Here is a 144,179-nt window from a genome sequence, read left to right as displayed (position 1 = left end):
GAGCATAAGCCGTGTGGACATCTTTTTGCAATGATGAAACATCCCCCCAGCATTTGAAGTTAATTATACTAGTATAACTTTAGCTTGGTTTCAGTTTTGTTTCTTACTACTTCATTTTTTTTGGAGGGGAAGGTGGGGAAGTTGGCAAATTCTTTTGGTTATTTTCTAGGCCTGTTTTCTAAACTATCATAAGTGTTACAACCCTTGAAAAATCAGTGATTCTTTCATTGCTTGCCCCCATGGCTAAATTCTGCCAGGATCCTCTCAGTAGACACAGTCCTTTGAATTTAAATTTGGACTTGGTGTCACCTGTTATGCTTAGAGCTCTTCTTAGTCCCCTCTCTCTCCACATAACTATAGACAACAGTTATGAATCAATCATAATCAATTAAGTTTTTTGTTTTTCTCCTAGTTCATCACAAAGAAAGGCATATGCCCTACGAAGCTTTAATCTCTGTGAATTATGGGAAGGAGAGCAACTGGGTACAGGGGAGGGCTTCTGGCATGTTGGTATATCAGACAGAAGCCTGATGTTGAAGCAAGAAAAATCCTGCATCGGCTAAATTGATGCAATGAAAAAACAAAAACAAATGTTTATTATTTTTCTGAGCAGAAAAGTAACATATCATCATCATTGAACATTCAAAAAATATGAGTATAGTAAGAATATAAAATCATCATTCCACCAAGAATGTTAATATTTTTAAAGATCTTTATACATTACAAAATTGAAACCATGTTATATTTAGTTTGCTTCTTTTTTTCCTATTATAGCGTCCTAATAATTATTAATGTGATTTTGAATAGCTGTATATTCCTTGTGTCTGTGGTCTGTAATAACCTGGAATTATCTTGATGGAAAATTTGGAGGCCATGTCCACTCTTAGAATTTAATTTTCTATCTTGCTGAATATATATCTGTTTATTTTTTTTCTGTGAATTTTAATTCCTTCAATTGCAAAGTAGTGGCCAGTGAGCTGTTCAGTACAGCGTAGTTCACAGAATACCTAAGGAAGCATTGATTCAGAAGGAGTGTGACAACTTCCTAGGAAAGAGCTCCAGCAACTTGCCAAAAGTCACTCAGTAGGTGGTGGAGTCAGACTTTTGAAATAGCAGTTCTTGTTCCTAAAACTTTTATTCTCTACACTATGCCACATTGTAAATCAAAGAATAAACCTGGGAGCTCGGAGCATATACAAGGGGCGAGGGAAAAAAAAGAAATTAGAAATGTGTAATGGAGAAACTAATGATTTGGTGTTTTGTAAGACATTCCATGGTTTTTATTTTTCCCTTCAAATGGAGGATTTGATCAGAGAATCCATCAAGAAAAAGATTAGCCTTTATTAAAGCCCTTTGTGTATGCCTACTCTCAAGTTTCCCTCACTAATACCAGGTTGGCTAGATATGCTAGTTACTTGAAAAACAAATTAGTGGCTACATCAATAGAGCACTTGTCTTAGACAATGAGTATTTTTTTTAAGGAAGATTGATCTTACATCAATTTTCTCTGTTGTTTTTCCTACAAGTCCTTTTGTGCCATAATTGTCTTTCAAAATTTATTTGATGGATCATTAGGAAAACCGGGAAACTTGTCAAAATTCAGATTCCTGGGCCTTATCTCAGACTGAACTTAAAACTGTAGGAGTAAGAGAACATGATTCTTCACTTTTAAAAAGTTCTGCAGGAGTCTATAATGATCAGTCTAAAACATAAGACAAAAAAGCTGTTTGATCATGCTGAGGGAAAGTGCTTTATTATAATTACAATTAATATTAGTCATTTCTTTATGAGTACTTACATAAGCCTAATGTGTTTTATCTATGTAATCTTATGCCTCAGAAATATAGATTAAAACAATACTATATCTCTACAGATGAGAAAATTAATAATCAGATAATTTAAGTAAGATTAAAATTTAAAAATTAAAATAATGACACATAAACACACAATACAAAGAAGGTAGAAGGCAGATGTAGGGTTCTAATTAGAGTGTGAGTAATTTCAAAGCTCATTACACATAATCGTGGCCAGAAAAGTCAGACAGGGTTCTGAGACTGTTTTTTGTTGTTGTTTTATCTTGACAATAAACTCCCAAGAAATGTTTTGAATTGCCAAGGATAATTTTTACTGAAAATCTTATCATAACTAGTCTAGAATGTTTGGCTTTCATGCACAAAACCATACCTGAAGTGACTTGGATAAGATGAAAAGGCTATAAAACGGACAATATGGTAAAGGAACTCTCACGTATTGTTATTCCAAGAATCACACCAATCTTTTCTGTACATTGCAGATAGACCATAAGCACAATTAAAACTTGACAATCTGTGATTGCTAAATTTGCCTTTATTATCCACACCCGGAATTGTGTCCTTTGTGGATAAGTGTAATGACACTGGCGTATATAATCTCTGATGTTTCTACTCATGGCACTTAGTCACTGTAAAAGGTATTTCAAGGGTATGCTGAAAATAGGACTCCACATCAAATGTGTTAACTAATGTGAGCTTCTGAGTCTCAGTTTGGTTTGGACCGCTCTTCCAAAGCAATTTCTGAACAGGGTAGTATTTTAAAGTCATGAAATCCTCCAGAGGCAAGAAACAATGCATTACAAATCTGCATGAAAAGGTAACTAGATGAGAGCTGAATGTAATTCTTTTGTAGCAGACAGGGCAAATTATAGCAAGGTGCCACTGCAGCAAGTTTTTGAACAAATCCATAAAAAAAAAAAAAAAAAACCTTAACTGAAGATAACATTGCAGCTGAGACTTGGCCAAAGGCCGTATTTCGAAGCCCAAGAAAAGCCATATATTTCTCACCTTCAAACACGGCAGTTTAATTGATGATCTCCCTTTGTTTCTTTCTGTTTTCATTCTCCTTACCCCTACCATTACTCTCTTTATATGCCTTAGATGATAAATTGTCAGTGTTTACGAATTTTCTTATATGATCTTATATGATCCAAATTTCATTACTTGACCCACAGCCTAAATCACCTTTATTGAGTATAGTCCTTGATCATTCTCCTTAAATTCATAGTTTGTTGGCACAGCCCCGGAAATGGTATGCAGAAATTACACATCTCCCTTCCTACTCTCATACACGAATTTACTCCACCCATACCCACACATCCAGGAATATGCATTTGTAAATGTGTCAAAAGTTGCACTTCTCTCTCAGCTTCTTTTTATTTTTTTGTCACCCACTCCTCTTACCACTCTCAACTGTTTCTCATCTCAGAGAGCTAAGAGGCCACAAACCCAGAGACAGCAAATCGTGTCAGACACTGCCTAGGTCTGATATTCAGGAAAACTACATTATTTGGCTGGATCCACTCTTGACTAGGAGTGTAAAATTGGGCAACTTGTGTTATTTTTGCAACATCATCTTTTTTCCAAAAGAAACAACAAACAAGCTTATATCTGAAATCCTAGATACAAATGACTTCATAAGTAATAACATATTTTTAATGACTAAAATAACAAAAACAACCTGGTGTAAGAAATTAGCAAGTCCTGGGAACTGCAGAAGAGTTGAAAATTGTATGCCCAGTATAAAAACATAAAAAATGTATGGCCCAAATTAAACAAGGAAGCAAACAAGTAAAACAATACCACAGTATCTGCTTTCTGAAACAGCAGTGCTCAGCCACTGTTAGATCATCTCTCTCTCTATTTCCCACTGCTAGAATTATATGACCTTCTAGTGTGAAAATCCTCCTCAGAAATAATTTCCAACAATAGCCGAAGGTAAAGAAGAAAGACAAACAATGGCATTAAATTATTTTTAGGCTTCCTAATTCAGACCTCATACTCTGGACTTAATGACAGCCCAATAATAAGGAATGGTGGTATTAATGAAGGGCACAGGCTTGAGAGCCAGACATAGTTCACACTCAGGAAGAATAAGCTTTGTTAACATCATGTTAGAGATAATGAATTCATCGACTTTTGAAGAAAAAAACAAGATACGTTCAGGGCAAACTATATGTACACTCTATAATGAGAATCATATACCACTGGTTACTTAGTTAAACATAAATCATTTACAAAAACTAGCAAATAACATGCAAAAGGTTATCACTTATAAAACTGGTGAAAACCTTTAGCTAAGAAGGATAAGGTAAATGTTTCTGGCCCACCCTAATCCTCTCAGCTGTTCTTCAGGAGCCAGCTCAGTTTTTTCAGTGAACCACAATATTTTATGTCACTCCAGCCAATGTGGAGGTTTTGCTTCCTTGTGTTAATTTTGTCTTGTTTTTTTTGCTGTGTTTTTCAAAGTTCAGAGTAAGAAATACGTCTTCATAATTGTGTTTGAAGGAAGTTGAAGTGTTGAAAATACCAGCTTCCCACTTGTTTCCCCTTAAATAAATATTTAGATCTGAATGCAAGTTGTGCTGAGTCACAGAACAGCATTCTTCTTGTGTTACTTTTGACTACTTTAGAAAATAAATTTAACTTTCAGATTGGAGTCTAACCTTCAATTCAGTTCGCCACATATTTTGTGCCAAGAATGAATATAGAAGTAAAAATTAAATATAGAAGGAAAAATGAGCACATTCTTACTCTTGAGGGAGTATATTCATTTGCAGAATGTAGACACATATAATAGATAATTTCAGTACAAGGTGATAAGTACAATAATACAAGTCTCCAAGGTGACTTAACGGTTCAGAGTAGAAACAACTCACCCAAACTGGAGTTGGGGGTTAGAGGACATACAAATTTTCTGAATGTTAAGTATTTTGATTGTCTTACAGAGTGATAAGCAATGAGCTAGAAGTGGAGATATTCAAAAGCTAAGTGTGTTCAGAAAATTTCAAGTATTCTATATTTCTTTAGTGTAATATATGATTCAGAGAATACTGAAATAAGGGCTTGGGAAGAAAACATTGGTAACAAAGGGACTCGTACACTATACTAAAAAATTTAGACTTTGACCACTAGACCAAGGGGAACCATTAAATGCTGTAATCTATCATTATGATAGATTTGAATGGCATAACATGGAACTGGGAAAAGAGTTAAGAGGCTACTGTAGTACAAAATAGAGAAGAGATATTTAAAAACCAAAAAAAAAAAAAAAAAAAGAAGAAGAATAGTTAAGACCTAGTTGGGGTTAAATTAAATAAGACAGCCTAAGTGATTGATTGGATCTTGGGAGTAAAATAAAGGAAACAGTTGAGGCTAAATTTTAGATATACGTTTTGTAAGATTGAGTTGATGGTAATAATATCAAGTAGGATTAGAAAATCATATAAGGAATATGCTTTGGCAAGGAAGAAAATAAAGAAAGAATAGATTCTGTACACGTTGAGGCTGTGATACACATAGGACAACTAGGAGGAGAGTATAGCAGGGAGTAGGATTTAGATTCACAACTTGTGGAAGAAAAAAGTCTAGAACTATAAAGTGAAGAATCAAATGAAAACCATGAATACAGATGAGACAATCCAAGAAGATCATACTGTAAGGAGCATGAGTACCATGGGGGGAAAAATGGAAAAGAGGACTAGGAAAGACATGGAGGTAACAGGAAACCAAAGGAAAGTATTAACTGTTCAATTCTGGTAGAACATAAAAAGGATAATTTGTCATGAACGGGTAGTGTTTTTCCCAGAAATGCAAAGTGGGTTTTACTTTTGAAAATCAATGTGATTCACCATATTTACATCATACAACAATCTTATGATCTTTGCAATGAATACAGAATATTTAGCAAGATCTGACATCAATTGAGGATAAAAACTCTCAGCAAATTAGGGGGAGAGGGGAACTTCCTCAAGCTAATAAAAGACATTATGAAAAATCTATAATTATTATCAAACTTAGTTTCAAAAGACTAATTCTCCCCTAAAATCAGGTACAAAGTAAGGATATCTACTCTTACCATTTCTAGTTAACATTGTATTGGAAGTCCTAACCAGTGCAGTAAGACAAGAAAAATAATAACATTATGCAAATTGAAAGGAAGGAATGAAACTGTCTTAATTTGCAGATGACATGAGCACATATATAGGAACTCATAAGAAATATACACAACATACTAGAACTAATAAGTCAATATAGCAGTATTACAAGTCATAAAGTCAATATACAAAAAAATCCTTACATTTTTATACAGAAAATTATTGAAAATTGAAATTTTAAAAGTTCCATTTACAAGAGTACAAAAATGCATTAAATATATAGAGATTTGTTTATAAAACATGTACATTACCTGTATAAAACATTTAAGGTAATTTAAAGATTTAAAGAAATAGAGAGATATATTATTGAATTGAAAGATTTGATATTTGATACAAGTAAGATATTAGCTCTCCCCAAATTGGTCTACAGATTTCATGCAGTCTCATTAAAATTTTCACTTAAATGACTCAGCAATTTGGTCACTTTTATGTTAATAAACATTTAATGCATATTCTAAAAAATTTTATAGAAATTCACAAAAACCTAAAATAATCAAAACAGTTTTGAAAGAGGAAAAAAAAGTCGGAAGACACACACTACCTGGTTTCAAGACTTACTGTATAACTACAATTATCAAGTTGATGTTCCATTATCCATCTATTAAAATTAAATGGAATATAGGGTCTAGAAATAGGCTCATTATAAACGGTTGATTTTTGTTCTACTGTTCGAACGACACTATTAAAATAAATATTTACACTTAGTACTGGGAAAAAATATTCACAATATGTATATACAAAAAATGACTTTGTAAGGAATACATTAGGACAAAATATACCTCGATAATAAGACAAGATGTACCTCAAGAAAAAATATACATAAATAATAGGACAAAAATTAATTTTAAAGTGAAAAAATATTTATATTAATGCTTCACAAAAGAAAATACAAAAATAGCCAATAAGTAGGCAAAAGGAGATGGAAAAATGGCCAATAAAAAGATGTTCAACATCTTTAATCATCAGGGAAATGAAAATTAAAATCATAGTGAGATAGTAGTACACATCTATTTAAAAGACTGGCAATACCAAGAGTTGGAGAGGATTTGGAGCAACTGGACCTCTCATATATTGTTAGTTTAAATGTAACATGGTACAACTGCTTGGGACCATTTTAGCAGTTTCTTAAAACGTGTTCACTGAGATAACTCAGCAATCCAGTTCCTAGGTATTTAATCAAGAAAAATAAAAGCATAGATCCATACAAAGACTTATATTTAAATATTCATAGCAAATATATTCATAATGGCTAAAATTGGAAATAACCAAAATATCAATTGATAAGTGAAAGACACATTATAGTATATCCATGTAATGAAATGCTACTCATCAATTAAAAAGGAATGAACTGTAGACATACACAACATGAAGACATCTCAAAAATATTACGTGGAGCAAAAGAAGCCATGCACAGCACATTATTTCATATATGTAATGTGAAATTTTTAGAATAGTCAAAATTAATTTATAGTGACAGAAAGCAAATTGGTGGCTGCTGAGAGGTTATGTGGATTAGTGACTGCAAAAGGACATAAGAAAACTTTTTGTATTGATGGAAATTTTTTATATCTTTACTGTCAAATGCATCAATCTTCACACTTAAAATGTATACATTTTATTGTACCTCATACAATTTATTAGAAAAAATAAAATATATGTATTATTAATGTAGAGATAGAAGAGTTTGAAATGTTTAAAAGCTGTTGTCAAAACACCAATGGAAAGAAAAAATTGAAGATCCTGGAGGAGATGGATTAAGTAGATTAATGGAGTAGTGCCTTCTGTTGAAAACTGATTTTTACACTGGTCAAATTCCACTGCTTGTGGAATTTTAATATTAGAAACTAATACCTTGAATTGGACACCATTAAGTGTCAAATTTCAGTTCCACCATTGGCTTCAGTTTCTCTTCCTTTTAGGGTATTTATTTAGCTCTCTGTTAAGTCTTGGCTTAATAAATCTCTTTACTTAGAAAAGAATGTATGAAATAACTCAGATTATTGAAGAAATATCATGGACATTATTAAATATTTAAATTTTAAAAATTATAATAGAAATATCAAAGTATACTTTGTAAAACATTTAAAATTGTGAAGTGTATAAAAGTCTAAAAGGGACAATTTTATTTCAAGGTTTTTAATAATAAAATATATGATGCTAGAATCTAGCTTATTATTTAACTAACAACAAAATATCTTCACACTTTTCTATTTTCCTGGCTTCATGAAATAATGCGTAACCTAGAAAAATATATCTTTCTGAGTATAAAAAATTTTTGTCAAAATGATTTTCTTTAAAAAAAATAGCTGTGTTTCTACCTTCAGGCTGTTTAAGTAGAAATTCATTTTGAAACAGAACACTAGAACATCTAATTAAGACATTACAAGAGAAAATAAAGTTATATAATAAAAATACTGCAATTAAATCTGCCTAATTTCAAATTCCAAGGTCATAAAGATGTTCTTTTAATTAAAAGCCTTAGCCAAAAATGCCACAAAAGAACACCCATTAAATGGTGCTGTAAATAGAAATTGAGATATGAGGAGTCTGAGAAGCCTAGTATTAAAGGCAGGGACCCAGATTTTAAGCCACAGCTGGTGTAATCAATAAATACTTGAAGCAACAGTCATTAAAGAGAGTGCTAAATTATAACACTGTAAAACAGCCTCAATGTCACATTTATGTAATAGGGATTCATCTTCTAGAGGCTTTCTAATGACTATTTGTATGCTGTCCAAGGAGATAACCTTATATAAATGAAATGCAGTGGCTACTATAAAAATATTGCAACACATTCTGGGAAAATAGGTTCAAATGTCATATTCTCTAACATACACAATGGAAAACATGCAAAAAAACACAAGATATAAATTTATCAGAACTGATTCACATATTAAGTAGGACAATAATTTTTTTTTTTTTTTTTTTTTAGGGTGGAGAGTTGAGGATTTATTTCAAAGGGGCACATGATAACTTCTGGGGTGATGGAATTTTTCAGAGTCTTTTTTTTTCTTTTCTTTTTTTTTTGTTATTATTATACTTTCAGTTTTAGGGTACATGTGCACAACATGCAGGTTTGTTACATATGTATACATGTGCCATGTTGGTGTGCTGCACCCATTAACCGGTCATTTAGCATTAGGTATATCTCCTAATGCTATCCCTCCCCCCTCCCCCACCCCACAACAGTCCCTGGTGTGCGATGTTCCCCTTCCTGTGTCCATGTGTTCTCATTGTTCAATTTCCACCTATGAGTGAGAACATGTGGTGTTCGGTTTTTTGTCTTTGCGATAGTTTGCTGAGAATGATGGTTTCCAGCTTCATCCGTGTCCCTAAAAGGACATGAACTCATCCTTTTTTATGGCTGCATAGTATTCCATGGTGTATATGTGCCACATTTTCTTAATCCAGTCTATCATTGTTGGACATTTGGGTTGGTTCCAAGTCTTTGCTATTGTGAATAGTGCCGCAATAAACATACGTGGGCATGTGTCTTTATAGCAGCATGATTTATAATCCTTTGGGTATATATACCCAGTAATGGGATGGCTGGGTCAAATGGTATTTCTAGTTCTAGATCCCTGCAGAATCGCCACACCGACTTCCACAATGGTTGAACTAGTTTACAGTCCCACCAACAGTGTAAAAGTGTTCCTGTTTCTCCACATCCTCTCCAGCACCTGTTGTTTCCTGACTTTTTAATGATTGCCATTCTAACTGGTGTGAGATGGTATCTCATTGTGGTTTTGATTTGCATTTCTGTGATGGCCAGTGATGATGAGCATTTTTTCACGTGTTTTTTGGCTGCATAAATATCTTCTTTTGAGAAGTGTCTGTTCATATCCTTCGCCCGCTTTTTGATGGGGTTGTTTGTTTTTTCTTGTAAATTTGTTTGAGTTCTTTGTAGATTCTGGATATTAGCCCTTTGTCAGATGAGTAGTTTGCAAAAATTTTCTCCCATTCTGTAGGTTGCCTGTTCACTCTGATGGTAGTTTCTTTTGCTGTGCAGAAGCTCTTGAGTTTAATTAGATCCCATTTGTCAATTTTGGCTTTTGTTGCCATTGCTTTTGGTGTTTTAGACATGAAGTCCTTGCCCATGCCTATGTCCTGAATGGTATTGCCTAGGTTTTCTTCTAGGGTTTTTATGGTTTTAGGTCTAACATGTAAGTCTTTAATCCATCTTGAATTAATTTTTGTATAAGGTGTAAGGAAGGGATCCAGTTTCAGCTTTCTACATATGGCTAGCCAGTTTTCCCAGCACCATTTATTAAATAGGGAATCCTTTCCCCATTGCTTGTTTTTCTCAGGTTTGTCAAAGATCAGATAGTTGTAGATATGCGGCATTATTTCTGAGGGCTCTGTTCTGTTCCATTGGTCTATATCTCTGTTTTGGTACCAGTACCATGCTGTTTTGGTTACTGAAGCCTTGTAGGACAGTTTGAAGTCGGGTAGCATGATGCCTCCAGTTTTTTCTTTTGGCTTAGGATTGACTTGGCAATGCAGGCTCTTTTTTGGTTCCATATGAACTTTAAAGTAGTTTTTTCCAATTCTGTGAAGAAAGTCATTGGTAGCTTGATGGGGATGGCATTGAATCTGTAAATTACCTTGGGCAGTATGGCCATTTTCACGATATTGATTCTTCCTACCCATGAGCATGGAATGTTCTTCCATTTTTTTGTATCCTTTTTTATTTCCTTGAGCAGTGGTTTGTAGTTCTCCTTGAAGAGGTCCTTCACATCCCTTGTAAGTTGTATTCCTAGGTGTTTTATTCTCTTTGAAGCAATTGTGAATGGGAGTTCATTCATGATTTGGCTATCTGTTTGTCTGTTATTGGTGTATAAGAATGCTTGTGATTTTTGGACATTGGTTTTGTATCCTGAGACTTTGCTGAAGTTGCTTATCAGCTTAAGGAGATTTTGGGCTGAGATGATGGAGTTTTCTAAATATACAATCATGTCGTCTGCAAACAGGGACAATTTGACTTCCTCTCTTCCTATTAAAATACGCTTTATTTCTTTCTCTTGCCTAATTGCCCTTGTCAGAACTTCCAATACTATGTTAAATAGGAGTAGTGAGAGAGGACCTACTTGTCTTGTGCCAGTTTTTTCTTCACTCCCTCCCCACAATGTAAACACACGCACACAGACACACACACACACACACACACACGTATGTTCATGCATATATTCTCATATTTACACCCACTTTTCCTTAGCGAATTCCAGCACTTTCAAGCAGGCTCTTGTTATCAGTTTTTTGAGGAAATATTTTCTGGCATCTTTCTCACGACGTCTCTTCTCACTTGCAAAGATAATCAGGTGACCTGTCTTTATTTCACAGCAGACTGTCCAATTTCTAATAGTATTTACTGCATGATGTCGTAATTGATTTTCTTTGTTGTTGTTTATCTTCTCTAACAAATACAATGTTTTAAAACTAGAGCCATGTCTTCATTTTCTGAATCCTATTGTCTGGCACACTGTTTAACATACACTAGGTGATAAATGCAGATGAATGGATGTATGAATAAGTGAAGTACCAAGGAAACGTAACAGGATGAGTGACAAATACTATAAGAATGTTAATAAAAACTATGATATAAAAGGATGAGTGATATTAAAGAATTTATTAAGCAAAAGAATTTCACACTATTAATCCAGAATGAGACACAAACCATCTGTTGAGTAATTTAATTATACATTCTAGCCGGCATCACATATCTGTAACACTGTAAATGATAAGATCCTATAAGCATTCTCCTAGGTTTTAGACTCCTTCAATGTTGGTGTCTCTTAGTTACACTGCTGTTTCTGCAGAAGATAATAATGGAAATAATGGAAGACAAGAAGTTAAGAAATTACATATAATGAAAGTACTAACCAAGTCAATTAATTAAAGATTTCTCAAAAATTTAAACAGATATGCAAAAGGTATGTAGATTAACTGGAGTCTGAGAATTTTTCTTATATACAATAAATTTTAAAAATATTAAGAAATAAAATGATGAAAGGTAATAATTATAACATAAGGATATTAGTAATACTCCATTTTTTTAATTGAGAGCTTATGACATGCCAAAAACTGTGCTTAGAAAAGTTTTTAGACTTTATTAGAAATCAAGTGAAAATGAATTGCGGTTTTTGTTGACAATTGAATTATGTATTATTTATTAAAGCATAAGATTAATAGAGTGGATTCTGGAATTGGTTCATTTGGCCTCAATTCTGGGCTCACCATTCATTCAATGGGTGAATTTGAGCAGATTATTTAACGTCTCAGAACCTCAGTTTGTTTCCTCATTAGGAAATTAGTATCATAGGGATATGAGGATTCCATGCATTAATACAAATAAAACCATGAGGAGAGTGCCTTTACACATAAAAGATTAGTAAATATTGTTATTATTATTGCTGTGTCTTCCACTAGCAGAGTAACATACTTTCCAATGGTATTTGTGTGCTATAAAATATAATGTCTGACTTAGCAGGCAGCTTTCATTGCAGCCAAGTGGAAGAGGGAGGTAAGATATCAATAAAGAACATCACAAAGGTTAGTTGACAACATCAAAAATTGAGAGCAGATATCAGATTCTACTGGCTTATTTTGAAACACAAGTTCTCTGCTTAAAGTACATAATAAAAAATAATGCATAAATGCCTATTTTTTTCTGACTGTAAAAGTACACGCTTATTACAGAAAACATGAACAATATGATGTATAAAGGAAAGTTACTTGTATCTGACTATACAGTGTTAACCACTCAGAATCTTTGTGCAGGTATTCTCTGTTATATTATCTGCCTCTAATAATTTATATGTTTAAAAGCTCTCGCATCCATAATTTTAGTTATTCAGAAAGTCTCAGGACATATGCCTTAAATTTGTGTGTTTGTGTATGTGCATGTGTGAAGGGAGATGGTTGGGAGAAATGAAGTTCTTAATAGAGATTCATGTTACTTTTTCATTTGTAGGTAGTGGCGGCTTGGATAGCTTGAAAAAGACCACCAAATATTTTAATCCTTAGAAAAAATTGCTTATCTAAATAAGTTATGTAGGAGAAATATATATTAGTATCCATCTTTCCATCTAGTCATATTATCTTATATAAGTGGGATCAAACTGTCTTTCAATTTTGTTTCCCTGTTTTCTCGTCTAACATTTCCTTAAGTATTTCCTTCTTTTCAATTAAAAAAAAGCTCTTTATAAGCGTGACTTTAAATAGCTTCACTAAAGACCATACTGTGCTGTGAAACTGAACATATAGGCTCTATGAGTCTAGAGCCCGTAATCTGTGATATCTGATATGCCCAGCCTTCAAAAATCTCATATGCCTGTGTGACTTAGTTCTACAAAAATCTACCACTTCCTCAATGGTGGGATATCAGCAGAAAGGTAATATTAATGAATTTAATAATAACCATTTTAGGGCCACCAGGTATAAAAAATAGAGAAAAAGATAAATTTTATCACACCTTTATCTATACCAGATAAATTCTCAACAAATGCATCTGGCTTGTAATATTTAATCAGGTAGAATGACTGTGCTGATCATCTCAGTGATACTATTTGTGATGGTTAATATTGAGTGTCAACTTGATTGGATTGAAGAATGCAAGCTATTGTTCCTGGGTGTTTTTGTGAGGGTGTTGCCAAAGGAGATTAACATTTGAGACAGTGGACTGGGAGAGGAAGACCCACCCTCAAGCTAGGTGGGCACCATCTAATCAGCTGCCAGTGTGGCTAGGATAAAAGCAGACAAAGGAACGTGGAAGGACTTGACTGGCCTGAGTCTTCTGGCCTCCATCTTTCTCCCATGCTGGATGATTCCTGCCTTCAAAACGTTGGACTCCACATGTAACCACAAAAGGGTTCACCTCTCCTGCTACCTAGACAGAGTCAATTTATCAAGACAGAGGAATTGCAATAAAGAAAGGGTAATTCATGCAGAGCCAGCTGTTAAGGAGACTGGAGTTTTATTATTACTCAAATCATTCTCCCTGAGCGTTCCGGGAGCAGAGTTTTTAAGAACAACTTGGTGGATGGGGGGAAGCCAGTGAGCCAGGAGTGCTGATTGCTTAGGGATGAAATCATAGGGAGTCGAAGCTGTTTTCTTGCCGTAGAGTCAGTTTCTGGGTGGGAGCCACAAGATTGGATGAGCCAGTTTATCGATCTGGGTGGTGCCAGCTGATCCATCAAGTGCAGGGTCTGAAAAATATCTCAAACACTGATCTTAGGAGTAGCTTAGGGAGGGTCAGAATCTTGTAGCCTCCAGCTGCATGACTCCTAAATCATAATTTTTAATCTTGTGGCTAATGTTAGTCCTACAAAAGCAATCTAGTCCCCAGGCAAGAAGGAGGTCTACTTTGGGAAAGGGCTGTTACCATCTTTGTTTTAAACTATAAACTATAAACTAAGTTTCCCCCAAAGTTAATTCAGCCTACTACCAGAAGCAAGATGGAGTTGGTTAAGTTAGATCTCTTTCACTGTTTCAGTCATAATTTTGCAAAGGCCGTTTCACAAGTTCTTTAGCTTTTGAACTCCTGGACCTACGATAGTGGTTTGCCAGGGGCTCTCAGGCCTTTGGTCACACACTGAAGGCTCCACTGTCGGCTTTCCTACTTTTGAGGTTTTGGGATTCACACTGGCTTTCTTGCTCCTCAGCTTGCAGACGGCCTGTTGTGGGACTTCACCTTGTGATCGTGAGTCAGTACTCCTTAATAAACTCCCTTTCATATATACATCTTTCCTATTAGTCCTGTCCCTCTAGAGGACTCTGACTAACACAGTATTTTACTTAATTCTCTGACTTTGTAAAGCAGGGGTGTGAAGAGAGAGGGGTGAGTTGTCTAATTAAATGTAGTGCTGGGAAACCTGAAGGCTACTTTACTCATTTCTTTCAACTCTTCTGTACTTTAAAGATCATTAAAGCTGAGAAGACCGCATGGAGATCTTGATGTATTGGTGGTGACAATGAAACAACAAGAATAGCAAGAAGAAATAACAAAAGTAGCAGTAAAAAAATGAAGCCAGTCTGCTTTGGAGAGATTCTTTATGTACACTGTGTGGCTATGGAATAACTTACTTTTTCAATTTTTTAAATAGTATAGGATATATGGGTCATTTAAAATTTTTCTTCATTAAAAATAATGATGTGATGACTCTTTTAATGCTTAAATTTTTGTTTGCATTATGAGTTACCTCTTAGAATTGAATACACTAAGAAGATCTTAGCATATGTTAAAACATGATGATCCAGAGTATTTGTGCCATTTTTTGCTCCTCCACAAAATTAGGAGAGTGTATTAGTCCATTTTCATGCTGCTGATAAAGATATACCCAAGACTGGGGGAAAAAAAAGAGGTTTAATTGGACTTACAGTTCCACATGGCAGGAGGCAAAAGGCACTTCTAACATGGCAGTGGCAAGAGAAAAAGAGAAAGAAGCAAAAGCAGAAACCCCTGATAAACCCTTCAGATCTTATGAGCCTTATTCACTACCATGAGGACAGTATGGGGGGAAACCGTCCCCATGATTCAAATTATCTCCCACCATGTTCCTCCCACAGCACATGAGAATTATGGGAATACAATTAAAAATGAAATTTGGGTAGGGACACAGAGCCAAACCATAAGATTCTGCCCCTGGCACCTCCCAACCTCATATCCTCACATTTCAAAACCCATCATGCCTTCCCAACAGTCCCCAAAGTCTTAACTCATTTCAGCATTAACCCAAAAGTTCACGGTCCAAAGTCTCATCTGAGATAATGCAAGTCTCTTCCACCTATGAGCCTGTAAAATCAAAAGCAAGCTAGTTACTTCCTAGATACAATGGGGGTACAGGCATTGGGTAAATACAGCCATTCCAAATGGGAGAAATTGGCCAAAACAAAATGGTTACAGGGCCCATGCAAGTCCGAAATCCAGGGAGGTAGTCAAATTTTAAAGCTCCAAAATGATTTCCTTTGACTCCAGTTCTGCATCCGAGTCATACTGATGTAAGAGGTGGGTTCCCATGGCCTTGGGCAGCTGCGCATCTGGAGCTTTACAGGGGACAGCCTCCCTCCCAGCTGCTTTCACAGGCTGGCATGGAGTGTCTGCAACTTTTCCAGGCACATGGTGCAAGCTGTTGGTGGATCTACCATTCTGGGGTCTGGAAGACGATAGACCTCTTCTCACAGCTACACTAGGCAGTGCCCCAGTAGGGACTCTGTGTGAGGGCTCCCACCTCACATTTCCCTTCTGCACTGTGCTAGCAGACGTTCTCCAGGAGGGCCCTGCCCCTGTAGCAACTTTTTCCTGGGCATCCAGGCATTTCCATATCTTCTGAAATCTAGGCAGAGGTCCCCAAACCTCAATTGTTGACTTCTGTGCACTTTCAGGCTCAACACTACTTGGAAACTGCAAAGACTTGGGGCTTGCACCCTCTGAAGCCACAGCCTGAGCTCCACATTGGCCCCTTTCAGCGATGGCTGGAGCAGCTGGGACATAGGACACCAAATCCCTAGGCAGCACACAGCACGGGGACCCTGGGCTAAGGCCCACGAAACCACTTTTTCTTCCTGTGCCTCCAGGCCTGTGATAGGAGGGGCTGCCATGAAGGTCTCTGACATGGCCTGGTGACATTTTCCCCATAGTCTTAAGGATTAACATTAGGCTCATTGCCACTTATGCAAATTTCTGCAGGCGGCTTGAATTTTTCTTTAAAAAATGGGTTTTTCTTTTCTACTGCATTGTCAGGCTGCAAATTTTCTGAACTTTTATGCTCTGTTTCCCTTTTAAAAGGGAATGCTTTAAACAGCACCCAAGTCAGCTTTTGAATGCTTTGCTGCTTAGAAATTTTTCCACCAGATACCCTAAATGATCTCTCTCAAGCTCAAAGTTTCACAGATCTCTAGGGTAGGGGCAAAATACTGCCAATCCCTTTGCTAAAACATAGCAAGAATCACCTTTGCTCCAGTTCCCAACAAGCCTCATCTCCGTCTGAGACCACGTCATCGTGGACTTTATTGTTCATATCACTATCAGCATTATTGTCAAAGCCATTCAGCGAGACTCTAGAAGGTTCCAAACTTTCCCACATTTTCCTGTCTTCTTCTGAGCCCTCCAAACTGTTTCAACCTCTGCCTGTTACCCAGTTCCAAAATGGCTTCCACATTTTCGGGTATCTTTTCAGCAGTGTCCCACTGTACTGGTACCAATTTACTGTATTAGTCCATTTTCACACTGGTTATACAGACATACCCTAGACTGGGGGGAAAAAGAGTTTTAAATGTATTTATAGTTCCACTTGGCTGGGGAGGCCTCAGAATCATGGTGGGAGGCAAAAGACACTTCTATCATGGCAGAGGCAAGAGAAAGTGAGAAAGAAGCAAAAGTGGAAACACCTGATAAGCCCATCAGATCTTGTGAGACTTACTCACTACCATGAGGACAGTATGGAGGAAACCGCCTGCATATTAAAATTATCTCCCACCAGGTTCCTCCCACAGCACATGGGAATTATGGGAATACAATTCAAAATGAGGTTTGGTTGGGGACACAGAGCCAAACCATATCAGAGAGTGTCTATTTCTTCATGCCTCAAAGAGAGATGGGGCATGGAGAAGGGGGCCACCATCCTCCAGACCCCATAATGGTAGATCCACGGACAGCTTGCAGTGTGTGCCTAGAAAAGCTGCACTCAACGCCAGCCTGTGAAAGCAGCCAGGAGGCAGGCTGTACCCTTCAAAGCCACAGGGGCAGAGCAGCCCAAGGCCATGGGAACCCACCTCTTACCTCAGCGTGACCTGGATGTAGACCTGGAGTCAAAGGAGATAATTTTGGATCTTTAAAATTTGACTGCCTCACTGTTTTTCAAAAACAGAAAAGTACAACAAACTTAAATCATATATAAAGGATAATCAAATAGGCATTAAACATTAAGATGGAAAACTAGTAAACATTTCACACATGAATATGAGTAAGTTTTTACAAATTAATAGACTGGAATAGGATATTAATGATTTTAACAATAGAGGGAACAAGAGGAAGGTACAGAAGTTATTTGGGATATTAATGAAGTGCTCTTTAAAATTAATGCAAAATTCCAATTTATGAGTAACTGAAAGACTTCAAAAGAAAAAAAAAATGAATAGCTTCCTGAGGGTAAAAGGTTCCTGGATTGGCAGAAATGCAGATATTGATAAATGCTAAGGGAGTTAGGAAAACAAGCCAGAAAGATAACTAATTCTTTAAAAAAAGTAAAGGAAGATAATGGGCAAAGGAAAAAGATATTTTAGAGTACTAAATTCATCAGTAATTGATAAGGAATGTGTGGAGATTTTGCTGGTGTTGGTAATGTGAAAAACCTTTAATACCACATGAACAAAATACTTAAGATCCAATATGATAGTGGGTATGAAAACACTCTGAAAACTACAAAGTATAATAGCAATGTAATATATGATTATTATGTTATGAATTCCCATCATTAGATCACAAATTATTTGAGGAATAATCTGTTAGTATACATCTGTGACAGAAAAATAATCATAATGGAAGATGTCATTTTACTGGTGGCCCAGTTTGTGTTATGAAGGCATTTGTTACTAACTGAGTAGTTTTCCAAGTAGTTCTGAATGCCAGTGAGGAATAATTTCTACTATCATTTTTTACACTAAGTAAAAACTAGTAAATTTTATCATATGTTAATGAGATTGGACAAAAGCAGTACTAAGGAGCTGAGCAGTTAAATCAGCTTTAATTTTATAATATTGTCCCATCTACTTACTATAAACATGTGTGGCGCAGTCTCTAAGTTTATGAATAATGGCTTCATTTTGAAGTAATTAGGATTCAATGCCATTAACAGCAGGATGTCTGGATAATTATATTTTAGAATGAAACGTCTAAGAAAAGCCATTTCTGTTCTTATGACAATTATGTGTGTGATTAATGGTATAAATGACAATATCCAATATACATACAGAACAGCAAAAATTAACTGTATCTATCATAAGTGACACTATGAAAATTAGATGAAATCAATAATCACAAGTAAGGGATGGCTTTGTTAATGTTGTTGTGTTCTCCAAGGCAGGGCCAATTGAGGTAGCGGTGAGGGGGAGGAGTACAGATGGGACTTTTGCCATTCTATCTGGAGTCTCAGTGAAGACAAATCAGTATATATCAATTATGTGCATTGTCTAAATGTTCCACAATCTAAAGGATGCTTGAGTGCCAAAGGAACATCCGAGGATCCAATTGTGAAAATTGCCATAAGCAACCCTTTCAGCAGGAAAATTCAGTTCTAGGATTTTTCGTATTTTTAGAGTAATGTACCCACGGACATCTCCCTGTGAAATGAGACAGTGGAACTGTTCTAAGGCAAAGTGCACAGCCTCAGGCTTCTGCCTCAGGGATCAGGACATTTAACTCTGTAGTGAGAAACCTGCAGGACTCCAAAGCTAATGAAATGCACTCAGTTTTTCTTTTTTTCCTTTTTGACATATTTGGCTTTTCTTCAATCCTGTCCTTCACAAATACACATGTGCACACACAGGCACATAGAAATATTTGAGGGTTTTTTGTTGTTGTTTAGTCTTACTTATTACAAGACTTTCTAAAGACTTTCATAAACTCTATTTTCATTTTTAAAAAAACTTTCCTTAGAGGTGTCTTGTAGCTATTTATTCTGCCTTGCAAACCTCACGTATATATCTCACTATATCTACACAATAGACACCTATCCATGTCTTTAGACTAAGTACTTTTTCCATTCTTATTTCTTTACCATGTTATTATTACTATTTCCCAGGGTCTTTAAAAACAGCTTAATGTTTAAAAAATGTAAAATATAGATAGAGAATAGTATACTACCATATTCTTATTCTTCAGTTTAAATTATTCTGAATTCATTACCTTCCCTACTAACCTTCCTCTGGATTATTTTGATGCAAAATCTAGGCTTTATATCATTTCACCCCTAAATATAGTAGCATGTATCTTTAAAATATAAGAATTGTCATTTAAAACATAGTCATGGTATAATTAGCTAACATATTCTGTCCAATCAACCCCCGATTTTTCCATGCTGTTCTTAAACCAAATTTGCTGCTTCATAGTTCTAACTGCATCATTAAACAAATAAACATGTTTTTGCCCTCATCCTCTTGTCCTTAAAATAAAATCCTTTTTTTTTCTTAAGGATCACCTATTTCAACTATTTGTTACTTAAACTTACGTTTTTGATGATCTCAAATTCTTCACTTTTCTTTGAGAAGGATCATTTTATTTTGCTGTAGAAAATAATGTAGAAAATGGCCAGAGAGAAGGAAAGATGCACTCCACAAAGCGGAAGTAGCATGAGCAAAGAAACAGAAGCATATAAAGTGCATTTTGAGTTCAATTAAGTCCAGCAATTTCCATATGGCCAGAGCCCAGGGAGGCTGGTAGATATTAACAGAGGATAAGGATGTAAAAGAAAGCAGAATTCCGACCTGTGTGTCATGCATGCATGCTTCAGCTCTTTCTAAAAGGGTGTAAAAACTGAGGGATTTATGCAGGAAGGTAACCTGATAAGAATAGAATTTTACCGAGACTCGTAAAAGACAATGTGGAAAATATATTTGCAACTACACAAGTCAGCAGCCTATCCCAACATTTAAAGTGAGAGACACTAGGGACTTGGCAATACCCTAGGCCATCCTAAGGTCATGACAACAAACAGGGACAGATTTCAGATAGATGACACTGAAAGAAATTGATGGAATAAAGGCGGAGAAACCTTTGATGACTTTAGATTTTGGTTTTACCTCAAGTTTGAACTAACAATAAATTTTGATGCAATTCAATGTATGCAACATAGAAAAACAGATTAAAGTAGGGGTATTGGAAAAGGAGGCAATGAAAGTTTGGGACTTTAGCTTGGGACATATTGAGCTGGGAGATCCTGTGGCATGTATTTAAGGTGAAATATGTAGTAGGCAGTTAAACCAATCCAGCATAGGATTTAAATCTGTACTGAGGAATTAGACCCAAGTTAATCCTGTTCAGTTGATGTGGAAGCCTTGAGAATGCATCTGGAAGAACAGTAGGAGGTCAGAACAGTAGAGATTTGAAGTCCATTGACCAGGCTGAGGCCATGTCCACCAGGGAGGCTCCCTGCCAATGACTGAGTGAGAGGGTGCAGCAAGAACCAGATGGCAGACCTGCTCCTGCCAGTGCCGGAACTCCTTAAGGACTCCCTTAAGGGCTTTGTCAAAACCTTCATCCCTAAGGATGTGTCAGTTTGGGAAGCTTCCATCCAAGCCTCTCTCTCAGCCTTCTCTGCTTTCTTATCACATGTTCCAACTCTTCCTGCACCCTCACATTTCCCCTAAAAAATCTTTACTTATTTAAACCCATCTTGCTGGCATCTGTTTCTCAGAGGACTCTGACTAATGCAGTGGGTGACTGAACTTATAATGGTGTTGTAGAGCTTGTTAAAAAAACGTTGACCATCCCTTGTTCAGAGTTGGTCAATCTTTTTGAGGGATCAGCAGAAGAGGAACATTGTATAGAGGTTCTGAAAGATGTAAGACCTAAAAGGAAAGCCTTTAGTCTAGGCGTTGCTTACCATAGAGATAGAAGACCAAATCTTTGTCCTCGGATGATCCCACATCCTTGTATGGTCCTTTGGATGCGTGGTTAGTCCCATCATGTCTCTCACTTTAATTACCATTTTCCAGTAGTCAAAATACAAGCCATAAGCAGTATCTTTTCCTAAAATGCTCTTATTTTAATACAAACCACCAATTCTTCCCCACCCACTAAATGATTTCAGCTGAGCCCTCTGGAACGCCTACTGTTGATTAAGTCAATCCCCTTATATGTTCATCTTGCTTGTCGAATATTCCCTTTTGCTTCCTTCCTTAATGGAAAAATCTCAAAGGAAAGACATCATAGCTCTTTAAGGTTAACATTTCTAATAAATACCACTGGCTATTGGTTAATGACCATTTATTCTGTGCTAGGTATTGTTACTTGCTTGGTATACTTTATTTTATATTATTGAACTTTCAATAATCCAGTAAGATAATTAATGCATCCATCTTTAACAGATGGGTAAAACTTCCTAAAGTCTCTTGAATGGAAAGCAGCAGAGTCAAATGCAAATAAACTGATTCAGGGCCAGGGACCTCTGAGCCCTTCACTGCTGTTTCCATGTTCTCCAGCATTCCACATGCCACAGAGTCTGCAGAAGGGATTGGTATTGTGATGGTTCTGTGATTCTTCCTTCCTCTTGAAAAGGTCCTTCCTTCTCTGAGATTCATTCCTCATCTACCAAACTTGGTTGAGAATTTTGGTTTCTTGTCCGTGGTATCCGTGTCTCCTCATGTCCTACCAATTTTCTAGGGACAATGTGGCTTATTATTCACAACCTTGGTCTCAGGTTTTTGTGGCTTCTTGGAGCCAAGCAATATTGAATTTAAATACCCCTTGGCAAAGAGTTCTAACAGACACACTCTGGATCTTTCCCTCACTTTAACTGCACTTGCTTTGGAAAAGTAAACCATAATCATTAATCATAATTATTGATAACTCTTATTTTCTCATTCCTAACATGCCTACTGTTTGAATTCATCAAAACCTTTAGAATATGGTTCATTCCATTCTTCCAGTCTATGGCTCCTCTATTAGTTTTACTCTCGTTTCCAAGTAGATGTTTTAGCTATTCTTCTTTTATACAACAGCTCTTTAAGATGTTCATCTGTGTATAAAGTATACCTGACTTAAAGGGCTAAGTCAAAATATCACCAACAGATATTATCATTATTATTTTTTACAATCTGTTATTACTGTCGTAGTAGAAGAGAGTGATATGAAACAAATGGTGTATCAAGAATCACATTCTCTGGTCAAGCAACACTTCTTAATTTAACTATTTAAGACAGTGAAGGGAAGAGGGAAGATAAATTAATATATTCTAAATAGTTTCTAACACATTATTGTTTTTAAATACAGTGAAATAATAATGACCACAATTTCAACAGACTCACCAGGTCTTTATAAATTATAAAAGTTTTACTAGTAAAAATATACTCCCATATACATGCTATATACATATGTGTGTGGTTGTGTGTCTGTATAATATATTAGCTTGTCTAATCTGCGGTCAGTTTGCCATGGATTAAGGTAACTATAATAGGTTACAAGGATATTCAGGTAAAAGCTCTGTGTTGAGAACCACTGGTTGTCATTAAGAAAAGCTAACTTGGCATTTTTAGTAAGAGACTTTACATTTTACATACCAGCTGGTATATTTGCCATGGTCCAGGGTCTGGCCTTCATTTGTGTGTGTCAGTAAGTCTGATCTTTCAGCTTTTAGAGTATATCCATTTCACTGATAGACGCCCATTGACTAAGTTCATAAAGCTGATGCATAAAATAAAAGTCACTTTATTAATTAAAAATAGCATAATTGTAGTAAAAGAACAAGCCAAATTATAATCAGAATATTATATTCCATATTGCTAAACATAGAATGAAATGAAAAAGCATACTAGTGAAAGGATTTATTTAATAGCATCTGTTTATTGTATCTTAATGCATCTGCCTCCACAAAGGGCATCAGGAACTGAGTTGCTTGATTCTTAGTCAAGACACTCTCTTCCCTGCAGTGTCTGAATGAGTACTATTAACATTTCCCTCTGTGAATTCCTGGTTTCTACACTTTTATTGCTGTTCAAACCTATCTCTTTCCCATCAAAGGAATTTTTCTTTAAACATGATAATATAACATAAATGTCAGCCACGGAATCCCTGCCCATGGAGATCTAGGTAAAACTGCCTGTTAAATTCCTAATTCTAGAGCTTCTTGGAGTCCATAGCCTTTCCTAAGATTTCTGTATGTTCTCAGAGGATAGTTTTTATTTTAGTTATTCCTCTGTCATTACATTCCTGCTGCTTCTCCTTCATGCATTTATTCAGATGTGATAGTCTGTCCTTTATAAATTTTTACATACATATACACATCCCTACTTACAGAAAACATTAATGATTACAGTAGGCAGATTTTGCCGATGCATTGTGTGTCAAAGGGAGGCTTCATACCAGTATGTTTGTTATGTGCTCCTTAAATAAATCTCTAGGCTGGGCACAGTGGCTGACTTGTGAGCCACCACTTCCCAGCACTTTGGGATGCTTGGGAGGGTGGATTGCCTTATCCCAGGAGTTCGAGACCAGCGTAGGCAACATGGTGAAACTCCATCTCTACAAAAAATACAAAAATTAGCCGGGCTTGGTACTCATGCTTGTAGTCTCAACTAGTTGGGAGGCTGAGGTGGAAGAATCACTTGAGCTAGGGAGGTAGAGGTTACAGTGAGCTGAGATCTGGCGCCACTGCATTCCAACCTGGGTGACAGAGTGAGACGCTGTCTCATAAATAAATAAATAAATAAATAAATAAATCTCTATTAGACACTCTGTCTCCCAGAATTACTTGTAGTCAACTGTCATTATGGTTTTCTCTCTGGATCTTCCTCTGCAGGCAGGGTCGACTTCATATCCTTCTTGTACTCCTCTTTCTTCCTTCTTCACATCCTGTTACTTACCTCTCTTTTTCTACACTGTTTTCCATCTTCCAAATTCTTCTTTCTTTGTCCTGCAGAGGATAAATTCTGTATCTCATTTTTCTAAACTTGAGCTCTCCAGATTTTCACGAAGCCTGCGATATGAAAGTGTTCTTTATTTACAGGATTTCTCTTAATAAAGCGATTGTGTTTTTTAAATGACAATTTAAAAAGTTACTTCTTATAGTGTCAAATCTTGAGGAACTGGAAACTTTTTGGTTTTCAAGATGACGTCATACCTCCATTATGTGTTAACCTTATCAATTTACTTTCAGAGAGAAATATTATACCCAAGTTTTTGCTAGACATTTTCCATTTACATCTGCATGTCACCTACAGTTTGAACCCTATTATCAAAACTTAAAAAGACATTGTCATCATTTTGACATCTGTAAGTTTAAGCTGTATTTATCCATTTGTATAACTATTTGGCCTCTATGGATGGGAATGTTGAATCTAATCAGAATAATTTAAAAATTCTAACTGTAGTAGAAAGAATTTCAAAGTGCAGAAAACTGTCATCCAAATCCAAAACTTCAAAAGGCTTGAAGTTTTGGATTTCAAAAAAAAACTTGAAGTTTTAATGCTTCAAGTTTTTTTTTAATTTCTAATGGTCTGAAAAAAACTTCAAATAAATATGCCCAGAGAGTCATCTTTAGTTAATTGATTTACAATTTAATGACTTCTAAAGGGTCGTATTGCTTTATTCACAGCAATAATTTTACTTTCACTTAATTGCATAATTTTTTCTTAGTTGCTAGCTATTACCCAAGTCTTAAAATTATGATAATACTACTGCATAGACCATCTATTTAAATACTAGAAATGTAGAAGTTTCAAGAAGCCCTAAAGAGATTTTCTCACTGCAACATAAGCTGGACAGGTCAGTATCTTAAATTCTTTTTGTTTTATTATTGTTTTCCTGAAGGTGTCTGGGGCTAAAAGCTATAAAACACTTAGGAATTCAAAGTTCTTAGTCTCACTTCTCTAACACTTGCTACCAAAACCCCACAGCTAAAATAAATGTGTGTGTTCTGGTCACTTTTTCACACTTGAAAGCCATGGTGGAATCTAAAACCACAGAGAAGAAGCAATGACATAGTGCAATCAATTTGTAAGTTATTAGAGAACATTTTTTAATTATTTAGTGTCTTTTGCTATAAATCCATAGACCATGTCTAGAGTAGGGACTATGTCATACTTTACGGGCTCAAGCCAGTCTTCCTGGGTTCAAATCCTACATTTGCTCTTTACCAACTGTTCAAGTTGAGGTAACTAAGCAAAATCTTTTGTGTCTTAGTTTTCGCCCCTAAAGTAGAGATAATTCAGATAACTACTTCATGAATTTGTGATGAAGATGGAATGATCTGATATATGTAAAGAGCTTAGCAAAGTGCCTAGCATGTAGTAAGCACTATACATATAGTAGCTTATTTGTTTTAACAATAACAAATAATAATTGCTTATTATTTGTTTTTCAGTTGTTAATATAATGGGTGCTTATTGATATCTGTTGCACTCATACTTTTAAAAATTACACACTTAAAAGATCTGAATATACCATAGGGCACATTTCCACAATTCAGTAGAAGGAAGTTTACAGTTACGCAATAAACCAAACCAGGGAAGCCCGACTATATCTCAATATAGTAATCAATAATGCCTAAAAGAAAGTTGCCAATAATTTAGGATTCCTGGTTATCCTTATTTTCTATCATGATAAAAAAGAAGTAACCAAGAAAGCTAGGTCATTTTTTAGGAAGCAGTTCAGTAGAGCATGCTATTAGCATAGGATTTAGCACCAGAAAGTACAAATACAGTATACATATTTTTGTGGGAGTGAAATAGGAGTCACTTATACACAGGGTGATCATATAATTTATTATTAAAAATGTGACAATTTTAATGAATGACAGAGTATATTTCATTATGGACTTATTGATCAAGGTCTTGGACACTGTCAAACATTCATCCACAATATTTTTCCAATATTATTTATAATAACAAGTTGGGTACATAGGGAGGTATAATACTTCTATTTGTCTAAGTACAGGGAATTATCTGGGCATGAGAGGATAATGTATTCATTATTCCACCATGAGATACTTTTCAGAGATACTCTGAAAAGAATTGATGTATTTCCAAAGGAAGCCTACCACTCTTAGGCCTTGAGAATGGTAAGTAATGTTATTATGCAAAACTTAGAATTTACGCTTGATGTCTCAGAGCTGCAAACCCAGTATACATACCACCTGGTTAAATGGAATAATGGCACCTCAAGCTGTGCAGGAAAATGGTTTTTCAGAAACCTCATTCTTGGAGGCTGTGATTGTAGAACTTGATTTGGTTTTAGCAATTCACAGTCACTGCCTCCATAACTGACAGCCCAAACTACTTATCGGAAGACAGTTTTTATGAGGAGACCATAGTGATAACCAACCCATGAATTGTGCTACAGGCTATAGGGGATTATGGTTTTGGCTCATTCCCCAGTAAAAGAATGCATAAAAGAGAGAAGATAATCACTGTACTTTAATAATTAAAGAAAAATGACATCTAGAGATATTCATTAATTCATTCATATAGAGGTTATTGAAAAGATAAAATTTTCCTTTTCTTTTGAAATTCTATTTATATATATGTATGTATATATCTATGTATATACTTTATTGAAATATTTATAATTGTGTTATTTGTGTATAGTTACTATTCTAGTAATAGGAATTATATAGAAAATATAATCTAGTAATCTCTTACTATAAGAGAATAGGAAGCTCTTTGAGGGTAGGGGCTAGATAAATATATAAAAATAATCTTTTGTCCTAAGCATGGTGCTTACTTCATAGTAGGTGGTGAATATGTCTATTGATTAAATGTACAGATTTTATTAGCATCATTTTAGTAGTATGGGCTTATGAAATATGTACATTTCTCTGAAGGTATCCTGTACTGTGAATAAATTAGCTGTGGCATGCTTAGAGAGAAAGCAGTGATGGAGTGCAGGCTTCTTTGATCCCAGGTTTGTAAGGGTTATGAAACAGGGATGCAGTGTGGGGAACACTTATGCCCTTCTAACACCAGTCTGTGATGTATCTGAAAAGTTCATATTCTCGCTCAATAGCTTAGTCCAGGAAGTAAGACTTTCCTTACTCGTGAATTAGTTCTTCCCATCATATTTTACTGTGTGCTCCAAAGTTTCCTAAATATTTCTCTATGAGCCCTCAAAAATCATTACACCTCCCATAGCATGGTCTTCTTCTAGACTATAAACTCATTTTTAAGATATCTTCTTTCCTGATAATTAACTTATAAGGTTTAACTTCTATGATTAGGCTAGAAAGACTACTTAGAGGTAAGCTATTTTTAAAAACACAAACAAATAATACCATTTTACTGAACACCAAATTAATTCCTGGCGGTTATTTTCTGTACCTAAATTAACAAACAAGTGGAACTTTATTCAGCAAAATACCAAGTGAATCATTAGAGGCCAAACATATCTATTTTTAAAGCTATTGAACTTAGTATAATAACAAACTACTCTCTAAGTCAAGTCATAACTGAACATATACCTCATTTGGTCCAAGCTCCTAATAATTAGTGGGACTTAAATCTTTCTGGCATACTTCAGAATGTTTAATCACAAGCATCCAGTATTTATAGCACTTATTTTCATTCAGCCCTGCCTCTTTGGTTTCATTAGCATGCATTACTCTCCAGGAGATTTGGGCTGAGTTTATAGGAGCATTGCCAAATGAGTTAGGATCAAAATATTTAATACATTCAATTACTGTTGCTTATACAGTCAGGCCACATGGTTGGGTCTTGGAAATACCTTTTCTTTAACATGCTGTGATGACATGACTGTCCTGGAATTTTTAAAATTCATGCTGGATTGTGAAGTGATATTTAAAAGGGAAATATACTCACCATTGAGAATAAAACTGAAAAGACAATTAGTAAATAATAGCTTAAATTATATAGATGAATCAAATGAAGACCTAAATATTTAATATAAAGAAATAAACACATGTATCTAGAGTTCACTGTCTTTGTGTTGCACAGTCTAGAGTTACCTAGGGAAGGACTGAACTCAGATGGCCCAGGCAAAGTCAGAGAGTAACTGAATGGCATACTTTCCTCTCTCAGTTGACTTCTCCTTCACTCAGCACAAGTTCTCTGCCTTTCAATTCTTCTTTATCCGGGTTCTGGCAATCTCAAAATATAGATTGAGCATCCTGAATCCAAAACTATGCAGTTTGTAATGCTTCAAAATTCTAACTTTTTGAGCACCAACCTGTCCCTCAGAGGAAATGCTCATTGGAGCATTCCCAATTTCAGATTTTCAGATTAGGGATGTTGAACTGGTAAGTAAAATGCTAATATTACAAAATCTGAAAAAATTAGGAATCCAGAGTACTGTTGGTTCCAAGCATTTTGGATAAGGAATAGTCCCTCATTTTCCTCTACAGTTATCCTAGACCTCTGTCATCAATAATTACTTTTCTAGTACCTTTTTAAATTTCAAGATCTGTTCATGTTAATTAACAAATTTATCATCATGCATTTAATGTCATTCATTGATTCATACATTTGTCATTTCAGGCAACGTAAATGCATAATAATAACAGCCATCAGAGGGTCAAAGTATTTTAAACCCAATGAGACACTCTAAGTGGGTATTGCTGGCAACAAGGTAAATAGAGATAAGGTTTTTGGGAGGCAAACTTTTAGGAAGCTGAGAAATAATGTTCTAAATGCATATTCCTACTGGTAAATATCATAAGGCTGACCAGGTGCGGTGTCTCATGCCTGTAATCCCAGCACTTTGGGAGGCTGAGGCAGGTGGATCACCTGAGGCAGGAGTTCAAGACTAGTCTGGCCAACATGGTGAAACCCCATCTCTACTAAAAATATAAAAATTAGCTGGGCATGGTGGTGGGCATCTGTAATCCCAGCTGCTTGGGAGGCTGAGGCAGGAGAATTGCTTGAACCCAGGAGGTGGAGGCTGCCGTGAGCTGAGATCACGCTGTTGCACTCCAGCCTGCACAACAAGAGCAAAACTCTGTCTCAAAAAAGAATAAATAAATAAATAAATAAAATAAGCCTTCCCCGTTATAAAAGAGGAAAAAATGTAATCAATTATTACATATACTCAAATACTCAAAGGAAAGTTATTAAAATATAAGAAAGAAAAACACAAAACTCTCAGAAAACTAGGAATCAAGGAGAGTATCCTCAACTTGTTAAAATACATCTATTTTTAAAAACACTATAGCCAACATGATACTTAATGGTGAAAGACTGAATAATTTCTCCTTAAGACAGGGAACAAGGCAAATATTTTTATTCTCAACATTGCTATTTAACATAGCACTGAAATTTAGATACTAAGTTTTAGGGGAATCAATTCCAACAGTCTCTTGGTGCATGGAGACACTCAGGCTTTTTATGAAACCTTATAGAGTGTTATGTCTTAGTTGTCAAGCCCATGGGATGTCTATTACGAGCTTTAATCTGGTTTGCATGGGAGGAGACTGAAATTGAAGGTGGTAGAATTCAGTTCCCAGGTACACAGTTGAGGTGAACCATGGGTAATGTGCATTCCCTGAGCATGAAAGCTCCAAGAATTCCCTTTTGATCAACTTCCCCCATTCCCGCTGGGTGAGTAGAAATCGTAGCTTGAAAGTTCACATAATGAGATGGTGTAGCTTGATAGCTTACATGATGAGGTGTACATGTCTTCTCCTTCCACCTTGCCTCTCTTTTGGTCTGCACTGATGCTGGCAGGGTAGAAAACCTGAGTATTTACCTATCGACCCCAGGGAAGGGCACATACAGTAACTGAGAAATGTGTACCTTTTTTCTATCAGAGCCACTTAAGTGCAATAATGTCATTCCTGTGTGTATATTAAAGTCTTAGGCCCCACCCCACAAAGAGATTCTAATTTTATTATGTTGGGTGGGGTCAGGAAATCATTTTTAGAAATGCCTCTGGTGATGAAAATCTAAAGCCAACTTTGAGAACTATTGCCTAACAGCTACTACAAGGTAGATGCCTTAATACCCAGGACTTAACAAAATTTGGCAAGGGGAAGTGTGCAGTTGAAATTCAGATCCTTGAGACAATAGGCTTTGACAGTGCCAAGAATGGACCAGGAGTTGTCACAGCTGTGAATCCAGCAAAGACAGAGACCAACATGCAGAGGCCAAGCTGCAGGAGGCACCTCGTGGGTCAGGAGGATCGGAAGTCTTTTCTCCAATGTTCCCAAATTAAGGAAGATTTCTTCACATCCATTGCAATCCAGAAGGATGAGGAAATAAAAATACAGGAAAAACAGAGCATTTGTTCTATAGAATTTGAATGATATCCATCAGGTCATAGTTAAAAAAATGGTAGTGACTGTTTAATATGTTCTTTTCTTAAAATGCTGGTTTTACCCAGTTTTGAAAGCGTCACTGGAGGCTGGTCAGTTCCCCTTCTACAATGGCTGATTTTAAGTTCATATTCCAGCCACTTCCTTTATGAACTCTCACACTCAGAGTCCTTTATGCAAAACCCTAATTGCCTAGGGTCCAGGTACCAGACAACTGGGGGCAGCCTCTGTGCTTTGGAGCTGGAGAATTAAAATTAGCCAATCTACAGGCATCCCCAAGAAACCTAACCCCAGCCTGCTTGCCATACATAAGTTGCCACTATCATCCCTGCTTGCTGTTACCCTGTCCCTGGGTGCAAAATTCTATGGCCTAGTTCTAAATAACAAGGAGTTCTGCCTTTTTTTCTGTGTGTGTGACATTGTGTTGTATCCTGCCATTACAAAAATTTAAATTTTATAAAACATTATGTTATGTTTAGTGGACCCAATTAAGCATTCATCACTTCCCCATTTTCCTACTCATCCGGTGCTTCAATTTTCACAGGGAAAATTGAAGTTATGAGCAAAGATGCATTAAGTTACAAATAAAATGACTTCTTTTCATGTTTAGGTGTGCACTGAATTTTTAAATGAAGAAAGCTATCATAATATTGTGATGAATTAAGCAAGGTCTGATCCTCTACAGTTTAGCAGCATCTTTTAAATCAATACATTATTTCTGGAAAACTTTACTCACTCACTTGCCACAGAGGAATCTTTTTGGGCAGAGGGTTTCAGAGGCAATAGGAAGGAGGGAGAAGACTCTGTTAGATGGAGTTTGATAAAATAAAGGCCTGAATGTTCTCTATAATAAACACATTCCTTCTAAGGCTGAGGAATATGACTGTCTCTTGTATGTGAATGCTGACCACATCCTTCCAGCTGTTCTTTTGTGACTTATTTTCTCCTTTATTTTTTGGAGCGTATACAGGAAGAAGTGAGGAGGGGAGAGCAGAAGGAAAGTGAAAAAAGCAGAGGCTAAAAAGAGCACACAATAAAACATAAAAAAGGGTACCAGAAACCCTAGACGTTTTCTTTCTAAAACTTCACTCAGTCTTTTATAATGCCTTCAAATATTATGATACAGTGAATACTATTTTTGAAAAGAATGTGTTGTTCACTAAAGGAAAATGTATCAATAATAAAAGAGGATATCAATTCAAACTTTCAACTTAGGTTATTAAAGAGACATGGACCAAAGACCATACAAATATGTAAACTTCTAGGTTGTACAAAAACATGTAACATTGTACCAAAACAAGAACTAGGAACACCATTTGACCCAGCAATCCCATTACTGGGTATATACCCAAAGGATTATAAATCATGCTACTATAAAGACACTTGCACATGTATGTTTGTTGTGGCACTATTCACAATAGCAAAGACTTGGAACTAACCCAAATGTCCATCAATGATAGACTGGATTAAGAAAATGTGGCACATATACACCATGGAATACTATGCAGCCATGAAAAAGGATGAGTTCATGTCCTTTGTAGGGACATGGATGAAGCTGGAAACCATCATTCTGAGCAAACTATCACAAGGACAGAAAATCAAACACCATATGTTCTCACTCATAGGTGGGAATTGAACAATTAGAACGCTTGGACACAGGGCGGGGAACATCACACACCGGGGCCTGTTGTGGGGTGGGGGATGGGGGAGGGATACCATTAGGAGAAATACCTTATGTAAATGACGAGTTAATGGGTGCAGCAAACCAACATGGCACATGTATACATATGTAACAAACCTGCATGTTGTGCACATGTACCCTAGAACTTAAAGTATTATAATAATAATAAGAAGAATAATAATAAACATGTAACATTAGGAATTTTGTGCTCCATATGCCTGGTATATTTGCTTTAGGTATGTCAAATTTATAAAGTTGTTAGCTTGTATTTTAATAATGTGCTGTCTAGAATAGGGAGGCCCCCTGAAGGTAAAATGTGTTAGAGATTTCTTAAGATAGTGCAATCTAATGGAAAGGGTCAGGTAGAATAAGTTTAATAATGACTACAACAATAATCAAATATAGCAGTGTGGTCTGAGTTTATATCAGCTACCAAAGAATGCATAATGAATCATCCCCAAGACTTGTAACTTAAACAATCGTTGAATATTTCCCTCAATATTGTGAATAGCTTGTGCTTAGCATGGTGGTTCTTCTGCTGGTCTTGTCTGGGCTCAGTTGAACAGGTGACACAGGACTGTCCAAGATAACTGCATTCACATACTGGTTGTTGAGAGATCTTGTTTTCCCCATTCAGGCTAGACTAGTTGTCTTACAGCATGGCAGCTGAGTCCCAACACAACATAAATGAATGCTTCAAAGTCTCTTAAAACTTAGATCTAGATGGCACACAGCAATACTTCAACCACATTCTCTTGGTCAAAACAATTTACAGGGAAGCCAATATCCAAGGGAAAGAAAAATGCACTCTGTTTCTTGATAAGAGTGGCAAATTGCAAAAGCGTAAGCAAGGTTGGATGGTATAGTTAAGGTTATCTTTTGAAATAATCTAACCACAGACTTTAGTTTTCTCATTTATAAAATATGGGTTTGGATCAGTTATATTAATAACCTTGCAACTAAAATTTTATGATTAAAAAAACACTTTTACAATTAAAACGACTGTATTTTTTTCCTTCGTTTTAATTTTAGGTTCAAGGGGTGCATGTGTAGGTTTGCTACATGGGTAAATTACATGTCACTGAGGCTTGATGTACGAATGATCCTGTCACCCAGGCAGTGAGCATAGTACCTGATAGGTAGCAGCCTTTCAACCCACACCCCTCTCCAACCCTCCCGCCGGAGCAGTCCCCAGTGTCTACTGTTCCCATCTTTTTGTCTGGGTGTATTTAATGTTTAGTCCCACTAATAAGTCAGAACATAGGATATTTGGTTTTCTGTTTCTGCATTAATTCATTTAGGATGATGGCCTCCAGCTATGTCCATGTTGCTTCAAAGGACATGATTTCATTCTTTTTTATGGCCTCATAGTATTCCACAGTTTATATGAACCACATTTTCTTTATCCACTCCACTATCAACAGGCATCTTAGTTGACTGCATGTTTTTGCTATTGTGAATAGTGCTATGATAAACATATGTGTGCATATGTCTTTTTGGTAGAATGATTTATTTTTCTCTGGGCTCATGCCTAGTAGTGGGATAATTGGAGTGAATGTTAGTTCTGTTTTGAATTCTTTGAGAATTCACTACACTGCTTTCCACAGAGGCTGAACTAGTTTACCTTCCCACCAGCAGCCTATAAGTGTCCTCCTTTCTCTGTAACCCCACCAGCATCTGTTTTTTTTTTTTTTTTTGACTTTTTAATAGTCATCATTCTGACTGGTGTGAGATGGTATCTCATTGTGGTTTTGATTTCCATTTCTCTAATGGTTAGTAATAATAAACATTTGAAGATATATATTTGTTGGTCACATGTATGTCTTTTTTGAGAAGTGTCTATTTGTGTCCTTTTCTCATTTTTAATGGGGTTGTTTTTCATTTGCTGAATTGTTTAAGTTCCTTATAGATTCTGGATATTAGACCTTTGTTGGATGCATAGTTTGTGAATATTTTCTCGTATTCTGTTGATTGTTTCTTAGGCTTTGCAAAAACTCTTTAGTTGAATTAGGTCCCACTTGTCAATTTTGTTTTTGTTGCAATTGCTTTTGAGATCTTAGTCATAAATTATTTGCCAAGGCTGATGTCCAGAACAGTATTTTGTAGGTTTTCTTCTGGAGTTTTTATTGTTGTAGGTCTTACACTTAAGTTTTTAATTCATCTTGAGGTAATTTATGAGTATGGTGTAAGAAAGTAGTCTAATTTCAGTCTTCTGCATTATGGCTAGCCAGTTATCCCAGCACCATTAATTGAATAGGGAGTCCTTTCCCCACTGTTTGTTATTGTCAACTTTGTCAAAGATCCAGTGGTTATGGATGTGTAGCTCTATTTCTTGGTTCTCTGTTAGGTTCTTTTGGTCTATGTGTCTGTTAGGTATCATTAGGTCTGTTTTTTTTTTATCTGTTTTTATATACTGTTTTGGTTAATGCAGCCTTGTTGTATAGTTTGAAGTTGGGGTGTGTGATGCCTCTGGCTTTGTTCTTTTTGCTTTGGATTGCCTTGGTCACTTGCACTCTGGGTTGGTTTCATAGAAACTTCTGAATAGTTTTTTTTTCTGTCTGTGAAAAATGACATTGGCAGTTTGATAGAAATAGCATTGAATCTGTAAATTGCTTTGAGCAGTATGGCCATTTTAACAACATTGATTCTTCCTATCCATGAGCATGGAATGTCTTTCCATTTGTTTGTGTTTTCTCTGATTTCTTTCAGCAGTGTTTTAAAATTCTCATCATAGAGAACTTTCACCTCCTTGGTATGCTGTATTCCTAGGTATTTTATTCTTTTTGTGGCTATTGTAAATGGTATTGCATTTTTGATGTGGCTCTCAGCTTGGACATTATTGTATAGAAATGCTACTGATTTTTGTATGTTGATTTTGTATTCTGAAACTTTACTGAAGTCACTTAGTTCTAGGAGCCTTCTAGCAGAGTCTATGGGGTTTTCTAGGTATAGAATCATATCGTCTGTGAAAAGAGATAGTTTGACTTCCTCTCTTTCTATTTGGATTCCTATTATTTCTTTCTCTTGCCTGATTGCTGTGGCTGAGACTTCTAGTACTATGTTGAATAGATATGGTCAGAGTGCACAGAGTAGTTCCAGTCTTCAAGAGGAATGCTTCCAGCCTTTGCTCATTCAGTAAGATGTTGGCTGTGGGTTTGTCATAGATGGCTCTTATGATTTTGAGGTATGTTCCTTTGGTGCCTAATTTGTTGAGGGTTTTTAATATGAAGGGATGTTGAATGTTGTCAAAAGCATTTTCTGCTTCTGTTGATATAATTATGTTTTTTTAAAATTCTGCTTATTTGGTGAATCACGTTTATTGATTTGCGTATGTTGAACCAACCTCACATCCCAGGAAGAAAGCCTGCTTGATCATGATGAATTAACTTTTTTATGTGCTGCTGGATTCAGTTTGCTAGTATTTTGTTGAGGATTTTTGCATCTATATTCATCAGGGATATTGGCTGGAAGTTTTCTCTCTTTGTTGTGTCTCTTTTGGGTTTCGTTATGAGAATGATACTGGCTTCATAGAATGAGTTAGTGAGGTGAGGAGTCTCTCCTCCTCAATTTTTGGAACAATTTCAGTAGGACAGGTACTAGCTCTTCTTTGTACATCAGATAGAATCAACTGTGAATTCATCTACTCCAGGGCTTTTTTTTGTTGTTGCTTTTATTACCTATTGCCTGATTTTATTCTAAATTATGAAACTTTTCATGTTGAGGCCTTAGGTATTTCCAGTTGCTATTGTGGGAGATTATATTCATGATGAGGTTTTCATGATGAGGTTTATAGTAGAAATTGAAAGACTTCTTATTTGCAATAAATAATGACTTCTGTGTGCCAGTAAAGTTAGTCATACCCCTAGATTCAGTCAAGGGAGAGAATTCTTTTCATGCTCTCTAAGATGTTATGAATGCCCATGTGTTCATTTATGATGATTTCGTACTACAGAGTTCACAAATATAGATCTTAGGGACTGAGAAATCTTTCTCTTCAGTTTGCTGTCCAGTTGTGTATAGATATTTTCATTTCAATTTTTTTATTTTTGACTTTAAATGCAAGCAGAACTGTATTCCAATGTGCTATCACCTTGTGAAAATTGAGTCTTCCCATTAACTTTCCACTTTCTGTCAATATTAGTATCATTTAGCTGCCCAGTCTTAAAATTCAAGAAGCACATTTTAATTTTTCTCCTTAACTTTCCATAAGTAAATCTTCCAAAAAAAGCTTCTATTTGGTTTTCTTTCAGTAAATTCCACAGCTATATTTTCATTCTGAAGTGATATACCTACTTCACACTATTAGCAACTCCTATTTGAACTTCTGCAATGACTTCTTTAGCTTTCTAGCCCCCAATTTCTTTATTTGACAATTTCCCCCAATACATCACTCTCTTTTTTATTTTTAGTATTTTTAAAATTCTAGATTCTGGGGGTACATGTGTAGGTTTGTTACATGAATATACTGTATAATGCTGGGATTTGGGCTTCTATTGAACCCATCACCCAAATAGTAAACATAGTACACAACAGGTCTTTTTTCAGCTCTTACCCCCACTCCTCCCTACTCTCTTTTCAAGTCCTCAGTGTCTATTGTTTTGATCTTTACGTCTGTGTGTACCTATTGTTTAGCTCCCACTTATAAGTGAGAACATGCAGTAATTGATTTTCTGTTTTTGAATAATTCACTTAAGATAATGGCCTCTTGCTGCATTCATGTTGCTGTAAAGAACATGATTTCATTCTTTTTTATGGCTGTGTAATATTCCATGGTGTATATGTACTACATTTTCTTCATCCAATCCACTATTGTGGGCATCTAGGTTGAGTCTATGACTTTGCTGTTGTGAATAGTGATAACTATATGAGAGCAGGTGTGTTTTTGATATAATGATTTATTTTCCTTTGGGTAGATACCCAGTAATAAGATTGCTCAGTTCAATGGTGGTTCCATTTTTAGCTCTTTGAGAAATCTCCAAACTGCTTTCCATTGGGGCTGAACTGATTTACATTCTCACCAACAGTGTATAAGTGTTTGCCTTTCTCTACATCTTCCCCAACATCTGTTATTTTTTGACTTTTTAATAAATAGACATTGTTAACTGGTGTGAGATGATATCTCATTGTGGTTTTGATTTGCATTTCTCTAATGATTAGCGATGTTGAGCATTTTTCGTATGTTTATTGGCTGCTTGTATGTCTTTTTTTTTTTTTTTTTTGAGACGGAGTCTCGCTCTGTCACCCAGGCTGGAGTGCAGTGGCGTTATCTCAGCTCACTGCAACCTCCGCCTCCTGGGTTCAAGTGATACTCCTGCCTCAGCCTCCTGAGTAGCTGGGACTACAGGCGCCCACGACCACGCCTGACTATTTTTTGTATTTTTAATAGAAACGGGGTTTCCCCATATTGGCCAGGTTGGTCTCGAACTCCTGACCTTGTGATCCTCCCGCCTCAGCCTCCCAAAGTCTTTTTTTTGATAAGTGTTTGTTCATGTTTTTTGCCTACATTTTAATGAGATTATATGTTTATTTCTTACCAATATTTTTTAGTTCCTTACAGGTTTTGGACATTAGCTTTTTGTCAGATGCATAGTTTAAAAATATTTTCTCCCATTCTGTAAGTTGTTTGTTTGCTCTGTTGAGTGTTTCTTATGCTGCACAGGAATTCTTTAATTAAGTCCCAATTGTCAATTTTTGTTTATACTTCATTTGTTTTTGAGGTCTTAGTCAAATTATTTGCCAAGGCCAATTTCCAGAAGTTTTTAATAGGTTTCCTTCTAGTATTTTAATAGTTTGAAGACTTACATTTTAAGTTTTGAATCCATCTTAATTTTTATATATGGTGAGAGCTGGTGGTCCATTTTTATTCTTCTGCATATGGCTAACCAATTTTCCCAGCACCACTTCTTGAATAGGGTGTTTTTTCCCCATTGTATATTTTTGTTGAGTTTGTTGAAGATCAGGTGGCTGAAAATGTGTGGCTTTATTCTAGGTTCGACATTTTTTTTTCCATTGATTTATGCTAATACACCTCTTTCAAAAATGATCCTTTAATGGACACCACACTCCTTAGACACATGTTTATAGCTCTCTGCATCCTGACCCTAATCTACTGGTTCACTGCTTTCTCCCACTTCCTGGCTATGTGAATCTTTTGCTCTTGCCAGATTGGTCTAATTTTTGTCCCTCCATAAAGGCTTGTGAATACAGACTCTGAGCTATGCTCACACCATTTCCTCTGCCCAGAACATCCTCTCAATTCATTGTGCATTCTGCTCCCACTTGAAGGTTCAGTTTAATGTGGCCGAAAATCCATTATTTTTATTTTTCAGGGAAAGCTTGCTATTTGTTATGTATATGGAAGGTAAAGGAGTTGATATGTGGGGCATAGGAAGTGGGATCTTGAACTTCAAACCTTCCTCTATGTAGACTACTTGAAATACCAATAATCTACCAAGAATGAACAAAACATGTGGAATGGCTTCTGCCCTAGGATTGATCAGTTTAGTTTGTACTGACCTTGGAAACCCTGGGTTTATATTCATTATTTGATAATAAATTGTTAATTGCTCTGTGTCATAAGATTACTTCTTAAGCATGCTTTCCTTGTCTCTGCTGCTAGATTTTTAGCTCCTTTGGGGAGCAGAGCCCATATTCTCTACCTTCTTTCATCTCCTTTGTTTAGAACTATACTTTACACATAATATTATATGTTATTATATGCTTAAAATATAATAATATATCTAATATAAAATATAATAATCAATATAGTATTAGGTACCCAGTTGGCATTGAATAAATAATATAAAAACCTATAAATTTCTACCATAATTGCTTTGTAATTATAAAATAACTTTGTTCTTTCTTAACCTGGCCTTATACTTTTATTGTGATCTAAGAGGACTAGTCTGAATTTATCCAAGCATGTCACATAAAATTTGAAAATATATAGTCAAAATAATTTACTGCATTATTGTAAGTATATGTTTAATGCAACACTTCATATGTTTTCTTCTCTGTGCATATCATCAATTACAAGCATTTAAAAAGCTAATATAATTAATAAATGATTTCCAGGAGATAAAAATGACAGTGACAGCCTAAAAATGGCTAAAATCCTTTTTAGCCAAGTCTTTTCCCAAGTTAATACAAATTGGTGTTTTTTATGCAGAGGGTGCCAGAAGATGTCTGGGTTCCTTTAGATGATTCCCTGATCTGACTCTGCTTTCGGTTATTTTCTGACTTAACAATGTCAGAGGGGACAGCCCTGGACATCATGTGTGAAACAAGCATCATCACTAACAAACGACGAACACGATTCAAATGATCAGGAAAGCACCTTCCATAGAACTCACTTTAATGGACTGAAAACCAATTTTGCAAGTGCTGCTTTTCTTACTGTTCACTTCAGGGGCAAGAGCTCCATGTATTGAATTTAAAAAGCCCAGTGATCTAGAAATGCAATAAGAGTACATAAATGAAAAGTGTGGGTTAGTGTAGCATGAAAAACACTTCCATAAATAAACATTGGAGGAGATTTTTAAATAAACATATTATGTTTTAAGCACACATTTGTAATTGAAGTTTTTAAAGAATAATTGAGAGTTATAAATACTTAAAGTTGCATGATCCAAAAATATATTTGAAATAGATGTGATTATGATGTTGAGAGCCATTCTAGGATGGTAATAAGTATTTTTCAAAGATCTAAAATGAAATATTTCTTATATGCAAATACTTAATCTTCAATTTTTAAGCAGAAAGTCTAATTCAAGGAATCTTAGGCTATAATTGTTTTGGATAAATCACTACAAAATTGCTTGCAATATGATTTTTTCCTAGCCAGCCAACTTTAGTTTACTTACAGGTTGGGTGATAGATACAATACTCAATGACTCAATTGCTCTGACAAAATTACCTGAAGGCAGATGGAAGCAACAGGTTTGAATTTAGGATGCATTTGGAAATATCTTATAAATGTTGAGCTTCAAGTGTGTGAAATCCCCTAGATCTTCTATTTACAGATCATGGAAGGTGGCTTTTCCATCAATTGCATGAATAAAATACTAATATATTAGTCATTTAATATACAAACACTATGTTTGCAAATAAACTCGGCAATTTAGTTGTTGGAAATTATAGCTGTCTCCAGGTTTCCTGAAACCTTGTTTCCATTGAGGTATTTATGAAGGCTATGCTCTAAATTTTATTTGAAGAAAGCTACCAGAAACAACTTCTGAATTTGTTGTACTTTTGAAAATTATATTCAGTACTTAAGTCTCCTAAATTGATACCACTTGGAATTTAAGAGCAATTGTTTCTGAAACACTTTAAATTCGTTTAGAAACTGTATATATGTGCAGGTATACCTCAGAGATATTGTGGGTTCAGTTCCAGACCACTGCAATAAAGTGAACATTGCAATAAAGCAAATCATATAATTTTTTTGGTTTTCAAGTACATACAAAAGTTTGTTTATTCTATTTTATTTATTTATTTTTGTTATACTTTAAGTTTTAGGGTACATGTGCACAACATGCAGGTTTGTTACGTATGTATACATGTGCCATGTTGGTGTGCTGAACCCATTAACTCGTCATTTAACATTAGGTATATCTCCTAATGCTGTCCCTCCCCGCTCCCCACACCCCACAACAGGCCCTGGTGTGTGATGTTCCCCTTCCTGTGTCCATGTGTTCTCATTGTTCATTTTCCACCTATGAGTGAGAACATGCAGTGTTTGGTTTTTCGTCCTTGCGATAGTTTGCTGAGAATAATGGTTTCCAGCTTCATCCATGTCCCTACAAAGGACATGAACTCATCCTTTTTTATGGCTGCGTAGTAATCCATGGTGTATATGTGCCACGTTTTCTTAATCCAGTCTATCATTGTTGGACATTCGGGTTGGTTATTCTATACTAGACTACATTCTATTAAGTGTGCAATAACATTATGTCTAAAATTTAATGTACATACCCTAACTAAAAAATACTTTATAGCTAAAATGCTAAGAAGCATCTGAGCCTTCAGAGTCATAATTTTCCATTGTGTGGCTGCTGGCTGCTCAGGTTGTAGAAGGTCTGTGCCAATTTCTTAAAATAAGACAACGACGAAGTGTGCTGCATTGATTGACTCTTACTTTCATGAAATATTTCTTTGCAGCATGCACTGCTGTCATATAGCATTTACCCACAGTAAACTGCTTTAAAAATTGGAGTCAATTATCTCAAAGTCTGCTGATGCCTTGTCAATTAAGTTTATGAAATATTTTCAATCATTTAAACATGTTCACAGAACCTTCCGCAGGAGTAGATTCCATCTCAAGAAACCACGTTCTTTACTCAATTATAAAATGTAACTCCTTATCGATTTCAGTTTGATCATGAAATTGCAGCAATTTAGTCCCATATTCAGACTCCACTTCTAGTCTAGTTCTCTTGCTATTTCCACCACATGCAGTTACTTCATCCACTAAAATCTGAAACCCCTCAAAGTCATTCATTGGCATTGAAATCAACTTCTTCCAAACTTCTGTTAATGTTTATATTTTGACCTCTTCCCATGATTCACAAATGTTTTTAATGGAAACTAGAATGGTGAATCTTTTCCACAAGGTTTTCATTTTACTTTGTTCAGATCCAACAGAAAAATAATTATCTATGGTAGCTATATCCTTATGAAATATATTTTAAAATAATAAGACTTGAAAGTCAAAATCACACCTTGAAACATGGGCTGTATAATGGATATTATGTTCACAGGGATGAAAACAACGTTAATCTCCCTGGAAATCTCTTTCAGAGCTCTTGGGTGACTAGGTACATTGTCGATGAGCAGTAATATTTTGAAAGTAATTTTTTTTCCTGAAAAGTATGTTGCAATAGTGGGCTCAGAAGATTTAGTATACCAGACTGTAAAGAGATGTGCTGTCATCTAGGCCTTGTTGTTCCATTTATGTAGCATAGGCAGAGTAGATGTAGCATAATTCTTTATTTTCATTTTTCTTATGTATTTATTTTTAGTTGTAGTAAAGACAATGTTTTGTTATGTTGCTCAGGCTGGTCTCAAACTCCTGGGCTCAAGTGATCCTCCTGCTGCAGCCTCCCAAAGTACTGAGATTACAGGCGTGAGCCACCACACCCAGCCTATGTAGCATAATTTGTAAGGGCCCGAGGATTTTTGGAATGGCAAGTGAGCACTGGCTTCAACATAAAGTCAGCAGCTGCATTATCCCCTAACAAAAGAGTCAGCTTATCTTTCGAAGCTTTGAATCCAAGTACTGACTTCCCTTCTCTAGCTATGACAGTCCTAGATGGCATCTTCTTCCAAGAGAAGAATGTTTAGTCTACATCGAAAATCTATTTAGTGTAGCCACCTTTATCAATGATATTAGCTTGATCTTTAGGATAACTTACCGCAGCTTCTACACGAACACTTGCTGTTTCAACTTGTACTTTTATGTCATGGAAATGACTTGTTTTCTTAAACTCTGAACCATGAGCCAACCTCTGCTACCTTCCAACTTTTCATCTGTAGCTTCCTCATCTCTCTCAGTCTACAGAATTGAGGTGTCAGGACCTGGCTCTGAATTAGGCTTTGGTTTAAGGGAATGTTGTTACTGGTTTGATCCTCTATCAACACCTCTCAAACTTTTTCCATATCAGCAATAAGGTTGTTTTGCTTTCTTATTATTTGTGTGTTCACTGGAGTAGCACTTTAAATTTCTTTCAGGATCTTTCCTTTTTCATTCACATCTTGGCCAACCGGTGTAAGAGGCCAAGCTTTTGGCCTGCCTTGACTTTTTACATGCTTTTTCACTAAGCTTAATAATTTCTAACCTTTTTTAAAAGTGAGATATGTGTGACTCTTTCATTTGAAAACTTAGACACTATTGTCTGGTTATTAATTGTCCCAATTTCAATGTTGTTGTGTCTCGAGAAATAGAACAGCCTCAGCAGGAGGAAGACAGAGGAATAGCCAGTCATTGGAGTAGTCAGAACACACATATTGTCAGTTACGTTTGCTGTCATATGGGCATTGTTTGTAGTACCCCAAAACAGCTACAATAATATCAGAGATCACTGATGACATATCATCATAACAGATACAATATAAAAATAATAACGAAAACGTTTGAAATATTCCAAGATACTAAAATGTGAAACAGAAGCGTGAACTAAGCATATGCTGTTGGAAAAATGGTGACCACAGCCTTGCTTACATGTTTTTATTGCTTGAAGATTTGTGATTTTCCCCTTTTGTCATGAACCTCTACAATTATTTATATATTTTTGATTATTGAAATTTATTTTTTCTTATCTTTCACCACATACATTTTTGTCATGAACCCCTATAATTATTTGTATGGTATTTGGTCATTAAAATTTATTTCTACATACCTTTTTTCACATGTGTTTTAAATATTTGTAACAGTTCCTTTGTGAACCATGTCGAAATACCAATAAACTAGCAACCTAACATACCAAATTGGTCATAACAAATGTAGGGACAGAAATTCCGAGAAGTTGAGACAGGGTGAAAATAAAGGTATTCTAGTTATATTTAGATTTTGAGACCTTACACTATTTAAAATATTCATGTTAAAATTATACATATTAATTAAGAAAAAAAGTAGGGTTGTTCCCTAAAGTTCCAGGCATTATGTAAATTCCCTAAAGTTCTAGCCGTTGTGTGGAGACCTCTAGGCTCCACACAAGTAAAGGACCAGTTTGGAGAAAGACATTATAAATCACAAAGTAATTTCATATTTGCAAGTAAATTTGGAATTTGAAAGTGAAACTGTAACTTTGCTGAAATGCAGGAAATAAAAACAAAAATGCAAATGCATCAGCTAGCTACTCTCTAAATATTCATAATTCATTTTTTGCAGTGTTTTCAGAGGACAAGCAGCAACTTTATTTTATGTGCTCACCTAGAGCTAACTAAAGTGTCTTAGAGGAGTCACAGACACAAAATGAGTGAAAATGACTTAAGGAATAGATGTAATAAATTAAAATTGACTATCTGCCTATTACCTATTATCTTGGGACTTTTATATTTCTTGGAAAATAATTCACAGTGGAGACTTATTTATGAGCTCTTTTCTTGGAGATATAAAATGCTGCCCAATCTATATTTATGAAGGAGTTGAATGGAAATATATAAAAAGAATAAAATGTCCCACAAAGTTTAAATATCTTTTGCAGATGTAGAAAAGGCCTTTTACTATTGATATATCTATTGACATGGTTGGAATACACAACTCTTTGGAGACTAGCTCATTTTTCTCATAATATCATGGGGCTTCAAAACTGTCTTCCCTTGTTTTTTGGTATTAATGAAGCAGAATATTTCATTGGAAAATTATGTGTCCCAGAAAAGACAAACTCTCCATACATGTAAAATTTGAAATTGATGACATCATATGCAGATATCAGCTGAGAATATTACTGCAAAAGCATTTGTTGTTTTGAGTCGGGGTACATTTTCTAAATTAAAGAGATGCAAGTCTGTAGAGGGAAGGATTCTGGAGAATAGCTAGCACACAGGGAGTTCATGTGAGGTGGAGTTGAAGAACAGGGACAGAGGAGACCAAGGCAGATGGGATATTGAGAACCATCTGGTCCTAAATGCTGGAGAAATGTTTTAAAGCCTGATTATAAGACACAGGACACTTTTCAAATTTTATTTGAAATTATCTCAGTCTTTATATACAAACCATAGAATTACTAGGAAATGTACTTATCCTGCGTCCAAATCACATAATGTTTTTTGTTTTGTTAATAACCCATTGTACCAGTTAGAATTCAATCAGAGAAGCAGAATGTGTGTGTGTGTGTGTGTGTGTATTTGTTATAGGGAGTTGTCCTTATTCAATTATGGGGTCTGAGTAAGCAGCTCCTGTATGGCTGTTGTCTTGTGCCAGATGTTGGAGCTTTAAGTTAGTTGGAGGCCTGGCCATTGCTTCATCAACAACATGAGCCACAGATAAGCAACAATGTGTATGAGCTCCAAAATGGTGGCTACTTCACACCTGCCCTCCAAATGTCCCATTGTAATTTCTCCAGAGGCCTACTCTAATCCTAAACATAAACAAGAGGGCAGTTGGATTCAACCTAGCCAAATTGACCTGTTAGAAAGTCATCACATCCTTTTAAGTGAGTTTATTCTACAAAAGAAAATTTCTAAAAGTTTTAAACAAAAAATCCTTAAAGTAGAAAAAAAAGAACCCTTCAGAATACAAGCAAGAGAAAACACAACCTTAGAACCAATAAGGCATAATATTAAATTGCATTAAATACCATAGTAAGCTTAAAGGCTATATTTTCCAAATGTTGCCTGTTAGTAGGGCTGGCTTTATGGGCATATCACCAATGCAATCACGCAGGGCCCCACTCTCAGAAGGACCCCATGCTTTGAGTTTATTGCTCTATAATATAATCACCGTTATACAATTCTTCATAATTGTATTTTTGAATTTGTGTTTTGTAAGTGAAATCTGATGAGATGAAGGAGCATGTGCCAGGGGCTTGAGTTTCCCCAGGATGGGTTCTCTGTCACCTTCTACCCTGAGTGAGGGTTAGGACCTGGGTGTGGGAAGCGTTAGGGTCCCAGTGTGAGATACTTGGTGCTTGTCAGGGTCTGCACTTACCCTGAAAGAATCTCCATGCCCAAGGGTGTGTGACATTGAACAAACACATAAAATATTATATTTTACTTATATGCACATTTTATAATTTGTTTATATAAAGGTGGATAAATAAACCCAAGCAAAAAATACCATGATAGGTTAGGAGAAGAACTGCGGAAGAAACGTGAAAGCTTCTTTCCAATTTTGGAACAAGGGGCCTTGAATTTCATTTTGTTTACAGACCCCATAAATTATCTAGACAACCCTGTCTGTTCAAAATACTCTTAATTTGTGAAAACTTTTATGTTGAGGAAAAATGTTAATTAGTATTGAAATGTTATGACTACAACTTGAGCATTTTCAGATGTGATATTGCATAGCACACACTCTCAATTTTAGTCTAAAGATCACAGTTTTGTTTTTTTACATATATACACGCAATTCATTTGTATAAAATTTTCTTCTCTTTTGTATTACTAGATGATACCATTTAAGTGGTGCATCTTATTTTTTTCTATTTTTTCTTTCAGGTTTTGTATACATACATGTATTCCCATTTCTTTTATGCTTCTTAAAAAATGATCACACACACACACACACACACACACATTTTTCTTTTGTAGAGGAGAGGCTTCTACTTAGACAGCTTCCTATATGCCTGCAAGCAAAGATGCTCCAAGGTCTTACAGGAAAGGTCAAATAATTATCCAGACACTTCTGTCAGTGACAAGGTTGTCCTTCTGCTATATGACTCTGTGTGTAAGAGTGACCAAACTGCTCTATTTACTTTAATATGTTCTGACCCTGCATTTGACATTTATTAGCCCCTCAAATTTGAAAGTCAGAGTGGTCTCAGAGTGCTGCTGTCCTTTAGACTTTGAAAGTCCAGACTGAAGAACATGACAGACTTCTTAAAGAAAAGGCTATTAGGCCATTATCTTCATCACTTAAAATAGGGTTGGATGAGCATCGAGGAACGTGGTTTATGGAGCAATCTCCCACTCTCTGGGAGATGAGGGAAGATGGCTAAGATGACCTGCTACTCCGGTCATTTTAGCAACCTAACTTTGCTGCAGTAAGAGTTTGATTTGGATTTACTACCAAGGCACTTGCGAGAGAAATGAAAAGTTGGCACCTATGATATGATTAAGACCTTTCATTATCTTTGCTGGGAAGCAAAAGGACCCAGTATGTTATGAAGAAAAAAAAAAACCAATTTTTTGAATACTCTTTGTTCCAAGACTTGACTGATTTAATATTTGAGAGGTCAGGATATAAGACACTATTCAAAACATGAGGAGAAAAAAGACAGACTTCCTGTCATTTAGGAGTTTACAACCTAGTGAAACAAGATTTATAATACAAGGTACTCTCTGTACAGATTTTTTTTTAATTCTGTTCTATTAGATGATGAAGGACATGAAATAGAAAAATGAATTATTGAAATATTCTGCTTGATTGCCTTCTGCTCTCCCACTTCCCTGGCATCTGGAAAGAAGAAGAAACCTCTTTGATTCTCCTCTTACTTACTCCTATGCTAATAGTGGCCTTGGGTAGCCATTGCCTCTAACAGTCTGGGGTTTTCTTTTATTCAACGAAGAAAAAAACATCAAAAGAGAATGTGCAAAGAAACAGTGAGGGCACATAGCCAGTGATCCGAGTTGCAAAAATCCAACAAACTGTATTTTTGTTCACTTTTAAAATAAAGTACTATGTTAACGATATTACCATTATGTTGATACTGTGCGTGCCACTTTTTAGCAAGTGTAATGTACCCTTGGGGCTTAGGAATTGGTCTGTTTCGATTTTTTAAAAAAGAGCTGTTTATTATTTTCTGAAGTTGTATATTTCTATTTTTAACTCCTAGATGCAACATTAATAACTTTTTCAAATTTAAATTTTTATCCTTCATGGTGCCTAGTATATTGCCTATACACAGTTGCCAGCCGGTCTGGTTATCCATGTAATTTAACAAAACACTCCAAACTCAGTAGTGTAAAGTGACAACTATTTCATTATACTCACGTATTCTATGGCCAACATAGTGAGGGTAGCTTATCTCTGCGGCATGTTGTCCAGGGCCTCAACTTGGAAGATTCTCATGGCTGAGGGTGACTGGAATGACTGAGGATTGAAATGGTCTCGGGCATCTGCACTCAGATGCTTGGAATCTGAGGTAGGATAACTCAAGTTATGAACTTAGCTGCAACTGCTGACCTAAGCCCCTGCTTAATCTCTCCTTTGACTTCTCACAGCAGGGCACCTGTGACGGGAAAGCATCTTGAGAGTGAGTGCTCAAATGACCAAGGGGAATGGTCCTGTTTTTTTCTGACCTACATTCAGAAGTCAGGAAATGTCACTGCCACTGAATTCTATTGGTTAAAATTAAATTGCCAAGGAAAGCCCAGATTCAAAGATAAGGAAATTAGACCCCTCCTCTTGATGGGAAAATAACAAAGTCACATGGAAAAGTGGATACTGGGAGATATTGTTGCATTCATTTTTATAGAATACAATCTGCAATAATGTGCAACAAATAGTTGAAGAACTTAATCTAGTTGAATCCTCAAGCAAAGAAGACACATTCTAAGTTTCCATGATGCTTTCACATAGTAAGGACATATCAAACTTTGGACTGACTTTTGTGGTTTCTTCATTTCTCTTTGGTTGATGGTTGTGATGCTTAATTTTATGTGTCAGCTTGGCTGAGACACAGCCACATACTGTGGTCAAACATGATTATGGATGTTTTATTGAGGGTGTGTTTGGATGAGATTAACATTTAAATCAATGGACTTTGAGTAAAGCAAAGCAAAGTCCACCCATAGGTTTTGGACTTACCAGCCTCCCTAATCACCTGAGCCAACTCCTTAAAATAGGTTTCTTTACACACACACACACACACACACACACGCACACACACACACCCACTATTTCTTCTGTTTCTCTGAAGAACTCTGACTAAAACAGTGGTGTCCTATGGGCTAGAGAGAATAGAATGGCAGGCTAGAATCAATTGAGTAGGATTTTCCATGGTATTTTGGGCTCAGCACTCTAAATTTTCCCAGGCTATTATTCTTCTTGTTATTGCTTCCAAAATTGGAGTAATATTTGATCCAAATTAAAAATAGACTTTTCTTAGTACCTTCCTGCTTCAATAATCCATGAATATAATGACGTGTCTGTAGATAATATTGGCAATATTTTCTGTCTGGTTGACTTTATAATAGACCATAATTAAAAATTAATCTTTAATACTGCCCTCCTCTGAAGAGCAAGTCAATCAAATATTCTTGGGCATCTCCCACGCCCTTCAATCAGCTATTAAGTATTTGAGAACTGACTTTAGTATCAGTCAATTCCTGATGACACAGACATTTATAACAGGGCAAACGATTTTCATTCTGGGGCTTAATCAGTATCTAAACTCTGAGGTTACCTTGTAATTCTATTTAAAAAACATATCATCTTATAAAATATCTTCTGACTTCTTGTCCAGCCTTTCTTTAATTTTCTTGTTGCCAGTGTCAATAGCAGATTTTTAATAACAAACACATGTACCTGGTGTCATTTTCAAATTTGTTTTCTTCTTAGTCTCTGATTTCTACTATACCTTAATTTCTTTCACTTTGGTCTGTGAAACTATATTTAAAAAATATGTAGACAGGAGATCTTCAACACTGTCCTGGCTATGTTACTGTCAGATATTAGTAATAAATCCATATTTTCTCCAGCTGAATTTGGTAAGGCCTCAAAATTCTGCTCCATGAACAGCTTTGGAGGCCACAATTAATTGATGAGAGCTGGTATGAAAGATGAAGTTTGTTTGCCATCTCTGCTCTTGGGGTTGTTTTCCTTCAACATTCTGAATGACCATCTTTATTGGATCTCTGGACATACATTAGATACTTATTTTAGTTTTGTTAATAGTGATTCACTTGTTTTTCTAAGTATAAAAATTTTTAAAAATTTGTTTAAATAACATCTAAGAAAAGAATATAGCATGTATAAACAACAACCATGATGTTACCCAGAGACTTCTTTCAGAGCTACCCACAAAGATTAAGGACATGTGGTAGTGTTCACTCAGTACTTTTGGTAAATAGGCTCATATTATTTTAGAGTTTATTGTAATATTTTAGTGTTTTTTTCTGTTCTTAATTGAGAAGTATATGGTAGTAGAAATTTGGATTAAAAAATTCTTCCAAAAATACAAATGCTCCACCATAACCCAGGGAAATTTTAATATTGGCTATTCTTCTACTACAGGTAATACGCAGGTGGTGGCAACTAAACTGTCAATAGTCAAGCTTGTGCATAGCACTTTGTGCTTAATAAAATTTTTAGTATTCTCACTTTGCACTTTAATCTTTGAGATATGCAGAAAGGGTTATGAAACTTTCTATAGATGGAAGAAAATAAAAAGCTATTGAGTGCTAAAACAAATTAAATAGATAAATGGAAATCCTGCAGCAGATCCAAATTTCTCTATGTGGCTTTACAAGTTGTTATGTATCACTTTTTGAAGCATAGGTTTTCAGCAGAGTAGTAGTGCACAAAGCTGAAATATTTTTCACTATTCTTTGCTGTAATTCTCTTTATGTTTTCTAGAACTAGTGCAAACAACTGTAGAAGTTTTCACACACAGCCTTCCATCTGCCAACGGCTCCAGCTGGCAGGAATACCCAGCTTTTCATGGGTGTGAAAGGAATTGATTTATACACACAGCTGGATATCTTCCAGTGTATTTTCCCAGCCAGGACCATAAGCAGTGTTGCAAATGAGCTGTACTGTAGGCTTTTATCTGATGTTTACTAGGTTACGCACACTAAGCAGTCTCAGAAGCACAGGTTAAGAGTGGGTATCACATTAATCAATTCATGGCAGAAAGAAAGAAATGACTGTCACATTATGAAGGATGGAGATTGAGTAATGGTTAGCAAGAACTTAGCAGAATGCAGCTAAGCTTCACAGGTCCTGCAGAAGATGGAAAACAATGGATACAATGAAAATTATGCTTCCCCAGCAAATTAAATTTCCCCAGAAAATTAAAAGGATTGGAGAAGAGGCAATAGAAGAAGGTGGCTGCAAATAAAACCTGTTCTCTTTTGTTAGTACGCAAATCTTGCTCGTGAATTGTTGGGGATAAAATGAACAAAGTTTATATCATCTGTAGAAGCACTCTATTTTCTTCAGTGTAATAATATAATGAAGTAGACTGGTTATTTGAAAAATATGAAATGTTTAACAACATGTGTCCTAGCTTAATTTTCTTTTTTAAAAATTTAAGTTCTGGGATACATGTGCAGGACGTGCAGATTTGTTACATAGGTAAACATGTGCCATTGTTGTTTGCTGCACCTATCAACCCATCACCTATGTATTAAGCCCCACATGCATTAGCTATTTATCCTGATGCTCTCCCTTCCTCCACCCCCAAGGCCCAGTGTGTGTTGTTCCCCTCCCTGTGTCCATGTGTTCTCACTGTTCAGCTGCCAGTTATGTGTGGGAACATGTGGTATTTGGTTTTCTGTTCCTGCATTAGTTTGCTGAGGATAATGGCTTACAGCTCCATCCATGTCCCTGCAAAGGACATGATCTCGTTCCTTTTTATGACTGCATGGTATTCCATGGTGTATACGTACCACATTTTCTTTATCCAGTCTATCATTTATGGGTACTTGGATTGCTTCCATGTCATTTTTGCTATTGTGAATAGTGCTGCAATGAACATACATGTGCATGTGTCTTCATAATAGGATGAATTATATTCCTTTGGGTATATATCCAGTAATGGGATTGCTGGGCCAAATGGTTATTTCTGGTTCTAGGTAATTGAGGAATCATGAAACTGTCTTGCACAGTGGTTGAACTAATATACATTCCCACCAACAGTGTAAAAGTGTTCCTATCTCTCTGCAGCCTCGCCAGCATCTGCTGTTTCTTGACTTTTTAATAATCACCATTCTGACTGGCATGAGATGGTATCTTATCATGGTTTTGATTTGCATTTCTTTAATAATCAGTGATGTTGAGCTTTTCTTCATATGTTTCTTGGTTGCATAAATGTCTTCTTTTGATGTATCCATGTCCTTTGCCCACTTTTTAATGGGATTGCTTGTTTATTCTTGTAAATTTGTTTAAGTTCCTTGTAGATTCTGCATAATAGACCTTTGTCAGATGGATACATTGCAAAAATTTTCTCCTATTCTGTAGGTTGTCTGTTCACTCTGATGATAGTTTCTTTTCCTTTGCAGAAGCTCTTCAGTTTAATTATATCCCATTTGTCAATTTTTGCTTTTGTTGCAATTGCTTTTGGTGTTTTTTTTTTCATGAAATCTTTGCCTGTAACAATGTTCTGTATGGTATTGCCTAGATTTTCTTCCAGGATTTTTAGTTTTGGGTTTTACATTTAAGTCTTTAATCCATCTTGAGTTAATTTTTGTATAAGGTGTAAGGAAGAGGTCCAGTTTCAATTTTCTGGATGTGGTTAGCCAGTTTCCCAGCACTATTTATTAAATAGGGGATCCTTTCCCCATTGCTTGTTTTTGTTCGGTTTCTCAAAGATCAGATGATTGTAGATGTGCAGTCTTATTTCTGAGATCTTTATTCTGTTACATTGGTCTGTGTGTCTGTTCTTGTGCCAGTAGCAGGCTGTTTTGGTTACTGTAGCCTTGTAGTATCGTTTGAAGTTGGGTAGTGTGACGCTTCCAGCTTTGTTCTTTTTGCTTAGGATTGTCTTGGCTATGCAGGCTGTTTTTTCGGTTCCATATGAATTTTAAAGTAGTTTTTTTCTAATTTCGTGAAGAATGTCAATGGTAGTTTAATGGGAATAATATTGAATCTATAAATTACTTCAGGCAGTATGGACATTTTCACAATATGATTCTTTCTATGCATGAGCATGAAATGTTTTTCCATTTGTTTTTGTCCTCTGTGATTTTCTTGAGCAGTAGTTTGTAGTTCTCCTTGAAGAGCTCCTTCACTTTCCTTGTTAGCTGTATTCCTAGGCATTTTATTCTCTTTGTAGCAATTGTGAATGGGAGATCATTCATGATTTAGCTTTCTGCTTGTCTGTTGTTGGTGTATAGGAATGCTTGTGATATTTGCACATTGATTTTGTATTCTGAGACTTTGTTGAAGTTGCTTATCAGCTTAAGAAGCTTTTGGGCTGAGACAATGGGGTTTTCTAGATATAGAGTCATGTTGTCTGCAAACAGAAAAAGTTTGACTTCCTGTCTTCCTATTTGAATATGCTTTATTTCTTCCTTTTACCTGATTGCCCTGACCAGAACTTCCAATAGTATGTTGAATAGGAGTGATGAGAGACAGCATCCTTGTCTTGTGCCAGTTTTCAAGGGGAGTGCTTCCAGCTTTTGCCCATTCAGTATGATATTGGCGGTGAGTTTGTTATATAGGCTCTTATTATTTTGAGGTATGTTCCTTCAATGCCTAGCTTCTTGAGAGTTTTTAACATGAAGGAATGTTGAATTTTATCAAAGGCCTTTTCTGCATCTATTGAGATAATTATGTGGTTTTTGTCTTTAGTTCTGTTTATATGATGAACTACATTTATTGATTTGCGTATGTTTAACCAACCTTGCATCCTGGGGATGAAGCTGACTTAATCGTGGTAGATAAGCTTTTTGATGTGCTGCTGAATTCGGTTTGCCAGTATTTTATTGAGGATTTTTGCATTGATATTCATCAGGGATATTGGCCTGAAGTTTTTATTATTTACTTGTTGTTGTATCTCTGCCAGGTTTTGGTAGTAGGATGATGCTGGCCTCATAAAATGAGTTAGGGAGAATTCCCTCCTTTTCAATTGTTTGGAATAATTTCAGAAGAAATGGTACCAGCTTCTCTTTGTACCTCTCGTAGAATTCAGCTATAAATCCATCTGGTCCTGGGCTTATTTTTGGTTGGTGGGCTATTTATTATTGCCTCAATTTCAGAACTCATTGGTCTATTCAGGAATTCAACTTCATGACTCAGTCTTGGGAGGATGTATGTGTCCAGGAATTTATCCATTTCTTCTCGATTTTCAAATTTATTTGCATAGAGTTGCTTATAGTATTATCAGATGGTTGTTTGTATTTCTGTGGGGTCAGTGTTGATATCCATTTATCATTTTTATTGTGTCTATTTGATTCTTTTTTCTTTTTTATTAATCTAGCTAGCAGTCTATCTATTTTATTAATTTTTTCTAGAAAACAGCTCCTAGATTCACTGGAAGGGTTGTTCATGTCTCTATCTCCTTCAGCTCCACCTTGATCTTGGTTATTTTTTGTCTTCTGCCAGCTTTGGGGATTTTTGCTCTCGGTTCTCTAGTTCTTTTAGTTGTCATGTTAGGGTGTTGATTTGAGAACTTTCTAGCTTTTTGATGTGGGCATTTGGTGCTTACAATTTCCCTCTTAAAGCTGCTTTTTCTGAGTCCAAGAGAGTCCGGTATGTTGTCTCTTTGTTTGTATTGGTTTCAAAGAGATTCTTGATTTCTCCCTTAATTTCATATTTACCCAGGAGTAATTAGGGAGCAGGTTGTGCAATTTTCATGTAGTTGTGTGGTTTTGAGTGAGTTTTTTAACTCTGAGTTCTAATTTGTGCTGTGGTCTGAGAGACTGTCTGTTATGATTTCAATTCTTTTGCATTTGCTGAGGAGTGTTTTACTTCCAATTATGTGATCGATTTCACAATAAGTGCCGTTTGGCACTGAGAAGAATGTATATTCTGTTGATTTGAGCTGGAGAGTTCTGTAAATGTCTATCAGGTCGACTTGATTCAGAGCTGAGTTCAAGTCCTGAATGTCTTTCTTAATTTTCTGTCTTGATGATCTAATGTTGACAATGGGGTATTAAAGTCTCCCACTATTGTGTGGGAGCCTAAGTCTCTGTGTAGGCCTCTAAGAACTTTTTTAAATGAATCTGGGTGCTCCATATTGGGTACAATATATTTAGGATAGTTAGCTCTTCTTGTTGAATTGATCCCTTTACCATATGTAAGGCCCTTCTTTGTCTTTTCTGATCTTTGTTGGTTTAAAGTCTGTTTTGTCAGAAAGTAGGATTGCAACCCCTTTTTTTTCTGTCTTCCATTTGCTTGGTAATTTTTCCTCCATCCCTTTATTTTGAGCCTATGTGTGTTTTTTCACTTAAGATGGGTCTCTGGAATATAGCACACCAATGAGTTTTGACTCTTTTTCAAGCTTGCCATTCTGTTTCTTTTTTTTTTTTTTTTTTGAGACGGAGTCTCGCTCTGTCGCCCAGGCTGGAGTGCAGTGGCACAATCTCGGCTCACTGCAAGCCCCGCCTCCCGGGTTCAGGCCGTTCTCCTGCCTCAGCCTCCCGAGTAGCTGGGACTACAGGCGCCCGCCACCACGCCCAGCTAATTTTTTGTATTTTTAGTAGAGACGGGGTTTCACTGTGTTAGCCATTCTGTTTCTTAATTGGGGCATTTAGCCCATTAACATTTAAGGTTAACATTGTTATGTGTGAATTTGATCCTGTCATCATGATGCTGGCTGGTTATTTTGCAGATTTGTTGATGTATTTGCTTCATAGTGCCATTGGTCTTTCTACTTCAGTGTGTTTTTCCAGTGGCTGGTGATGGTTTTTTCTTCCCCTCCTCCCCCCATATTAATGCTTCCTTCATGAGCTCTTCCAAGACAGGCCTGGTGGTGACAAATTCCCTCAGCATTTGCTTGTCTGAAAAGGATTTTATTTTTTCTTCACTTATGAAGCTTAGTTTGGCTGGATATAAAATTCTGGGTTGGAAATTCTTTTCTTTAAGAATGTTGAATATTGGTACCCAATCTCTTCTGGCCTGTGGAGTTTCTGCTGAGAGGTCCACTGTTAGTCTAATGGGCTTCCCTTTGTAGATGGCCTGGCCTTTTTTTCTGGCTGCCCTTGATATTTTTTCCTTTATTTTGACCTTGGAGAATCTGATAATTATGTGTCTTGAGGTTGATCTTCTCATGGAGTATCTTACTGGAGTGCTCTGGATTTCCTGAATTTGACTTTTGGGCTGTCTTGCTAGGTAGGGTAGTTCTTCTGGATGATATTCTGAAGTATGTTTTCCAACTTGGTTTGTTCTCCCCATCTCTTTCAGGTACCCCAATCAGTCTCAAGTTCAGTCTATTTACATAATCATAGCTGTCAGAGTTTTTGTTCATTTCTTTTCATTCTTTTTTCTCTAAACGTGTCTGCCTGTCTTATTTCAAAAAGATAGTCTTCAAGCTCTGAAATTCTTTCCTCTGCTTGGTCTATTCAGTTATTGATACTTCTAGTTGCATTGTGAAGTTCTCGTGTTGTGTTATTCAGCTCCATCAGGTCATTTATGTTTGTCTCTAAAGTGGTTATTCTGGTTAACAGCTCCTGCAATGTTTTATCATTGTTCTTAGCTTCTTTGCATTGGGTTAGAACATGCTTCTTTAGTTCAACAAAGTTCATTATTACCCACCTTCTGAAGCCTACTTCTGTTGATTCATCAATATTAGCCTCTGCCCAGTTCTGTGCCCTTGCTGAAGTGTTGGAATTATTTGGAGGAGAAGAGGCACTCTGACTTTTTGAGTTTCACCTTTTTTTGTTGATTCTTTCTCATCTTTGTGAGTTTATTTAGCTTCGATCTTTGAGGCTGCTAACCTATGGTTGGGGTTTTTGTGGGGACTTTTTGTTGATGTTGTTTTCTGTTTGTTTGTTTTTCTTTTAAGACTCAGGCCCCCCTTCCACAGGGCTGCTGCAGTTTGCTGGGGGTTCACTACAGAACTTAGTCACCTGGGACCCTCCTGCACCTGGAGATGTCACCAGTGGAGGCTGCAGAACAGCAAACATGGCTGCCTGCTCCTTCCTCTGGGATCTCTGTCCCGGAGAGGCACCTACCTGATGCCAGCCAGCGGGAACTCTCCTGTGTAAGGTATCTGGCGATCCCTGTTGGGAGGGGTTTCACCCAGTCAGGGGTTACAGGACCCAGGACCTGCTTAATGAAGCACTGTGGCAGCACCTTGGCAGAGGCGGTGCAATGGCAGAGGCGGTGCGTTGCACTGGTGGAAAATCCCACTCCTCCGGCCTGCCTGGATTCCTCAGAGCCAGCAGGGGGAGACTAAGTCTGCTGATCTGCGGTGACTGCGGCCACCTCTGCCTCCAGGGGCTCAGTCCCAAGGATATCAGAGTTCTGTCCCTAAACTCCTGGCTGGAGTAGCTGAAATTCCTGCAGGGAGGCCCTGCCCGGTGAGGAGGGATGGGCCAGGTCCAGCCTAATGAGGCAGTCTGGCCACGATGTGCCACAGCCGCTATGCTGCACTGTGGGAAATTCCTCCTGGGTCCAATCCGTCCAGTCACCCACAGGGGAAAATAGCGGGCTGGAGCTGCAGTGATGACTGCCACCCTTCACCCACAAGAGCTCAGTCATCTTTAGCAGCAGGCAGCCGCAGTAACGATGGCCACACTTCCCCCTACCCCGGGAACTCGTAATCTTAGGCAGTCTCCAGCCGAGTGCAGCTGAGAATCTGTACAGTTCTGTGCTTGAGACCCAAGGCTTGGGTGGCATGGGCTCACAAGGGTAATATCCTGATCCGCAACTTGCACAGATCCATGAAAAAGCATGGTTTCCCAGGCAGGACAGCACAATCACTTCCTCCCTTGGCTGGGGGTGGGAGCTCCCTTACCCCATGTGGCTCCCAGGTGGGTGGTCGCACCATCCTGCTTTTCCTCGCTCTCTGTGGGTCATGCCAACTGTCTAGTCAGCCCTAATGAGAGAACCTGGATACTTCCGTTGATGGTGCAGGATTCACTCTCCGTTTTTGTTGTTCTTGGTGGGAGCCTTCTACTGCAGCTGTTTCTAGTTGGCCTTCTTGGAGCCTCCCCGAGCTTAATTTTCTAAGTACGTAGGTTTAAATATTAAACTGAACCAATGTTATTCAGGTTAGTACACTTAATCATTGAGGTCATTTTTTAATATATTTGATATCTTTTGACAGTTGGAAAAGACAACGTCTTTTAGATGTGCCTAGCTTCTCATTGGGAATTTGTTTAGTCACATGAAATGATTCTCATTTTAGGATAATTTTCCATTAACCATGGGTGCATATTGCATATTGTAACTCATTTGTTGGAAGAAATCTGAAAGTATGTTTAAACTCTTTTTATATGACAGTTGAAAGTTTCTACAAATTCTCACATTTGGAATTTGTTCTCAGAAAATATCTTTATATCAACTTGCAAATATACTTCAATTCTGTTCTATAACCATAATAAAACTTTTCCTAAAGCAACAACAACAAAATTGCAGTTGCTGAAAAAGGAACAGTTTATGAGCAGTGTTTCTATGAAGACACTATAATGGATTTATAATAACACTTTGAATATTATTTAGCCTCATTTGTGGAATATGTTTTAAATTTTATTTATTAATATTGAATTCAATTAAACAATGTACAGTCCCATTGAAAAGTATAATTTTCTCTAAACACATCATAACAGGTACAAACAGAAAAATGTGTCTTGGCTGGCCTTGGGAAGAGAGAATATCTGAACCTCTATTGTACATATGGCAGCCATCAGGACCATAGTCAGGGGATTCAAGGCTGAGGTCATATCACAGTGTTTATCCCTAAGTCAAATTATGTAGAACAAATAAAATATCTGGACTCAAACTCAGAACAAGAAACCTACAAGTAAGGGGTTAGTACCTGATGGCAGGTAAAGCAGGGAAAAAGAGATGAACGATTGAGGAGCAAAGTTGGAACCTCAGACCTTGGTTTCTGTAGCTAATTAATGAGGTTGTCTACCCTGGAGGGCAAAGCCCAGGAAATGTGCATTTCATTCTCCCATCCAAGGTCTTGGTGTCTGGCTGCTGTTCAAAGCTTCTTGTCAGCCATTCTGTCCCATGGTTGTCCAGCTGGGTCAACAATTCATCCTTCTCCTCTCCTCTTTATATTCTTCCCCTACAGGAAATGCTGTTCTTCATGGTTCTTTCTCACTTCCTTTATCCACCTTTTCAACAACTCTGTATCTTTGAAATTTTCTGTAAACCCCTCTTCTTCTGTGATGTCATCCACCGTAATCTTGGACAGAGCTAGATGTCTCTTCCCCAGTTTTCTGTTAACACTCTTTTGTTGTATGGATAACATTACATTGTAATTATTTGTTTATGTGTCTGTGTATTGGTCTTCTTGTTTATCTGTGTGCTCCAGAAAACAAAGATTTTGTTTCGTACACACTTAAATCACTGGTGCTTGGCATGTAGCAGGGATTTATTGACATATTATTGAATGGAATTGATTTATGTTCCAATAACTTTTCTCCAAACAAAATGTGGATTCTTTTCAGAATTTTGAGGCTAAAAAATAAACAAAATATTACCTTGAGTATAGTGTTCCTGACTTGCATTTAAGAAAGAAACAAAAAGCATTGAAAGCCTTAGTAAATGCTAACCTTAAATATATATAACACTATTAAAAACAACAAAAGCAAAGTAAAATTATAATAATCCTACGATTTTAACTTTTTTTCAAATTATTTTCTAGAACTTGATCATATGTATCCATATTTTACAAATAGCATATGACAAAAATTCCTCCAGATATTGGCAATATATAAGCATTAGCAAATGCAATGATTTCATAATGTTGCATGTATTCTTCTAGGCTTAAATAAATGAAAACTGAAAATCTCATCCATTGATCACCAATTCTGAACAGCATTTTTCTTCTTTTTGTTTCATTTTGCTGATTCTCTTATATGAAACAAAGGTAAACACCATGAAAGAATCAATTTTCATTATAGAAAACTATTACCTGTAGACTTTAGGTGATAACATTGTTTTAAATTCTCTGACCAGAAATTCAGACATCAAATTTTGAGAGCAATTAGATGATGCTAAATGCAAACAAAATGTTTTTGATCAGACAGCTATAATCTGTGAGATAAAAGTTTGAATATCTTATGAATGTCCTACTAAACTTGAAAGCCTAATGTATAGAGATAGGAATGTGCTTGCTCTCTATGCACTGAACTTCTTTATCTGACCTTGCTCCTTCAAAGATGCACTTGTTACAGAATGTCAGTCACTAATGAGGCCTAAAGTAATTGAGGCTGATTGAGCTGGCAAGATGCTGCCTAATTAGAATGATAAATGGAATTGGCTGATCAAGAATGGAGGAGTGAATGGCACAGAGGGCATTAAACAAGGTCATTCTGTCAAGGAGGACCAGTCATTCAACCCTTCCCCCTCCTCCCAAATAATGACTGTCCTTCATGCCATGTAAGCCCAATACTATATGACGTATGCAGAGCACAGTGATTCCCTGGACAAGTCATTCAGTATAAACACTGAAACCAAATACTTTGAGCCATATAATTCTGTCTATCAAGAATGAGGATTTATGAATGCACTTGTTCTCTAAACAAATATAGGATACCTTAAATTTTACCCTGTGAGGTCTACCTTGTTAAACTTTCTATGCCACATGGGAAATCCATCAAACAACTTCAAGCATTTGAAAGACACACAAAATTTTGTCATAGTGTTTTAGAATCTGAACCACATTTAATTAATCTTTTATTTCTTAATTATATCGATTAGAACCCTTTGCATTTGGTTGTTTTGTCACTTTTTGGTTTTGTTTCAAACAAGACCTCAGTTTTTTTCTTGATATTAATGGGGGTGTAAGCTTATAAAGATACATTCGTAAATATTTCAATGGCAATGTAATTTCACTCAGTTCATTTAGCAATGCAATATTTATTTGCCATAACCTGGGAATAAAAGTCCTGAAGAAATCTATAGCTAATCATACAGTCATATCTAAATTATATTTAATAAAAATCTCTCTAATACATCTGTCAGAGCATCCATCCCTGTAATACATTTGTCAGAGAACCCATCCCAAATTTCCTGGACATAGTCCTTAATGGCACATGACTACTTTCTAGGGTGGCTGATACTTACAACTCTAGGTATCATTTTAAAGTTGTGTCTGGAGATGAAGTCTCCCCACCTCCTTAGAACACCTACTGATGCTCAGTATAAGTACAATTATTTGACCTTAGATCTATAACCTGACTCTGGCAAAAAAGAATCTGAAATAAAGGACAGCTGTGGCCCACTCAAAAAAAAAGTAGATAACCATGAATTTGGGGAAAATAATCAATAGAAAGGAATGTTAAACTAATATAATAGTAAAAGAATTCAGTACATGAAATTTGGAAATACAAACTATCACATGCACTAAAATCTCATTCATTAGCATATCTGTCATTTCTTTAAGTGGTTGAATAAGCAGGACGTTTTTCTGGTTCAGCTTTCTTAGATGTCTTTTCTGGACCCTTCTACTTCTGTGGTCTTCCCTAAGGATTCAGTTACAGGTATAACCTTTCAACATCCACAGATAAATATATCATGTCTCTGGCCCTCACAGCTGTGTGCCTGACTCCCTGCGTTGGCTTTAGAAGGAAATGGTTAAGAATAGACTCTCGGTTGACAATGAAGATTGACCTCCAATACTGTTCTTGTCATTTACTAGTTAGGTAGTTTGAGAGAAGTTACCCAAACCCTATAAAATGGGTATAATGATGTTCACTTCACTGGGTTGCTTTGAAGATTAAAGGACATGTGTACATTTTTTTAAAAAAAGCTTAGCTTAGTGGCTGGTACATGGAAAGTACTTGGTAAGTGGTAGATAATGATGTTGCTCACAGACCTCATGGAAGCAACTAGGAAATGAATAAAACTTTTTCTCTTTCTCTGTTGCCACTCCCCACCCCTGTCCTCTACTGATCCCATCATCTAGCCACAGATTAGTATCTTTCACTCCTCTACAACATTTTTTTTTTTTTCTGGCAAAGAGTCACTTCTAGTCTCGGTCCTTTTGGTGACTCTCCCTTCTCCATCAATCTGCAGCCCCCTGCACCCTCCCCACCCAGCTGTCATACTGCCCCTCCTTACTCCATTGAATGTCCTCTGTCGTATTGCCAATTCTTCTCCCATTGACACTGGGCATGACTGTAACTGTCAGTCATCTCTTTCAGGCTCACTTATATACACTTTATAAATGTGTTAGACAGTCTCAGCTTATGAAACAGAATACATTGAACAGAACATTTCCCTGATGACTTAGGGTCATGTCCATGAACAGCAATTATTGTTCTGTCCTATATAGTTCTAAGAGTCATTGAAGTATATGGGTTGCTTGTCCTTAAGCTAAATAGTTTTCTTCTAAAATTTATTGCCAAGAAAAATATAACCTCTCTAGACAAAGGTGAATATGTCCTGCTGTTTGGTAACAAAACATATCTACATTGAACGTGTGTTATGCAATATACTCACTCTTTCACTTGTACTTCAATGCTTTTCTTGTTTGTTTATCTCTTGTTACTGGAAAGAGTAGGGAGGAGCTTATTGTCCAACAGTGATAGCCAGTGTATTCATACTCAGAATACAAATTCTCTTCCTTAATTTGATAATCTGTAATCTTTCACTGAACTACAAAATTACAATTCTAACATTTAATTGACTTTTTGTCCAATGTTACATTTTATATGTTATTTTATTGTCAGTTCTGTCAAACCTGTTTTGAAATTAGGTTGGACAAATATTATATATGATATATAAATTATATTAGTTTTGTAGGAATGCCATAACAAATTACCACAAACTAGATGGCTTAAAACAGCAGAAATGTATTCCCTCACAGATCTGGAAATAAGAAGTCCATAATCAAGGTATCAGCAGTGCCATATTGTCTCTGAGATATCTACGGTGAAATTCCTCCTCATTTCTTCCTAGTTTCTGGCGATTGGCAGCAATCCTTGCTGTTCTTTGGCTTGTTAACATGTCACTTCACTTTTTACTTCCACTATCCCTGTGTGCCTCTCTGTGTCTGTGTTTTGTCTATAATGACACCAGTCATTGAATTTGGGCCCAGTTTAATCTAATATGACCTTATTTAAACTAAAGTAATTACATCTGCAACGACAGTATTTCCTAATAAGGTCACATTCTGAGGTTCTGGTTAGTCATAAATTTTATGGCAACACTATTCAACCTGGCACAGACACCAAATTGCTTTATTTTTCCTTTTGGTTATATTTCGGTCAGCACCATCTTCCATTATTTCTTTATGGTAATTACTTCAGCAATATTACCTTATGTGTTCCAGTTTCATATCTTTGAAAAAACAATAAATCAGTGCAAAAAAATACAAATAATTTGGTTAAGTTGGTTCACCTGTTAACAGGTGTTAACATTTGTTAACATTTTTATCCTGGAAATCATGTTTTTAAAAAGACCACCACAAGGAAAACAGCAACAGCATGTTTGTGCTGCAGTGCTTGCTGATGGGGGTAATGGTAGAAACTATAAGATGGTAGCTAGAATCTGCAAGTAGTGACATATGGATCTTAGTAGGCAGCACCCAATACACAAGTGATAAAACCCAAAGTGCGGTAAGTAAGAACAGAACAGGCCATAGGTAAAAACTAGACATATTTACCTATGAACAACATGGTCAGAAATATATCCTAGTTCAGTCTGTATAACTTCGCCTTCTGAATTTCCTATTGCAATCATTGAGTACTGTCCATTTTACCACTCTAACCAGAAAATTCAGCAACATTCCGATTCCTCTCTAGAGGTCCTTTGCCCACTACACGTAATCAGTCATCGCATCTTGCAGTCTATCTTACACTAACAAATATTCTATTTACTTCCTGCTTCCCTTCTTTTTGCTACTCCCTTGATTCAGTCCCTTAATAGGGTATGAGGGGAATGTAATGGACTGGTTTTCCCCACCTTTCCAACTTCATCTCCCAGCACTCCCCACAGGTAGCCTGAGCTATAATCCAGTGAAACAGCATTTTCTTCCCACCCTTACCAGATACAGTTCAATATCTTTGTGGTGTCTTCCCTGCCCATTTCCCAGGGAGACTCAAACACTGCCTTTTCTCTACTCACGTAGCATCTTAAAGTATATATCACGAATGCATTGATTTTAGTAGTTTTGTAATATTGAGTCTGCATGTCTTCTACAGAAAAATACGTGCAATAATGGAATAACAGAATAAGATGCATTTAGGGAGCCACACTTATGGTTAGTCGAATCAGGTTCTTTTGCTTTGCAGCATGTGCTAACTAGGAGGACAGAAAAAAATGGAGAGTAAATATTCTGAGGGAGTCACAGCAGAACAGATGAGAAAGACTTTGATTTCCGAGTGGATGAGAATGAACATAGCTGACCTTATAAAGAATTAGTGGAGACGAAATAAGCACAATCAAAGAAAACATCTGACATATTTTCTTATTCAGCAAATATTGTGTCGTGTATGAACCAAAGATACAATGATCAAAACAATAAACTATATCCTTGTCTTCATGAAGATTTTACTTTGCATTTTTCTAAATATCTGTTATTTTTATTTGCTATCTTCAGTATCTCCACTGCTTGGCACAGTGACAATACATACTATTCAATAAATACTTTTAATTTAAATGAATAAGTTTTGAAATCCAGAGTTGATATAAACTATTTGTAAAATTCAACAAAAAAGTCACACTTTTAAGGTGTTCATTTTTCTAATCTAGTAATTTATGAAGTGAATGTTCCTTAAGCACTTTTCTCTACCAAAGTTTTTGTCAGACTTAAAATGCTGGTGAAGCAGACCAAGGGAATCAATCAATATATACCGGTAATAGCAGACATGAAAATCTTTAGCGTCTGTAACATCCATTACATGTTCCAATTTTTAAACTAATACAACTTTGGCAGAGGAGGACACAATGTGAACACAATTTATACCCAGACTTTCAGGTTATCTAGGGATGGTCAAATATGTAATGATCTAAGTATACTGAAAAAAGCGGCAGGAACTTCAGATATATCATTTAGCCAGTTAATGAGAGACAGAAATAAAAATATTAGTCTGCAAGGCTTTAATATTGTCTTGGTTAACTTATCATCATTATCAACAACTAAATTTGTTGAATAGCCCCTCTGTGTGTCACATTACTTGCCCAAAATTCAAATGCTAGATTGGTATGCAGATAAAATCTACAATACAACAGAAAAGATAAGAAGGCTACCCCAGGGTGGCTAATTTTTGCACAGTAAAGATAGATGTGTGACCCTAAAGTAGAGAAGCTGGTACTTATCAAGGGATGTGTACTAATTAGTTTTAGTGCTTTTATTAATATACATGTTCTCAATCTAATTATTTACTTATATGTGGTTTTTAAGCTCATGTTTTGAGTGAAATCAGGGTTACTACATAATATGCCTATGTATCACCTGAATTTGCTTTGACCCTAACTTCTCTTACTCACCTAGTGAACATTTCACAGGGGACAAAGAATGAGCGTATCCATGAATCTAAAAATTTTCATCACAGCAGCCAGTAGAACAACTAAAAGGCTGTATCTTGTTAAACGTGAAGCAGGAGGATCATTTTTTCTGCTAAAGAGGAAAAAGTCATTTGTGATATTTAACTGAGTACAACTCAATGACTTTATTAATAGAAACAAAAACAGCATTAAACTAAAAAATATTCTTTTCCTTGGTAACATTGTTAAAAATCCAGGGAATCTTATTCCCTGCCTAATGAAAGCAAATATGAACAAAGCATTTGACAATGTTTTAAGGAGATTGTGCGTTCGGGACAAGATGAACTAACAAACTATTATTTCTATCAGTGCATGTGCCTCTCTTTCTCAAGGTTGTCTCCCTGGGTAGCATATTACTTCAAGATGATGCTTCTTTCACAGGCTGGGCCATCCTGGGACCAGTATAAATAGGAATGCAGCATAGTGGGTATGCTCATTACCAAGTTTTTGCTATGTCGATCTGCTCCTACGTGACTATTTTATGCTGTGTGAACAACCTTTGTGATTGTATTAGCTGGATGTCACAAGCAGCAAACTCATTTCTCTGGTAGATAAATATGGAGCCACCACCATGCATTTCTAGTTGTCATTGGTTAGGAAAATGGAAAAGCAGAAACACAGTACAGGAAAATACAAAAGGGCTAACTGACAAAATCTAGTCTCAATGCCAATAATACCACAGAATAATTTTTTTCATAGAATTTTGTTGGGAAAGTGCACCTGAGGAACCAGAAGGATTAGGAAAACCTTGCCAGTCGCTGCAGGGTGCAGCTAAAGGCAGACTCATTGAAGTTTCAGTTCAAAAATGATAAGGTTTAATAAATCTCTGTGAGTAGATTTATCTCATAATTGCAGATCACATTTAGGGGACTGGACTAATTAGACTTCATTTGTATATGCTTTAGGCTTAATTGAAAGTCAATTTTTTTCTGTGTTACTTCGAAATGATTCTTTGTTAGTGTGGAAAGAGGTAACTTTTGCATAAGTTAAAGTCTAAAACATGACCATGTTCATGTTCTTTGCATTTGAATTGCATGCTGCTCTGTTGTTATGAAATATAGTCACTTTATTAAACAAAGAAAAGATGCTGATTTCTTTGGTATGTGATTTGAAATACTAAAATATACTTAGTGATAAACCTTTAAAAAGAAACCAAGAAAATATATATGCTAAAGTGGAGTTTTATGTTCATAAAGGGAACAAAAGGAAAGCAATGAAATATTTCCTCTGTGCAGCACCCTTTGTTTAACAAGGCCACTCTTGGTGGCTGATTAATTATTGAAAATAAAAAGAACTAAGCTTAAATTGCAGCTACTCCTTGCAATAAAAATTATGATATCTTTGAAATATTTTAATTAGCATAGATACAAATATGACTAATAGTATATGTTGGTTTCATTATTAGGCTATTATTATTTAAATTTCACATTAATATTCATCCATCGTGGATTTTTGCCTTTGAATTTTCATAATGTTTTTCTTGGTCTTCATTAAGATATCTCCATACATATGCTGCTTGTTGTAATGTGGCTGCATTTTAGTGTCAGTCTAATTATGACCGATTCAGTTATTTTAAAATAGTTATAGCAATCTTTATGTAGCATAACAAACTCCTGTAATTCAGGTTATTTTTGAAGTTAAAGATGGGGTCCAATGACAGGATGAGAGTTTAGGTATTGTCTTTGGTTCACTCTTTTTCTGGAATTATTTTCCAATTTTCCTTTCGAAAACTAAACATATGACTGGATAGAACAAATATACAGTTACATGGTGAAGTTGAACATCATTAGAAAGTATCTCTTACTTCTGTGTAATGATGTCCCACTCTCATTCTCTAATTATGTAATATCTGAATCACCATCATTAGATTTTCCTTAGGTATAAGTTAATATCCATAGTTAAAATGAAGTTGATTATCCAATCTCAATCAAAATTCCAGGAGCTTATTTTGTGGATTTCAACAAACTGATTCTAAAATTTACATGGAAAGGCCAATAACCTAGAATAATCAACTCAATAAAATTCAGAATGACATTGTCTTCTTTAACATTTACTATAAAGCTACAGTAATTAAGACAGTTATTAATTAGAGAAAGAATAGACAAATAGATGAGTGGAGTAGAATAGAGAGCCCAGAAACAGAGCCATACAACTATTGTCAGTTGATCTTTGACAAAGAAGCAAAAGCAATACAATAGAGAAAAGAGAGTCTTTTCAACAAATGGTGCAGGAACAACTGGATATCAAAATGCAAAAAAGAAAAAAAAAAGAATCTAGATAATAACCTTACACTCTCACAAAAATTAACTCAATATGAATCACAGACCTAAATGTAAACTGCAAAACTATAAAACCCCTGAAAATAAAATAGGAGGAAATCTAAATCATCTTGGGCAGGGCAATGGCTTTTTATTTTTTTTATTTTTTATTTTTTAATTATTATTATTATACTTTAAGTTTTAGGGTACATGTGCACAATGTGCAGGTTAGTTACATATGTATACATGTGCCATGCTGGTGTGCTGCACCCATTAACTCGCCATTTAGCATTAGGTATATCTCCTAATGCTATCCCTCCCCCACACCCCACAACAACGACTGACTGGATTAAGAAAATGTGGCACATATACACCATGGAATACTATGCAGCCATAAAAAATGATGAGTTCATGTCCTTTGTAGGGACATGGATGAAATTGGAAATCATCATTCTCAGTAAACTATCGCAAGGACAAAAAACCAAACACCGCATGTTCTCACTCATAGATGGGAATTGAACAATGAGAACACATGGACACAGGAAGGGGACAATGGCTTTTTAAATACAACACCAAAGGCATGAAATATGAAAGAAATAATTGGTGAGCTAAACTTCATTAAAATTAAAAACTTCTCTGTAGGGACAATGTGAAGAAAATAAGAAGATAAGCTATAGACTGGGAGAAAATGTTTTCAGAAGACATAGATACAGGATAATTATCTAAAAGATACAAAAAAAAAAAAACCCTCTTAAAACTTAACAATGGCTGGGCGCGGTGGCTCACACCTGTAATCCCAGCACTTTGGGAGGCCGAGGCAGGCAGATCACGAGATCAGGAGATTGAGACCATCCTGGCCAACATGGTGAAACCCATTTCTACTAAAAATACAAAAATTAGCTAGGAGTGGTGGCATGTGCCTGTAATCCCAGCTACTCGGGAGGCTGAACCATGGAGTTGGAGGTTGCAGTGAGATGAGATTGCACCACTGCACTCTAGCCTGGCAACAGAGCGAGACCCCATCTCAAAACAAACAAACAAACAAACAAAAACATAACAATAAGGAAAGGAACAACCTTATTAAAAACTGGGCAAAACACCTGAGGAGACAGCTCACCAAAGAAGACATACAGATGGCAAATAAGCAAACGAAAAGATGTTCCACATTATTTATCTATCATTAGAGAATTTCCAGTTAAACTATGAGATACACTAAAAACCTATTAGAATGGTGAAAATCCTAAACATTGACAACATCAAATTCTAGTGAAAACATGGAGCAAAAGTAACTTTCTTATTTTTTATTTTTTATTATACTTTAAGTTTTAGGGTACATGTGTACAATGTAACTTTCATTTATTGCTGGTGGGAATGCAAAATGGTACAGCCCCTTTGGAAGACAGTTCGGCAGTTTTTTACAAAAGTAAATATACTATTTCTATATGATCCAGCACTTGCACTCCTTGCTATTTACCAAAATGAGTTAAAAATTTATGTGCACACAAAAACTTGCACGTGAGTGGTTATAGCAGCTTTATTCATAATTGCAAAACATGAAAGCAACCCAGATATTGTTCAGTACATGAATAAATAAATAAATGTGGTACATTCACAGAATGAAAGATTACCCAAGGCTAAAAAGAAGTGAGTTATAAAGCAATTAAAAGACGTGGAGGAATCTCGAATGTATATTACTAAGTGAAGTAAGCCAAATCTAAATGTCTACATACTATATGATTCCAACTACATGACATTCTAGAAAAGGCAAAACTTTGGAGACAGTACAAAGAACAATGGTTGCCAACAGATTGGAAGAAGGATGTACAGAGGATTTTGAGGGCACTGAAACTATTTTCTACAATAATAAAATGGTAGATACATGCCATTATACATTTGTCAAAACCCATAGACTGTACATCTAGTGAATACTAACGTAAATGTTGAACTTTTGGAGATAAGGCTGTGTTAATGTAAATTCATTGATTATAACAAATTTACAAGTGTGGTGAGGGGTCCTATTGATAGGGGAGCTTGTAAATTTGTGGGGGCAGAAAGCATACAGGAATTCTGTGTTTCTCCTCAATTTTGCTGTGAACCCAACTGCTCTAAAAAATAAAGTCTTTTAAAAGCCATAAGTAAATGCATACATGCATAAATTTTTCCATTCAAACCAAAAGAAAATGAAGTTGACTCATACATCCAAAAAGCCAAATCACCAATTTCTTTGATATTTCCCCAACTCTGAATAAAGTCATTTCTTCTGTAGAAATCTCAATTATCCATATTAAAGGAGAGCTTCCACTCATTCCCTCCCACCTATCTAATTTTCTGTCCCAAGACTTTGTATATGACAAACTTTGGCTACTTCTCAAAGAAGCCAGCTATCTTGATGAGAGAAAAGATTTAATATTTGCATATCTAGTGATGAATATGTTAGCAGGTAGAAAGGCGGGGGGTGGGGGTGTGAGAAATTCCAGTCCGGTAAACAGACAGGAGAGAAAGTAGAAAATCAAAGTGTTTCTGAGAAATGGCTTAGGAAGGAAAACAATAAAATGGAACCAGAATGCTAGGTAAGTATGTAAAGTCATAAACATGGTTGGGTTGAGATTCAAAAGTGGATTAAAGTAAGGTTGAGCCTTGCCTCACAAAGAGGGAACAGGAAAACAGACTGGGACATCTGGTGGACCAAAGAATGTGCTTGAGCACTGATGCACTGATGGGAAGACTCATATATGACCCACATTCTACCTTTCTACGCCTCACTTTGTGTTCATCATTCAGCCCAGTCTATTGCAGTGAGAAAAGCCCTGTCCTTCCAACAATTGATTTTTCAGTGAGAAATCTTTCAGTTAACTGATGTAATCGTTTATTGTGAGAGTTTTATCAGAAATCTGGCAAGAACTGAGAGCAGTTTTGGCTACATAGGAAGAGAGAGTGCTGGATTAAAGGGTAGTAGCCATTAGGGGAAAAGTTATCAAGACCCATTGGGATCTTTCTAGCTTTCTCTGAAGGCAGACTCTCTTCCTGCTACTAAAAAGCATGGTAATGTGCTAGGAACCACATGAGTGGAGAGAAGACAGCTATTTATTAAATGAATAATTGACTGTTTTTAATAAGTGAAATTAGTTTAAATTGAATTAAAAATTATGAACGTATAATAAATTATAATCCAATTTATTGTAATTTAGGTTACAAACACACACACACATATATATGTGAGTATGTATATTAGTCTGTTTTCATGCTGCTAATAAAGACATACCTGAGACTGGGTAATTTATAAAGGAAAGAGGTTTAATGAACTCACAGTTCCACGTGGCTGGGGAGGTCTCACAATCATGGCAGAAGGCAAGGAGAGGCAAAAGCACATCTTACATGGCGGCAGGCAAGAGAACTTGTGCAGGGGAACTCCCATTTATAAAACCATCAGATCTTGTAAGACTTATTCACTACCATGAGAACAGTATAGGGAAAACTGACTCCATGATTCAATTATCTCCACCTGATCCTGCCCTTGACACGTGGGGATTTTTTACAATTCAAGGTGAGATTTGGGTGGGGACACAGCCAAACCATATCAGTATGTATGTATGTATGTATATGTGTATGTATGTATGTATGTATGTATGTATGTATCTATCTATCTATCTATCTATCTGTCTATCTATCTATCTATACATGACAGGATGAGCCAAAGAGAGAGAAAAAGTGGGTGAGCACAGGAATAAAAAGTATATGATGACACAAACAAATAGAAACACATCTCATGCTCTTGGATGTGTAGAATCAATACTGTGAAAATGACCATACTGTCAAAAGAAATCTACAAATTCAATGCAATCCCATCAAAATACCTTCATCATTTCTCACAAAACTAGAAGAAACAATCCTAAAATGTGTATTTTACCAAAAAAGAGCTCACATAGCCAAAGCGAGACTAAGCAAAAAGAACAAATCTGAAGGCATCACATTCCCCAACTTCAAACTATGCTACAAGGTTATAGTTACCAAAACAGCATGGTACTGATATAAAAAATAGGCACATAGACCATTGGAACAGAATAGAGAACACAGAAATAAAACCAAATATGTACAGCCAACTGATCTTTGACAAAGCAAACAAAAATGTAAAATGGGGAAAGGACACCCCTATTCAATAAATGGTGCTGGAATAACTGGCAAGCCAAATGTAGAAGAATGAAGCTAGATCCTCCTCTCTCATCTTATATAAAAATCAACTACAGGTGGATAAAAGACTTAAATCTAAGACTTGAAACCATAAAAATTCTAGAAGATAGCATGAGAAAAACTTTTCTAGACATTGGCTTAGGCAAAGAGTTCATGATGAAGAACCCAAAGGCAAATGCAATAAAAACAAAGATAGATAGATGGGACCTAATTAAACAAAAATCTTCTGTACAGCAAAAGAAATAATTAGCAGAGTAAACAGACAACCCACAGACTGGGAGAAAATCTTTGCAAACTATGCATCTGACAAAGAACTAATATCCAGAATCTACAAGGAACTCAAACAAATCAGCAAGAAAAAAAATAATAATCCCATCAAAAAATGGGCAAAGGGCATGAATAGACAATTATCAAAAGAAGATATATATATATGCAACGAATATATGAAAAAATACACAACATCACTAATTATCAGGGGAATGCAAATCAAAACCACAATGAGGTACTACCATACCGCAAAAATGACCATAATTAAATAATAAAAGAATAACAGTGGTTGGTGTAGATGTGGTGAAAAAGGAACACTTTTACACTGCTGGTGAGAATGTAAACTAGTACGACCACTATGGAAAACACTATGGATATTCCTTAAAGAATTAAAAGTAGAACTACCATTTGATACAGCAATCTCACTACTTGGTATCTACCCAGAGGGAAAAAAATCATTATATGAAGAAGACACTTGTACCTGTATGTTTACAGGAACACAATTTGCAAATGCAAAAATATTGAACCAGCCTAAATGCCCATCAACAAATGAATGCATAGAGAAAATGTGATATATGTATATAAACACACACACACACACACACACACAGACACACACCCCATGGAATACTACTACTCAGCCATAAAAAGGTACAAAATAATGGCATTCTCGCAACGTGGATGGAGTTGGATACCATTATTCTAAGTGAAGTAACTCAGGAAAGGAAAACCAAACATTGTATATTCTCACTTATAAGTGGGAGCTAAGCTATAAGGATACAAAGGCATAAAAATTATATACTAGACTTTGCAGACTCAGGGGGAAGAGTGGGAGGGGCGTGAGGGATAAAAGACTACACATTGGATTCAGTGTACACTGCTCAGGTGAAGGAGGCACCCAAATCTCAGAAATCAGTACTAAAGAACTTTTCCATGCAACCAAACTCCATCTGTTCCCCTCAAAACTATTGAAATTTTAAAAAGAGTATATAAGAATTATTTTATAAGAAATCAAAGTAAAATCACTAAAACATAATATAATAGGGATCTTAGTCAATGGATACTTTTATCGAAATAATATTAATTGATAATTGTTAAATGAATATTGCTTAATATTATTTACTTAAAAGTCTTTTATCAACCATTTCAGATAGTAAAATATAGTTACTAACATACTATTCTGTCACTCATTTTTTTCATTAAATTTTTCATTTAATGAACAGGTGTGTATGTCCCAAATCTAATAAGCATTCTGAAAAAAGTTGCAAATTTTGAGAATATTCCAAGGGTAGAGTGCGGAAGTCAGACACTTTCCCTGAGAAAATAACTTTGGAGTGGCTGATCTCTGAATTACAGATACTCTTGATATGGTAAAGACTTGTTGAATAGGATAAAGCACCTTCTGTTAAAAGCACCAGCATGCACGAAGGCATGGAAAAAAATTAGAATAGAAGAAAAGGCTGATGGATTTGAAGCATAGAAAGAATGGGACTAAACTGCAAATTGAGGCTGGGGAGATAAATTATACGATGGTAGATTTGTTACAGATGTTAGTGCTTGTCTATTAGAAATGTGGTTCTTTCGAGGGTTTCACAAACAGCCATGGGTAGTAGCATTTGCATTTTGCAGTGACTGTTTTGGCACATGGAGAGATCAGATTAGAGGGAAAAGTCCAAATATGTAGACATAAATTTAAAGTTGTTGGGGTATTTTTGTTTGTTTTTCTTGAAACATACAGAAAGAAAAAAAGTGCATATGTTTGTAATTAACTAGCAGTAAAGATGACAAATTATGAATAACATCTGCCTAACAATAATATAACATACTCAAAACAAGACAGCATGTTAAGATTTAACACTAACTTCTCTAAATCTCAAGTAGAATACATACGTCTTTAAAAGTAAATGGTTTGGGAAGCCAAGGCGGGCGGATCACGAGGTCAGGAGATCGAGACCATCCTGGCTAACACGGTGAAACCCTGTCTCTACTAAAAAAAATACAAAAAAATTAGCCGGGCGTGGTGGCGGGCGCCTGCAGTCCCAGCTACTCGGGAGGCTGAGGCTGGAGAATGGCGTGAACCCGGGAGGTGGAGCTTGCAGTGAGCCGAGATCGCGCCACTGCACTCCAGGCTGGGCGACAGAGCGAGACTCTGTCTCAAAAAAAAAAAAAAAAAAGTAAAAGCTGCATTTCTGAAAGGTTTATCTGTTGTTCCCTTTATTAGTAGAACAAGATCCAAGGGTTTGCAGGGATCAAAGGGAAGGCAGGGAGTAGCAGTCACTCGTGCTGCTCAGTTCCACATTTCGGAGTGGAGAGTAGCAAAGGACACCTTTGTCATAGGATAACCGCTTCCCTTCTAATAAGCGAACCTGCTAGGAAAACAAAAAGATGTTTGAAAGGTGGGAGAGGAAATGACATAGTATTAAGAGATTCAAACTCAGAGGAGCTGTGAGTAAAGGAGCTTCACAAGGAGGCATACAAACCTCCACCTGCAAAATCTTAGTGTAGAACTGCACCCAGTGACAAAGAACATAGCAGATTTGTGGTTCATCATGACAAGTCTGACATGAAATTGTAGATGGCCTCAGGAGAGTCTCATGCCTCTCACTAGATTTCAGACTTTGACTAAATGCTTTCATTCACAGTTTAGAAAGGAACAAGTACAGGGTCAGTGCAGAGATATGGCAAATGAAACTAAACCAAAGAACGTAAGCAAACATAGCAAACACGTACAAACGTATGACAATAACAACAAAAAAAAAATGGAAAGAAAGGAAGATAAAAGCAACATCTGCCAAGTTTTAGCTTTGGTCTCAAAGGAAGGATTTAGAATGCAGGTTTCTACAAACGTGTAGCATTTGTGAGACTATGTATGTTTGCATATTTATTTTACAAGACATCAGAAAGAGTTTAAAGAGATGCCCCTCCCCCAAAAAAGAACCAAAGTGAACTGAAATATCTCGGGAAGAAATGGAAGAGAATAATAAAACCATTTCAGAGTTAAAGGAAAATTTCTCCAAAAGTACAGTGAACTTGGCTGAAAGCAGTTATAAACAAGGATTAGAGAAATGAGAAAAGTCACAAAAACACAGGGAAGGAAAAAGTAGAATAAATATTATTTGAGGAAATAGTTCTGCAAGATATGCAAATAAAATCAACAGACACATTATTTATGTTTCCAGAAAAAAATACTATGTGAAAAAAGATATTTAGGTGGATGACAAAATTGTCTTTTCTAAATAGTAAAGGCAGTTCAGCTCTCACAAAATTTGATACAGAAACAGCAATACTGCATGATACGCTCTGAGATTTAGAACTTAAATGTTGATAATAATACTTTTGAAAAGCACATAGCCAGAAAGCCTGATTTCTTTAGACTTCATACGATGCTAGGAGACAACATGGGACAATCTAAGAATCTCATATCCAACTTAGTTTCTCTCAGGTCACTATTCTCAAATTCATAAGACTTGGGAAAGATAAATCCCTTCCTGAGTTCTCAATGAAACTGTATTGCTCAATAACAAACTAGAGGAAACCAAGGGATAATTATAATAAAATTAAAGAGATCAGGAACAAACATGGCATGATATAAAAAGACATGCTATGATCTGACCTACTGAAATAAATTAAGACTAATCAATTCTTGTTCTGTTTTTTGTATTTCTCAGAATTTTATGATAAACGCATGCCATTTTTGCCTGAAGTAAATATTTTAATTTTGGGGGATGAATATGGGGGAACTAGTTAAAATGCAGCTGTCATATTTCAGACACATAGGTCCTCAGGCTAAGAACATAATAGTAGGGATGGATAGGTGTGGACAGATACATGAGAGGTAGGAGGTAAAATTGATCGGCACTGTTCATGGAATGATATGGTATGGGATGGAGAGGGAGGTGACAAGAAAAACTTCTATATTCCAGGCTTGTACATCTTGTTGGATGGTTCCTTGTAATAGGAGATGTCAGAAAAAGACCAAAGTTTGGAGGATTAGGTTAAATATAACAATTTAAAGTATAATTTGACTCCAAGGTAGTGATTATCAAACTCCAGAGTGCAATGACTCATTTTGACTGGCAAAAATATCTTGAAATTTTTTTCTCCTCCCCAAAGCCCACATAAGAGTAAATATATTATTATTATTGCATACAATAACATTGATAATTACTGCTGCAATTGGTAATTGGTATGCAGACTCCAGTTTGTGAATCCCTAGTATAGAATATCTACTTTCTAGATCTCTTCTTAGATATCATAGAAAAAAATTGGCCTTCCACCATCAGTTTATATGATATTTACAGTACAGTTTTGATAACCATAGATGAAATCATGAAAAATTTGTGACAACTGTGCAAGTATGTAGAGACCCATAGAACCTTAATAGAAAGCATGCAGCACAAATCTGCTAGGATTTTTAAACTTGATGATGTTTGAACCCACTAAACATGTGTTTTAGAGGTAATCAAATTACACTGTTGCCTTGTTTGGATGTTCTATTTTAGAGTGCTTGGAAATCTTTATTCTTGGTAACTTTTATCCTTTGAAATGATGTATGTATTTGTTGCTTCATGGCGACCTCATATGTGACAAAACTTAATATTTATATACCCCCTTATATATTTTCTGATTCTAGACTTCTAGTTTATATCTGGTTAATTTTAACTAAAAATTAGTATTGTGGGATATACTTTTAGGTGAGCAAAAGCTTTTGGGAAGAAGGGGAACTTTCTTATCCCACATTAATCTCAACATTTATCTGCAATTTTTTTCTCTCTAGGGTATAATGAACTCTTTTCCTCCCTTAGTTGTTAAGGGTCAAATCTTAACACCATTAGAAACTTGAAGATAGCATAGGTTTTAATAAATTGCTATTTTTTGTTAAACTTCATTACCTTATGTATATAATATGTAAGATGACTTAAGAGAGTAACATATTCAGTTTAGAAGCTAAAATATCAAAATTTACTCTCATAATTTAATAAATTATGTTGTTTGTATGGAGCTAATTTTTATCATTTTCTTTTTTTCTTTCTTTTTTTTTTTTTTTTTGAGACAGAGTGAGACTCTGGAGTGCAGTGGCACAATCCTGGCTCACTGCAACCTCTAGCTCCCGGGTTCAAGCGATTCTCCTGCCTCAGCTTCCTGAGTAGCTAGGATTACAGGCGCACACCACCACACCATGCTAATTTTTGTATTTGTAGTAGAGATGAGTTTCACCATGTTGGCTAGGCTGGTCTCGAACTCCTGACTTCAGGTAATCCACCGGCCTTGGCCTCACAAAGTGCTGAAATTAGAGGCGTGAGCCACTGTGTCCAGCCTTAACTTTTACAATTTTCTTAAAAACCTCTTAGCGAAACTGCAAATAGAGAAAGCTTCAAAAGTAAGAAAATGCGAACGTTCTTAACAAAGTGATTAGCAGTTGAAAGAATGTTTAAGAATAGGACATGAATAAAGTAATCAGGAAATCATAAAGGCAGTGAAATTTTTCTGCAATTATTTTTATTTTTGGAGAATGGCCAATTATAATAATTTTTTAAATGCAGCCTATATCATATTTAAGCTACAAAACGTATTAGAGCATATGAATATTTTTAAGCGCAGGCAAAATTAATTACAGTATGTTTAAATGTACATATCTTCTTCAATTATAATCATATTGAATCCTAAAGATACCATTTTATTTTGTTCCTTAAAGAAATTAATGGCACACCTCCAATATCATCAGCCAACATTGAAGTCAAATAAGCTTTAGTTTGTGATAAGAGATACTGAGCCAGAGAATATGAATTCTAATTAGAAACAAAGTTGAAATGGTAAATTGAAACCACTTTATATCTAACTTACTATCATAGTTCCAAATTTTACATCACTTAGCATTTGTACATCATTTAGCATTTGAAAAAAAGAACATGCACACACAGTTTTATCTTCTTTGCACCAAAATTTCTAGGGCAAAATGATTTATTATTGAAGTGTTTTTCCTATAAAATGTTGTCCACTGGGTATTAACTTATTAAATAACAATAACAAAAAATTCAATTGATAAACTGGAGCAATGCATCTGAGAAATTCCTCTTATTTGGGATTTTTTTTCCTACACAAATTGAAATCCTCATTGAATTCAACCACTTGGGAAAATCATAAGCTAATGTATGTTGGAATTGAAGTTTTACACAGTTCTATTATTATTGGCTGACTAATAAGAAAAATGCTCACTATATGTGCTTATTTCATCATAAAGTGGAGAGAAATATAAAGAAAAAATAAAGATTACTCATAATCTACAACAAGAAATAGTCATTAGAAACTCACATAGATTTCATCCATAAATTCATTATATTCCGCTATTATATTTCAATCAACCTCACTAATTATCAATTGTGATATTTGAGTCACTTTATTCTGCATTGCATTTCTTGTTTAGACTCTCAAAGGACAAAACACACAGCAACACTTCACATCTCAGGCATTTAAGTAGCAGTTGTCATCCCTAGATGGTAAATTTGGATAAGATGATTTTCATAGTACAGCTCTTTTGGTCCTGATAATTGGTATCCCAAGTATCTACTCATCACTACTTTTATATAAAATATTGTATAATATGTGCAAAACAAAGTGTTTTATTATGCACACAAAACAATAATTAAACAATAACATATTCCTTCCTACATATTTTCCTTTTCCACATTACCCTTTAGTTTGTATTCATAAGTTGTCTGGGTATTCACTCTATTCTAGATTACCACTATTTACTATTTTCTTTAGTGTTGGTTGTTCCAAAATTACGCACATTCTGCTTTGCTCTGTTTTCATTTCAGGTTGTGCTTAATGACAACATTATCTAAAGGTTAGAATTTGTTAATTAATTTAGGAAATTTTGCTTATTTGTTGCTATTATTTCTATAGATATTGATAAGGTACTGATGCTGCCATTGCCTGAATCATAAAACTACACAAAATAAAATGAAGATTTTCTAGTTCTCAATCTTCTTACCCGCAACTAGTCCCACTTTGTGGTTCAAACCTTTAATCATGTCATTATTATTAACTGCCACTCTTCTGAAAACTCAGTTTCAAACAGCAGTTCTATGACCAATATCTTCTAAACAACAGTTCACCTACTGTGGCTCTCAAAACACTCCAGTTATTCAACTTTAAGGCATCCCTGTCAGACTTACTCACCATCTATAAGCCTTGATCACTTTTGTCACTTGCTTAGATAGATGCAATGTCCTCCTTCTTCTAATTATTCTACTTTATTATTTATTTTATACACTGGATAGAAAGTGCTTCATCACACTGACTTTATCTTCTTTATAGCATACACAATTCTTTGTTTTATTTATTATATATTCCTGTAGTTTTCTTTCATTGGTTATTGTTAGCTCCAACTCCTTACAATGTTAACTCCACGTGGCAGGGACTTTGCCTATCTTATTCACTGTTGAATCCCTAGGGCTGGGAGCAACACCGTCACACAGTAAACACTTCACAAGTACTTCTTGACCAATTGAGTAAACCAAGCTCAAAGGAAAGGAGGTATTAGTCATTCAATAACTTAGTTCAAATACTTATTTTGTCAATTCAAAAAAACTTGAAACATTAGGGAAATATGTTTCTATCTCCCTTTGATATGGATAAAAAGCATTGGATTCTAGCATTTCTAATCTTCAGATATAGTGCTTTCCTATAAGACAAGTATTATCAAGCTTGCTTTCTTAGGTTTTGCCATTTTCAGATGTTTATAAATAATTCTAAATAATAGTCTAAGGCAATTGTCATCTCTTAGACGCTTGGATTTTTAACTTAACCTTTTCTGAAGTGGTATCTTTTAAAAAGGCTTCCTTTTATAGCAACTATTAATATTAAATAAGATAAACCTACTTAAAATTATTTTGAAAATTTCATGTGATAATTTACTCATATTAGTACCTTAGTAAATTAGGGGTGCCATAGCAATAAACAGTAGACTGGGTGGCTTAAACAACAACAATTTATTTTCTTACAATTCTGGAAGTTGGTAAATCTAAGATGAAGATGGTTGTAGAGTCAGTGTCTAGTGAGGCCTATTTCCTTGACTTGCAGGTCTCTCTGCCTTTATGCAGTATCTTCACATGACCTGTCCTTAATGAACACGCTTGAAGAGAAGCGGCTCTTTCTCTATCTCTTCTCCTAAGGCCACTAATCCTAGTAGATTAGGATCCTATCCTTTGACCTCATTTAATCTCAATTCCCTCCTAAGAGCCCTATCTCCAAACACAATCATATTGCGTGTTAGGGCTTCCACATATGAATTTTGGGGGACAATTCAGTCTATTGCATATCAATAATTCAATATAAGTAGATATTAATGTCTTAAAATGCAGCAACTCCAGTGCCTTTGACTCTGCTGTGTGAAAATTCAAACAGACACAACCTAGCATCTATCAATCACTGTGTCAAGAGCTAAGATCTGTAGCTGACATGTCTCTGTGACTCTATGTGCATGAATCTGATCCACCCAGTTCAGAAAGTCAGGCATTCAAAAATTTGAGCATATAGATCATTGACTCTACTCTTTATTGTTTAGGGGTCTGTATAGAGACAGAACAAATTTACATGAAAGAGTCATATTCCTCACTGAAAGTTAAGAGCCTTTCATGCAGATAAAATGTACTCATAATTTGCAAAATTATAGTTCTTCCATAAATTTTTTTTCTAAAAATAGGTTTTTTTTTAATAGGTATGTGGTAGAGACCTATATGTATGTATATGTATGTGGTAGACACCTATGATATTACACATTTTTAATAAAAATAGAGAAAATATATACTGAATATGCTGAAAGGTACATTCACTGAATATGAGCTATACCCTCCTCTATGTTCTTATAGTTATTTAATGTAAACATATTAAATCATATCATTCAGTCATTCATTCAAAAAATACTTTTTGTATGTTTTCTATGTAATGAACCATAGGTGTCATTGTTAGAGATTTTCATCTTAGATATTACACATAGCATTTCATTGAAGTATACATTGTGTAGAAATTTAGTAATTATATTGAGAACATTTTATTTGGTTTGAGATACAGAAGTTTAGAGAATTGAAGGATAATTATGCTAATAAGCCAAAATGTATATAAGGAGTTCCACAAGCAAATTAATTATTTTGTCTTTTCCCGTACAGTGAAAATAACACAGCACCTGGGTAGGTAGATACTTCTGCCAGAAATCAGATAAGTTTTATTGAAAAATTGGTAATGTGTGTCTTCAGCACAGGAATTATCAGAGAAGTATTTGAATGATAGATGCTAGGCAAGTCTGGAATCCAGATAGACAAAAAGTATCAGTCAGGATTCTCAGTATAACAAACAGCCACATCTCAGTGGTGTACAATAAGAAACCTTTATTTCTTGTTCAGCATCTGCTATTCTTTTGGGGTGGATTTCCTTTAAGTTGTGAATATACACTTCAGCCAAGGCAGCTGTGTTTCAGACTGTGGATGCAACCTAGCTTGACTCCTGGTTACAGATGTGGTTCAATTTTCTTCCACGTGTCTTCATTCCAGGTGAAGGAATAACAGATACCCAGAGGAAATGCCTCTCGTAGTTATCGTAGAGTACAACAATCCACAGACATAAACTTTCCTTGCATCACATCTGTTACTATTTCATTGGCCAAAATGAAGTGTACACCTAAGCCAACATCAATTAGGCAAAAAGTACACTCCTTCCATGGCGGAAAGGGGGTCAGGGATGAATATATTCCAAAGGAAATATAATTTTTATGGTATACCCAATTGTTCACAAATATTTACTTCTCTTCCTCATGAGAAATCACATACCCTCTTTTCAAGGAAGATACAGAAAAGGTCTTATTCAAAAGTCTTATTCAATCATGATGTTAAGCTCACAGTCTAGTATCTTGTAATTTACATCAGGCCTAGATTTTGTTCCTCTTGAGCCATAAACTGATGAACTAAAAATAAAAGTTATTTGCTCTCCATATACCCAGCATAAAATGATGGAACAGAGGCAGGATAACTACATTACAGTCTGTAAAGGAGAGATTATGGCATTCCCCAATCCAAACAAATTCTAAAGTTCTACTGGATAAATATTTATAAGCTTCTCCTCCTGTAGTGTAAGGGAGAGTTTCCTAGATTACACCCCAGTTCCCTTCCTGGGAGTGGTTTTCCAATTTACAGTTTTCTACAGTTCTTGGGTCCACTTTCTGGGGGGAAGTCGGAGCACAGCTTCATTTTTCATCCTCTCTCGGTAATTTTTTTTTTTTTAATTATACCTTAAGTTCTGGGATACATGTGCAGAATGTGCTGGTTTATTATGTAGGTATACATGTGCCATGTTGGTTTGCTGAATCCATCAACTTGTCATCTAGATTTTAAACTCTGCATGCATTAGGTATTTCTCCTAATGCTCTCCCTCCCCTTGCCTCCCACCCCTCAACAGGCCCCAGTGTGTGATGTTGCCCTCCCTGTGTCCATGTATTTTCGTTGTTCAACTCCCATTTACGACTGAGAACATATGGTGTTTGGTTTTCTGTTCCTGTGTTAGTTTGCTGAGAATGATGGTTTCCTGTTTTATTCAAGTCCCTGCAAAGGACATGAACTCAACCTTTTTTATGGATGCATAGTATTCCATGGTGCATATGTGCCACATTTTCTTTATCCAGTCTATTATTGATGGGCATTTGGATTGGTTTCAAGTGTTTGCTATTGTGAATAGTGCTGCAGTAAACATATGTGTGCGTGTGTCTTTATAGTAGAATGATTTATAATTCTTTGGGTATATACTCAGTAATAGAATTGCTGGGTCAAATGGTATTCCTGGTTCTAGATCCTTGAGGAATCACCACACTGTCTTCCACAATGGTTGAACTAATTTACATTCCCATCAACAGTGTAAAAGCATTGCTATTTCTCCACATCCTCTCCAGCATCTATTGTTTCCTGACTTTTTAATGATCGCCATTCTGAGTGGCATGAGATAGTATCTCATTCTGGTTTTGATTTGAATTACTCTAATGACCAGTGATGATGAGTTTTTTTCACATGTTTATTGGCCGCATATATATCTTATTTTGAGAAGTGTCTGTTCATATCCTTTTCCAACTTTTTGATGGGGTTATTTGTTTTTTTCTTTAACTTTGTTTAGGTTCCTTGTAGATTCTGAATATTAGAACTTTGTCAGATGGATGGATTGCAAAAATTTTCTCCCATTCTCTAGGTTGCCTATTCCCTCTGATGATAGTTTCTTTTGCTGTGCAAAAGATATTTAGTTTAATTAGATTCCATTTGTTAATTTTGGCTTTCATTGCAATTGCTTTTGGTGTCTTACTCATGAAGTCTTTGCCTATGCCTATGTCCTGAATGGTATTGCCTAGGTTTTCTTCTAGGGTTTTTATGGTGTTGGGTTTTACATGTAAGTCTTTACTCCATCTTGAGTTAGTTTTTGTATAAGGTGAAAGGAAGGGATCTAATTTCAGTTTTCTGCATATGGTTGGCCAGTTTCCCCAGCACCATTTATTAAGTAAGGAATTCTTTCCCTATTGCTTGTTTTTGTCCGGTTTTGTCTAAGATCAGGTGGTTGTAGATGTGTGGTGGTATTTCTGAGGTCTCTGTTCTGTTCCATTGGTCTATATATCTGTTTTGGTACCAGTACCATGCTGTTTCGATTACTGTAGCCTTGTAGGATAGTTTCAAGTCAGATAGCATGATTTATGCAGCTTTGCTCTTTTTGCTTAGGATCGTATTGGCTATACAGGCTTGTTTCTGTTTCCATATGAAATTTAAAGTAGTATTTTCTAGTTCTGTGAAGAAAGCCAATGGTAGCTTGATGGGAATAGCCTTGAATCTATAAATTACTTTGGGCAGTATGGCCATTTTCACAATATTGATTCTTCCTATCCATGAGCATGGAATGCTTTTCCATTTGTTTGTGTCCTTCCTTATTTTCTTGAGCAATGGTTTGTAATTCTCCTTGAAGAGGTCCTTCATGTTCCTTGTAAGTTGTATTCCTAGATTTTTTTTTGTAGTAATTGGGAATGGGAATTCATTCATGATTTGGCTCTCTGTTTGTCTATTATTTGTGTAAAGAAATGCTTGTGATTTTTGCACACTGATTTTATATCCTGAGACTTTGCTGAAGTTGTTTATTGGCTTAAGGAGTTTTTGGGCTGAGATGATGGTGTTTTCTAAATATACAATCATGTCATCTGTAAACAGAGACAATTTGACTTCCTGTCTTTCTACTTGAATACCTTTATTTCTTTCTCTTGCCTGATTGCCTTGGCCAGAACTTCCAATACCATGTAGAATAGGAGTGGTGAGAGAGGGCATCCTTGTCTTGTGCCGGTTTTCAAAGGGAATGAATGCTTCCACCTTTTGCCCATTAAGTGTGATATTGGCTATGGGCTTGTCATAAATAGCTCTGATTATTTTGAGATATGTTCCATCAACACCTAGTTTATTGAGTATTTTTAGCAGGAAGGGGTATTGAATTTTATCAAAAGCCTTTTCTGCATCTATTGAGATAATCATGTCATTTTGTCATTGGTTCTGTCTATGTGATGGATTACATTTATTGATTTACATATGTTAAAGCAGGCTTGCATCCCATGGATGAAGCAGACTTGATCATGGTGGATAAGCTTTTTGATGTGCTGGTGGATTCAGATTGCCAGTATTTTCTTGAGGATTTTTACATCGATGTTCATCAGGGATATTGGCCTGAAATTTCTTTTTTTTTGTTGTGTCTCTGCCAGGTTTCAGTATCAGGATGATGCTGGCCTCATAAAATGAGTTAGGGAAGAGTCCCACCTTTTCTATTGTTTGGAATAGTGTCAGAAGGAATAGTACCAGCTCCTCTTTGTACCTCCGGTAGAAGTCAGCTGTGAATCTGTCTGGTCCTGGGCTGTTTTTGGTTGGTAGGCTATTAATTACTGCCTCAATTTCAGAACTTGTTATTGGTCTATTCAGGGATTCAACTTCTTCCTGGTTTAGTCTTGGGGCAGTGTGTGTGTCCAGGAATTTATCCATTTTTTCTAGATTTTCTAGTTTATCTGTGTGGAGGTGTTTATAGTATTCTCTGATGGTAGTTTGTATTTCTGTGGGATCACTCGTGATATCCCCTTTATCATTTTTTATTTTGTCTATTTGATTCTTCTCTCTTTTTTTCTTTATTAATCTGGCCAGTGGTCTATCTCTCTAGTTAATCTTTCCAGAAAAACCAGCTCCCAGGTTAATTGATTTTTTTGAAGGTGTTTTTGTGTCTCTAGCTTCTTCAGTTCTGATTTGATCTCAGTTATTTCTTGTCTTCTGGTAGCTTTTGAATTTGTTTGCTCTTGCTTCTCTAATTCTTTTACCTGTGATGTTAGGGTGTTGATTTTAAATCTTTCTTGCTTTCTGAAGTGGGCATTTAGTGCTATAAATTTCCCTCTTCCTACTGCCTTAGCTGTGTCCCAGAGATTCTGGTACATTGTGCCTTTTTCTCATTGGTTCTAAAGAAGTTATTTATTTTTGCCTTAATTTTGTTATTTACTCAATAGTCATTCAGGAGCAGGTTGTTCAGTTTCCATGTAGTTGTGCAGTTTTGAGTGAGTTTCTTAATCCTGAATTCTAATTTTATTGCACTGTGGTCTCAGAGACTGTTTGTTATGATTTCCATTCTTTTACTTATGCTGAGGAGTGTTTTACTTCCAATCACGTGGTCAATTTTAGAATAATTGCTATGTGTTGCTGAGAATAATGTATATTCTGTTGATTCAGGATGAAGAATTCTGTAGATGTCTATTAGGTCCGCTTGGTCCAGAGCTAAGTTCAAGTCCTGACTATCCTTGTTAATTTTCTCTATTGTTGATCTGTTTAATATTGACAGTGGGGTGTTAAAGTCTCCCACTATTATTCTGTGGGAGTGTATATCTCTTTGTAGGTCTCTAAGAACTTGCTTTATGAATCTGGGTCCTCCTGTATTGGGTGCACATATATTTAGGATAATTAGTGCTTCTTGTTGAATTGATCCCTTTACTATTATGTAATGCCTTTATTTGTCTTTTTGATATTTGTTGGTTTAAAGTCTGTTTTATCAGAGACTAGGATTGCAACCCTTGCTTTTTTTTTAAATTTTCATTTTCTTGGTAAGTATTCCTCCATCTCTTTATTTTGAGCCTATGTGTGTTTTTGCATGTGAGATGGGTCTCGTAAATGTAGCACACTGATGGATCTTGACTATCCAATTTGCCAGTCTGTGTCTTTTAATTGGGGCATTTAGCTCATTTACTTTTCAAGTTAATATTGTTATTTGTGAATTTGATCCTGTCATTATGATGCTAGCTGTTTATTTTGCACATGAGTTGATGCAGTTTCTTCACAGTGTCATTGGTCTTTATATTTTGGTATGTTTTTGCAGTGGCTGGTACCAATTTTTCCTTGCCATATTTAGTGCTTCCTTCAGGAGGTCTTGTAAGGCAGGCCTGGTGGTGAGAAAATCCCTCAGCATTTGCTTGTCTGTAAAGGATTTTATTTCTCCTTCACTTATGAAGCTTAGTTTGGCTGGATATGAAATTCTGGGTTGAAAATTCTTTTCTTTAAGAATGTTGAATATTGACTCCCACTCTCTTCTGGCTTATAAGATTTCTGCAGAGAGATATGCTGTTAGTCTGATGGGCTTCCCTTTGTTGATAACCTGACCTTTCTCTTTGGCTGCCCTTAACATTTTTTCCTTCGTTTCAACCTTGGAGAATCTAACAATTATGTCTTGGGGTTGCTCTTCTCAAGGAATATCTTAGTGCTGTTCTCTGTATTTCCTGAATTTGAATGTGGGCCTGTCTTGCTAGGTTGGGGAAGTTCTCCTGGATAATATCCTGAAGTGTGTTTTCCACCTTGGTTCCATTCTCCCCATCACTTTCAGGTACACCAATCAATTGTAGGTTTGATCTTTTTACATAGTCCCATATTTCTTGGAGGCTTTGTTCGTTTGTTTTCATTCTTTTTTCTCTAATCTTATTTTCATGCTTTATTTCTTTAAGTTGATATTCAATCTCTTATATCCTTTCTTCTGCTTAGTCGATTCAGCTATTGATACTTGTGTATGCTTCATAAAGTTTTCTTGCTGGGTTTTTCAGCTCCATCGGGTCATTTATGTTCTTCTCTAAACTGGTTATTCTAGTTAGCAGTTCCTGTAGCCTTTTACCAAGGTTCTTAGCTTTCTTGCATTGGGTTAGAACATGCTCCTTTAGCTCAGAGGTGTTTGTTATTAACTACCTTCGGAAGCCTACTTCCGTCAATTCATCAAACTAATTCTCCATCCAGTTTTGCGCCCTAATTGGAGACGAGTTGCAATCGTTTGGAGGAGAAGAGGCATTCTGTTTTTTGGAATTTTCCACATTTTTGTGCTAGTTTTTCCTCATCTTAGTGGATTTATCTACATTTGATCTTTCATGCTGGTGGCCTTCGAATGAGGCTCTTGAGTGGGGGTCTTTTTTGTTGATGTTTATGTTGCTTTCTCTGTTAGTTTTCTTTCTCACAGTCTGGCCCCTCTTCTGCTGGTCTGCTGGAGTTTGCTGGATGTTCACTCCAGACGCTGTTTGCCTGGGTATCACTAGCAGAGGCTGCAGTACAGCAAAGATTGCTGCCTGCTCCTTCCTCTGGAAGCTTCATCCCAGTGGGTTACCTGCCTGATGCCAGCTGGAGCTGTCCTGTGTGAGGTGTCTGTGGGAGGTGTCTCCCAGTCAGGAGGCATGGGGATCAGGGATCCACTTGAGGAGGTAGTCTGTCCCTTAGCCAAGCTCAAGTGCTGTGCTAGGAGATCTGCTGCTTTCTTCAGAGTTGTCAGGCAGAAATGCTTAAATCTGCTGAAGCTGTGCCCACCACCTCCCCTTCCCCAGTTGCTCTGTCCCAGGGAGGTGGGAGTTTTATCTATATGCCCTGGACTGGGGAGGCTGCCTTTCTTTCAGAGGTGCCCTGCCCAGTGAGGAGGAATCTAGAAAGGCAGTCTGGTCCCAGGCTCTTTGCCGCCCTGCAGTAAGTTCCGCACAGTCAGAGTTAACACTGTGAGTGGAAACTCGCCTACTCAAGCCTCCATAATGGTGGACGCCCCTCCCCTAACCAAGCTCTATTGTCCCAGGCGGACCAGACTGCCATGCTGGCGGTGAGAATTTCAAACCACTGGTTCTTAGCTTGCTGAGCTCTGTGGGAGTGAGACTCATGGAGCAAGATCACTTGGTTCCCTGGCTTCAGCCCCCTTTCCAGGGGAGTGAATAGTTCTGTCTCACTGGGCTTCCAGGCGCCACTGGGGTCTGAAAAAAAACTGCAGCTAGCTCAGTGTCTGCCTGAACAGCTGCCCAGTTTTGTGCTTGAAACCCTGGGTCCTGGTGGTGTAGGCACACAAGGGAATCTCCTGGTCTGTGGGTTGCAAAAAACATGGGAAAAGCATAGTATCTGGGCCAGATAGCACAGTCCCTCATGGCTTCCCTTGCCTAGGGGAGGGATTTCCCTGGCCCTTTGCACTTCCTGGGTGAGGTGATGTCCCACCCTGCTTCCACCCCCTCTCTGTGGGATCCACCCACTGTCTACCCAGTCCCACTGAGATGAACTGAATACCTCAGTTGGAAATGCAGAAATCACCCGTCTTCTGCATTAGTCTTTCTGGCAGCTGCAGACTGGATCTGTTCCTATTTGGCCATCTTACAAGCTCTCCAGAAACCTTTGAATCTGGTCATTTCTTAATAAAGTTTTAGAATATATCATTCATTGGTGAATGGATAGCTTTCAGTCTCTTTCTGCCTCTAAATATTTTAGGACCAGTCTTTTTTTAATCCATCATGCCATCTCAGTTTCTTTTAATCTAGGCAGCTTGTACTTTTGCCAATAGAGCTCTCTCAAAAATGATTTATGTGTTCTATGCATTCATTTCTAATTAAATTTATTTGCCTGAAACTATACCCACAATTTCTTTCTGGACTTGTATTTCTCTTTAGATTTACTTACTAGTAATTTGAGGGCATTTGATTTTGTCAAACCCCACATCAACTTTGTAGAAACTCCTTGGTCTAGCTGAAGGGACTACTAGAGTCAAGTTAATTCTTTCAGAGGTCTAAAAGGAACATTACAGACACACTTTGATTTCATCTTTGACTTAGAAACAGTTCAGTTTTTCAACTCTATAAATTCTAGGCTGTCTCTATTTCCTCTGAACTCTACTTGCCAACAGGTCAGTTCCTTTTGGAGCTTTCTCTTGTAGTGTCTTAGCTAATATACTTACTGTCAACTTTTCACACTTTGAAGTTACTGCCTCAAAACTTTCTAGCTTAATGCAGCCAATTCAGTACATAGATATTTTCTTTTCTATATTACTGCTAGAGTCAATTTTACCAAATGTTTTGCCACTATATTATACAGATTATTGTTCTCAAACTCATTTAACAATTTTCTTACCATCTTGCCAGTTCTCAGAATTACTGCCACATATTTTATGTTTTAATTAAGGCAACACCAGACTTCTAGGACCAATTCTGTGTTAATCAGTTTTTGTTGCATAACAAACGACTGCAAAAATCTCTGTGATGCACAAAATAAGCACTTACTGCTTATTCATACATCTGTGATTCAGCTGGTGTATCTCTGTTTCAGACTCTGGAGATGGCTGCTTTGGCTTTGAAGTCTGTGCTTGGGCTTATGTCTGCTCCAGTGTGCTCATTCTGGAGCTGGGACTGAAGAGGCTGAGGCAATCTGGGGGAAACTCTTTGCAAGGCAGAATACCAGAACCCAAGAATGCCTGCCCAAAGGCATATGCATGTTTTAAACTTCGTCATGTTCACTGACATCCCATTACACCAAGAAAGTCACGTGGCCAATTCCAACCTCAAGTGGACTGGGAGAATTTTTTTCCCTTTGCAGACCAAGGTATGGAGGGAGGGAGTAAATATTTGCTAAGCAATAATGTAATCTACTATGCAAAGGAAATTATAAGAAGAATACAATATTTTAAATCTTGTCATGAAGATGAATAATGTGGGCTTCTGGTTCTCTCTGTGTATATAGAAGTCTGTAGAAGATCTGTGATCTATGAATTTTCAACCTAAAAATATACTGTTTAACAATCTTAGAAAAACAGAACGTAGTTGGATTCTGGTGTTTAAATGGGAGGAGAGGAAGGACTAACTGGCAGCTCAGAATAAAAGGGAGCAGAATACCAGAAAAGGAAGGTTGGTCAGGGACAGAATTTAAGTTTGCTTTCCCCCCCAACTCTTTCCTATTTGCCTTTATGTGAAGAGGAAAAAACAGCATTAATTATCACAATAGTCCAGAGGGCTAATGCCAAGATGGTATAAAGACAAAATTAACTATATCCCTTAGGAGGGGCAACCACTAAATAATACTATGCAGTGGTCAAAGCCATAAAATAAAGGGATGTGTGTGTGTGTGTGTATGTGTGTATGTGTGTGTGTGTGTGTATTTTTCAAAGACGTGTTTAAATGCAGGAATATATTCCAAGCATATTATAGGAAATTGAGAAGATTGAGACTGGGGATTACATAGAAAAGAAATAGATAAAAGAAGACCCTGGCAGAAATGGATCCTAGGAGAAGTATGTTTAATTTGATCTCTGTTCTTGAGGTCTCTTGACCGTTTGAAAATATGGAGGTTAGAAACAAGTAGAAGTATAAGAGTCATGGTAGGTATAGAGTAGAGACTCAACAGAGGTTAGTATTCCAGAAACAATACATCAATAGAGTTAGAGGTAGCAAAGGCGAAAACAGGCAAACAGTTTGATCCAGTGAGAGAAATTGGAGGAAGGCATCGGCAATACAGACATTCTAATGCCAGTGCTCTCCATTGACAAAGACTGCCTTAGCCTAAGGCTCTTCATTTGTTTCTTCTTTGTTAGGAAGTGGTCCACCATTAGGTATTATCTAAAAAGTGCTGTGCTGGTTGAAATGAGAACAGGACTTAGGAAACAATGTTAAACCATTTTAACTGTTAATATTGTTTATGATAAAGATATTATATAGATGAAAGCAAAATATTGTTATCATGGCACATCTACTGGCATATGGAACTTTCTCGGAAACTTTTTAAATATTGTTTGTTGAAGTGGAATTTTATCTGTGTTTTTACTTAATGAGAAGGATTAACTACAGTGGTTATGTGGTTGTAGTCACCCTTTGGGGAGGTTGTTTGGGACCTACATGATTTTCCTTAAAGGAGAAGCTCTGCTGAATAGAAGATGAAATAGAATAAGAGAGTGAGGGTAGGGAAATCAATGTTCTTATAAAGTGAATAGCTGATTCTGACAACATTTCCAAGAGAAATATGACTATGGATAAAATGCAATCATATCAGAATTGATTCGCTGTGCCTGACCTCATTGTATAACAATCTACCATAAACTGAATGGGAATTACTTAAAGGGGAGGTGGGTCCACTATAAAGCAAACTGTCAGTCCTGACAAATATACAGTTTCCCCCTGCTGGCCTCCTGCTTCCTTTTGTCCTTAAGCCAGCAGCATTGCGTATTTGTTTAATGGTGAACCTGGAACATTTTTCTTTATGAATAACTTAATTACTTCCCACATTGGTAGGAGAGTGGTTATGTTTTTTAAAGTAGGTCTCAATTTTCTTAGTCTCATGTAATTTGTTTTTTAACCCAGAAGGTGATATGAATTGATATCAAAGCTACTATTAAATAATAAAATGGTGGGAGGAGAAACAGCGTTTTTCCTATCCTTAAGTAAACAAAGAACAGAAGACCAGAAGGAAGAAAAATTTATTTTTATTGTGAGTCTTTTCCTTAAAATCTACACTATATATTTTATCAAAATTAATTTGTTGGCCTTATTAAATTTTTATTTAAAAATCTAAATGCAAGTAGCAGTGGTTTATAATACTAGCCAAAGATTTTCCTTTTATTTGCCATAAAAATAATAATCTATAACTGTCTTAATCATGTATAAATATTATTACTTCTTTCTCTCCTAAAGATTTGAAATTTTTGACTTACATTGAAAGTAAAAATTAAAAAACCCCTATGCTTTCATAAAATGAACAGATGACAGAACAGAGAGATAACTGATGCAAAGTTACTTGTCCTCAGCAAAGTGACATGACAAGTTTTCAGAGGCTCCTCTGTCACAGTCCCTTGTGTATGCAATAATTTGCAAGCAGAGCTTTGTGGATTTCTTTCCCCTTTCTTACCACTCCCCCCTTGTTTATTTATTTCAATTCTGAGTCTACCTGAGAAATTTCAAGCAGTATAATGCATGCAGCCAAGATTTATAATGTCATGTGTAGAGTTGGCAGAGCCCCAAAATTGTTTTCCTGAGATATTATGATTTCTCTCTCTCCCAGTTGACTTTTTTTCCTGCACCTGTGCTTATTGGCTAACATTCTTAACACAAAAATGGCTGGTCATCCCTCATGTATAATTCATGCAATCAAAACTTTACAACTGTGCACAATTTTGAGTCCCATGTCCTGTGTGCCCAAATAGGCTCTTTCTAAGCTGTCAAGACTTTCAGCAAAGTGGTTTGCTCTATGAGCATAAACTGAAGCACTAATGAAGTTGTTCAAATGGTTCTACAGAGAGCAGTTTAATCAGGTACTGGTTCTAATTGGGATTGGCTAACAGGTGGCCCCAGACATTGAGAGGCTTAACAACAATTAAAAAAATAAAAAATACCCAGCTCTTCTTGCATTAAACCAAATCCTCCTATGGCTTACTGGGAAATAAATGTGCATGAAGAGATTTTAATCAGTGACTTTCTTTCCTGAGAACCAAAAGCAATGTTTTAGAAAAATGTAGATATTGTTATTTAACAGTGTTTCTAAACCCAGCTTTAAATTTAATAATTATGTAATTAGATCTGAACCCAAAAACGGATGCTTCTGAAGCACTGGGGCTTGCAGAGTATGTTATCTCAAATATGCACATACCTCTGCATAGTTTAATGAAATTAGCCAATGGTAAAGAAAAAAAAATTCATTGTCCTTTCTTAGATGTATGATTTTGTGATTTGGTGTTATATCCATAATCATGAGCTAGTCATAGAAGAGGAAAAATGGAAATGAATTATGAAATGTTACATGTTTTCCATGCAGTAAATATAATTAACTTATAAATTTGATATTTTCCATCATGGGAATTACCCTGTCTATTTAGGCAGCTCTCCTTTTCCTCTGAAATATAACACCTTTATGTCTTCTTTGTTATCGTTCATTGTTAAAGGACTATACATAAGCTAATTTTGTCCTCAGTATTGGAATTGGGTAATTAGTGCATTCAAAGTAGAGCTATAATTCAAGGTATAGTTCATCATGCTATTCAGTATTTAAACATCTACATTTTAAAATTAGGAGGAACTTATAAAAGTTTATATGTATTGCAAAGGTACACTCAGAAGTAGATTAAGACTCTTATTTTGTCAACAAGCATGTACTAAAAATCTACTATGTGTAAGACACTATGACATATACTAAGAGATAAAAAAAAAAGACCCACAGATACCTTATAATCTAATAAAGGACGGAAAACTATAGTATATGACAAGGTAAGGGAAGGTCCTATAAAATGTAAAAAACTTGTTAAAATTCTCAACAACAAGGTAAAGTATATCAGTTTCAGCATCAAGGCCCAGATTGTTTCATCTCTCTCTTCATCTTCACTCTCTTGACCATATTTTTGAGAGTCTGACTCTTCCTTTGGTTCCAAGATGATTATAGTAGTTTTATGTTTAGTGTCACAGAACATCAATATCTAGGAATGGAAATGCATTTTACAATGACTGAATAAAATGTTTTTTGAATCCACACATTTCTCTTTTTCCAGAATTGAGGTATATATCCATTGTTTCTAGAAGAAGCAGAATAGAATTAGCTCAATGAGTGTAGGTTAATCAAGGTCCACTGCCAGATTTGAGTATGGGATCACCTTTGGCTACATTTTGGGAAAAGGATTTCTTTATAACACCAGGTTTCTGAGCTCAAGGAAGAAAAAGAGAAAGAGATGTTTGGTGAGCAACCAGCCTTGTCTGCTAAGTAGAATAAGTAGAGTAAAAGGAATATGTCAAGGCCTACACAATTGCATGAAATTTTACATAAACTTGGATATTGGGGTAGGAAGCACTAAATCGATCAAGAATTGAAGCCAGGTTGAAGCCTGGTCAAAGGTTGTATCCTGTATAGAGCAACTCAACTCTATCAAAACACCTGGAGGGAAAAAGGCGGAGAGCCTCAACATGAAGGTTATTAGGGTAATAGGAAAGATTTTTCAGCTAAGTAAAAGAAACCTCGTCCTTTTTACTGAAAAGTACCACTAAGGAAGAGAATAGAGACTATAGAGAGAAAAGTAATCCTTGGGAAAGAAATCTGGGGCAGTGCTTTTTAATATTTATTGTGAATATAAATCACATGGTGATCATAACAGCATGGTGAAACTTTGTCAACATGTATATAAATATGAAGTGTATAGTGTTGTGTGTTGAGACTAGGTTTTTAGGTTTGTTTTTTATTTTTATTTTTTGCAGGGGGGATGAGAAAAGAGATCATATGAAAATTAGGTGCCTGTTAAAAAAAGAATGAGGAGAAAACATCTGCAATGACAGAAGCCCTTGATAACTAACTTTAATTATTCACAGTGGCTAGAAAGAATTTGTTATTGTAAACATGGGAGAGTTGCTGGTGATTTTAAAAACCTTGGGTTTACACTCAATATGTTTCACACATAAGAATCTAGCTTAGAAATAACCAAAATTCGGCCTTGTGTGGTGGCTCATGCCTGTAATCTCAACAATTTGGAAGGCTGAGGGAGGAGGTGGAAGACTGAGGGAGGAGGAGAAAGACCAGGTTGGAGTTCAAGACAAGCTTGGGCAACATAGCAAGATCTCATCTGTACAAAATTTTTAAAAAAGAAATTATTGCAGCATTATTCACAATAGCAAAGACTTGGAACCAACCCAAATGTCCAACAATGATAAACTGGATTAAGAAAATGTGGCACATATATACCATGGAATACTATGCAGCCATAAAAAATGATGAGTTCATGTCCTTTGTAGGGACACGGATGAAATTGGAAATCATCATTCTCAGTAAACTATCGCAAGAACAAAAAACCAAACACCGCATATTCTCACTCATAGGTGGGAATTGAACAAAGAGAACACATGGACACAGGAAGGGGAACATCACACTTCGGGGACTGTTGTGGGGTGGGGGGAGGGGGCAGGGATAGCATTGGGAGATATACCTAATGCTAGATGACGAGTTAGTGGGTGCAGCGCACCAGCATGGCACATGTATACATATGTAACTTACCTGCACATTGTGCACATGTACCCTAAAACCTAAAGTATAATAATAATAATAATAATAATAAAAAAAGAAAAAAAAAAAAGAAATTAGCTGGTTGTGATGGTGCATGCCTGCAGTCCCAGCTACTCTGGAGGCTGGGATAGGATGAGAATCACTTGTGCCCAGGAGTTTGAGGCTGCAGGGAGCAATGATTGTGCCACTGCACCACAGTCTAGGCAACAGAGTGTGACCATGTTTCAAAAACAAAAATCAAAATTCAATTTTAATTTTTTTCAGTTTTACCAGAAGTAAAACAAAGAAAAAATATAGAGAAATAAACAATTTAATTTGCCACATACACACTGAGATTCTATAAAAATGACACATTGTAAGCCCTAGGTTACAGCCAAGTGTAGCTATTTTAATTTGCCATATATTAAGAAATCAATTTACTAAAGACACAAATTTGAAAACTGCAAAGTCCTTTGTATGGAATATTTTAAATTATAGTGAAAAACTCACTCTGCATAAGCTTAGATAAGTAAAAAATCTTTTGTTTTTTATCTGCTGTAAAAATTATAGTTTTGAAGAGGTTTACATTTCATCCAAGCTAGTGGTAAATTCTGTGAGAATCTGTGTGTGCATAAACAAAACATATGAGGGTGAGCCAGGTTTATTAGTGTTTAGAAATCACACTTTAAAAGTAATGGTTTGAGGAGAGAGCACAAAAAGGATATTTCATATATATATATATATACATCTTGTGTGTGTGTGTGTGTGTGTGTGCCTCTGTGTGTGTGTGTGTGTGTGTGTCTGTGTCTGTGTGGGTATATGTATATTTTAAAGAGGAGCTTTAATGTGGAAGTAGAAGTAGACTCAGAGTTTTCTAGAGAAGAATTGAGGCCAATTGATGAAATGTATGAGAACACAACTTTGGCTTAACAGTTCAAAATGTTCAACAATTGATTAGATTGCTTTTGGTTGAAAGCAAGGCTTGAAATCTTGAACTCTTTAAACAAAGGATTGGCCATTTGCCCAGGACATATGCAGGAGATAATTACACTTATTGATGTCCATGATTAAACAGATTCTAACATTCCACTTAATTTAATAATATTAGATTATATGTATACATGTGGTTTTCAAGATTTTCCTCTTAATAGGAAATAGTTTTTACTTTTCTTCATCAGAGATAAACACATTAAATTTAACAAATGGAAAATATAAATCAGATTTCATGGGTATGGGCAGGTAACAGCAGAATTTTTAAAATGTCATTAAAATGGTCCTATGCCAATTAGTCTTCAGAAATATACTTTCTGGGCCTAAATCTAGATACCTGGGATTCACGCTATTAAAATAAGCCAATTATACCATGCTCCTATGCCAATTTTCCCACCTGTTCTCTCTCTGTTGATTGAAAAACCATATTTCCCTCAAATGTCTTATTGGAAATATTTTTATCCTGTTTACTTTGAAACTAGCTTCAGATTATATAAAGGAAATCAAGGCTTGGCCATATATATTTTACGAATCACTCAAGTATTAATAAATAGCTGTGAAATGAAGCTGATGCCACAGAAGAAGGAATTGTTAGCTTATAAAATTGATTAATTAATTTCATATCCCAAATAGCTTTACATTTATTCCTGTTAGTTTATGCATTTTTAAGAAATTACAATATTATTTATTATTTTGATGTTTTCATTTTCAATTATTTTATTTAACAACGTTCTATTATCTTCTGGCAAAGATTAGTATGAGAGCAAGTTCTTTATATGAAATGTTTATAATAGTTAATACATACAATAACTATAAATGGTATAATAGTAGAGGGAGAGGTGTGAGAGGCCATTTATTTTCTCATGAAAGGGGATCATATGTTTATTACCATGATTACTTTTAGACCCAAATAAAGGTAAAACTATATGTCAGGCATCCTACATTTTTATTAATATTGAATTGTTATCTTCTACTTTAATAAATTCAATTCACTTAGTACATATATTTTTTAAAGAACAGTTTTGGCATACTTGTGCCAGAAACTGGGGTACCAGTGTGGATAAGTTGCTTCCTGTCCTCAATAGCTTAGGGTTTGGTGGGGGTGAAAGTCATAGATTTAGGTGTTTAAGTCATAATCTGTTAAAGGAAATGATGGAGGGGACCCAGGGGCTATGAGCAACATTTGCAGTAGATCATGGCTCAGCTGAGTTCCCAAACGTGCATAAGAAGCCTAATTACTATTTAAGAGTTATTACTGTTATTCTATCATGGCATTGGTATTGGTGAAAATGTCTTCATTTAAAAAATTACTACATTTATGAAATCATATACATAACATAGCACATTAGGAGAAAAAAATTGCAAATAAAAGGTTTTTTAACTCAAAAAGTAAATGTAACTTAATTGAATAAATTTTAATTTTTTCCTAAAACTTTTTATTTTCCCTAATTATAAAACTAATTCCAAATGTTACATAAAATTTAAAAAATCCAAAATACAAAATAAATTGAAGCACCCCCAAATAATTTAGTTTCACACAGAGTTTTGGAAACTATTTTCTTATTTTTCAATTTTTTACTCACAATCCTTTCTTTACTAAAAGATTATTATCACCATCATCATCACAAACAGTTATTGTGTGGTTACTGTGTGTCAAGTTATGTTATAAACACTTCTATCGGTATCCACTCATGAAATTGACAACTACCTTATTGGTACTAAGTACTAGTATTATTCCAATTTTAAAGAAAAATGAATCACTGAATAGTAAGTTACTTGCCCAATATAGTTTCAAGAATAAAGATAAAATGTATTCTGCGTTATTCCTCTTCAGCACTAAAACCAATAAGAGTTTCAAATATGAGAAACTATGTCTAGAATCTGTGATAGAAGCAATCAAGATCAGATGGAAGAGAGAACTAGCCTACTGAGACACATGAGGTTGCTTAGAGAAGAGTTATCTTTTAGTTTGTTTTTCACAGAAGCAGTGCCATGGAAGTTCAATATGATAACAGCAACTTGCAAGAATGTAGCTGATTGAGGCAATTAAGCAGGATCTGCCAGGCAGATCATCTGGACATCACTCCAATTCCTTTGGTCAGAAACTATGAAAGGATGGTTCTGGTTAAAGCAGTAGATTTCCCTGATATAACAAGGTAAGGGGATACTCTAGGTGGCCTTCAGTGGCAAAGAGAGTAGTGCTAGAAGATCAGCTGCCAGTGTACTAGATATGCATTAGTCTCAATAAAGAAAGAATCAACCTTAGCAGCTGATTTCTTCCTTACAACAAGCCAGGTGTGCAGCAGAGTGAGCTGCCAGTATGGTAGGTAATATATTACATGGATAAGATCAGAGTGAACTGGACATAAATTTGCATCATGCTGGCATCACGAAAGAGAGATAAACTACAGAACTTACATCTGAGGAAACAGACATATATAACAACTAGAAGCAAGCTTTAAATAAGCAAAGTTTTATATCCTCAGAAAAATAAGTGAGATTATTTTATTGTTGAAGAAACAACCTGTAGAAGTTTTGGAAATATAAACTTTAATTGTGTTAATATTCAATAGAGAAGCTAAATAGCAGAATAGAGGCAACAAAAGAGTTCATCAGTGTAACCTTTGAAGATTGGCCTAGGGAATCAATCTAGAATGCAAGAGAAAAGAATGAAGAGGTCAAAAGTGTAAACATAATGAATAGTAAAAAAAGAATGATCAAAACTTACATAATTGTGTTTATTGAGACTCCAGAAGAGAAGACAGAATACTGTTGAAATACTGTCTGAAAAAGAACTAATAGCTAAGAATTGAATTTGGTTGCATATAAGTAAATGGAAGAAAGTAGGCTGGAAAAAATTATAGTCCAGAGCTGGCACAGCAGTGCCATGAAGTCTCAGATCCAGTTGTTTAATTTTTATTTTCCCCCTCTCTCACCCATAGATGTTCTGCTCTTATCCTGTGGACAATTATTTCAGGGAAAGTGAAAAAATGTGAGGAGTATACTAGGGCTCTTTCTATCAGAGTCTGCTTCTTTTTCATGAACTTTCTTTGGTGCCTTGTTTGACTTTTGCTTACTTCTTGCATACATACAGTTTTGCTCATAGCCTTCCAGGTGGTGAGCTGAAAAGGATCACCTTATCTAAAGTAGTGCAATTCATATTATAAGTGTGTACTAATTTTAATGGAACACAAACTAGATAGGTTTTAGAATTCTCTTTAGCAACAGTAGATACAAGATGATGGAGACATGTCTTTCAAGTACTAAGGGGCAATAACTTTAAATCTAGAATTCTTTCTTTGCTGAGACAGTGTCTCACTCTGTTACGCAGGCTAAAGTGCAGTGGTACAATCATAGCTCACTGTAGTCTTGACCTGCTAGGCTCAAGCAATCTTCCTACCTCAGCCTCTCAAGTAGCTGGGACTACAGGCATGTGCCACCATGCTGGCTAATTTAAACTTTTTTTAAAAGAGATAAGGTCTCTCTATGTTGCCCTGGCTGGTCTCAATCTCCTTGGCTCAAGTCATTCTCTCCCCTCAGCCTCCCAGTGGGCTGGAATTAAAGGTGTCAGCCACCACGCCCAGCCTACATCTGGAATTCTTTACCCAGAAAAACCATTATCCGATTCAGAGGATTAAAATACACTGTATGGCCAACTGACACTCAAAGGGTTAACTACCTTCAGACTTTCTTTGAAAAAACAACAAAAAATGAGATGATACAATCCATTATAAAGAAAAAGTGAATCACGGAGAAAGTAGCAATATATCACAGATAGTATATTAGTCCATTTGCATTCCTATAAACGAATATCTGAAACAGGTAATTTGAAAGAAAAGAGGTTTATTAGGCTCATGGTTCTGCAGACTGTACAAAAAGCATAGCACCAACTTCTGCTTCTGGTGAGGGCCTGAGGAAGCTTCCAATAATGGTGGAAAGGGAAAGGAGAGTAGGTATATCACATGGCAAGAGAGAGAGGAGGAGGTCTCAGACTCTTTTAAACAACCAGATCTCATGTGAACCAACTAGTCAAGAACGCACTCATTTCATTACCATGGGAAGGACATCAAGCCATTCATAAGGGATCTGCCCCCATGATCCAATACTTCCCACTAGGCTCCATCTCCAACATTAGGAATCACGTTTTGATGTGAGACTTGGACATACAGACAATATCAAATGATGAGCACTTAAATTAGCAAAAATTAGTATTGTCTGAAAATAAAATATTGGAACTGAAATTCTAAATAGTATTTATGAGGAAGATGGCAAGAGTGGTTGGAATAGTTAAACTATGCTGAGGTTAAAGTCTTATTTGTGAAGGGGCTAATAGACATGATTATTTCCAGACATAGCTTGAAAAATACATTTAATATGCAAACTATTACAAGAAAAGCAATGCAAAAAAAGAACAGAATAAATAAATTTCTTTTTTTTTTTTGAGATGGGGTCTCACTCTGTCACCTAGGCCAGAGTGCAGTGGTGTGATCTCGGCTCACTGCAGCCTCTGCCTCCCAGGCTCAAGTGATCCTCCCACCTCAGCCTCCCAAGCAGCTGGGACCACAGACACACACCACTATACCTGGCTAATTTTTCATATTTTTGGTAGAGATGGGGTTTTGCCATGTTACCCAGGCTGGTCTCGAACTCCTGAGTTTAAGCAATCTGCCTGCTTTAGCCTCTGAAAATACTAGCATTACACGTGTGAGCCACCGTGCCCAGCCATAATAAATAAATTACAAACAAGAATGAAATAATGTAGGAAAAAAGGGCATGATAAATATAATAAAAAGAAAGAAATATAAAAAAAGAAATAAAGCTAACTATAGTAAATACAGTTCACAAATTGACATGGTGTATTAGTCTGTTCTCACATTGCTATGAAGAAATACTTGAGACTGGGTGATTTACAAAGAAAAGAGGTTTAATTGACTCACAGATCCACATTGCTGGGGAGGCCTCAGAAAACTTACAATCGTGGTGGAATGCAAAGGAGAAGCAGACACCTTTTCACAAGGTGTCAGGATGGCGTGAGTGCAACCAGGGGAAATGCCAGAGGCTTGTAAAACCATTGGATCTCATGAGACTCACTCACTATCATGAGAACAACATGGGGAAAAACACTCCCATGATCCAATTACCTCTACCTGGTCCCACCTTTGACACATGAGGATTATGGGAATTATAATTCAAGATGAGATTTTGGATGGGGACACAGCAAAACCATATCATTCTGCCCCTGACCCCTCCCAAATCTCATGGTCTCACATGTCAAAACACAATCATACCCTTCCAACAGTCCACCAAAATCTTCACTTATTCCAGCATTAACCCAAAAGTCCAAGTCCAGTCTCATCTGAGACAAGGCAAGTCCCTTCCACCTATGGCCTGTAAAGTCAAAAGCAAATTAATTACTTCCTGGATACAATGGCGGTACAGGCATTGGGTAAATACACTCATTTCAAATGGGAGAAATTGGCCAAAACAAAGGGACTATAGGCCCCATGCAAATCCAAAATTCAATAGGGCAGTCATTAAATCTTCAAGTTCCAAAATAATCTCCTTTGACTCCATGTCTCACATTCAAGGCACACTGATGCAAGAGGGGGGCTCCCATAGCCGTGGGTACCTCCACCCCTCTGGCTTTGCATGATACGGCCCCACTACCAGCTGCATTCACAGGCAGGCATTGAGTGCCTGTGGCTTTTCCAGGCGTACGGTGCAAGCTATTGGTGGATCTACCTGGGGTCTGGAAGACAGTGGCCGTCTTCTCACATTTCCACTAGGCAATGCCCCAGTGAAGACTGCATGTGGGGGCTCACACCCCACATTTTCCTTTTTCACTGCCCTAACAGATGCTTTCCTTGAGGGATCCACCCCTGCAGCAGACTTCTGTCTGGACAATCCAAGCATTTCCATACATCCTCTGAAATCCAGGCAGAGGTTCCCAAATCTCAGTTCTTGCCTTCTGTGCACCTACATGCCCAACACCACATGTAAGCTGCCAAGGCTTGGAGCTTGCACCCTCTGAAGCAGTGGCCTCAGCTGTACGTTGGCCTCTTTTAGCCACAGCTGGAACTGAAGCAGCTGGGATGTAGGGCACCATGCCCTGAGGCTGCACAGAGCAAGGGGACCGTTGGCCCAATCCACGAAATGATTTTTCCCTCCTAGGTCTTTGGGCCTGTGATGGGAGGGGCTGTAATGAAGGTCTCTGACATGCCCTGGAGATATTTTCCCCATTGTCTTGGTGATTAACATTTGGCTCCTTGTTATTTATGCAAATTTCTGCAGCTGGCTTGAATTTCTTTCCAGGAAATGGGTTTTCCTTTTCTGTCACATCATCAGGCTGCAAATTTTCCAAACCTTTATACTTTGCTTTTTCTTGAATGCTTTGCTGCTTAGAAATTTCTGCCAGATACCCTAAATCATCTCTCTCAAGTTCAAAGTTCCACAGATCTCTAGGGCAGGGGCAAAATGCCACCAGTCTCTTTGCTAAAACATAGCAAGGGTCACCTTTACTTTAGTTCCCAACAAGTTCCTTATCTCCATCTGAGACCATCTCAGCCTGGACTTCATTGTCCATATCACTATCAGCATTATGGTCAAAGCCATATAACAAGTCTCTGGGAAGTTCCAAACTTTTCCATATTTTTCTGTCTTCTTCTGAGCCCTCCAAACTGTTCCAGCCTCTTGAAGTTACCCAGTTCCAAAGCTGTTTCCGTATTTTTGGGTATCCTTATAGCAGTGCCCCACTGCCTTGGTACCAACTTACTGTGTTAGTCCATTCTCACACTATGAAGAAATACCTGAGACTTGGTAATTTATAAAGAAAAGGGGTTTAATTGACTCACTGTTCCGCATTGCTGAGGAGGCTTCAGGAAACTTACAATCGTGGTGGAAAGCAAAGGAGAAACAGGCACCTTATTCCCAGGGTGGCAGGACAGAGTGAGTGCAAGCAGGGGCAGTGCCAGAGGCTTATAAAATCATCAGATCTCATGAGAAGTCACTCACTATCATGAGAACACCATGGGGGAAACCACCTCCATGGTCCAATTACCTCCACCTGCTCCTGCCGTGATATGGTTTGGCCCTGTTCCCACACAAATCTCACCTTGATTTGTAATAATTCCCACATGTCAAGGGCAGGGCCAAGTGGAGATAATTGAATCATGGTGGCAGTTTCCCCCATATTGTTCTTGTGGTAGTGAATAAATCGCATGAGGTCTGATGGTTTTATAAATAGGAGTTCCCCTGCACAAGTTCTCTTGCCTGCTACCATGTAGGATGTTCCCTTGCTTCTCCTTTGCCTTCTGCCATGATTGTGAGGCCTCTTCAGCCATATGGAACTGAGTCCATTAAATTCTTTCCTATAAATAATAAATTTCTTATAAATTATGCAGTCTTGGGTTTGTGTTTATTAGCAGCATGAGAACAGACTAATACATGCCCTGAACATGTGGAGATTATGGGGATAAGTCAATATGAGATTTTGAGTGGGGACACAGCCAAACCATATAACGTGGTGAATAAAAGATTTCCAGAGCTATCAAGGAAGACCTGAGTAAATGTAGAGGCATGCTATATCAGTGGATGGTAAGACACATCACTAAAAACATAATTTTTTTCCAAATTAATTTCTATATTTAATGTCATCCAAACAAAATATCTACGAGTGTTGTTCGAAAACCTTAACAGATTCTAAAATAAATTTGGAAGAGTAAATTTTCCCAAAAAACTAAAACTAATTGGTTTTTCACAAAAACAAAAGGGTAATAGACATCTATTACCAGGCATAAAGTTTTAAACAAGGGATTTTAATTAAAATGATGAAATGATGTGAACCTGGATCCATTATAACACATGGATCAATAGAACATAATATAAAGCCAAGAATGTATGCATACATTTGTTTCATGTATATTGATCTTGAAATTTTTCATGAAAGAGGTAAGATTTCAGTAGGAAAATATTGTCCAGACAATGGGTTGTTAGATACATTCTCCATAGGTCCTTTGTGTTTCTGCCATCCTCTTTGTTCCAATATTTATTTCAGAGTATTTCTATAGTCAACACACTTGGAAGACTCCTTCTAGAGCAAGAGGCAGGCATACTTACTACCCTTATGAAAGATTTGGGTTCCCTTAACTCAGGGTTCCTTTCTTATAACGCAATCCATGGCATGTGAGCAGGTGTCACCTTATCCTCTTAATGTTACCTGGTAGGAATTGAAACTCTGGGAATCAGGGCAAAAAAATTGTTGATTGCAACAATTAGTAAACTGTCATTATTGACCCAGGAATCTCACATCTTTTACCAATATCCATATAATGGTGTGAGGTAAACATTTTAGCTTACCTGTAGGGTAAAATATTAGGCTCTTCACAGTTCTTGGCATTGGCCATCTTTATGAAAATTATAAAATTGGGTCCCAACCTCACACTACACACAAAATAACTTCAAGTACTTGAAGAGCTGAATGTAAAATAAAAATTTAAAAATTATCAGAAGAAAATATAAAATAATGTTTCCTGACTCCAGTTTAAAAAACATTTCTTAAACTATAGACAAAAATTAATTTTGTAAACAAGAAAATTCTGGGGGGGAGGAGCCAAGATGGCCAAATAGGAACAGCTCCGGTCTACAGCTCCCAGCGCGAGCGACGCAGAAGACGGGTGATTTCTGCATTTCCATCTGAGGTACCGTGTTCATCTCACTAGGGAGTGCCAGACAGTGGGCGCAGGTCAGTGGGTGAGCGCACCGTGCGCCAGCCGAAGCAGGGGCGAGGCATTGCCTCACTCGGGAAGCACAAGGGGTCAGGGAGTTCCCCTTCCAGGGGTGACAGACGGCACCTGGAAAATCGGGCCACTCCCACCCGAATACTGTGCTTTTCGATGGGCTTAGGAAACGGTGCCCCAGGAGAGTATAGCCCACACCTGGCTCAGAGGGTCCTACGCCCACGGAGTCTCGCTGATTGCTAGCACAGCAGTCTGAGATCAAACAGCAAGGCGGCAGCGAGGCCGGGGGAGGGGCGCCCGCCATTGCCCAGGCTCGCTTAGGTAAACAAAGCAGCCTGGAAGCTTGAACTGGGTGGAGCCCACCACAGCTCAAGGAGGCCTGCCTGCCTCTGTAGGCTCCACCTCTGGGGGCAGGGCACAGACAAACAAAAAGACAGCAGTAACCTCTGCAGACTTAAATGTCCCTGTCTGACAGCTGTGAGGAGAGCAGTGGTTCTCCCAGCACGCAGCTGGAGATCTGAGAACCAGCAGACTGCCTCCTCAAGTGGGTCCCTGACCCCTGACCCCTGAGCAGCCTAACTAGGAGGCACCCCCCAGCAGGGGCAGACTGACACCTCACACCAGGTACTCCAACAGACCTGCAGCTGAGGGTTCTGTCTGTTAGAAGGAAAACTAACAGAAAGGACATCCACACCAAAAACCCATCTGTACATCACCATCATCAAAGACCAAAAGTAGATAAAACCACAAAGATGGGGAAAAAACAGAGCAGAAAAACTGGAAACTCTAAAAACCAGAGTACCTCTCCTCCTCCAAAGGAACGCAGTTCCTCACCAGCAACGGAACAAAGCTGGATGGAGAATGACTTTGACGAGCTGAGAGAAGAAGGCTTCAGACGATCAAATTACTCCGAGCTACGGGAGGATATTCAAACCAAAGGCAAAGAAGTTGAAAACTTTGAAAAAAATTTAGAAGAATGTATAACTAGAATAACCAATACAGAGAAGTGCTTAAAGGAGCTGATGGAGCTGAAAACCAAGGCTCGAGAACTACGTGAAGAATGCAGAAGCCTCAGGAGCCGATGCGATCAAATGGAAGAAAGGATATCAGCCCTAGAAGATGAAATGAATGAAATGAAGCGAGAAGGGAAGTTTAGAGAAAAAAGATTAAAAAGAAACGAGCAAAGCCTCCAAGAAATGTGGGACTATGTGAAAAGACCAAATCTACATCTGATTGGTGTACCTGAAAGTGACGGGGAGAATGGAAACAAGTTGGAAAACACTCTGCAGGATATTATCCAGGAGAACTTCCCCAATCTAGCAAGGCAGGCCAACATTCAGATTCAGGAAATACAGAGAACGCCACAAAGATACTCCTCGAGAAGAGCAACTCCAAGACACATAATTGTCAGATTCACCAAAGTTGAAATGAAGGAAAAAATGTTAAGAGCAGCCAGAGAGAAAGGTCGGGTTACCATCAAAGGGAAGCCCATCAGACTAACAGCGGATCTCTCGGCAGAAACCCTACAAGCCAGAAGAGAGTGGGGGCCAATATTCAACATTCTTAAACAAAAGAATTTTCAACCCAGAATTTCATATCCTGCCAAACTAAGCTTCATAAGTGAAGGAGAAATAAAATACTTTACAGACAAGCCAATGCTGAGAGATTTTGTCACCACCAGGCCTGCCCTAAAAGAGCTCCTGAAGGAAGCACTAAACATGGAAAGGCACAACCGGTACCAGCCACTGCAAAATCATACCGAAATGTAAAGACCATCGAGACTAGGAAGAGACTGCATCAACTAACGAGCAAAATATCCAGCTAACATCATAATGACAGGATCAAATGCACACATAACAATATTAACTTTAAATGTAAATGGACTAAATGCTCCAATTAAAAGACACAGACTGGCAAATTGGATAAAGACTCAAGACCCATCAGTGTGCTGTATTCAGGAAACCCATCTCACGTGCAGAGACACACATAGGCTCAAAATAAAAGGATGGAGGAAGATCTAACAAGCAAATGGAAAACAAAAAAAGGCAGGGGTTGCAATCCTAGTCTCTGATAAAACAGACTTTAAACCAACAAAGATCCAAAGAGACAAAGAAGGCCATTACATAATGGTAAAGGGATTAATTCAACAAGAAGAGCTAACTATCCTAAATATATATGCACCCAATACAGGAGCACCCAGATTCATAAAGCAAGTCCTGAGTGACCTACAAAGAGACATAGACTCCCACACATTAATAATGGGAGACTTTAACACCCCACTGTCAACATTAGACAGATCAATGAGACAGAAAGTCAACAAGGATACCCAGGAATTGAACTCAGCTCTGCACCAAGCAGACCTAATAGACATCTACAGAACTCTCCACCCCAAATCAACAGAATATACATTTTTTTCAGCACCACACCACACCTATTCCAAAATTGACCATATACTTGGAAGTAAAGCTCTCCTCAATAAATGTAAAAGAACAGAAATTGTAACAAACTGTCTCTCAGATCACAGTGCAATCAAGCTAGAACTCAGGATTAAGAATCTCACTCAAAACCGCTCAACTACATGGAAACTGAACAACCTGCTCCTGAATGACTACTGGGTACATAACGAAATGAAGGCAGAAATAAAGATGTTCTTTGAAACCAACGAGAACCAAGACACAACATACCAGAATCTCTGGGATGCATTCAAAGCAGTGTGTAGAGGGAAATTTATAGCACTAAATGCCCACAAGAGAAAGCAGGAAAGATCCAAAATTGACACCCTAACATCACAATTAAAAGAACTAGAAAAGCAAGAGCAAACACATTCAAAAGCTAGCAGAAGGCAAAAAATAACTAAAATCAGAGCAGAACTGAAGGAAATAGAGACACAAAAAACCCTTCAAAAAATAAATGAATCCAGGAGCTGGTTTTTTGAAAGGATCAACAAAATTGATAGACCGCTAGCAAGATTAATAAAGAAAAAAAGAGAGAAGAATCAAATAGATGCAATAAAAAATGATAAAGGGGATATCACCACCGATCCCACAGAAATACAAACTACCATCAGAGAATATTACAAACACCTCTATGCAAATAAACTAGAAAATCTAGAAGAAATGGATAAATTCCTCAACACATACACCCTCCCAAGACTAAACCAGGAAGAAGTTGAATCTCTGAATAGACCAATAACAGGAGCTGCAATTGTGGCAATAATCAATAGCTTAGCAACCAAAAAAAGTCCAGGACCAGATGGGTTCACAGCCGAATTCTACCAGAGGTACAAGGAGGAGCTGGTACCATTCCTTCTGAAACTATTCCAATCAATAGAAAAAGAGGGAATCCTCCCTAACTCATTTTATGAGGCCAGCATCATCCTGATACCAAAGCCTGGCAGAGACACAACAAAAAAAGAGAATTTTAGACCAATATCCTTGATGAACATTGATGCAAAAATCCTCAATAAAATACTGGCAAACAGAATCCAGCAGCACATCAAAAACCTAATCCACCACGATCAAGTGGGCTTCATCCCTGGGATGCAAGGCTGGTTCAATATACGCAAATCAATAAATGTAATCCAGCATGTAAACAGAACCAAAGACAAAAACCACATGATTATCTCAATAGATGCAGAAAAGGCCTTTGACAAAATTCAACAACCCTTCATGCTAAAAACTCTCAATAAATTAGGAATTGATGGGACGTATCTCAAAATAATAAGAGCTATTTATGACAAACCCACAGCCAATATCATACTGAATGGGAAAAAACTGGAAGCATTCCCTTTGAAAACTGGCACAAGACAGGGATGCCCTCTCTCACCACTCCTATTCAACATAGTGTTGGAAGTTCTGGCCAGGGCAATTAGGCAGGAGAAGGAAATCAAGGGTATTCAATTAGGAAAAGAGGAAGTCAAATTGTCCCTGTTTGCAGATGACATGATTGTATATCTAGAAAACCCCATTGTCTCAGCCCAAAATCTCCTTAAGCTGATAAGCAACTTCAGCAAAGTCTCAGGATACAAAATCAATGTACAAAAATCACAAGCATTCTTATACATCAATAACAGACAAACAGAGAGCCAAATCATGAGTGAACTCCCATTCACAATTGCTTCAAAGAGAATAAAATACCTAGGAATCCAACTTACAAGGGATGTGAAAGACCTCTTCAAGGAGAACTACAAACCACTGCTCAAGGAAATAAAAGAGGATACAAACAAATGGAAGAACATTCCATGCTCATGGGTAGGAAGAATCAATATCATGAAAGTGGCCATCCTTCCCAAGGTAATTTACAGATTCAATGCCATCCCCATCAAGCTACCAATGACTTTCTTCACAGAATTGGAAAAAACTACTTTAAAGTTCATATGGAACCAAAAAAGAGCCCGCATCACCAAGTCAATCCTAAGCCAAAAGAAGAAAGCTGGAGGCATCACACTACCTGACTTCAAACTATACTACAAGGCCACAGTAACCAAAACAGCATGGTACTGGTACCAAAACAGAGATATAGATCAATGGAACAGAACAGAGCTGTCAGAAATAATGCCACATATCTACAAGTATCTGATCTTTGACAAACCTGACAAAAACAAGAAATGGGGAAAGGATTCCCTATTTAATAAATGGTGCTGGGAAAACTGGCTAGCCATATGTAGAAAGCTGAAACTGGATCCCTTCCTTACACCTTATACAAAAATCAATTCAAGATGGATTCAAGACTTAAACGTTAGACCTAAAACCATAAAAACCCTAGAAGAAAACCTAGGCATTACCATTCAGGACATAGGCATGGGCAAGGACTTCATGTCTAAAACACCAAAAGCAATGGCAACGAAAGCCAAAATTGACAAATGGGATCTAATTAAACTCAAGAGCTTCTGCACAGCAAAAGAAACTACCATCAGAGTGAACAGGCAACCTACAAAATGGGAGAAAATTTTCGCAACCTACTCATCTGACAAAGGGCTAATATCCAGAATCTACAATGAACTCCAACAAATTTACAAGAAAAAAACAAACAACCCCATCAAAAAGTGGGCGAAGGACATGAACAGACACTTCTCAAAAGAAGACATTTATGCAGCCACAAAACACATGAAAAAATGCTCACCATCACTGGCCATCAGAGAAATGCAAATCAAAACCACAATGAGATACCATCTCACACCAGTTAGAATGGCAATCATTAAAAAGTCAGGAAACAACAGGTGCTGGAGAGGATGTGGAGAAATAGGAACACTTTTACACTGTTGGTGGGACTGTAAACTAGTTCAACCCTTGTGGAAGTCAGTGTGGCGATTCCTCAGGGATCTAGAACTAGAAATTCCATTCAACCCAGCCATCCCATTACTGGGTATATACCCAAAGGACTATAAATCATGCTGCTATAAAGACACATGCACACGTATGTTTATTGCGGCATTATTCACAATAGCAAAGACTTGGAACCAACCCAAATGTCCAACAATGATAGACTGGATTAAGAAAATGTGGCACATATACACCATGGAATACTATGCAGCCATAAAAAATGATGAGTTCACGTCCTTTGTAGGGACATGGATGAAATTGGAAATCATCATTCTCAGTAAACTATCGCAAGAACAAAAAACCAAACACCGCATATTCTCACTCATAGGTGGGAACTGAACAATGAGAACACATGGACACAGGAAGGGGAACATCACACTTCGGGGACTGTTGTGGGGTGGGGGGAGGGGGGAGGGATAGCATTGGGAGATATACCTAATGCTAGATGACGAGTTGGTGGGTGCAGCACACCAGCATGGCACATGTATACATATGTAACTTACCTGCACATTGCGCACATGTACCATAAAACCTAAAATATATTTAAAAAAAAAAAAAAAAATTCTGCTGGAAAGGCTCAACAAATTTGACAACATGTACTTATTAAACAGTGACAACAAAACCTCTTCTGCAAAAGATGACATTCACAAGATTAGTATGCAAACAACAGAGGGAGAAAAAATATATGCAGGTACAAAATATATAATAAATATAGATTTATTATTTGTAGTATATTCTAATACAATTCTAACTAGACCTTTAATAATAACAATGAATTAACACAGAATTAACAATGAATTAACACATTTATAGCAGCTCAATAGGACAAGTGATGAAGTGTATGAGCAATCACTTTATAGGAAAGGAAATATAAATCTCATAGAACTATATTCAATCTCATTGATAGGAAAATGCAAATTGAAGTAAAAGACAAGGCACAATATTTATCAGTTTTGGAAAAAATATAAATATCTATCATTCAGTGGGGAAATATTATTCTTGTAAATTAGTAGTGTGTATTGTCTTTGGAGAGCAATTTGCCAGAATCTGGTAAAAATGTTAACAGCATTTGTATATCAGTTTCTTTGTTTCTAAATACAGACTCCTGACATGCCTAAATATTAAGTAAATCTATTGGAGAACAGTTACAGAAAAGCTGGAAGAGCTGGTGAAATAAACTCTAGACTAATGTTACAGAGACAAGGACCAAAACTACACTGCAAAATTGTCCAAATAGGAGCTACTGTTACTGTTCAGTTATGTACTGTCTTGTGATGCCCTTGCCATGAGGCTGTGCTGCCATTAACACCACTGAACCCAGTCACATGCTTCTTTAACATTGCTCCCATGCTAGCCAAGTGCATGCCTTAAGCTTTCTGTTTTCTTTTGTAGCTGTCTTATGCATACTAGGGTAGTAAAGCTGTGTCGGATGAGTGGAATGTAATTCCCAAACCTGCACCATTTCAGAAGGAAAGACTGGGGATTTTTTCCTTATTCCATATTGGAAAGCAAGAATTCACTCACAATTTGGAAAATACTGAAATGTAAATGAAGTGTTCAATACATTTGAAACAGTAACGAAAGATACATATCAACCACATCCTTTGCATAAGCAAAACTGTTTCTGGATATGTACCTAGAGAAATTCTTTAAAACGTGCAAAAATTAATCAATGATGCCCATTATTATATACTACTATTTCAAAAATTGGAGACATTCTTAAGTGCCCTGAAATAGGAGAACAAATGAATAAAATATGATGAAGCCAAACAATGTAAGATTGAAAAAGGTGAATCAGATTTTTAGATATCAACAGGAATATATGGTCCTCCCTCTGTGCCCGAGGAGAATTGATTTCAGGACTCCCATGAATATCATAATTCGCAGACATTCAAGTCCCTTATGTAAAATGACCTAATATTTGCATATAACCTATGTACAACTTCCAGGATACTTTAAATAATCTTTAGATTACTTATAATACTTAATACAATGTAAATGCTATACAAATAGTTGCTATACTTATTTTTAAATTTTTTATTGCTGTATTGTTATTTTTATTGTTTTTTGCTGAATATTGTTTTCAATTCATGGTTGGTTGAATCTGTAGATGTGGAACCCACTGATATGGAGGGCTGACTGTACTTCAAAAACATAATGAGAAGAAATAAGATGTGCAGAATGATATATAAAGAAAAAAACCATTTATGCAAATAGAAACTACTATCCCCAAATAGTATATATTGGCCAATAATCACATATGTATATATAGCATTTATGCCTACATATATACATGTCTGTGTGTATGAGGTTGTGTATCTGTGTATATGTATGTATGCACATCTAGATATACAGATAGATGAAAGAATAAATAGGTAAATAGATGATAGACAGATACTGGAAAACTGGGTGCACAATTCTTAGCATCTGCTATGGAGGGCTAACAATGAAGAATGGAAACTGATGTAATGTTAGAAAGATTAAAGAGGACTTTGTCTTTATTTGTAAGCTTTAGTTCTTTAAAAACTGGCAAATCTCATTCCCCATGATATGCTTACTTTGCCTGGCGTGCCTGTATCAAAACATCTCATGTACAACTTTGCCTAGCGTGCCTGTATCAAAACATCTCATGTACACCATAAATACATACACCTACTATGTACTCACAAACATTTAAAAAATAGGCTGGGCGTGATGGCTCATGCCTGTAATCCCAGCACTTTGGGAGGCCAAGGCAGGCAATCACTTGAGGAATTCAAGACCAGCCTAGCCAACATGATGAAACCCTGTCTCTACTAAAAATACAAAAATTAGCTGGGTTTGGTGGTGGGTGCCTGTAATCCCAGCTACTTGAGAGGCTGAGGCAGGAGAATCACTTGAACCCAGGAGGCAGAGGTTCCAGTGAGCCAAGATTGCGCCACTGCACACAGCCTGGGCAACAGAGTGAGTCTCCATCTCAAAAAATAAAATAATAATAATAAATAATGAAAAATATAAATTAAAAACAACCTGGCAAATCTGACAATAAGTTATCACTACTAGTTTAGGGGGAAGCAAATTGACATAATTTAGATTATTCTTTATGCTTTTCTGTATATTTTAATTGGTGGAGGAATTCCAAGAGGGAGAGCAGAAGCATTTAAAACCTTCAGAAGCCCAGCTTTATATTTGGACATCACTTCCACAACATTTTATTGGTCAAAAGAAGTCACAAGGCGAACTTTAATTTAAGGGGCAGAGAAACCGACTGTACTCTTTGATGGGAGTAGCTTAATAGAACTACAACCAAGTATGGCTACTTTTGAAATATACTATATAAACTTATGTTTCTAGAGGTGTTGTATTATAGCCTATAAAATAATTATAAAAGACACAAGAAGACATTTTCATAAAATATGCAAGAACTGTGCCAAACAGATGGATAATTTATATATCTCTTTCATATATAGCCTGTTTGTTTGTTCTGTCACCAAAAGAATATCCAGAATCTATTCTTAAAAATTTTTTAAGCTCATTTAAAAAAATACGTCAAAGAATAAGATTAGAAACATGTTACTTTAAGGTTTAGGCAAAAGCCGTGACTATAAACTGATGCAAAAAGAATAAACTTCAAAATCCATCTGCAACCTTGGTTTTAGAGACATTCATGCTGTTCTAGCTTCCCACTGCAGACATTGCCATTTCAAAGAAATATTCAGTCATAGTGATTATAAAAGATAAAATAATAAATCTGTTAATAAGATAGGATTTAGTAACATGTAAGCGTGGATTAATGAACAAAAAATAATTAACTCAGAAATATTCTGATTACTTTGCTGAAACAAATGAGGAAAATTTATTTTCCCACAGTAAAATAAATGGGAAATTGAGAATTTTTTAGTGTATCCTAAGGTGCATCTTGGTGTTGTGACTTTTACTTTAATTAATTTAACAAAATGGATAGTTTTGCTGCTGCTATCAAATTTTCAATACCAACCATAAATTAAAACTGTAATAACTAAAACACTTTGGGAAATAAAACTTCGAAACTCTTCTAGTGTTCTGAAATCTGGTGCATTCTTACAAAATGGATTTTTATTTTCTAAATTTCTTTGCAGAGGTAAATTTTAAATTAATATTTATGCACAAACTACTGTTCATTGCTTGCTGCCCCTTCTAAGTGCCAAGCACTTTTCAGAACACATTATATTCAGCATCTCTTTTAATCCAAAATAGGAGGTGGATCATATTAGCCCCATTTTACAGATGATGAGGAGATGGTTCAGAGATAGTAAGGATATTGCTAAGGAAAGCTGGCTGGTAATTTGTACAGCCAGGGCTTGACTTGATGTGTCACTCTAGCATCTCCGCTGTAATCACTACACTTTGAGACTCTCCAATGCAAAGGCTGTAGAATCTACTGATAACTTCTGCAAAACTGTTTGTAGAATACCTGAAGCATTGGTTCCTTTTTATTTTGTCTAAGTCAATCATTTAGACAAATTACGGCAAAATTTCTAAACTGTGTACAAATTGTCATTTATGTCATATATTTGCTTAGCAAAAGGGATTATCAATTTTGAGTATTTCTAGTTTTTTTCTATCATACCAACTAATTTTCTGTGCTTTTATTTGTGATGAGAGGCACAAATAAAACAGACTAATACACATCATATCACTGACATTCCAGGACAAGAATACAAATGCAAGTCCACATACTATATGCCAAACATTCATAGCTAAAAATGGAACTACCAAAATGTTGAGTAAAATGTTTTACCTCCTTGCCTTCATAATGATTTTTAAAAAATCAAAATACTATGATTATATTACCAAACATTGGAACATATTTAGAAATCAAAATTGAATTTTTATTATGCATGTCTTACTTTCTGCTGATGAGTCTGCAATTTTAGCTAAATGGAGACACATATAATTCTTTAAAGTCTTATTTATTCTTTAAAATTAATGTTCCTTTTTATTTCAGCAAAATCAGTGATTACTTAATGAAGATTTCAAATAACTTGTGTTCTATTGATGATATAAATGGTTAAAAATTATTTATATTTAAAATATACAAGCTTTGAATATACTTTTATAGAAATGTAATGTTAGTATGAAAACTTGAAAAATTTAAACTATTTTCAGATATATTCAAACTTACTTTTCTTCTAAAATATTTCAGCAAATCTAGTAATCCAATAATAAATAACCAAAGTTAAAGTTTAATTATTTAAATTTAGCTACATTTTTAGTTTAATTTTTAAAATATCTGAAATCTTATATTTTTGTGGAAAGAAAACTTAGAAATTCTCATGTTCAATGTCCATCTCCTTGCTAGTGTGAAGAATATAAACCATACTCTAAGCATGTTACATTTAGGCTTACATGGACATATATTTAAGAGTGAAAGACTTTTTAAACAGTGCTAAATATTCCTCAGCTGCCATGGGAACTTGTAAAACAGCACTAATTCTGAGTACCTTTGGAAACATGAATTGAAACAGATCTTCAGCAAGAAAATGAGTGCTCAGCTCGTCTAGGAATGATTCTGTTATATTATAGACCAAAGCATCATGCTATCTGAAAGAAAGGATTTTGCAATTTAACTAAGTTTGCTTTTCTCTTACCAAAGTGCATATGCTGTTCCAATGTTCTCCATACTCCATAGCAGTGTCAGCATCCTTTGACAATGTCGGCAACATAACACACAAACCTTCACATCATTCAGACATGGTGGCCTTTGGTTTTGAAGACAAAGCATAAGATGTGAAAAAGTGTTTCCCTAGAGTCTGAGAATCATGTTTGGGGTTATGGGTTGTTCTGAGTTGATGCTGAACACCAAAACCTGAGAGTCAGAGTCCTTAAAGCATGAATTGTTTTTGTGCTTGTTACATGTGGTTCCATCCAAATTATGGGGCTCATATGTAAAGGTGGTACTGATCAACCGCCCATTACAATGTAAGCTTGTTAAGAACTGAGACCTTATGTTTTTTTTGTATCCACAACATCTTGCACAGAGAAGGCCCTTAAATATTGGCAAATCAAATAAATAAATGACCTGGTAAACCTTAGGACTTGGGGCTTTTAACATCTCACATTTTTGTAAGACGTAGCACTTATAACTAGGCTTACATGCTCACATGTTCCACTTGGTTGTCTGTATAGCAGTATAGCCATAAGTGAAGTGTTATTGCAGACTTTTGGACATCTCTTCAATCCAAAACCTTCCTCTATTTTGTTAAATATCCTTTGGAGGGAGAAGTTGAGAAGAGATACTGAGGAAATCAAACAACCACCCTGTAAAACTAGTAATTACCTTTTGTCCACAAACCTGTAAAGCTACTGAATCTTATTATTTTTTGGAGGGGTAGTACCAGTGAGTTCACAGCTGTATTCAATCAAAGCAGATGTTTTCAAAATGTGAAGACAGTACTGCTATAAGCATCCTCTGATTTATGGCTAAGTGGTTAGTTTTCCCCTTTTTTTACTGAATTACGAAAACTCTCATTCATAAATACATGGCATATTAGTCTGTTCTTGAGTTGCTATAAAGAAATACTTGAGGCTGAGTAATTTATAAAGAAAAGAGATTTAATTGACTTACAGTTCTGTAGCCCATGTAGGAAGCATGGTGCCAGCATCTGCTTCTGGGGAGAGCCTCAGGAAGCTTCCCATCATGAGGGAAGGTGAAGAGGGTGCAGGCATATCACATGGTGAGAGGGAGTAAGAAAGAGAGAACTGGGGAAGGTTCAGACTCTTTTAAACAACCAGGTCTCAAGACTGTAAACTAACTAAGCAAGAACTCACCAATCAGCAAGGAGATGGTGCTAAATCATTCAAGAGAGATCTGCTCTCATGACCCAATATCTCCCACCAGGCCCTACCTCCAACACTGGAAATCACATTTCAATATGAGATTTGGAGGAGAAAAACATCCAAACCATATCATATGGGAACTCCGTTAGTGACATATGTGAAGAGTCAAAGTCCCTAATTGGACCTCTGATGTGCCTAATTGTAGGTGGAAGGTGTTTTTCTATTTAAACTCTCTCATTTATTTTTTGAAAATCCGAAATTGAGAATAATCTGGACATCTTGTAAATAGTTCAACAGGTTGGGATTTAGAGGTGTCAGGGGTAAATTCCAGTGGTGATTTCACAGAAACTCTACAAAGCTCATTCCTCTTTTTTCATGTAAAGAATACTAAGGCTTTAACTGATGGGGTAAAGAGATCATTAAACTCTTTTATGAGACAAATGTTTTAGAATTTCATTACCTGCCAAGATGATGGTAGTAAGGAGTTTGAGATCATCAAATATGTGGTCTATGTGATAGTGGATCATGTCTCTCCAGAGGCCCTATTCCCAGAAATAAGGAAGCAAGAATGTTTCATAGTTATGTGGTTGAGTGGACTGAATGAGATTGAATAGGAGTTCATTGTTATGACATTGTACCTAGACTCAAAGGGCAGAATTTCCTTTAAAATGCCCAGCGATTTTCTGAACCCTATGCAAGGCAGACTAGGTTAAGATGGGTTTTTGCTCTTGCAGTCTCTGAAAGCCTAGCTTCTCATGTTTTTCTAAGTTCCTGATGCACTGATTTCTGGATTTTGCCAGTCATTACAGGCCACAATGCAGAAGGAGGGATTCCCAGGTGGCACTGCTAGGACTTTCATCCTGATGGTTTGAAGCCATTCTTCAGGGGATTGTCAGAGACTCTATTGGGGCTCTATTGCAGAAGTACTGGACTGGGTTGGTTTATTGCTGGCATAGGCAGGGCATGACAAGATGAGAACAGGGGTCAAGCTTGAATTGTGGGCTCCTGTATGTAATCTAAATTTCTTTTTAAAGGATGCACCATATTTCCAAGTTTTATAGGTTTTCTTTAAAATGTATCAGGGTAGTTTTCTCTAAAAAGAATCGGTCAACCTCTCTGGAAACGGGTTCAAAGGTAGCTTCATTCTAGTCTAGGCTCTCAAAAAGGAGATAGAATAGGATGGCTTTACATAACATTTATCTATTGCCTAAACTGACATATATTATTCATATTATTTCATCAACTTAATATTAGTGAAGTGTCCAATAAGTGATGGCTATTGGTCTAAGCACTATCATGTTTTGAAAAGTGCCCTTATGAAGGTATTCATGGAGTGTTGTTGGTACAGACAAGTGAGACACTATAAGAACATCAGGAAAAGTGACATTTGGACTAATATTTGACAATTATGTAGTCATTCACCAGGTGAATAAAGGGCTAGAAAGGCTTCTAGTAAGATAAAGCAGCAACAATGTCAATGAAGTAAGAAAGAATATGTGGCATGGATGCAGCTGACTACAGCCGGACAGAGGTTGAGGACGTGGAGAGCGCTGAGAATTCATAGGGGTCAGATCATGATATCAAAGGAGCCACTGAAGAATGTCATGCAATTGAAACAAAGATAGATCGGGATTTTTAAATAAAAAGTCTGGCACTGGCAGAAAGATGGAAAATAAGTTGGAGGAGGGAAAATTGAGTATATTAGGGTTCTCCAGAGAGAAAGATCCAATAGGATATATGCACACATTAAAGGGAGTTTATTAGAGAGAATCGGCCCATACGATTACAAGGCAAAGTCCCACGATAGGCCATCTGCAAGCTGGGGAAAAAGAGAAGCCAGCAGAGGCTCAGTCCAAGTCCGAAAGCCTCAAAACCAAGAAAGCTGACAGTGCAGCCTTCAGTCTGATGCTGAAGGCAGGAGATCCCCAGGGGAGACCCGGAGTCCAAAAGCTGTAGAACCTGGAGTCTGAAGTCCATGGGCAGGAGAGAGGAAGAAAAGCTTGTAACAAGGGAAGAGAGAGAGCAAGAAATGCTGCGAGCTGCTTATCCCCCTTCTTCTGGCTGCTTTGTTCTTACCCTGCTGGCAGCCAATTGGATGGTGCCTACCCACATTGGAACCTCTTAGAGTCTACCAAATCAAATCTCAATCTTCTCTGGCATCACCTTCCCAGACACACCCAGAAACAATACTTCACCAGCCATCTAGGCATCCTTTGATCCAATCAAGTTGACACATAATATTAGCTATCACATCGGGGTAGAAGTTGAACTGTTTGCTCAGCTTTCCAATTGAGAGAGGATGAAGGAATAGACTGGCAGTAGGCATAGAGAAGAAAGAATAAATATGTAAGACATTAAAATGGCAGGATAGACACATCTTTATTGTTGACTGGATATGAAAGGTTTGGGAGAAAGATTTAAAGGTTACTCTGGTACCTTTGGCATGCCTGTTTGGCATTTCCCAAACTAACTGCTCACATGCCCTGGGGTACCATCAAGGACTCACAAGATCCTGTACAGTATTTTCAATGTTTGAGGGAAACACAGCAATATATGTAGGGCACAGAATAAACTACTAGCTTGAGATAGTTCACACATTTAATCTTAGATTGTGCTCCATTCCTTTCAATGATGTCATATTTTTGTGTTTTCAGTGGTTGTGATAAAAATCAAATATTACTAAAAATAAATGCAGAATAACAAATAAAGGTAGACTTGTACACCATGACTCCAAGGTTTGAGAAGTTGCACAGAGTAGCATAGGCACACGTTCCATTAACAAGTAACTGTGGTTAAGACTGAATAAAAATGTTATCTTTTAGATTTATTTCCATTATTTTTTCAAACAGCTACTAAATTGTTAGGACCAATCCATTTATTAATTTGTTTGGACCTAATTGATTCATAAATAGAATTGTTAAGTACTTCCTTTATTTTAGATTTGGTGGTGAACAAATATTGAGACATTAAAGGCACCATGAACTCAGACTGTTTAAAAACCTCTGGCCTAGATGGTTTCAGGAGACAGCCAGAGAGAATGCTGTAAAATTGACCTGTGCAGATTATGAGGATACAGGGTACAATGAAATGTCCAAACTGTGTGATTGCTAGCAAGGGGAGGAGTAGGAGCAGTAGTCAGTTGTTAGAAAACAGAGATTAATATGGGGATAAAGGTAATACCCACTACTACATGTTGAGTACTCACCCTATACCAACCACAGCGGTGATACAGGTCAGTAGGCATTATCAGTCTCAATCCTCCCAGCAACCATGGAAGCTATGATTATTATCTCCTGATCAAGACAGCTTTAACTTTCCCCTCAGCTTGACAAAATTGTAGACAGGCTTCTTTCTGACTCTAAGCCCCTAATGTCCCTTTTTTTTTTGAGCATTTAAAACTTTAAATTGTAGAATCATTTTCTGCCTCTTTCAGATATAAATCTTCTTCCAGCCTCTTGCCAGTTTTATAACTCCAGAATGTCTTTCTCCAGGATGTGGGAGCTAATCTTTTGAAATGTAATCAGGGAAGGAGATATTGCCTCTATCTCCTAGTCTCTGTGGGATGGTGGGTACCTAATTTTCATGTGCCAATTAACAAACTCAGATGGCCTTATCACATTAACCAACCTCCACAGTTTCCTCCAGTACTTTTCCATCAGCTCACCTCAAGGCTTAAAAACCCCCTACCTGTTTCAGAGGAATTAACCTTAAATTATTTCTTCTATTTCAATAGTCTTGAATAAAGTCTTCTTTGCTTAACTCCATCAATGCAACTTTACTTTGACAGTCACCATTTTACAGATATGGAGCTGAAGTTTATAACTTGCTGAAACTTACACAGCTAGTAAATGATGGAGATGAGTTTCTAACCCAGGTAACCTGAGTTCAGAGCCTAAGGGCATAAGGTATGGTACAGGTTCACTCTTGAAAAGAAGCAAAAGCATAGGTTTTCTTAGTTGAGACAACAGAATTTGGCCTTTTGATAGTTTCAGGTTGGTTGGGTCCAGACACCAGACATCATCGTTATGTCGGCCAGGGAATAATATGTTCCTAAAACCACCAACATGAATTGTTACTAAACTTTCATGCTTTCCAAATTTCCAGTAAGTAGAAGCAAGAAGAATTCTAAATTGGGGATGGGGTTAAATTCTAGATAATATGGAAACAGCAGTCCAAAAATTCTTAGTATTGGACTAAAAACTCATAGAGCTAGAGACTGCAGTACACATGAACAAGAGTCCAGAACTTAGAGTCAGAGAGACTCAGTTCACGTGACAGTTCTGTCTGGGTACCAATTATGAGATTATAAACATAAATCACTTATCACATAGTATCCACTAAAAAATATATAGACCAAAAAAAGTCTGTTTTGATACCTATGTTTATTGTCTTAATAAGAAATGTCTAGATTCCTGCTGTAGCTATAGCTTCCCCTGGCTTTAGAGTGTTTGTTTAAAGAAGCATGTTTATACTATATAATTTGTTGTTTTAGATGGAAGGTTTATGTGGCGTTGCTTGAACAGTAATGAGTTTGCTTAAACGACGCTGCATGACTGCCATCCTTTGGGACGCACAGAAAATGAGCCTCTTGTGAGTCAATCTTAGCAACGAAAAAATTTACAATAAAATTGGCTTCCGCTTTGTGTGCAGTTAATATCCACTCGTACAAGGTAAGCTGATACAGAATATCAGCATGGGTTCTCACCAGGGAGGCCCTCTTGAGACTTGTAAAATAAATGATCATTACTGTCATGCCCCAGTGGTATCTTTTTTCATTCCAAGCTGAAACTCCATTTTGACATTACAATGTTTTCTTATGCAAATTGTAACTATCAGCTTTATATTGCAAGGATCTATTTCTCTGCAGGTAATAGTAGTACATTTTCTAGAAATACAGGTTTGGGTTAAACTTCCTAAGTGCTCTCTTACCATTTAGGCAAGTATGAATCTCTCCCTCCAGCTTGGCTCCAGGTAACCATGATAAAGCAGCAGAAGATAAGAGAAGAACAATAATTCACTTTGATCCAGGTGTTCACTGGTTTACGGCAAATTTGGAAAATAAGAGAGTTTCAATTAATTGCCATCTCAACTGAATAATGAATCCAAAATGTTGGATATCTCTGCAAGGAATTCTACTGAGATTTTTAGTGCATAAAAATGACTACTGCCTGTTTTCTGTACTAGTTAACTCCTGAACAAGGTAGTGAGACTTGGCTCTAGCATAGGGTTGAGTGAGTTAGGTGAACCAAACAGATTATACTGCTTTGATTTTTTTTCTTATCTATATATTTCTGAATTTGGGAAATTAATCGGTGGGAATAAAATAAAAGATGTAAGTCAGCCTTTGCTCATGACTCATTTCATTCACTAATAGCTAAGAATTAGGCTTATGATATACATAAGTAACCTATATGGTAAGAAAGTGAATCACATTTATGAAAGTGACTGATTTCCAGTATGGATAATAGTTTTGTTTAAAAAGAAAGTAATAAACACCAACCCAATAAACTTTCCAACCAACTAACAATCAAACAATAACAAATAAATAAAATAGCTGAGCATACTTAGTGAGAGTTTGATTTTGTGTTTCTTACTCTTAATCTCAGAGGGGAGAAACAAGTAATTCCTAGTTGTTCTGGTGCTATAGGCATGTGGATAAGTTCATTCATTTAGCTATCGTGTTCTATGTATGTAATTGCATGATTCATTGGACCCTAGCGGATTTAAAAGGTTTCTTATGGCCAAGAATTGACTTGTCCACTCCTACCTTTCACTCCTTTTTGTTTTTTCACATTCTAGATCTTAAAATAAAAGTTGAATTCCCTAAAGTTAGCATCGTCTTTTTCACATCTAAATTGCTGAGAATAAAATAAGTGGAAGTTGATGCTGATCATAATAATGTTAATATAGCATATTACAAATTCCCTGTAGGTGTGTGTTATGGCTAAATTCATTTGACCCACATTTAATAATACAAAAATTATTTTAACATTATGATACCTCTATATAAAACATATAAATAGGATGTTACGTTTTGAGATTCATGACAATTCTGGCCTGCCCATGAATAAGGAGTGTCAGATTTGGCAAGCTCTGTAATGATATATCCCTCTGTATCTGAGATCTGAACAGTTGGAAGCACCTAGAGAGAAGAAAGATGTGTCTGATCCACCACTGAGACAATGAAACTGTCCTTAACTCTGAACTGTAAACTAGCATATTTTTGTAAGTATGTGTGTGCATGTATTCATGGCATAGAATTAAATTGTGAACATTGACAGTGGAAGCCTGAATGTCCTCTGAATAACTCTGCTTCATGCTGCCTCATGTTTTATGCAGATTATGCTTTTTCTGGAATTGCCATTGCCAAACTACATTAAATTTTAATACACTTAGGAACAATTGGATTGTAAAAATTACTGTTAATATCATCATGTTTATGTAGAAAAAAATTCACAAAACTTTGAACATTTTCAAAACAGACATGGGGAAGAGGAGTAGTTTGAATGATAGTAGAGAAAAAAAATGATTTCTTTTTTCTTTTTTTTTTTTTTGAGATGGAGTCTTGCTCTGTCACCCAGGCTGGAGTGCAATGGTGTGATCTCGGCTCACTGCAACCTCCACCTCCTGGGCTCAAGTGATTCTCCTGCCTCAGCCTCCCGAGCAGCTGGGATTACAGGTGCCCACCACCACACCCAGCTAATTTTTGTATTTTTAGAAGAGATGGGGTTTCACCATGGTGGCCAGGTTGGTCTTGAACTCCTGACCTCATGATCTGCCCACCTCGGCCTCCCAAAGTGCTGGGACTACAGGCATGAGCCACTGCGCCTGGCCAAAAATGATTTCTTTTAGTCTAAATAAAATACCAATGGGGGCTTGGTGTTAAAACCTAGGCCAATCCTTTGCAATAAGACACATTCAGGTGGCAATCTTTATTTTTGTTAAAGTGAGCTTAGGGGCTAGTCAGTCTCTTTAGGCTAAATTTGTCTCCCTAATATATATAGAAATTTTCTGACTAAAGAAAATATACTATAATTATACAATGATATATGATAAATTATGTAACCTATTAACTGTATATTTTACATATCTTAGTAGCTCTTTGTATACTTTCTATATTTGATTTACAGTAGAATGAGTACTGATATTGAAATATTTCTTGTAGAGATTTTCAATTCCCATGAAAATTTCATAAATGTAAGATTTTTTAATACCATTGTCTTAGATGCATAGACTATCCTAAAAAGCTAATGAAAACAAAATTATTTTTAGATAATTTCCTAGGAAATTCTGGATATAATAATAATAGTAGTAATAATTAAATATATAGTAAATTAAAATGAAATGACTATTTTCATCTTTCACTATTCACTCAAGAAAGTTAGTGGAATTAGATAATTTAAAGAGACTAGGAAAGGCTTATTGAGTTTTAAGGTTTATATATAAGTGAATGTATTGGGCTAAAGAAAAACACACTCTGCAAAATATATGAATATTAGAACCACTGTAGATGGTCTTGGATAGATTTGTTGCTTCTTGCTTGCTTTGTTAAACAGTTTATAGTTATTCACAGTCTTTAATATTTATACACACAGTATTTCTGGCAATTTCATTCCTTCCTGTAGATCTGAGTTTCTATTTGGAATTATGCCCTGTCGCCTGAAAAACTTCCTTTAGCATTTTTTATATTGAAGGTCTGCTAAATAAATTCTATCAGTTTTTTAAAAATATAACAAATTCACTTTTGATAGATAATTTTGCTAGATAAAAAATGTTGGTGAAAATGTTTTTTTCTTCTGTTAATGCTTTTTAATGTTATTAAACCATTGTCTTTATACCTACATTGTTTATGATGAGAAGTTTCTTTACACTTTATCTCTGGTCTTGTACATGGTAACCTTGCATACAATATGTCATTTTAATCTGGATACTTTTAAGATTTTCTCTTTACCTTTATATTAAGCAATTTGTCTGTGATGTGCTTTAGTATGGTTTATTTCATAGTATTCTGCTTGAGATAAACTGGACTTTTTGGAACTGTAGGTGAAGTTTCTCACTACATTTGGAATCCACTATTTCTTCAAATGTATTTTTTTTTTTTTTGAGATGGAGTCTTGCTTTGTCACCCAGGCTGGAGTGCAGTGATGTGATCTCGGCTCACTGCAAGCTCCGCCTCCCGGGTTCAAGCCATTCTCCTGCCTCAGCCCCCTGAGTAGCTGGGACTACAGGCACCCATCACCACACCTGGATAATTTTTTGTATTTTTAGTAGAGATGGAGTTTCACCACATTAGCTAGGATGGTCTCAATCTCCTTACCTCATGATCTACCCGCCTCGGCCTCCCAAAGTGTTGGGATTACAGGCATGAGCCACCGCGCCCAGCCCAAATGTATTTTTTTCTATCCCATATGCTCTCCTGAGCTTCACTCATGTTATTGCATATTATGAGTAATTCATTCATTATATTCATTATATTGCTAAGTAGTATTCCTTTGTATGAATGGATGTACCACAATTAGTATACCTATTCACCAGCTGACAAACTTTTTTTTCTTTTCTTCAGTTTTTGGCTGTTGAAAATAATCCAGGACTAAAGGGAGAGAACTATAAAATGCCCTGTATTTTTTTCTTTTAAGAAAGAAAAAAAGGAAGAAGGAAGAAAGAAATCACTGTTTCAGAAAGTTTATGATCCCCCAAATTTTGTATGACCAAATATCAAAATACTTTAACAAAAAATTGAGACTGCCTTCCTCCAAATATTGTTTTGAATATATTTCATTTTGGCCTACTAGATAGTTTCACAGTCAAAGGAAAATCTTGTAACTCTATTCTTTAATTTCCAAATAATATTCTATGGGATGTAATTCAATATAAATTAAATTTTCGTTACTTCATTTAAAGTTTGCTGTAGAGAGCTGGGTTCCAAGATGGCTGAATAGGAAAAGCTCTGGTCTGCAGCTCCGAGTGTGATTGATGCGGAAGACAGGTGATTTCTGCCTTTCCAACTGAGGTACGTGGTTCATCTCATTGGGACTGGTTGGACAGTGGGTGCAGCCCATGGAGGGCAAGCTGAAGCAGGGTGGGGTGTCGCCTCACCCAAGAAGCACAAGGGGTCAGAATATTTCCCTTTCCTAGCCAAGGGAAGCCGTGACAGACTGTACCTGGTAAAATGGGACACTCTCACCCAAATCCTGCACTTTTCCCATGGTCTTAGCAACTAGTGGACCAGGAGATCCTCTCCTATGCCTGGCTTGGCAGGTCCCATGCCCACAGAGCCTTGCTCATTGCTGGCACAGCAGTCTGAGATTGACCTGCAAGGCTGCATACTGGTGGGGGGAGAGGTGTCTGCCATTGCTGAGGCTTGAGTAAGTAAAGAAAGCTGCCAGGAAGCTTGAACTGGGTGGAGCCCACCGCAGCTCAGCAAGGCCTACCGCCTCTATAGATTCCACCTCTGTGGGCAGGGCATAGGTGAAGAAAAGGCAGCAGAAACTTCTGCAGATTTAAACGTCCCTCTCTGACAGCTCTGAAGAGAGCAGTGGTTCTCCCAGCATGGCATTTGAGCTCTGAGAACAGACAGACTGCCTCCTCAAGTGGGTCCCTGACCTTGGGTAGCCTAACTGGGAGACACCTCCCAGCAGGGGCTGACAGACACCTCTTACAGGCAGGTGCCTCTGGGACAAAGCTTCCAGAGAAGGATCAGGCAGCAATATTTGCTGTTCTGTAATATTTGCTGTTCTGCAGCCTCTGCTGGTGATACCCAGGCAAATGGGGTCTGGAGTGGACTTCCAGCAAATTCCAACAGACCTGCAGCTGAGGGACCTGACTGTTAGAAGGAAAACTAACAAACAGAAAGGAATAATGTCAACATAAACAAAAAGGACATCCACAACCAAACTCCATCTGTAGGTCACCAACATCAAAGACCAAAGGTAGATAAAACCACAAAGATGGGGAGAAACCACAGCAGAAAAGCTGAAATTCTAAAAACCAGAGAGGCTCTTCTCCTCCAAAGGATCACAGCTCCTCGCCAGCAACAGAACAAAGCTGGACGGAGAATGACTTTGATGAGTTGACAGAAGTAGGCTTCAGAAGGTCAGTAATAACAAATTTCTCCAAGCTAAAGAGGCATGTTCTAACCCATCGCAAGGAAGCTAAAAACCTTGAAAAAAGGTTAGACAAATGTCTAACTAGAGTAAACAGTGTAGAGAAGACCTTAAATGACCTGATGGAGCTGAAAACCATGGCACGAGAAATTTGTGACTCATGCACAAGCTTCAATAGCCAATTCAATCAAGTGGAAGAAAGGATATCAGTGATTGAAGATCGAATTATTGAAATAAAGCAAGAAGACAAGTTTAGAAAAAAAAGAGTAAGAAGAAATGATCAAAGCCTCCAACGAATATGGGACTATGTGAAAAGACAAAATCTACGTTTGATTGGTGTATCTCAAAGTGGTGGGGAGAATGGAACCAAGTTGGAAAATACTCTTCAGGTTATTATCCAGGAGAATTTCCCCAACCTAGCAAGGCAGGCCAACATTCAAATTCAGGAAATACAGAGAATGCCACAAAGATACTCCTTGAGAAGAGCAACCCCAAGACACATAATTTTCAGTTTCACCAAGGTTGAAATGAAGGAAAAAATGTTAAGGATAGCCAAAGAGAAAGGTCGGGTTACCCACAAAGGGAAGCCCATCAGACTAACAGCAGATCTCTCGGCAGAAACTCTACAAGCCAGAAGAGAGTGAAGTCCAATATTCAACATTCTTAAAGAAAAGAATTTTCAACCTAGAATTTCATATTCAGCCAAACAAAGCTTCATAAGTGAAGGAGAAATAAAAACCTTTACAGACAAGCAAATGCTGAGAGATTTTGTCACCACTAGGCCTGCCTTACAAGGGTTCCTGAAGGAAGCACTAAACATGGAAAGGAACAAATCATACCAGCCACTTCAAAAACATGCCAAATTGTAAAGACCATTGATGCTATGAAGAAACTGCATCAATTAACAGGGAAAATAACCAGCTAACATCATAATGACAGGATCAAATTCACACGCAACAATATTAACCTTAAATGTAAATAGGCTAAATGCCCCAATTAAAAGACACAGACTGGCAAATTGGATAAAAAGTCAAGACCCATCAGTGTGCAGTATTCAGGAGACCCATCTCACATGCAGAGACACACATAGGCTCAAAATAAAGGGATGGAGGAAGATCTAACAAGCAAATGGAAAGCAAAAAAAAAAAAAAAAAAAGCAGGGGTTGCAGTTCTAGTCTCTGATAAAACAGACTTTAAACCAGCAAAGATCAAAGAGACAAAGAAGGCCATTACGTAATGGTAAAAGGATCAATTCAACAAGAAAAGCTAACTATGCTAAATACATATGCACCCAATACAAGAGCACTCAGATTAATAATGCAAGTCCTTAGAGACCTACAAAGAGACTTAGACTCCCACACAATAATATTGGAAGATTTTAACACCCCACTGTCAATATTAGACAGTGGTCAATGAGACAGAAGGTTAACAAAGATATCCAGGACTTGAACTCAGCTCTGGGCCAAATGAACTTAATACACATCTACAGAACTCTCCACCCCAAATCAACAGAATATACATTCTTCTCAGCACCACATAGCACTTATTCTAAAATTGACCACGTAATTGAAAGTAAAGCACTCCTCAGCAAATGAAAAAGAACAGAAATCACAACAAACTGTCTCTCATACCACAGTGCAATCAAATTAGAACTCAGGATTAAGAAACTCACTCAAAACTGCACAACTACATTGAAACTGAACTACTTGCTTCTGAATGACTACTGGGTAAATAATGAAATGAAGGCAGAAATAAATAAGTTCTTTGAAACCAATGAGAACAAAGACACAATGTACCAGAATCTCTGGGACACATTTAAAGCAGTGTGTAGAAGGAAACTTATAGCACTAAATGCCCACAAGAGAAAGCAGGAAAGATCTGAAATCGATGTCCTAACATCACAACTAAAAGAACTAGAGAAGCAAGAGCAAACAAATTCAAAAGCTAGCAGAAGGCAAGAAATAACTAAGATCAGAGCAGAACTGAAAGAGATAGAGACACAAAAAACCCTTCCAAAAATCAATTAATCTAGGAGCTGGTTTTCTGAAAAGATCAACAAAATTGATAGACTGCTAGCAAGACTAACAAAGAAGAAAAGAAAGAAGAATCAAATAGACGCAGTAAAAAAATGACAAAGGGGATATCAGCACCAATCCCACAGAAATACAAACTACCATCAGAGAATACTATAAACACCTCTACGCAAATAAACTAGAAAATCTAGAAGAAATGGATAAATTCCTGTACACATACACCCTCCCAAGACTAAACCAGGAAGAAGTTGTATGTCTGAATAGACCAATAATAGGCTCTGAAATTGAGGCAATAATTAATAGCCTACCAACCAAAAAGCATCCAGGACCAGATGGATTCACAGCCGAATTCTACCAGAGGTACAAAGAGGAGCTGGTACCATTCCTTCTGAAACTATTCCAATCAATGGAAAAACAGAGAATCTTCCCTAAGTCATTTTATGAGGCAAGCATCATCCTGATACCAAAACCTGGCAGAGACACAACAACAAAAAAGAGCATTTTAGACCAATATCCCTGATGAACATCGATGCAAAACTCCTCAATAAAATACTGGCAAACAAAATCCAGCAGCACATCAAAAAGTGTATCCACCACGATCAAGTCTGCTTCATCCCTGGGATGCAAGGCTGGTTCAACATATGCAAATCAATAAACATAATCCATCACATAAACAGGACCAGCGACAAAAACCACATGATTATCTCAATAGATGCAGAAAAGGCCTTCAACAAAATTCAACAGCCCTTCACACTAAAAACTCTCAATAAACTAGGTATTGATGGAATGTATCTTAAAATAATAAGAGCCATTTATGACAAACACACAGCCAAATCATATTAAACGGGCAAAAGCTGGAACAATTCCTTTGAAAACTGGCACAACAAAAGGATGCCGTCTCTCACCACTCCTATTCAACATAGTGTTGGAAGTTCTGGCCAGGGCAATCAGGCAAGAGAAAGAAATAAAGGGTATTCAATTAGGAAAAGAGGAAGTCAAATTTTCTCTGTTTGCAGATGACATAATTGTATATTTAGAAAACCCCATCGTCTCAGCCAAAAATGTCCTTAAGCTGATAAGCAACTTCAGCAAAGTCTCAGGATACAAAATCAATGTGCAAAAATTACAAGCATTCCTATACACCAATAACAGACAAACAGATAGCCAAATCATGAGTGAACTTCCATTCACAATTGCTACAAAGAGAATAAAATACCTAGGAGTATAACTTACAAGGGATGTGAAGGACCTCTTCAAGGAGAACTGCAAACCACTGCTCAACGAAGTAAAAGAGGACACACAAAAAAATGGAAGAATATTCCATGCTCATGGATAGGAAGAATCAATATCATGAAAATGGCCCAAGATAATTTATAGATTTAATTAATGCTATCCCCGTCAAGCTACCAATGACTTTCTTCACAGGATTGGAAAAAACTAATTTAAAGTTCGTGTGGAACCAAAAAAGAGCCCACATTGCCAAGACAATCCTAAGCAAACAAACAACAACAACAACAACAAAAACAAAAAAAAAAAAACAAAGCTGAAGGCATCATGCTACCTGACTTCAAACTATACTACATGGCTACAGTAACCAAAACAACATGGTACTGGTACCAAAACAGGTATATAGACCAATGGAACAGAACAGAGGCCTCAGAAATAACACCACACATCTACAACCATCTGATCTTTGACAAACCTGACAAAAACAAGAAATGGAGAAAGGATTCCCTATTTAATAAATGGTGCTGGGAAAACTGGCTAGCCATATGTAGAAAGCTGAAACTGGATCCCTCCCTTACATCTTATACAAAAATTAATTCAAGATGGATTAAAGACTTAAATGTTAGACCTAAAACCATAAAAACCCTTGAAGAAAAACTAGGCAATATCATTCAGGACATAGGCATGGGCAAGGACTTCATGAGTAACACACCAAAAGCAATGGCAACAAAAGCCAAAATAGATAAATGGGATCTAATTAAACTAAAGAGCTTCTGTACGGCAAAAGAAATTACCATCAGAGTGAACAGGCAACCTACAGAATGGGAGAAAAGTTTTGCAATCTACCCATCTGACAAAGGGCCAATATCCAGAATCTACAAAGAACTTAAACAAGTTTACAAGAATAAAACAATCCCATCAAAAAGTGGGAAAAGGATATGAACAGACACTTCTGAAAAGAAGACATTTATGCAGCCAACAGACACATGAAAAAATGCTCATCATCACTGGTCATCAGAAAAATGCAAATCAAAACCACAATGAGATGCCATCTCACACCAGTTAGAATGGAAATCATTAAAAAGTCAGGAAACAACAGATGCTGGAGAGGATGTGGAGAAATAGGAATGCTTTTACACTGTTGGTGGGAGTGTAAATTAATTCAACCATTGTGGAAGACAGTGTGGTGATTCCTCAAGGATCTAGAACTAGAAATGCCATTAGACCCAGCAATCTCATTACTGGGTATATACCCAAAGGATTATAAATCATGCTACTGTAAAGACACATGCACACATATGTTTATTGTGGCACTATTCACAATAGCAAAGACCAACCCAAATGTCCATCAATGATAGACTGGATTAAGAAAATATGGCATGTATACACCATGAAATACTATGCAGCCATAAAAGGATGAATTCATGTCCTTTGCAGGGACATGGATGAAGCTGGAAACCATTATTCTGAGCAAACTATCACAAGGACAGAAAACCAAACACCATGTGTTCTCACTCATAGGTGTGAATTGAACAATGAGAACCCTTGGACACAGGGCAGGGAACATCACACACTGAGGCCTCTTGGGGGTTTGGGGAACTAGGGGAGGGATAACATTAGGAGAAATACCTGATGTAAATGACAAGTTGATGGGTGCAGCAAACCAACATGACACATGTATACCTATGTAACAAACCTGCACGTTGTGCACATGTACCCTAGAACTTAAAGTATAATAAAAAAATTAAATTAAAAAAAAGCTTTAAAAATAAAAAAATAAAGTTTGCTGTAGATATACAGTTTGGTGATTTTGATCTATTTTTGTTAAAGAACAGCAGAAGACATGATTTTTAGTGTTTCTAGTGGACAGGTTAAGGTGACTTCCTGCCTTTTATTTTCATAGTAAATGTTTTTTTCCAAGGTCAGAGATGATACTGGTGCTCTCCTGTGTTTCTGCTATTAGGTGAGGATGATAAATTTGGCTTTCATAACCATTCTGAGAGAGTGCTTGCCACCAACATATTTGCATTATAAATGGAAGGTGTTTTTCTAGGAAGCGAGTTTCTAGGTTTGGCAAAAAAAAAAAAAAAAAAAAAAAAAAAAAAGCCTTAGACTCCTCAGCCTTAGCTGTGGCACTATTAGTCTTCTTCTGGTTTCAAGTCAAATATTGTAGAATTTTCCATAAGGTATGTAGCAGATTGAAACCTGTTAGTTTCATGAGGTAGTTAACTTTTTGGTTTGTGGATCAGTTTCAGTTTTTTAAGAGTTAAATAATAATAATGTATATACATATTAGGCCATTTCCTTTGAATGTTTCAGAATACATTCTAGACTTTGCATGATTAATCTACACAAGGAAAAAAGAAAGGAACAGAGGACTTTTTAGAAAATTCTAAACAAATAAGAAACAGATAATTAATTCAGTGTCCATCTCCCTTCAATTTTGAAATAGTTATGATATGCAGTTGCCACAAATTACTGTCATGGATGGCAAAATGGTGTTTTGGTCAATAATGGAATTCATATACGATGATGACCTCTTAAGATTATAATATTGTATTTTTTTCTGTATCTTTTCTATGCTTATTCTTAAATACTCAAATACTTACTATTGTGTTACAATTGCCTATAGTATTCAGTAGAATAACATGCTGTAGAGGTTTATAGCCTAAAAGCAATAGGTTGAACCATATAGCCTAGGTGTAAAGTGGGCTATACCATCTAGGTTTATGTAAGTACACTCTATGATGTTAGCACACAGCAAAAGTTGCCTAAAGATGCATTTTTCAGAATGTGTTTCCATCGTTAGGCAATGCATGACTGCATATTAAAACAGCTTCTTCGTCTCCTCTGCACTGCTCATCCCCTCCCTACACCCCAATCCTGTGCCATTTAAGATTATTAGTATTAAGAATAAAACTTCTTTTTTAAAATTACTGCTTTTTTCTTTTACTATTATTTTAAATTTAAGGGTATGTGTGTAGGATGTGCGTTTGTTACATGTGCCATAGTGGTATGCCGCACAGACCATCCCATCACCTAGGTATTAAGGGCAGGATCCATTAGCTATTCTTCCTGATGCTCTCCCTTCCTCCTCCTCCCACACCTGACAGGCCCCAATGTATAACAAACAAACAAACAAAAAACCCAGCATATCAAAGAGCAGGAAGAAATTTACTCTTGTTTGTGAGTGTGAAATGGAAAAAAAGAGAAATTAAATGACCTTTGATAGGATTTTGAAGACCTCTGTAAAGACAAGGGAAGAGAGAAATTCCAGGCACAGGGAGGAGCATATCAAAAAGTTCAAAAGTGGAAAGAAATGTATGCTGTGTTTAGGGATATATTATTAAGTCTCTAGAATGTTAAAAAAAAAAAAAAAAAAAAGAGAAACATGCAGCAATGTAGAAGGCCAGAAAAACAATGATATGTAGGGCAAATCCAGAAAGGCCTTTTGTGTTAGCCAATATACCTGTAGTGGACATAAAATCCAAGGAAGTGCCATGACTAGTTATGGATTTTAGGTAACAGAATCTGGAGCATTGTGTAGAATAAAGTGCAAGCTGAAGGAAAGGAGCCTGAGTAGCTGGAATTAAAAAGTCTAGGCATGAGATAAGGATGGTTTATGTAGTGGCCACAGTGATGAAGAGAAGGAAGAGAATTAGCAGATATATTTTAAAGGATTTATATCATAACTGGGGTAAGAATCAGATAGGGAGGGTCTAGGTCGATTCCCACTTTTTTGTCTTGGATGTGTGAGAGTGTGGCAGCATTGTCAGATATATAGGATGGAGCAGGAGACTGACTTTAGAGAAGCAATATAATGGTACTGTTATTTGTAGATCTTTACTTCATTGTCTTTCTTTCTGGAGAGAACCTATGGCAACCATAAATCTGGGTTTGTACAGGACTGTCCCCAGTTTATACCCGTTGTCTCAGGTGCTGATTAATAACTGATAAAGTATATGGTCACGTTAGCTGTGATAGAATGCTGCATTGAAAATGATTTTTCTTTTATCACTTGGAAAGATCTTACTTTTGAATTTACCTGTTCATCTTTAAAAGTCAATGGAATGCAGATTCTAAAGCCATTTTTGTTCTTGTTCCCAACTTTCAAGACAAGCTCATTCTTCTGAAGTCAAACTAATTGACGCTTCTATTCTCTCAAATCACTTGGTGAGCACCTCTGTCAGATTCCGTACCACATTGTATTATAACATATATAATGTTAGACCACTGACTGTCATACAGAAGTGCTCAATATATATTTTTCATCTTACATGTACATTGATTGTTCTTATATATGGGTATTGTGATGTCATAATTGATTGCAAAGTTAAGAGATACATTACGGCAGGGCATGGTGGCTCATGCCTGTAATCCTATTACTTGGGAGGCTGAGGTGGATATACCACTTGAGCCTAGGAGTTTGAGACCATCCTGGGAACCACAGTGAACCCCTCTCTCTGAAAAAGTATAGAAAAATTATCTGGGCCTGGTGGCACGTTCCTGTATCCCAACTACTCGGGAGGCTGAGGAGGGTGGATCACCTAAGCTCAGGGGTTCGAGGCTGCAGTGAACCATGATGGCACCACTGCACTCCAGCCTGGGCAACAGAGTGAAACTCTGTCTCAACAAACAAAACAAAACAAAAAGAGATACATTAGGAAAGATGATAAAAGTTTTTCTGAGATTTTCTTGGCTATTTTCTGTTAAAGAAAGCTATTATAGGCAAGGAGTTTGGAGAATTTTGAAATTATTTGAAAAAAATGCTGGGGATTTGGATACTATGTCCTAGGCTCCTCTCTTACTAAGCAGCTATTTTGGAGACTAATGTCTGTGACTCTTAATTTTATCATCTGAAAAATGACTTTGATTTTCTATTATAAAGGTTGTTATTTGTGTCTACTGACATAGTAGATTGTCACATTGCACAATGAAAAAGAGGATATGCAAATATTTGTTGTTATTATATTACAGCTATTGATATTTTATGTTTGTAATGATAATATGTTTCCTTTGCAATGTCAATTTTCTTTAACACTGAGGTTTTTTAACAACTTCCTAAATTTAGAGAATGGAAGCATAATTATTAGAAGAGGCTAACTGGGGAAAAAAACAATGAAAAAAGTCTTAACTCTGATTGATGAAAATGAGTCAGTTTCTATAGCAATGATATAGAAGGACATGTGAATTTTATTAAAATCTCATGCTTTTTAAGTTTTTTATATAGTATCCTCATTAAAATAAAGTGTTTTCAAAGTAAAGTGATATGAATACTTTATACCCATATTAAAAAATGTAAAAACTGGGAAAAAAATGACGAAAGAAAAATTATCTAGAAATTACAAAGATAAAATGGAAACAAAACTACTAACTCAGAACCATTGAGTTCAGGGTGTTCATAGAGATAAGAATTACTGGTATAATTAGCCCAAAAGTCAAAAAGGAAAGGAAGCATTGATTTGAATACTTTGCAAGTTTATCATATTTGATTTTAGCATTGATTAAGCCTTCACAATGCACTCAACAGGGGATTGAGAGTTACGAAGTAAATATTAAAAAACTACTATAGCACACTATTCCCAAGAAAATCAATATACTGAAGAAAAATGACACTAAGGTAAATGTACACAACACACACACAGGTACACATTATATTAATACAGTTTGATGTTCTGAGAGTAGAAACTTATTCATGTGATTTTGCATATATATTTATATACATAAATATATGCTTTAGAAAGTAAACATGACATATACATTCATTGTGAATATTATATTTAAAAATTGCTGCAAAATTCAAACACTAATATGATACTACTTAAAAAATGATATAAAGAAATAAAAAATCTTTTAATCTCACAGAATCTAATCCACTGAATAAAATTAGTCATACATACATAGACATATATATTTCTTGAATTGAAAGAGAGTAGAAATTAGTTATGAAGTCAAGCCAAAAAGAATTTTAAAAATTATTAAAAACACAGAATATAAAATTTTATGAATTTGAATAAAAAAATAGATCTATATGTCCTGATACATAAGTATGCATTTGAGATATGAAGTGAAAAAAAATCACATCAAACAAGCATAAGCTCTGTATTTGTATGCATAATCTTTTTTTTTTCTTTATTATTATTATTATTATTATTATACTTTAGACTCTATGGTACATGTGCGCAACGTGCAGGTAAGTTACATATGTATACATGTGCCATGCTGGTGCGCTGCACCCACCAACTCGTCATCTAGCATTAGGTATATCTCCCAATGCTATCCCTCCCCCCTCCACCCACCCCACAACAGTCCCCGAAGTGTGATGTTCCCCTTCCTGTGTCCATGTGTTCTCATTGTTCAATTCCCACCTATGAGTGAGAATATGCGGTGTTTGGTTTTTTGTTCTTGCGATAGTTTACTGAGAATGATGATTTCCAATTTCATCCATGTCCCTACAAAGGACATGAACTCATCCTTTTTTATGGCTGCATAGTATTCCATGGTGTATATGTGCCACATTTTCTTAATCCAGTCTATCATTGTTGGACATTTGGGTTGGTTCCAAGTCTTTGCTATTGTGAATAATGCCGCAATAAACATACGTGTGCATGTGTCTTTATAGCAGCATGATTTATAGTCCTTTGAGTATATACCCAGTAATGGGATGGCTGGGTCAAATGGAATTTCTAGTTCTAGATCCCTGAGGAATCGCCACACTGACTTCCACAAGGGTTGAACTAGTTTATAGTCCCACCAACAGTGTAAAAGTGTTCCTATTTCTCCACATCCTCTCCAGCACCTGTTGTTTCCTGACTTTTTAATGATTGCCATTCTAACTGGTGTGAGATGGTATCTCATTGTGGTTTTGATTTGCATTTCTCTGATGGCCAGTGATGGTGAGCATTTTTTCATGTGTTTTTTGGCTGCATAAATGTGTTCTTTTGAGAAGTGTCTGTTCATGTCCTTCGCCCACTTTTTGATGGGGTTGTTTGTTTTTTTCTTGTAAATTTGTTGGAGTTCATTGTAGATTCTGGATATTAGCCCTTTGTCAGATGAGTAGGTTGCAAAAATTTTCTCCCATTTTGTAGGTTGCCTGTTCACTCTGATGGTAGTTTCCTTTGCTGTGCAGAAGCTCTTTAGTTTAATTAGATCCCATTTATCTATTTTGGCTTTTGTTGCCATTGCTTTTGGTGTTTTAGACATGAAGTCCTTGCCCATGCCTATGTCCTGAATGGTAATGCCTAGGTTTTCTTCTAGGGTTTTTATGGTTTTAGGTCTAACATTTAAGTCTTGAATCCATCTTGAATTGATTTTTGTATAAGGTGTAAGGAAGGGATCCAGTTTCAGCTTTCTACATATGGCTAGCCAGTTTTCCCAGCACCATTTATTAAATAGGGAATCCTTTCCCCATTTCTTGTTTTTCTCAGGTTTGTCAAAGATCAGATAGTTGTAGATATGTGGCATTATTTCTGACGGCTCTGTTCTGTTCCATTGATCTATATCTCTGTTTTGGTACCAGTACCATGCTGTTTTGGTTACTGTAGCCTTGTAGTATAGTTTGAAGTCAGGTAGTGTGATGCCTCCAGCTTTGTTCTTTTGGCTTAGGATTGACTTGGTGATGCGGGCTCTTTTTTGGTTCCATATGAACTTTAAAGTAGTTTTTTCCAATTCTGTGAAGAAAGTCATGGGTAACTTGATGGGGATGGCATTGAATCTGTAAATTACCTTGGGCAGTATGGCCATTTTCATGATATTGATTCTTCCTACCCATGAGCATGGAATGTTCTTCCATTTGTTTGTATCCTCTTTTATTTCCTTGAGCAGTGGTTTGTCGTTCTCCTTGAAGAGGTCCTTCACATCCTTTGTAAGTTGGATTCCTAGGTATTTTATTCTCTTTGAAGCAATTGTGAATGGGAGTTCACTCATGATTTGGCTCTCTGTTTGTCTGTTATTGATGTATAAGAATGCTTGTGATTTTTGTACATTGATTTTGTATCCTGAGACTTTGCTGAAGTTGCTTATCAGCTTAAGGAGATTTTGGGCTGAGACAATGGGGTTTTCTAGATATACTATCATGTCATCTGCAAACAGGGACAATTTGACTTCCTCTTTTCCTACTTGAATACCCTTGATTTCCTTCTCCTGCCTAATTGCCCTGGCCAGAACTTCCAACACTATGTTAAATAGAAGTGGTGAGAGAGGGCATCCCTGTCTTGTGCCAGTTTTCAAAGGGAATGCTTCCAGTTTTTGCCCATTCAGTATGATATTGGCTGTGGGTTTGTCATAGATAGCTCTTATTATTTTGAGATACGTCCCATCAATACCTAATTTATTGAGAGTTTTTAGCATGAAGGGTTGTTGAATTTTGTCCAAGGCCTTTTCTGCATCTATTGAGATAATCATGTGGTTTTTGTCTTTGGTTCTGTTTACATGCTGGATTACATTTATTGATTTGCGTATATTGAACCAGCCTTGCATCCCAGGGATGAAGCCCACTTGATCATGGTGGATAAGCTTTTTGATGTGCTGCTGGATTCTGTTTGCCAGTATTTTATTGAGGATTTTTGCATCAATGTTCATCAAGGATATTGGTCTAAAATTCTCTTTTTTTGTTGTGTCTCTGCCAGGCTTTGGTATCAGGATGATGCTGGCCTCATAAAATGAGTTAGGGAGGATTCCCTCTTTTTCTATTGATTGGAATAGTTTCAGAAGGAATGGTACCAGCTCCTCCTTGTACCTCTGGTAGAATTCGGCTGTGAACCCATCTGGTCCTGGACTTTTTTTGGTTGGTAAGCTATTGATTATTGCCACAATTGCAGCTCCTGTTATTGGTCTATTCAGAGATTCAACTTCTTCCTGGTTTAGTCTTGGGAGGGTGTATGTGTTGAGGAATTTATCCATTTTTTCTAGATATTCTAGTTTATTTGCATAGAGGTGTTTGTAATATTCTCTGATGGTAGTTTGTATTTCTGTGGGATCGGTGGTGATATCCCCTTTATCATTTTTTATTGCATCTATTTGATTCTTCTCTCTTTTTTTCTTTATTAATCTTGCTAGCGGTCTATCAATTTTGTTGATCCTTTCAAAAAACCAGCTCCTGGATTCATTAATTTTTTGAAGGGTTTTGTGTGTCTCTATTTCCTTCAGTTCTGCTCTGATTTTAGTTATTTCTTGTCTTCTGCTAGCTTTTGAATGTGTTTGCTCTTGCTTTTCTAATTCTTTTAATTGTGATGTTAGGGTGTCAATTTTGGCTCTTTCCTGCTTTCTCTTGTGGGCATTTAGTGCTATAAATTTCCCTCTACACACTGCTTTGAATGCATCCCAGAGGTTCTGGTATGTTGTGTCTTGGTTCTCGTCGGTTTCAAAGAACATCTTTATTTCTGCCTTCATTTCGTTATGTACCCAGTAGTCATTCAGGAGCAGGTTGTTCAGTTTCCACGTAGTTGAGCGGTTTTGAGTAAGATTCTTAATCCTGAGTTCTAGCTTGATTGCACTGTGATCTGAGAGATAGTTTGTTATAATTTCTGTTCTTTTACATTTATTGAGGAGAGCTTTACTTCCAAGTATGTGGTCAATTTTGGAATAGGTGTGGTGTGCTGCTGAAAAAAATGTATATTCTGTTGATTTGGGGTGGAGGGTTCTGTAGATGTCTATTAGGTCCACCTGGTGCAGAGCTGAGTTCAATTCCTGGGTATCCTTGTTGACTTTCTGTCTCGTTGATCTGTCTAATGTTGACAGTGGGGTGTTAAAGTCTCCCATTATTAATGTGTGGGAGTCTAAGTCTCTTTGTAGGTCACTCAGGACTTGCTTTATGAATCTGGGTGCTCCTGTATTAGGTGCATATATATTTAGGATAGTTAGCTCTTCTTGTTGAATTAATCCCTTTACCATTATGTAATGGCCTTCTTTGTCTCTTTGGATCTTTGTTGGTTTAAAGTCTGTTTTATCAGAGACTAGGATTGCAACCCCTGCCTTTTTTTGTTTTCCATTTGCTTGTTAGATCTTCCTCCATCCTTTTATTTTGAGCCTATGTGTGTCTCTGCATGTGAGATGGGTTTCCTGAATACAGCACACTGATGGGTCTTGAGTCTTTATCCAATTTGCCAGTCTGTGTCTTTTAATTGGAGCATTTAGTCCATTTATATTTAAAGTTAATATTGTTATGTGTGAATGTGATCCTGTCATTATGATGTTAGCTGGTTATTTTGCTTGTTAGTTGATGCAGTCTATTCCTAGTCTCGATGGTCTTTACATTTCGGTATGATTTTGCAGTGGCTGGTACCGGTTGTACCTTTCCATGTTTAGCGCTTCCTTCAGGAGCTCTTTTAGGGCAGGCCTGGTGGTGACAAAATCTCTCAACATTTGCTTGTCTGTAAAGTATTTTATTTCTCCTTCACTTATGAAGCTTAGTTTGGCAGGATATGAAATTCTGGGTTGAAAATTCTTTTCTTTAAGAATGTTGAATATTGGCCCCCACTCTCTTCTGGCTTGTAGGGTTTCTGCCGACAGATCTGCTGTTAGTCTGATGGGCTTCCCTTTGATGGTAACCCGACCTTTCTCTCTGGCTGCCCTTAACATTTTTTCCTTCATTTCAACTTTGGTGAATCTGACAATTATGTGTCTTGGAGTTGCTCTTCTCGAGGAGTATCTTTGTGGCGTTCTCTGTATTTCCTGAATCTGAATGTTGGCCTGCCTTGCTAGATTGGGGAAGTTCTCCTGGATAATATCCTGCAGAGTGTTTTCCAACTTGTTTCCATTCTCCCCGTCACTTTCAGGTACAGCAATCAGACGTAGACTTGGTCTTTTCACATAGTCCCACATTTCTTGGAGGCTTTGCTCATTTCTGTTTATTCTTTTTTCTCTAAACTTCCCTTCCCACTTCATTTCATTCATTTCATCTTCCAGGGCTGATACCCTTTCTTCCATTTGATCGCATAGGCTCCTGAGGCTTCTGCATTCTTCACGTAGTTCTCGAGCCTTGGTTTTCAGCTCCATCAGCTCCTTTAAGCACTTCTCTGTATAGGTTATTCTAGTTATACATTCTTCTAAATTTTTTTCAAAGTTTTCAACTTCTTTGCCTTTGGTTTGAATATCCTCCCGTAGCTCGGAGTAATTTGATCATCTGAAGCCTTCTTCTCTGTATGTATAATCTTATGTATATTTGTATAAGGTTGTATGTATACATGTGGGAGAAAATGTTTGGCCTTGCCACTGTGCACATTTTTTTTTAACAAAAATTACTTTCAAATTTGAGAAACACCAAACAGAGCAAATGTCAAGTAGAGAAGATATTATGGCCTTGTAAACATGAAACATATGAATATATTGACATGAGCATATTAAACATACTCTAGAATTGATGAAATAGATAATTTATTTATCCTGTTGTTTCTTGGTCAATAGCAGATACTTACCAAGTTATACTAAATCTACCTGTCCTATAGTGTTAGGTTCAGTAGGCTCTGACATTATTTCCTCTCATTTCATCTCCTTTTTTTTATTATTCTCATTCCTATCCTCAGTCATTCTGTGTAAATACCATGTTGAATTACAGACACATCTGCAAATTTTCTATAATCTCTTTCCCATTTAGATTTCTTACTTATATTCTGTAGGACTCACCTACATATATACCCCATATCTTTTTCTTTAGGAACTATGATTATATGTTCCTCCACCAGGGAGCTTTCTTGAATCCCCAAGGCTGAGTCAGTCTCAACTATTTACATGCTGTCCTACCCACTGTTCTTACCTCAGTCACATGTATTCGAATTATATCTTTACTTGTTTGTACCCCCAGATAAGCTCTTTGAATTAGAAACTGGGCTATAGTGATAATATAGCATCTAACTCAGTGATTGTCACCTGACTCTCGATAACTATTGTACATTAAAAAGTGAGTGAATAAATATATTTTTGCTCTGATCACTTTATCTGAGCAAGATATTGGTTATTTTGGATATTTAACTATGCAGAACATTTTCATTCTAGCTATTATACCTGTGTTAGTAGTAAACCGACAGATACTCCTTCTGTTTTTTGATCTATAATAACATCAATGGGTATTTTGTGTTCTTTCAGATAAGAATTACCAAATCACTAAGAAAATTTATTTAATTGAGTTATATATTCTTAAGTTCTCCTAAGTATACATTAGACTCAAAAGGCGGAGTTTAAATTTTTGTTGATACAAAAGACATAAGATGTTAAAATAGTAAACAGATAAGGATATATGTAATAGAGTACTAAGTTGTATAATAGAAATAAAAAGTCATAAGAATTTTGAAATGCATGTGATCAATCAGAAATTGAGAAAGCTTGATTGGTAGAAGGTTATGATCTGTATGGATAAAATCTGGTCTGGTTAGCAGAAGAAAAAAATAGCATTACCGAGGGAGGTAGAACAAGGTGGTGGAATAGAAAGCTCCAGTGATCATCCCAAGCAAGGACGCTAAGTTAACAACTATCTACAAAGAAAAAACACCTTCATAAGAACCAAAAATCAAGTGAACACTCACAGTACCTGGTTTTAACTTCACATCATTGAAAGAGGTACTGAAGAGATAGAAAATCAGTCCTGAATCACTGACATCAACACTCCCTCAACCCAGCAGCAGCAGCAGTTCAGAGAGCATTTTCTCTGGGTGCTGGAGGAGGGAGAGCACAACAATTGTGAGGCATTAAACTCAGTGCTGTCCTGTTAGAGCAGAAAGAGAAAACAGACAAAATTCAGCCTATGTCCACCCAGAAAGGAAGGGTTTAAATCAGCCCTAGCCAGAGGGGAACTGCCAATCCCAGCCCTCTGAACTTGAGTGTCCACAAACATCGCCACTGAGGGCCAAAGTGCTCTTATAAATTTGAAAGACAGTCTGGGACATAAGGATTGCAATTTTAAGTAAGTCCCAGGGCTGAGCTAGGCCAGAGACAGTGGATTGGGAGGGCATGCAACATACTGAGACACCAGCTGGGGCAGTCAAGAGAGTGCTGGCATCACCTCTCTTATAACCTCAGGCTGCACAGCTTGAGGTTTTGAAAAGACCCCTTTCTTCTACGTGAGGAGAGGAGAGGGAAGAGTGGGGAGAACTTTGTTTTGCATTTTGGATACCAACTCAGCCACAGCATGATAGGGCATGGGTCAGAGTCGTGAGGCCCATGTTTCAGGTCCTAGCTTCTAGATAACATTTCTAGATACACCCTGGGCCAGAAGGGTACTCGCTGCCTTGAAGGAAAGGAGCCAGTCCTGCCAGCATTCGTCACCTGCTAACTGAAGATTTCTTAGTTTCTGAACAACCAGCAATGCCACCCAGGTACCACATCGAGGGCCTTGGTGAGCCTCTGAGATTTGCTGAC

At 36.6% G+C, this 144,179-nt stretch overlaps 1 long non-coding RNA gene across 1 annotated transcript; it reads right to left on the bottom strand.

Moving 5' to 3' along the window:
• Positions 1-59,467: 59,467 nt before the first annotated feature.
• On the bottom strand, positions 59,468-135,074 carry LOC129059792 (uncharacterized). The gene is made up of 3 exons (XR_008525879.2): positions 134,875-135,074; positions 122,396-122,501; positions 59,468-59,573 (listed from the first exon to the last, which is right to left on the bottom strand). It is a non-coding gene; the product is annotated as an uncharacterized LOC129059792 (long non-coding RNA).
• Between the last annotated feature and the right edge of the window lie 9,105 nt (positions 135,075-144,179).

This window comes from Pongo abelii, chromosome 5 (genome assembly GCF_028885655.2).
Source record: "Pongo abelii isolate AG06213 chromosome 5, NHGRI_mPonAbe1-v2.0_pri, whole genome shotgun sequence".
NCBI classification, from domain to species: Eukaryota; Metazoa; Chordata; class Mammalia; order Primates; family Hominidae; genus Pongo; species Pongo abelii.
Note: the sequence above shows the minus strand (reverse complement) of the source record. Positions and strands in the feature narration are given on the sequence as shown.